The following is a 141,656-nucleotide window of genomic DNA, read 5'->3' on the forward strand; positions in this document are numbered from 1 at the left end:
CGTGGCTCGCCCAGTAGAGGTTTTTACTGCCTCTAACATTCCCCAGTATGAACTTTCCCTCTCCATGTTGATATCAAGCAAGAATTTGGAGTCTAGGAGAAAAATGGCACCGGTTTGGAAGCAATCCGTTGTCCTGCGGATACGGAGGCCCAATGGGTTTCTGTATCCGTGGTTCAGAGGAACGCAATTTCGGCTTCCCCGGGATGCTGAAAGAGCATAGTGGATGAGCCGGCAGCGATCTGTGGCTCGCCCAGTAGAGGCCTTTACTGCCTCTAACATTCCCCAGTACGAACTTTCCCTCTCCATGTTGATATCGAGCAAGATACTGTTGATATCGAGGAAGAATTTGGAGTCTAGGAGAAAAATGGCACCGGTTTGGAAGCAATCCGCTGACCCACAGATACGGGGACCCAATGGGTCTCTGTATCCGCGGTTTAGAGGAACGCAGTTTCGGCTTCCCCAGGATGTTGGAAGAGCATCCTGGGTGGGCCGGCAGCGATTTTTGGCTCACCCAGTAGAGGTTTTTACTGCCTCTAACATTCCCCAGTATGAACTTTCCCTCTCCATGTTGATATCGAGCAAGAATTTGGAGTCTAGGAGAAAAATGGCACCGGTTTGGAAGCAATCCATTGTCCTGCGGATACGGAGGCCCAATGGGTTTCTGTATCCGTGGTTCAGAGGAACGCAATTTCAGCTTCCCCGGGATGCTGAAAGAGCATCCTGGATGAGCCGGCAGCGATCTGTGGCTCGCCCAGTAGAGGCTTTTACTGCCTCTAACATTCCCCAGTATGAACTTTCCCTCTCCATGTTGATATTGAGCAAGAATTTGGAGTCTAGGAGAAAAATGGCACCGGTTTGGAAGCAATCCGTTGTCCTGCGGATACGGAGGCCCAATGGGTTTCTGTATCCGCAGTTCAGAGGAACGCAGTTTCGGCTTTCCCAGGATGCTGGAAGAGCATCCTGGGCGAGGCGGCAGCGATCTGTGGCTCACCCAGTAGAGGCTTTTACTGCCTCTAACATTTCCCAGTATGAAATTTCCCTCTCCATGTTGATATCGAACAAGAATTTGGAGTCTAGGAGAAAAATGGCACCAGTTTGGAAGCAATCCATTGACCCACAGATACAGGGACCCAATGGCTCTCCGTATCCGTGGTTCACAGGTACGCAGTTTCGGCTTCCCCGGAATTCTTGAAGAGCATCCTGGGCGAGCCGGCAGCGATCTGTGGCTCGCCCAGTAGAGGCTTTTACTGCCTCTAACATTTCCCAGTATGAAATTTCCCTCTCCATGTTGATATCGAGCAAGAATTTGGAGTCTAGGAGAAAAATGGCACCAGTTTGGAAGCAATCCATTGACCCACAGATACAGGGACCCAATGGCTCTCCGTATCCGTTGTTCACAGGTACGCAGTTTCGGCTTCCCCGGAATGCTTGAAGAGCATCCTGGGCGAGCCGGCAGCGATCTGTGGCTCGCCCAGTAGAGGCCTTTACTGCCTCTAACATTCCCCAGTACGAACTTTCCCTCTCCATGTTGATATCGAGCAAGATACTGTTGATATCGAGCAAGAATTTGGAGTCTAGGAGAAAAATGGCACCGGTTTGGAAGCAATCCGTTGACCCACAGATACGGGGACCCAATGGGTCTCTGTATCCGCAGTTCAGAGGAACGCAATTTCGGCTTCCCCGGGATGCTGGAAGAGCATCCTGGATGAGCCGGCAGCAATCTGTGGCTCGCCCAGTAGAGGCTTTTACTCCCTTTAACATTCCCCAGTATGAACTTTCCCTCTCCATGTTGATATCGAGCAAGATACTGTTGATATCAAGCAAGATACTGTTGATATCAAGCAAGAATTTGGAGTTTAGGAGAAAAATGGCACCAGTTTGGAAGCGATCTGTTGACCCACAGATACGGGGACCCAATGGGTCTCCGTATCTGCGGTTCAGAGGAAGGCAGTTTTGGCTTTCCCAGGATGCTGGAAGAGCATCCTGGGCGAGCCGGCAGCGATCTTTGGCTTGCCTAGTAGAGGTCTTTACTGCCTCTAACATTCCCCAGTATGAACTTTCCCTCTCCATGTTGATATCGAGCAAGATACTGTTGATATCGAGCAAGAATTTGGAGTCTAGGAGAAAAATGGCACCAGTTTGGAAGCAATCCGCTGACCCACAGATACGGGGACCCAATGGGTCTCCATATCCACGGTTCAGAGGAACGCAGTTTAAGATCCTCTATTGGGGGATTTGTTACAATGTTAGGGCAAGGGGAAGAAAGCAAAGCAGAAAAAGAGTCTCTAGTTGAAGCCGCTGCTGTGGCCACATTCCCAGCAATGCTGACCCACTTGGACATCCAGGAACTGTGGAACTCCCTGCTGCTGGTCAAATCAGTTTGAAGGCAGGGGGTGGACCCATTGCAGATAATGTGAACAGCCAGCATGGGCCTTCCCAGGCCTGGTTTAGGCCCCATCTTGGCCGGTTTTCCCATTCTTATTTATTTATTTATTTATTTATTTCCTGCATTTATTAACCGCCATTCTCAGCCCTAGGGCGACTCAGGGCGGTGTACAACACTTATTAAAAACAGTTTACAGTAAAGCACATCGAAAAAACAACATCTCACTACACATTACTATAATTACACTAAAAATGATCCGCTCCGTCTTCGTAGAATCGTAACCAAACTCGTAATCCATATTCCGTTCCAGTTGTCATTATCAGATGATGTATACTCAGTTAAATGCCTTCTCAAATAGCCATGTCTTTAGGCTCTTACGAAAAGACATAAGGGAGGGCGCCTGCCTGATGTCAACAGGGAGGGTGTTCCACAGCCAGGGGGCCACCACCGAGAAGGCCCTCTCTCTCGTCCCCGCCAGACGTGCCTGTGAGGCAGGCGGGATCGAGAGAAGGGCCTCCCCAGACGATCTCAAGGTCCTCGTGGGCTCATAGGCCGAGATGCGGTCAGACAGGTATTTTGGGCCGGAACCGTTTAGGGCTTTGTAGGATAACACCAGCACCTTAAATTGGGCCCGGTAGCATATCGGCAGCCAGTGGAGCTGGAGCAACAAGGGCGTTGTATGCTCCCTGCGCCCCGCTCCTGTTAGTAGCATGGCTGCCGTGCGCTGGACTAGCTGAAGCTTCCGGGCCGTCTTCAAGGGCAGCCCCACGTAGAGAGCGTTGCAGTAGTCAAGGCGGGATGTGACCAGAGCGTGTACCACCGTGGCCAAGTCAGACTTCCCAAGGTACGGGCGCAGCTGGCGCACGAGCCTAAGCTGTGCAAATGCTCCCCTGGTCACCGCTGAAACCTGGGGATCCAGGCTCAACGATGAGTCCAGGGTCACACCCAAGCTGCGAACCTGCGCCTTCAAGGGGAGTGCGACCCCATCCAGCACAGGCTGTAACCCTATACCCTGCTCGGCCTTGCGACTGACCAGGAGTACCTCTGTCTTGTCTGGATTCAATTTCAATTTGTTCGCCCTCATCCAGGTGACACCGCACCCCGAAACTCCGGATGATCTCCCCCAGCGGCTTCATGTAGATATTAAACAACATGGGGGACAGTATAGAGCCCTGTGGAACCCCACAAGTCAAAGGCTGTGGAGTTGAACAGGAGTCCCCCAATAACACCTTCTGGGTACGGCCCTCCAGAAATGACCGGAGCCACTGCAGAACAGTACCCCCGAGGCCCATCTCTGCAAGGCGTCCCAGAAGAATACCGTGGTCGACGGTATCGAAGGCCGCTGAGAGGTCGAGTAGCACCAACAGGGACACACTCCCCCTGTCTAGCTCCCGGCGCAGATCATCCACTAAGGCGACCAAGACCGTCTCGGTACCATGTCCCGGTCTGAAACCAGACCATCCTGGGGTGGCTAAACGACACAGACATGCGCCAAGGCCTTGCCCGACCCTTTTGGACTACACCTCCCGCCGTCGCCGCATTCCTGCTCAGCTGCGTCATCCCCACCCTTCCTTTTTCCCATTGGCTCGCCGCTGAGGACAGGCGGGCCGGAATCCAATCCAAAGGCGGGAAGAGCGTATCCTGAACGCTCATTGGTCGAGCATCGCTCCGTCCCGCCTCCTGTAGTCTGGCTGCGCGTGAGGAGAAAGAGGCGACGACTGTCACTTGGCCCATCTTAGTCATCCCCTTCAGTGTCCCGCCCCCTTTTTCTCATTGGCTCGGCGTTGAAGACAGGCATTGCCAGCCTCCAATCGGAGAGGGGGCAGCGCGTATCCTGAGTGTTCATTGGTCCAGTATCGCTCCGTCCCGCCTTCCATCTGCGTCAACCCTCCCCTTTTGCTCATTGGCTCGCCGTTGAAGACAGGCATTGCCGGTCTCCAATCCGAGAGTGGGCAGCGCGTATCCTGAGTGCTCACTGGTTCAGTATCGCTCCGTCCCGCCTTCCATCTATGTCAACCCTCCCCTTTTGCTCATTGGCTCGCCGTTGAAGACAGGCATTGCGAGGCTCCAATCCGAGAGCGGACAGCGGGTATCCTTAGCGCTCATTGGTCGAGCATCGCTCCGTCCCTCCTCCTGCAGTCCAAGGGCCCATAGTCGTCACTCCCCTCAGTGTCCCGCCCACCTTTTCTCATTGGCTCTCCGTTAAAGACAGGCAAGCCGGGCTCCAATCGGAGAGCGGGCAGCGCGCATCCTGAGTGCTCATTGGTCGATCATCGCTCCGTCCCGCCTCCTACAGTCTTGCTGCGCGTGAGGAGAAGGAGGTGGCGGCTGCCGCTTGATCCTCAGTGTCCCGCCCCCTTTTTCTCATTGGCTCTCCTTTAAAGACAGGCAAGCCGGGCTCCAATCGGAGAGCGGGCAGCGCGTATCCTGAGTGCTCATTGGTCGATCATCGCTCCGTCCCGCCTCCTACAGTCTTGCTGCGCGTGAGGAGGAGGTGGCGGCTGCCGCTTGGTCCTGAGTGTCCCGCCCCCTTTTTCTCATTGGCTCGCCGTTCAAGACAGGCAAGCCGTTGTCCAATCCGAGATCGGGGAGCGCGTATCCTAAGCGCTCATTGGTCAAGCATCGCTCCGTCCCTCCTCTTGCAGTCTAGCTGCGCGTGAGGAGAATAAGGTGGCGGCTGCCGCTTGGTCCTCAGTGTCCCGCCCCCTTTTTCTCATTGGCTCGCCCTTCAAGACAGGCAAGCCGTTGTCCAATCCGAGATCGGGCAGCGCCTATCCCGAGCGCTCATTGGTGGAGGAGCGCCGGGTTGTGCCGCCGCCTCTCCAGTGTGACTGTGCCTGAGGAGAAGGCGGAGGCGGCTGCCGCTTGGCGCTCCGGGCGCTGCTGCGGAACCGGCAAGAGTGAGGAAGCGAGGGAGTAGTGAAGCCCGCGTCTAGGAGAGCGAGAGGAGTCGTCGGGGCTGTTTCTACTCCAGCGCGGGAGGGGTTGCCAAGGTAGGCCTCACGACGTTGCTATGGTAACGGGGCAGCGGCGGGGCTCCTCCCCTTCCTGCGAGGGGGCGTGGCGGCGCGGAGGTATGACGTCACAGCGCGCCGCCGCCCTCTTCATCCTTCCTTCTCTCTCTTCTCACCGGGTTCTCTCTCTCTCTGTCTCTGTGTGTCTCAGTCTCTGTAATGTCTGACGGAGAGGCCAGAGGAGGAGGAGGCGGAGGAGGAGGAAGCGGGAATAGTAGCGGAGGAGGAGGAGGCCCCAACTCGGGCGGCGCGGAGCCCAAGGCCGAGGCCCCTCCGGCCTGCGCCCCTGCCTCTGCGGCCTCCTCGGCCTCCTCGCCCCCGGCGCCCGCCAAGGCCAAGTCCGGCGAGGAGGAGCCCGAGGAGGAGGAGGAGGAAGAGGAAGAGGAGGAGGAGAGCGAGGACGAGTCCGAGATCCTGGAGGAGTCGCCCTGCGGACGGTGGCAGAAGCGCCGAGAGGAGGTCAGCCCCCCACTGCCAGCCCGGATCACTCTTGACCTAAGCAAAAGGGAGGGGGGAAAGAAGGGGCAAGCTGGGTTTGGTCGCTTGGGGATACGGATCTTTATTATTATTATTATTATGGTATGGTTGCTGATGTCACGATAAATAGGTTGCCAGTTCGAAGCCCAGGGTCGGTGTGAGCCTCCAACTGTCAGCCCAGCTCACTGTTGACCTAAGCAGTGCAAAAACCCTAAAGGGAGGGAGGAAAGAAGGGGTTGGTCGCTTGGGGATACGGATCCGTATTATTATTATTATGGTATGGTTGCTGATGACACAATAAATAGGTTGCCAGTTCGAAGCCCAGGATCGGTGTGAGCCCCCCATTCTCAGCCCAGATCACTCTTGACCTAAGCAGTGCCAAAACCCTCAAGGGAGGGAGGAAAGAAGGGGTTCATCGCTTGGGGATACGGATTCGAAAGCTCAATCCTAGAATGGGAAGAGATTAGAGCAGGCATGGGCAAACTTGGGCCCTCCCTTTGAAAGGTTGCCAGTTCGAAGCCCGAGTCGGTGTGAGCCCCCGACTCTCAGCCCAGCTCACTGTTGACCTAAGCAGTGCCAAAACCCTAAAGGAAGGGAGGAAGGGGCAAGCAGGGGTTGGCCACTTGGGGATACGGATCTGTATTATTATTATTATTATTATTATTATCATAGAATGGGAAGAGATTAGAGCAGGCATGGGCAAACTTGGGTCTTCCCTCCGAAAGGTTGCCAGTTCGAAGCCCAGGTCGGCGTGAGCCCCCCACTGTCAGCCCAGCTCACTGTTGACCTAAGCAGTGCCAAAACCTTCAAGGGAGGGAGGAAAGAAGGGGCAAGCAGGGGTTGGTCGCTTGGGGATACAGATTTGAGAGCTCAGTCATAGAATGGGAAGAGAGTAGAACAGGCATGGGCAAACTTGGGCCTTCCCTCTGAAAGATTGCCAGTTTGAAGCCCGGGTCAGTGTGAGCCCCCGACTGTCAGCCCAGCTCACTGTTGACCTAAGCAGTTCAAAAACAGGTTAAAAACCGGGGGAGGTATTATACAACACTGTAAAACAGGGGTCCTCGAACTTTTTAAACGGAGGGCCAGGTCACAGTCCCTCAAACTCTTGGAGGGCCGGGTTAGTATTTGGAAAAAAAATTGAATGAATTCCTATGCACACTGCACATATCGTATTTGTAGTGCAAAAAACACTTAAAAACAAAAGAACAATTGAAATGGACAATTTTAACATAGAGGATGGAGTAACAGCACCCCCCTGTGGCTGGATATGAGCACCACCTCCAAGGCGCCGAAAAGCTGGAAGTCTTCTGTCCTTGTCTGGCCAAATGGCATGGAATGTTTCTCATGTATGTGTCCTGTGATCTGCCCTGAGTCCCCCTGGAGAGAGGATGGAATATAAATAAAGTGTTGTTGTTGTTGATTTGGACTCCAACTCCCACAATTCCCAAAAGCCTTAGGCCCCTTCCTTTACAGCTCCATATCTCAAACGGAAAAGACCAGAAGCTGTTAGGAATGGTGGGAGTTGAAGTCCAAAACACCTCAAGGGAGGGTCCAAGTTTGTCCAGGCCTGGTCTATATGGGCACTGTGTATATTATTTATTTATTTACTTTATGTCAAAGGAAGCATTGAATACATAAGTGTGAAAGTGAGAAAATAGAGGGGGCAACAGCAGCTAATTCGTTTTAGACCAAAAATGGACAACAGTGACCACATTGGGTTGTTGTAGGTTTTCTGGGCTATATGGCCATGTTCTAGAGGCATTTTCTCTTGATGTTTCGCCTGCATCTATGGCAAGCATCCTCAGAGGTAGTGACCACATTGTCAGTAGCTTTAAACCAGGCATGGGCAAACTTTAGCCCTCCCTCCATGTGTTTGGACTTCAACTCCCACAATTCCTAACAGCCTCATGCCCCATCCTTTACAGCCCCATATCTCAAAAGGAAAGGGCCTAAGGCTGTTAGGAATTGTGGGAGTTGAAGTCCAAAACACCTGGAGGGAGGGCTGAAGCTTGCCCATGCCTGTCTATATGAGCACTGTGTACTTTGTTTATTTATTTACGTTGTGTCCAAAGAAGCATTGCATACATAAACAGGCATTGTTTATTTATTTAATTTAGTCATACCCCTCCCTTCTCACCCTGGCGGAGGCTCAGGGTGGAGCACAACAAAGGCATAATTCGATGCCTGGAACATATAGCATAAATAAATAAATCATATTACTATAACACAGGGGTCCACAAACATTTTAAACAGAGGGCCAGGTCACAGTCCTTCAAACTGCTGGAGGGCCAGATTATAATTTGGAAAAAAAAACATGAATGAATTCCTATGCACACTGCACATATTTTATTTGTAGTGCAAAAAACACTTAAATGCAATACAATAATTAAAATGAAGAACAATTTTAACAAATAGAAATTTATTAGTATTTCAATGGGAAGTGTGGACCTGCTTTTGGCTGATGAGATAGAATTGTTGTTCTTGTTGTTGTTGTTGTGTGCTTTCAAGTCATTCCAGACTTAGGTTGACCCTGAGGGCTGGGTAAATGACCTTGGAGGGCCGCATCCGGACCCCGGGCCTTAGTTTGAGGACCCCTGCTATAACATATCAGTTAAAACAGTAATTTATACTTATCAGGTATAAAACTGATAAAATAGGAGTACAAGCAGCTAAATAATCTTAGACTAAAAATGTAGCTTTAAGGGCAGGCATGGGCAAACTTCAGCCCTCCAGATGGTTTGGAGTTTAACTCCCACAATTCCTAACAACCTGCTTGTATGTCAGGTTTAAGTTTGCCCTTCCTCTGTGCGTGAGGCAGAGCATGGTGGGCTGAACTGGATGGCCCACGAGGTCTCTTCCAACTCTATTTATTTATTTGCTATACTTGTATACCGCCGTTTCTCAGCCTAGCCGGCGACTCAACGCGGTTTACAACAACTTATAACAAACAACAGTATACAGTTTAAAAGCATAAAAACACGATCCACAATACATATATCAATAAACAATCCAATTCATCTCTTGACTAAAATCGCGATCCAGTTTCGTCATCCAAATTGCCAGTCCTTCAATCATTACACTTATTGCACTGAGTTAACCGAACGCCTGCTCGAACATCCAGGTTTTTAGTCCTTTCCGGAATACCATCAATGAGGGGGGTGATCCTACCTCCATGGGGAGGGCGTTCCATAGCCGCGGGGCCACCACAGAAAAGGCCCTGTCTCTCTTCCCCGCCAGCCGCACCTGTGAAGCAGGCGGGATAGAGAGCAGCCCCCCCCCCCCCCCGAAGATCTTAGGGTCCTGGTGGGCTGATAGGCAGAGATACGTTCGGATAGGTAGGTTGGGCCAGAACCGTTTAGAGCTTTAAAGGCCAACGCCAGCACTTTGAATTGAGCCCAGTAGCAGATCGGCAGCCAGTGGAGCTGGTGCAGCAGAGGAGTTGTGTGCTCCCTGCGCTCTGCTCCAGTTAGTATCATGGCTTCCGAGCGTTGGACTATGATTCTATGAGGTGCAAAATGGTTTGTTCTACTCCCCAGTTGCACAAGGTGGAGGGTTCTTCTAGCCAGGTTGTCTTTTGATGTGCCCACTCCACTTCGGAGTCTGTTCAGGGACTTCCATCTGAATATGAGGAAGAACTTCCTGACTGTGAGAGCCGTTCAGCAGTGGAACTCTCTGCCCCGGAGTGTGGTGGAGGCTCCTTCTTTGGAAGCTTTTCAACAGAGGCTGGATGGCCATCTGTCAGGGGTGCTTTGAATGCAATATTCCTGCTTCTTGGCAGAATGGGGTTGGACTGGATGGCCCATGAGGTCTCTTCCAACTCTTTGATTCTATGATTCCATGTTTCCCATTCTTGGTTTGTCCCTGGAGGAAGACCCTCTCTCGTGGGGGGCCATCCAGTTGGGATTTCCTGGTTTAACTGCTCATTAAGAGGAGTGTTGGTTCTCATAAATCGTTTCCTTGATTTAAGTCTACTGGGAGGAGGCTGGTAGCCATGCAGTGGGTGGCTTTCACAGTCTTCTACCTCATTTCTCTCGCAATTAGCAGCAACTTCATATCGCACATCAGGGAGGGGGGCAATACCAACTAGCTTATGAATTCTATCAGCAGGTGTGGGTTTAAGACATCCTGTGATTATTCTACATGTTTCTTTTGGGACTGCAGAGCAAATTCCATCCTTCTATCTATGTATCATAGGAAAAGCTTGAAAACCTAGCTGTTCTGCCTTGCTTTTGATGAATGAACAATAATCCCCATACCATGACCGTCCCAGCATATACTTGTCCCCTTGATGCACCTCACGTTATTCCTAGCGAGTAATTAAACTCCAGAGTTTGTCCTTCCTTCACTTCCCACCAGCTAAATCACTTAGGTTATCCTATCTTGCCCGATGTACTCTCTTTTTACCTTCGCACCTTGGCCCAGCCCATTCTGATTAACTCCTTATCCCTAATCTTATTTTGTTTCATACCCAGTGTTATATCCCATTATGTTATTTTCCTTTTATTGTTTGTATGTTATTGTTTTATGGCTGTACTTTATTTTAATTTTGTTGTGATTTTAATTTTAATTATTTGCTGTATGTGTCTGGTTTATGCCCCTGGAGGCACAATGGGTTAAAGCCCTGAGCTGCTGAACTTGCTGACCAAAAGGTCCCAGGTTCGAATCCGGAGAGCGGTGTGAGCTCCCGCTGTTAGCCCCAGCTTCTGCCAACCTAGCAGTTTGAAAACATGCAAATGTGAGTAGATCAATAGATACCGCTTAATCATAGAATCATAGAATCAAAGAGTTGGAAGAGACCTCATGGGCCATCCAGTCCAACCCCCTGCCAAGAAGCAGGAATATTGCATTCAAATCACCCCTGACAGATGGCCATCCAGCCTCTGCTTAAAAGCTTCCAAAGAAGGAGCCTCCACCACAGTCTGGGGCAGAGAGTTCCACTGCTGAACGGCTCTCACAGTCAGGAAGTTCTTCCTAATGTTCAGATGGAATCTCCTCTCTTGTAGTTTGAAGCCATTGTTCCGCGTCCTAGTCTCCAAGGAAGCAGAGAACAAGCTTGCTCCCTCCTCCCTGTGGCTTCCTCTCACATATTTATACATGGCTATCATATCTCCTCTCATCACATATTTATACATGGCTATCATATCTCCTCTCATCTTAGGTGGGAACATGAGGAAGAACTTCCTGACTGTGAGAGCCGTTCAGCAGTGGAACTCTCTGCCCCGGAGTGAGGTGGAGGCTCCTTCTTTGGAAGCTTTTAAACAGAGGCTGGGTGGCCATCTGTCAGGGGTGATTTGAATGCAGAATTCCTGCTTCTTGGCAGAATGGGGTTGGACTGGATGGTCCAGGAGGTCTCTTCCAACTCTTGGATTCTATGATTCTATGTAATGGTGCTCCATTACATAGAGGTGTCTACGGACAACGCCGGCTCTTTGTCTTAGAAATGGAGATGAGCACCAATACCCAGAGTTGGAGACAACTGGACTTAATGTCAGGGGAACACCTTTACTTTAACCTATCTGATTTGTTTACTGTATTTACTGTAGCCGCTCCTCCTCAGAGGGGTTCCTGGCTTCTAGGCCTTTGGCCCTTCTCTGGACACCTTCCCCCTTTAGAGTCAATCTCCGTCTTGAACTGGACAGAGGATTGTTATCATTCCAGGTGAGGAGGTCAGAGTGAGACTGGAACTTCTGTCGCTTTCCTCTTGATGCAGAATGGCATTGGCCTCTTTAGCAGCTGCGCCACACTGTTGGCTCATGCTCATTTTGTCCCCTTCTACACTGCCAGATAAAATCCAAATTATCTGCTCTGAACTGGATTTTATGGTAATGTCGATTTATTTATTTATTTCATATACTTCTCACCCCCAAAGATATATATAGATCAGTGGTTCTCAACCTAGTGTCCCCAGATGTTTTTGGCCTTCGACTCCCAGAAATCCTAACAGCTGGTAAACTGGCTGGGATTTCTGGGAGTTGTAGGCCAAAAACATCTGGAGACGCTAGGTTGAGAATCACTGATATAGATGCATATAATCCAGTTTAGAGGAGACAACCTGGGATCAGATCCTGAGATATAGGGCCTGTCTGGAAGGGCCCTAAGTTTCCCAGATCCCTTTCATGTGGAACACTGTTTCCAGGTCAGGTGCCCCATTCTGCCCTGAGTCTGTGAGCTGGCCCTTTCCTCCTGCTGCCAGTTGCCCCAGTGCTCTGCCTGTTTCTCTTACTGGGACAGAGGCTGGGGACACCCCCAGCCTCCTGATGCTGAGAGGTTCCTCAGAAGCAGCTCTTGCCAGCCTGAGAAATGAGAGCTGCGCCCTGCCTTGCTTCCAGACACTTGCCAGACATCCAGTTGATGTTATTTGATTAACTTCTTTTAATCATAAGAAGTAAACATAATTAAGTTGAGCAATTTAGAAACTACACAGCTACGTAAGGAACTAAATCAGAAACAAACACGTCCCTATTATTCTCTCCTACGTGTGTCCACAAACTATGCAAGCAAACAAGCAGCCAGACCCAGAGGCATCCCTCCGAAAGGCCGGTGGTGCTGGAGAGCAGCCTTCTGACGTCAAATCCTGAGCTCCCTGTTTGTCCAGTAATCCAGCCAAACTCCTAATCGCAGAGATCGCGGTGCAAGCTTCTCTCCCAAAACATGGAACAGTTTTGTGTTACTGACAAGTCAGAGGAAGGAGCATAATCCAGGAACAGAGCAAGGCAGGGTTCCAAAGTGGAGCTTAACATTCATGCAGTCGTCAGGTGATGGTCAGAAGGTGAAGAGTGCCAGCCCGGGGGGTGGGGTGGGGTGGGGGCAGTAGTTGTTCCTCTGCAAAAAAAAGCCAATGGGATTTTGGCCTGCATCAATAGGAGCATAGTGTCTAGATCTAAGGAAGTAATGCTACCCCTCTATTCTGCTTTGGTTAGACCACATCTGGAATATTGTGTCCAATTCTGGGCACCACAATTCAAGAGAGATGTTGACAAGCTGGAAAGTGTCCAGAGGAGGGCGACTAAAATGATCAAGGGTCTGGAGAACAAGCCCTATGAGGAGCGGCTTAAGGAGCTGGGCATGTTCAGCCTGAAGAAGAGAAGGCTGAGAGGAGATATGATAGTCATGTATAAATATGTGAGAGGAAGTCACAGGGAGGAGGGAGCAAGCTTCCTTTCTGCTTCCCTGGAGACTAGGACGCAATGGAACAATGGCTTGAAACTACAAGAGAGGAGATTCCATCTGAACATGAGGAAGAACTTCCTGTGAGAGCCATTCAGCAGTGGAACTCTTTGCCCCGGAGTGTGGTGGAGGCTCCTTCTTTGGAGGCTTTCAAACAGAGGCTGGATGGTCATCTGTCAGGGGTGATTTGAATGCAATATTCCTGCTTCTTGGCAGGATGGGGTTGGGCTGGATGATGGCCCAGGAGGTCTCTTCCAAGTCTTTGATTCTATGATTCTATGACCAGGGCAGAGGGGCCCTGGGGCGCCTGAGGGGTTTGGCCCCACACAGTCACAGGCTTCCCTTTGGGAAGAAATGGACCACTTGTGGGGGTGGCTCTTGTGGCCTCGGCATGGCTCGCTGCCCACTCCAGAGCATGGCTGCCTCCTCTCTCCTGCTCCAGGCAGCCTTCGAAAGCGGGCTCTGTTCTCGGGGAGCAAGCCTCCTCAGCCACCCAATCAATCAGCCTTTATTGCTTTCCCACTTTGGGTCTGGGGTGTGCGCACTCCCATGTGCGCTTGTACAAGGAATCCTTTCTTTACCTAGCCAGGGGGAAGATACAGAGACAAGAAGCTCTTTCAGGGAGTTTGTGTTTTGCTTGGACCTTTCCTTAGGACGCTGCTGTCGGATGGCCCTTGTGGGATGGGGTGGGAGAAGGGGCGCAGCGGTGGTCCTTCCCCAGCCCGCCCTTGGAGGTTGATGGCTTTTTGGGGGCCCCGCCAGGGGGTGGGGGTGGGATGGGGACAAGGTCTCTTGTTTAGAAAAGACATTCCCCTTAAACTTTAGGAAGAACTTCCTAATAGTAAGGGATGCTTCCGGTGGAATATGGTCCTGCCTGGTGGAGACTCCTTCTGTGGAGGTCCTTAAGCCAAGGCTGGATGGGCATCTGTCAGGAGGGAGTGGATTGTGTCTTCCTGCCTGTCAGAATTAGGATTGACACTAATGGCCTTTGTGGTTGTTACAGGAGGAGAAGAGTATTTTATTTATTTATTTCGGTTACTTCTACCCCGCCCTTCTCACCCCGAAGGGGACTCAGGGCAGCTTACAAAGGCACAATTCGATGCCAGCATCACATAACAGTAATAAAACAAATAGCATCAATTAACAGTTAAACAGCCATTCCTACATTACAACAATAAAACCAATGAAACCAATACAAACCCAATTACTCCTCATTGACGGTCAGCGTTCGCTATCTCATAGTCCAAATTCCATTTCCACATTGTCAGTCCTGTCAGTCCTAATCGTCTGCTTGTCCTTATCTAGTTGTCAGATTGCCCAAAGGCCTGGTCCCACAACCACGTCTTTACTTTCCTCCTGAAGGAGAGGAGGGATGTTGATGCCTTGATTTCCCCCGGGAGTGAGTTCCACAGGTGAGGGGCCACCACTGAGAAGGCCCTGCTCCTCGTCCCCACCAACCTCATTTGTGATAGCGGTGGGGTCGAGAGCAGGGCCTCCCCAGATGATCTCAAACTCCAGGGTGGGACGTAGAGGGAGATGCGTTCGGACAGATACACTGGACTGGAACCGTACAGGGTTTTGTAGGTCAAAACCAGCACCTTGAATTGTGCTCGGAACTGAACCGGCAGCCAGTGGAGCTGACAGAGCCGGGGGGTGGTGTGCTTCCTGTATGTCGCTCCGGTGAGTAATCTGGCTGCCGCTCGCTGGACCAGTTGAAGTTTTCGAACAGTCTTCAAGGGCAACCCCACGTATAGTGTGTTGCAGTAGTCTATTTGGGATGTAACAAGAGCGTGGACCACTCTTGTTGGACCACTCAAGAGTAGACATGAATCAGAAGGAGATTCCATCTGAACATGAGGAAGAACTTCCTAAGTGTGAGAGCTGTTCAACATTGGAACTCTCTGACCTGGAGTGTGGTGGAGGCTCCTTCTTTGGAGTCTTTGAAGCAGAGTCTGGGTGGCCATTTATTATCTATTTATTATTTACTTATTTAAAACTTTTATATCCTGATATTTTCTACGAATGACAGCAAAGATTCAGTGCTAACATTAAAAATCTAAAACATAATACAACAACATTAAATTACCAAATACAATAAAATAAATTACATAAAGGTTCTTGTTCCTGTGTTAACACCTCTCAACAAAAGATTTTCCCAGGCTCAGCCAGGCCTTCAAATGCTAATGAAGGTGGTCAGTTGAAACATTCCCACCGAGCTCCAGCAGAGAAGAGCTCTTTGCCCCACCCCAGCCATTCCACAGATATATAAACCCATTTTCCTATTTCCAACAGACCTCACTACCTCTGAGGATGCTTGCCATAGATGCAGGCGAAACGTCAGGAGAAAATGCCTCTAGAACATGGCCCTATAGCCCGAAAAAACCCACAAGAACCTAGTGATTCCAGCCATGAAAGCCTTCGACAATACAAATTACATAAAAGTCGTTTGCCAAGATAAAACCGTGTCCAGTTCAGTCCATATAATCAGTCCATATATTGTCCATATATTGTGGTCAGTAACTTTGTTACTTTGTTGGGGAAAGTGGAAGGCAAAAGGAAGAGGGGCCGACCAAGGGCAAGATGGATGGATGGCATCCTTGAAGTGACTGGACTGACCTTGAGGGAGCTGGGGGTGGTAACGGCCGACAGGGAGCTCTGGCGTAGGCTGGTCCATGAGGTCACGAAGAGTCGGAGACGACTGAACGAATGAACAACAAAACTTTGTTCGATTGCCGGTCTCAGACATTATTCTGCAAAAGCTTTGTTCCACAGCCAGGTTTTCACTAGCTTCCTAAAGGCCAGGAGGGAGAGGGCAGATCTAATTTCATTTGGGAGGGAGTTCCATAGCCGAGGGGCCACCACAGAAAAGGCCCTGTCTGTCATCCCCACCAAACGGGCCTGCGAAGGAGGCAGCACCGAGAGCAGTGCCTCTCCAGACGATCTTAGCACTCTTGATGGTTCATAGTGGAGAATACTTTCGGACAGCCATCTGTTGGGAGTGCTTTGAATGCAATTTTCCTGCTTCTTGGCAGAATGGGGTTGGACTGGATGGCCCAGGAGATCTCTTCTATCTGATAGAGTATGATGGCCTTCCAACTCTGGTAGAAAGTTGGCAGGGACCCTCAGGGGCCAGACAGGAAGGCACCATTTGAGCCTGACAGACAGACAGCCATCCAGGTGGGGTGGGGGTGGGGGGTTGTTTATGTTGTCCATCCCCAGGGGCAGTTGTGCCGTGGCTCCCAGCAGCCCTAGCTGGTATTTGCAGTTGGTGGAATAGAATCATAGATTCATAGAGTCAAAGAGTTGGAAGAGACCTCCTGGGCCATCATCCAGTCCAACCCCATTCTGCCAAGAAGCAGGAATATTGCATTCAAATCACCCCCGACAAATGGCCATCCAGCCTCTGCTTCAAAGCTTCCAAAGAAGGAGCCTCCACCACACTCCGGGGCAGAGAGTTCCACTGCTGAACGGCCTTGGATTAATCCTTGGAATTGGCCTTGGATTAATCCTTGGCTGCTGCTTGGAAGGGTGGCAGCAGGATGTCAACAAGGGCAGGCAGCTTTGCTGGATCAGGTTTCTTGTTTCTTTATTTCTAACTCAGCATGGTGGCTTGAACCCTTTCCAAGGCTGTTAGCATATCCTTGGGGGAGGCAGTGTTTGCTTTCTCCTGCTCTTTTGCTTTTTGCCGTGCCGGCTCTCTTCCTGCCTGGTGCTTCTTGCCCTCCTCCCTTCCCACTCATGACGGTCCTTGGCCCTGTGCCCTCGTCCTCCGTCTCCCCCGGGAGATAGAGCCTCCGGCAAGGCTGGCCAGGTGGACCAGCAGCCTCACAACAAATGACGTGGCGTGGGTGACTCACGGTGAATGGAGCCACTCGAGGAAGTGGCAGGCATCCAGGGGAGGGAGAGGCACCGGGAGGAATGCAGCCCTGATGTAAGGCTACTGCCTCCCGGGCCCAAGGTGGCCCACTTCATAGAATCATAGAATCAAAGAGTTGGAAGAGACCTCCTGGGCCATCCAGTCCAACCCCATTCTGCCAAGAAGCAGGAATATTGCACTCAAATCACCCCTGACAGATGGTCATCCAGCCTCTGCTTAAAAGCTTCCAAAGAAGGAGCCTCCACCACACTCCGGGGCAGAGAGTTCCACTGCTGAACGGCTCTCACAGTCAGGAAGTTCTTCCTCATGTTCAGGTGGAATCTCCTTTCTTGTAGTTTGAAGCCATTGTTCCGCGTCCTAGTCTCCAAGGAAGCAGAAAGGAAGCTTGCTCCCTCCTCCTCCCTGAGGCTTCCTCTCACATATTAATACATGGCCCTCATCATATCTCCTCTCAGCCTTCTCTTCTTCAGGCTAAACATGCCCAGCTCCTTAAGCCGCTCCTCATAGGGCTTGTTCTCCAGACCTTTTATCATTTTAGTCGCTCTCCTCTGGACACATTCCAGCTTGTCAATATCTCATAGAATCCAAGAGTTGGAAGAGACCTCCTGGGCCATCATCCAGTCCAACCCCCTGCCAAGAATCAGGAATATAGCATTCAAATCACCCCTGACAGATGGCCATCCAGCCTCTGCTTAAAAGCTTCCAAAGAAGGATGGAGCCTCCACCACACTCCGGGGCAGAGAGTTCCACTGCTGAATGGCTCTCATCCATCTGAACTTGGCCCAAGGTGGTTCCCCTAGCCTGGAAGCAGGACACAAGGCCCACTCAGGGGGGAGGACAAGGAGAGGAGGCCCAATTGGCACTGGGGGGGGGGGGGGCAGGAACAGAAGAATACCTGGCACCAAAGCCCAGGGTATGGAGCAGCCCCATTGCTCTCAGTCAGTCAGTGTGCCAAGGAGCTGCTCTGCCTTCTCAAAGCACACAGGTCTTTCGCAGTATTTGGCAGGGAGAAGGTGGGAGGCTGGCTGAATGGCTTCCTCCCATCTTTGATCCTCTGTGAGGACCAGCCTACTGACCTCCCAATGTGAAGGGAAGTTCTCCCTCCTCCTCTCAGTAATGTAAGCCTGACTCTCATGTCTCCTTCTGTCAAGCATCTCCAAGTTAAACATCTCCATCTCCCTACGCTACTCTTCAGAGGGATTCACAATTTCCAAACTTTGGCCCTACTCTGGATGCTTTAAAGCAGTGCTTCTCAACCTTGGGTCCCCAGATGTTTTTGGCCTACAACTCCCAGAAATCCCAGCCAGTTTACCAGCTGTTAGGATTTCTGGGAATTGTAGGCCAAAAACATCTGGGGACCCAAGGTTGAGAAGCACTGCTTTAAAGCTTGTTCACCTCTCTATTGAATTGCTTTGCCCAGAACTGGACAGGAGCTCATTATTCCAGGCTGGACCTCTGATTGCCCTCCCGTCTCCTCCAGGCCCTTTCCTAGGACTATTTTCCTTCCAAGGGGCTGAACCCCACTTGTCTCTGGTGGAAACCCCCTCCCTGCTTTCAAACATCTTGTGCACTCCTGTTATCCCTTCCAGTTTCCCCAGTTAGCCCCACCTGAGAGTCCTGAGGTGCCCCAGCACCGAGGAAGCCTTCTGATCATCCTTCTGGGCCCAAGGATGACATATCCTCAGTATAGAATCATAGAATCAAAGAGTTGGAAGAGACCTCAAGGGCCATCCAGTCCAACCCCATTCTGCCAAGAAGCAGGAATATTGCATTCAAATCACTCCTGACAGATGGCCATCCAGCCTCTCTCTCAAAGCTTCCAAAGAAGGAGCCTCCACCACACTCCGGGGCAGAGAGTTCCACTGCTGAACAGCTCTCACAGTCAGGAAGTTCTTCCTCATGTTCAGATGGAATCTCCTCTCTTGGAGTTTGAAGCCATTCTTCCCTTGCGTCCTAGTCTCCAGGGAAGCAGAAAGGAAGCTTGCTCCCTCCTCCCTGTGGCTTTCTCTCGCATATTTATCCATGGCCCTCATCATATCTCCTCTCAGCCTTCTCTTCTTCAGGCTAAACATGCCCAGCTCCCTAAGCCGCTTCTCATTGGGCTTGTTCTCCAGACCCTTGATCATTTTAGTTCCCCTCCTCTGGACACATTCCAGCTTGTCAATATCTCTCTTGAATTGTGGTGCCCAGAATTGGACACAATATTCCAGGTGTGGTCTAACCAGAGCAGAATAGAGCATGGGGAGCAGGACTTCCCTGGATTTAGACACTAGGCTCCTATTGATGCAGGCCAAAATCCCATCATTGTTGGCTCATGTTTAACTTGTTGTCCATGAGGACTCCAAGATCTTTTTCACACGTACTTGACCTCATTATTCCAGGCTGGACCCCTCACTGCCCTCCCCTCTGCTCCAGGCCCTTCCTAGGACCATTTTCCTTCCAAGGGGCTGAACCCCACTTGTCTCTGGTGGAAACCCCCTCCCAGCTTTCAATCATCTTGTGCACTCCCGTTATCCCCTTCAATTTCCCCAGTTAGCCCCACCTGAGAGTCCTGAGGTGCCCCAGCACCGAGGAAGCCTTCTGATCATCCTTCTGGGCCCAAGGATGACATATCCTCAGTAAATGCAGTGCCCATCTGTCTATCTGTCTGTCCAACAGGGGCATGAGGCCAGCCTGAGCAGAGCCACTGTGTTTTTAATGTTTATTGCTTATTTTTTTGTATATGAGAATTATTTTAACTGTTTGTATTGTTTGTTTGTTATTGCTTTTATTATTGATGTATTGTGGGCTCGGCCTCATGTAAACCACACCGAGTCCCTTGGGGAGATGGTGGCAAGGTATAAATAAAGTTGTTGTTGTTATTATTATTATTATTATTATTATTATTATTATTATTAGGTTCCCCCACTGGTTAGTGGACCCCTGGGGGACCAGAGGAAGCCCACAGAGGCTCATCAGGAGCAGTGGGGCACCTTTTCTTTTACTAAAGCAAACAGAAGTCAAAAAAGAAAACCAAAACATTGCAAAGAAAGCAAATTCTAATAATCTATAACACTTGGACTGTGATGTCTTATAAAACTAAACCTAAAACAAGCACACTATCTTAACACAAACCTGAACTAAGAACTACAAATAACTATTCTGTGACCATCACACTCATTGCCTGTTGATTTGTACCTTTAGGATTCTACTCCCTTTAGAGAATACCATATAATTTCTACTTTTAATAATGTTCCCCTAGCTAGGTTTGTTATTTTTTCACAACAACAATGGGGTTGAATTTCAGCTTGCCTTTAAAAAGAGTAAAAACAAGTCCTTTTCTGTGAAAAAAGAGTCAACAAGTCCCGGACTTCCTTGAAGATCATTAAAGATTTTTCCTTAATTGGAAGTGGGGAGGGGGGAGGGTACCTTTCCAAATGCGCTTCCTGGTAAGCTGGTCATTGTAATGAGCCAATAGGGTTCACTTTAGCAATGTGTTGGGGTTCAGCCTGTGTGCGAATCTGTACCTGACTCTCTGATTGTATTTCCTGATGTCTATGAAGATGTCAATGATTCTGAGGTCAATGTAGAAGATGACGGTTTGTGTAGTGAAAATCCTGCTGCTTTGGAAAGCGAAAGTCCAAATTCCCATGAGAATGATTCAGAGCCAAGCAGTGAACTTTTACTCCCTTCTAGCTCTCCAGATAATATGACACCTGGTCCCTCTAACGAGGATAGACGGGGGCAGATTTGGCAAAGCAGAGGCGAAGCACAGAGTTTACAGAGGTCAGCTAGATTAAGAGAAATGCAAACACGGCCTTCAGGCACGTCACGAAATAGATTTCAATGCTTTTAAAACGCTTGGCCTGGATGCTCATTCAGTCCAGGCATTGTTTCAGATTAATGTGCAGATTCTTGCAGTTCTCCTGCTTCAAGTGGCTTTGTTCCAAGGAGTTTTTCTAGTGCTTCAAGTACGGTTAGTGGATTGCTAACGGGTTCCAGGATTTAGCAGGGTTACTGTGGGTTTTTGATCTTGTTCATGGACATTTCTTGTTGTTTTTCACTGTGGCATTTTACCTTGCATATTTTCCTCTATTTTTGTACTCATCTTTCATCAATAAAAAGGATTGTTTTTCCCTGAAGTCGAGTGTGGTGGATGGTTGTCTTAGGGTCCAGTTTCCTGCTCTGGGTTGCAACACAATGCTTGAACCCTTTCAGTTTTTTGCTCCCCAAACCTGGTGAGCTGTGAGTTGCTGGTTCAGTGAGAAGCCTTTGAATTGCATCCCTTTCTGCCTTTTGTTGACCACACTCTTCAGGCTCTATACTGAGAATCCTGGTTGAAATGCTAAAATTGGTTCTGGTTTTTCCTACAGTGTTATGGCTCTTCAGAATTTTTTTGGTACTAATGAACAATTCAGTATCCTAAAGCAGCTAAAATAAAAATGGAAACCCAAGCACTGATTGAGCCAGGGATGCTGGGCCTTTGGCTTCCTGGACGATGTGGGTTTGAGCCCGCCATCCTCACTCAATGAGGGCTGTGCTGAATGTTGGGGGCTGCAGTCCAGCTGCCCGTGTTTTGCTGAGTTGGCCTCCCCCACTTTCCTTTTGTGCTTTCTTGGGTTGCTTTTGGGTAGAATTGGATACCAGCACAGGGCCCACTGTCTGGCCCTGGCTCCCCTCATGGACCTGGCTGGACAGAGGAGGGCATGGGGGTCAGGCTGCTCCCCGGCCTTCACTTCTGACTGACCCTTTCCCCATCCAGGTGAATCAGCGCAATGTTCCGGGCATCGACAGTGCCTACCTGGCCATGGACACGGAGGAAGGTGTGGAAGTGGTCTGGAATGAGGTCCAATTCTCGGAACGCAAGAACTTCAAGCTGCAGGAGGTGGGTGGCCCTCAGGGGGCAGGTGGGAGGCTGAGAGTGGCCGGTGGGTGTCCTTGGGAGGGGTTTTTAGGGAGGGGGAGCTGGCCTGAGGCTGTGATACAGTCCCCTTCCTTCGATGTGGGTCCACTCACCTCCCCCTCCTCCCTCTCACTTTTCCACAGGAGAAAGTGAAGGCCGTCTTCGACAACCTGATCCAGCTGGAGCACCTGAACATTGTGAAGTTCCACAAGTACTGGGCTGACGTGAAGGAGAACAAAGCCAGGGTAAGTGCTCCCCCTCCCCACCCTCTTCTTCCCCCTCCCCACTGCACAGGAGGCCAGGCAGCTGCATCATCTCCTTCCTCCTTCTCCTTTGTTCTGCCAGGTGATCTTCATCACAGAGTACATGTCTTCGGGGAGCCTGAAGCAGTTCCTGAAGAAGACCAAGAAGAACCACAAGACCATGAACGAGAAGGCGAGTCCCCCTCTCCCCTCCTCCTCTCTCTCCACAGACAGACCTCTCTTCTGGGGGGCCCTGAAGCTGGCACCCCCCCCCCCACACACACACACACACCCTGAGGAGGAGCAGTAGGCTCCTGGGCCCACAAGGAAAGCTCCCCACAGCAAAAGGGGACCTGGGCCCCAATGTGTGAGGGTTGGTAAATGCGTATAAGCAGAATAAGGAGAAGCTTTACCATAGTATTTAAACCAAGATTTATCCTGCAGTATAATAAAATGTGTTGCACTCCAGAACAGGAATAATCCTCCAACTTTAAACACCACTCATTGAATAGGAAAAAACAATCTTTTTATTGAAAAGCAGCAAAGTAAAAAAGCACTTTAAAGAAATAGGTAAATCCAATTAGGTAAGAAGATAAGCAGGAACAAATTAGTCCAAGGTAGAGTTCAGCAATGTCCATAAAAGCAAAGTAAACACATCTCCAATACAATCCAGAAAATCAGGAATACATTGATCCAAGGCTTGGGTAACCAATCGTGAAATCCAGGAATCATATCTTAACATGAAACTTCAAAGCAGGGTTTCCATAAAACAAGGACGAGAACTTGGCGTGATTCTAAACGATGCTTCATCTGACTACACATCCCAAACTTGAGACTTTTATCCCCTCGTTAACTAGGTCACTAAAGGTCAGAAATTGGTTCCTCTTTACTTGGTATTGTTTTCTGTCAAAGCCTGGCAGAGCGCCAAAGCCATTGCTTGGCTCTCCTGTTTTGACTTATCTCTTCTTGTCTATCTCTTGGCTCATTATCTACTTGCTCATTAATTTTTGCATTCGAACTCTCTGGTAACAATTCAGAAAGCACACCATTATCTCCACGCCCCTCAGGGACATTCTCATGGGAAACTGCAGGGATCTCCTGGTCATTCTTTGCATCAGTATTACTGACCAAACCATTGCCGTCTTGAAACTCATCTTGAGCCTCATTAACATAATTCCCCACATCCAAAGCACCCTGATCCTGGAACGCAATCACAGGCTGAGCTCTAACAAAATGTCTCTCAGGCTTGTGCCATTTACTTTACTTTAATTCAAGAGTTCAAACTGTGTAACAATATATATGTCGGTCTCTTTGAATTCAGGCAGAGATCAGAGGAATAAGATAGTCCTTTTAAATAGTCTCATGCCTTAAAATAATCAGTCTTTTTGATAGCTGGCAGCCAGCGCTTTCTCTTCATTGTCCAAAGAGAGAAAAATGTCAGAATGACAGTTAGAACCGTTGGTCTCAGCAGTTAGTCAGAGGCAGCCACCAATCAGAACTCTGGCTCTTGGCACGCTCAGCCAATCAGCTGCTGACACATGTCTCTCCAGTTAACCCACCATATCATGGGGTCCTTTTTCAAATCTTCACAATGAGGAAATACTTATAGTCTTTGTGGGGGTGTCTCTGGGGTTGTGTTGCAGGCCTGGAAGCGTTGGTGCACCCAGATCCTTTCTGCCCTCAGGTAGGTGGCCTTGTTTGCAGCATTGGGGGGAATGGGGCTCTTGGGGGCAGTGGGAGATGGGATTACGGCATCCAGAGGAGCCCAGTCAGAGGATATCGCCCAGGCCCTTCCCTTTGTAGAATGTGGGGGGGGGGGTTCCCTTTTGTGGGCCTTGTTTGGCCCAGGGCCATCTGGGTGGACTTGTCTCTGGAGGCGAATGACAGTTAGAACCGTTGGTCTCAGCAAGGAGCAGGTTCTTCATTGAGGGTCTTTCACGGCTGCTGCATTTTGACTCCTCCATGTTGCCATGTCTTGTTTATTGCAATGACAGTTTATCAAGCTTAAAATATTAAACTTGGGGGGGGGGGGCGTTAGGAGGTCCAGGGAATTGTGTTTGGATAGGAATTAAGGACATGTTGCTAAGAAATATAGAAAAGGAATGACAGGAAATGAATTGATGAAAGGAGTTGTATCTTATTTACACTTATTGATTTACTACCTGATTAACTTGCAGAAGGGACAACTACCAAGACTTGTGTTCAGTAATTAATTGGGTAGATAATTAATTGGGCCAAGAGGGACAAGGAGTAAATCCGGACGTACTGTAACTTGGGGAAAGATACATTGGATATCTGTGCCTTGAACAAATCCTGTAAAGCTGGTAAAGTTCTATAATTTCTACTTAATTGAACACATAACTAAACATATTGAGACTTAAGGAATTGCAGACCCACCTGTTGCACTCCAGAACAGGAAATAGTCCCTCTGACTATAAACACATCACACGTTGAGTGGAAGAACATTCCTTTTTATTAAAGCTTAACAAAAAAGCCAGTAGAAATAAATGCTTGTAACGATAGATGAGATTCCAAAAAGCAATAAGGCATCCAAAGGAAGACAGATAAAACAGTGTCCAAAATGTAGCAATCAAAAGCAATGTCCAAAAAGCATGAGAATATAATCCAAGGCAATGATATCTAGACAGGAATCAAACAAGAAGCAAAAACAGACCAGACGCTGCTAGTCACCTGGAAAGGTTAGAAAAACTCAGGAAGACGAGACCACTCGAGCAGGAATTCCATGAGGCTTATACTTAGTTTCCAAATGATGCCTGATCTGACAAGATTTTCTACAGATACACTTTAAATCCCAAAAACTGGTTTCATTTTCCACAAGACTTTGACTTTAATTGTCAGATTCTTTCGGATCTACATAAACATTGGGCCTCTTGTCGATTCTGGCTAATCTCCAGCCGCGGACTCTGCTTATCTGACTCCTCATTAACTTGACCAGGTGGCAGACTGTTTTCCAAACTAGAATCTGGAGAGCTCACAGGCGGAGAGAGTAAACCGTTCTCCTGAGACCTGATAGAAACATTCTCATGAGAATCTGCCCTTTGCACCGAAGCCTCTCTGTCAGTGTCTGCATGAAACTCATTGACCAAAGTCTCTCCATTTTGCACCTCAGAGTCAGTCCCAGCATCCCCCACATCAGAAGCAACAGGAGACTGACTTCCCTCCTCATTACCCACATCAGACACATCAGGAAACTGAAACACACTTACAGGTTCAAGTTCAATGGGTTCAATAACAGGCTGAGTCCCAACACCACCAAGTGGGTAAAGAATTATAGGATAATTGTAGGATAAAGAGGATTAAGACAAAAGGAAAGATAAGAGAGATGACAGCACCAGAAATTGAACTGGGCATGACAGTGACATCTCCCCCCCCCCCATACACACCCACCCACCTACCTGTGTGTCTCTTTGCCCATTTTCCTGTGTTGCTTTCCCAGTTACCTTCACTCCTGCGACCCTCCCATCATCCACGGAAACTTGACGTGTGACACCATCTTCATCCAGCACAACGGGCTCATCAAGATCGGTTCAGGTAAGATGGATCTGTGTGGAGCTGACCAGGGATTGGGAGAGGCCCTGAGCCCGTGGGGCCCCTTTGGCCGTCCCACCCTCTTGGCCAATCTTGCAAGGAATGAAGGAAGGTGGAAAGGTGGTCGCAGGACCCGGAGTGATTCCTCCTGGCCGCTCTCTCTGGAGCAGATGCTGCTCACCTTTGGAAACTTCCTGGCGGGCTGCCCCTTGGCCACTTCCTGCTTGGGATCTGGCTGTTGGCCTTTGTGGAGGGGCTGGAGGGGGGTGTCTCTGGGTGGGAGAAAGGGTTTCCTGTGTATTGCCTTCCAAGGTGTTTTAGGGAGCGGAGGCCTCCCTTGGCGTGCCCCTCCCACCCCCTTGCAGTATGTCTGTGTGGCCAGTGTGGCAGAGGCGGGTCGCTTGTTGCTCTTGTCTGCGCCGTCCTTGCACGGCTGCCTTTCCCACTCTGCATTTTTCCATGCGATTTGGGGGGGGCTGTGCTTACGGGAGCTTCCTGCCGAGGAGCCCCAGAGACTGGGGACCGGGACACTCTTTCTCCCAGTGTTGCAACCCAGACAACCATCCACCACACTTGACTCTAGGAAAACAATCCTTTTTTATTGATGAAAGATGAATACAAAATAGAGGAAAAATGCAAAGGTAAAAAGTCACAGTAAAAATCAGCAGCAAGAAATGTCCATAAACAAGATCATAAAACCCACAGCAAAACTGCTGAATCCTGGAACCTGTTAGCAATCCACTAACCGTACTTGAAACAACCAGAAAACCTCAGAGGAACAAGGCCACATTAATCAGGAGACCTGTAAAAGCTTGCTCATGAATCTGGAACGATGCATGGTCTGAAGCTGCATTCAGGCCAGGCATACTTAAGGCCGAGAAATCTATTGCAAGACACGCCTGACGTTTTTGGTTGTATTTCTCTCAATCTGGCTGACCTACGTAAACTTTGTGCTTCTCCCCGGCTCTGCCAAGTCTGCCCCCGCCTATCCTCATTAGGCAGACCAGTTGTCAGATTCTCTGGAAAACTAAGGCTGGAAGGAAAAGGGAGTGAAACTTCTCTGCTCGGCTCGGAATGCATGTTCTCTTGGGAATTTTGACTTTCACTTTCCAAAGCTGTAGGATTTTCACTACTCAAACCATCATCATCTTAATTGGCCTCAGAATTCACATTGACATCTACATTGGCATCGGGGAATACAATCAGAGAATCAGCTTCAGGTTCACACACAGGCTGAACCCCAACATCCAGAGATGCTGGTTTGGGTGGACCAGGATCCCAGGGGAGGGGCTGGCACCGTGGAGGGGCCCCAGGGCGACCATTTCCCTCAGACCCCTTCTGCCAGGCGGGGGTCTCCAAAAGCAGGTGCCAAGCCGGCCTCTCTCTCAAGGAATCCAATGGTGGAGGGTCATCTGCCATCCCAGGAAGTCTGTTCTTAATGAGGAATGCCTTTTCTTCTAATTTCCGATCCATCGTTTCGTCTCAAACCGGCCAACGCCTGGCCTTCCCTCCTGTTATCCTGTGCCGTTCCCACAAAAGAGGCTCATCCAGCATAGCAGAGGCATCGCATCCCAGAGCCAAGGGGTGCCTTTACTTGTTGATGTTTGCAGCTTACTTCTCTTTAAAGAATGTGTAACAATTTGCTTTGGAGGCATAAGATGATTGGGGCAAAGTCTTTCTCTGGGAATGGGATTTGGGTCGAGAGCAGTGGACCCCTGGGTACCTTCCTGAATCCCATCAGCCTGAAGAAGTGGCCGCGGTAGAGGATGATAGGATCTGTAGTCGCTGGGAGGCCACAGTCCCCTCAACGGATGGAGGGATGGACGCCCCATGGATCTGAAGCACGGAAGGAGCGGATGCAGAGCCAGAGCCCCTTCTGCAGCCACATCAGGGAGGAAGGGAAGCCTTCTCCTTTTGGCCCGTTTTGGAGGAGCTCCCAGAGAGATGGCCAGCCCCACAGCCTGCCTTGGGCTCCTGTGCTGCTGGAGGACACACAGGCTGAGGTCCAGATCATCCGGTGCAGAGCTCAGGCCATCATAGAAGCCTAGAGTTGGAAAACGGCCATCCAGCCCAAGCTCTTTAACAACCAAAGCCCTCTAAAGAGATGACCATCCAACCTTTGCTTAAAGATGTCCAGAAAAGAAGACTCCATCAGACTCCAAGGCAGAGAGTTCCACTATTGAACAGCTCTTCTCATAGTCAGGGAATTCTTCATAATGTTCCTTTTCTGTTATTTGAACCCGTGGCTCCATTGAGTCCTTGTCTCCAGGGCAACAGGAAACAACGAGATCTCCTCTCCAATACTGAAACCTGGCCCACACGTGCCCTTCTCTCAACCTTCTCTTCTCCAAGCCAAACATCTCTGGGAATAGTGTCTGGAATCATAGAATCCTAGAGTTGGAAGAGACCTCGTGGGCCATCACCCAGTCCAATCCCAGTCTGCCAAGAAGCAGGAAAATTGCATTCAAAGCATCCCCGACAGAGAGAGAGTTCCACTACTGAACAGCTTGCTCTCTCACACAGTCAGGAAGTTCTTCCTCATGTTCAGGTGGAATGTCCTTCCTTTCCTGTAGTTTGAAGCCATGGTTCCCTTGCGCCCTGGTCTCCAGGGCAGCTGAAAGGAAGCCTTCTCCCTCCTCCCTAGGACTTCCCCTCACGTATTTATACCTGGCCCTCATTATGTCTCGTCTCCGCCTTCTCTTCTGAAGGCTAAACATGCCCAGCTCTCTAAGCCGTTCCTCATAGGGCTTGTTCTCCAGACCCTGGATCATTTTAGTCGCCTTCTTTCTCTGGACACATTCCAGCTTGGAATCAACATCTCCCTTCAATTGTGGTGCCCAGAATTGGACACAGTGTGATCCCAGGTGTGGTCTAACCAAGGCAGAATCGAGCATGGGGAGCAGGACTTCCCTGGATCTAGGCACGAGGCTCCTCTTGATGCAAGCCAACATCCCATTGGATTTTTTTGCCGCCACATCACATTCCTGGCTCATGTTCCCCTTCCTTCCTCCCCACGAGGACTCCAAGATCTTTTCCATGGGTACTGCTCTCAAGCCAGGCGTCCCCCATTCTGTCTCTTTGCATTTCATTTTTTCTTGCATGTGTCCCTGTTGAACTTCATTGTGTGAGTTTTGGCCCATCATCTCTCTAATCTGTCAAGATCCCTTTGAGTCCTGTTCCTGTCCTCTGGAGTCTTGGCTCTCCCTCCCAATTTGGTGTCGTCTGCAAACTTGATGATCCTGCCTTCTAGCCCTTCATCGAAGTCATTCATAAAGATCCTGAGCAGGACCGGGCCCATGTGGAAACCCTGCTGATGGCACTCTCCTCGTCACTTCTTTCCAGGATGAAGAGGAAGCCTTGGGGAGAATCACCCTCTGGGTTCGTCCATTTAACCAATTACAGATCCACCTCACCAAAGTTTTGCCTCGCCCACCTTGGACTAGTTTCCTTGCCAGAAGGTCATGGGGGACCTTGTCAAAGAAGGCCTTCCTCAAATCCAGACACGCTCCATCCAGGACATCATCCCCCGCATCTACCCAGCTTGTAACTCTATCGAAAAAAGAGATCTGATTAGTCTGGCATGACTTGTTTTTGAGAAATCCATGTTGACTATTAGCAATGACTGCATTTGTTTCTAAGTGTTTGCAGACCGCTTCCTTCACAATCTTTTCCAGAATCTTGCCTGATATCGACGTGAGGCTGACCGGACATTGGTCGTTGTTTGGGTCATCCTTTTTTCCCTTCTTGAAGATTGGGACCACATTGGCCCTCCTCCAATCTGCTGGAACTTCTCCTGTTCTCCAAGAACTCTCAAAGATGGTTGCGAATGGTTCCGAAATGACTTCCGCTAGTTCCTTCAATACTCTGGGGTGTAGTTGATCTGGCCCTGAAAGGGGACTTGGACTCATTTAGAGTGGCCAGGTATTATTGGACGACTTCTTTCCCAATTTGGGGTTGGATGTCCTCCAATCCCTCATCCACTCCATCTTGCTGAGGTTGAAGACTCTCTTTTTGTGAGAAGACCGAGGCAAAGAAGGCATTAAGTAGTTCTGCCCTTTCCCTATCATCCCCTGTCAGCATTGCCCCATCTTCTCCTCGAAGAGGCCCTATCGCCTCCTTGTTCTTCCTTTTTCTACTGACATAAGAAAAGAAGTCCTTTTTATTGTTTTTAATGTCCCTGGCAGGCCTGAGCTCATTTTGTGCTTTAGCCTTGTGGACCTTTTCCCTACGGGAGTTGGCTATTTGTTTGAATTCTTCTTTGGTGATTTCTCCCTTTTTCCACTTCTTGTGTATGTCACTTTTGAGTCTTACCACAGTTAGAAGATCTTTGGACAAGTGCTCCTTTGCACTTGTCCTATTTTTTTCTCTTTGTTGGCACTATTTGCAATTGCACCTTGAGTATTTCACTCTTGAAAAACTCCCATCCATCTGTAGCTCCTTGTCTTTTAGTATCGGCGTCCACGGAATCCCACTCAGTATTTCCTCCATTTTTCGGAAGTCCAGAATGTGGGTTTGACTTGTCTTAGTTTCAGCCATTCTTCGTATTGCGAACTGCAGGAGCACATGGTCACTTGCCTCTAAGGATCCTGCTTTGATCAGGTCCTCCGTGATTGGGCCTCGGGGGTGGATTGACCCTCCTCCTCCTGAGTCTCCCTCTCTGGATCGCATTGGGGCAGGTGGGCAAGCAATGTGGGTGGGGGGAATAGGATGGCTGTGCGTTCCCCTTGAAGCCAAAGCAGAGGATGGTCTGGATAGCCTTTGTGGCCTCATAGAATCATAGAATCAAAGGGTTGGAAGAGACCTGGTGGGCCATCCAGTCCAACCCCATTCTGCCAAGAAGCAGGAATATTGCATTCAAATCACCCCTGACAGATGGCCATCAGCCTCTGTTTAAAAGTTTCCAAAGATGGCCTCTTTCAGCTCTGATTCCACCCAGTGGGGAGGGTCCCTCTCACAGAGACACACCCACAGCCTCACCTTGCTCTCCTTCCTCTTCCTCCCAAGAGGCTTCTTCAGGTCAGCAGTCCAAGGCGCCTGAGGGGAGGGGGCACCAGGGTCCCTGAGGGGCAGGACCCACCTGGGCAGCGGTGGGCTCTGTCCTCAGGGAAGTGGGGGCTCCACTGGATTTGCCAGGCCAGTGACCCAAGGGTTGGCCCCTTCCTCCCTTCCTTCCTTCCTTGGAGAGCCAAGGCCCCGCCCTGCTGCCCCGCCCTCGCCCCTGCCTGGCTTGCTCTCCCACTTATGGGGTACCTCTCTCTCTCTCTCTCTTTCTCTGCCTCCCTCTCTCTTGCCGACAGTCTTCCACAGGATCTTTGCTAATGGTGAGCCTGTGCCTCTGTTCTGTGGTGTGACTTTCAGATGAAATACATGTGTGATAGCTACACATATATATATATGTCCTGAAGGCGCGTAGAAGGTGTTCCCCTCTTGCTTGTGAGGCTGGTGGGCCTGGCCTCTCTCCCCCCCCCCCCCATCTTTGTAGATTATCCATTGAGGGGTGGGTGAGGAGGGGGTCTGCCTTTGCTGCATGGGGGAGCCTCCCGCACGCGGCCTCAATGGCTGCTCTTAGTCATTGTTGTTGTTGGTGCTGCTGCCGCAAAGGTCTCGCTCCTTGCTCTTCCCCTCGGCCTGGGCTCCGCTTGCTTCTTGCTTGTGTCTGCTGTGGAGGCTCCGGTGTGGTGCGTGTGTGTTGGGGTCTTCAGGGGAAGGGGCTGAGCCTTGGCTCCTCTTCCTCCTGCTGCTGCTGCTTTGGCTGTGCGCTTAGTGTTGCCCTCCTTGCACCAAAGAGCAAACGATGTCTGACTGGACGGGAAGGCAGGCACATTATTCCTAGGCCGATGCTGCTGCTGCCTCTGCTCTCATGGCATCTGCCTTCCTTAGCTGGTTGCCCGATGCCTCTGCTTTGACGGCTTTGAGGAGATGCTCAGCTCTGGGTGTTGGGACCGGGACCCCAAGCCGGAGGGAGTGCCGGCCTGCCTCCCCGTCCACCACGGTTTGGTCTTGGGGACTAAAGAGTGCCTTCGCTTTGGCCAGGCAGGAGGGCTCTGGAGCCCCTGGCCAAGGCGTTCTTCTCGGGGGCGGGGCACAGATGGACGGCGGACCAGACCGGGGCCCAGCGGAGAGGCAGCAGTGGCGGCGGCAGCAGCGGCAGCGAAGGAGAGGCCGAGGAAGGTAACCGCAGGTGGAGGAGCAGCTTCGGCAGAAGGGGCTGCATGCAAGGACCGGGTGCGGGGCGTGTTCCCCTGCTAGCTGCAAGGGACGGGCTTTGGGGGTGACGCCTGAGGGGGTCCCCCGGCTGATGTGGATGGTGGGATACATGAATGGATGGGGTCTGGGGGCTGCACCCTCCCTCCTCCCCCCAGGGACAGAGCGGGATGCAGAAGAATCCCAGGAAGAGCAGAGGCCGAGCAGGAGGGAGAAGAAGTGGAAAGGAATCCAGAGGAAGGCGGCCCAGAGGAGCCAAGGCAGGAATCCCTCTGAGCAGCAGCCGCGGCATCTGCAAGGAGTGCGCTGCTTGCTGGAGAAGAATGGACAAGAGCCATGTTTAACTATCCGGAATCCCAGGGGGAATCTCCTCCAAGCTCTGCAGGTCTTGTGAAGAACCAGAATGGAAGCAGTAACGAGAAATGCATCATGCCTCTTTGGAAGGAGAAATATTTGCCGCTGGAGGAGGACTTCTCCCTAATGTGGCATGTGCTGTGACTAGCACACAGAAGCGCATGGAGGCTCATATGTGTGCTGCCTTGATTTCATGTTGGAAACCCCAAGGAGAGAGTGGAGGGCAGATCGGTCCATGGGCACTTGAGGGGGAGCTCTGCTTTTGCCGGAGGAGAAGGAGGAACAGCTAGCATCCCCTCAAAGCAGACCCTTGGTTCACAGCCTGCTTCCAGAAGACTGCAGGTTTGTCTCTGTGTCTCCACACAGTGATGGGTGGAAGGAGCCCCTCAAGGCTTGCCAGGGACATTAATAACAATAAAAAGAGCTTCTTTTTTTCTGCCAGTAGAAAAAGGAAGAACAAGGATAGGGCCTCTTTGAGAAGAAGATTCCATGGATGCCGATACTAAAAAACAAGGGAGTTACGTATGGATGGGAGTTTTTCAAGAGTGAAATACTCAAGGCGCAATTGCAAACAATGCCAACAAAGAGGGGGAAAAATAGGGTAAGTGCAAAGAAGCCAGAATGAATGTCCAAAGAACTTCTAACTGTGCTAAGACATAAAAGAGACATGCACAAGAAGTGGAAAAAGGGAGAAATCACCAAAGAAGAATTCAAACAAATAGCCAACACCTGTAGGGAAAAGGTCCGCAAGGCTAAAGCGTAAAACGAGCTCAGGCTTGCCAGGGACATTAAAAACAATAAAAAGGGCTTCTTTTCTTATGTCAGTAGAAGAAGGAAAAACTAGGAGGCGATAGGGCCTTTTCGAGGAGAAGATGGGGCAATGCTGACAGGGGATGATAGGGAAAAGGCAGAACTACTAAATACCTTCTTTGCCTCGGTCTTCTCAAAAAAAGAAAGTCATTTTCAACCTCAGCAAGATGGAGTGGATGAGGGATTAGAGGACATCCAACCCCAAATTGGGAAACAAGTCATCCAGGAATACCTGGCCGCTCTAAATGAGTTCCAGTCCCCTTTCAGGGCCAGATCAACAACACCCAAGAGTATTGAAGGAACTAGCGGAAGTCATTTCGGAACCATTGGCAACCATCTTTGAGAGTTCTTGGAGAACGGGAGAAGTTCCAGCAGATTGGAGGAGGGCCAATCTTCAAGAAGGGAAAAAAGGATGACCCAAACAATGACCAATGTCCGGTCAGCCTCACGTTGATACCGGGCAAGATTCTGGAAAAGATTGTCAAGGAAGAGGTCTGCAAACACTTAGAAACCAATGCGGTCATCGCAAAGAGTCAACATGGATTTATCAAAAACAAGTCATGCCAGACTCATTGGATCTCTTTTTTCGATAGAGTTACAAGCTGGGTAGATGCGGGGAATGATGCCGTGGATGTAGCGTACCTTCTTTGACAAGGTCCCCCATGACCTTCTGGCAAGGAAACTAGTCCAATGTGTGCTAGGCAAAACTACGGTGAGGTGGATCAGTAATGGGTCAAATGGAAGAAACCCAGAGGGTGATTCTCCCCAAGGCTTCCTCTTCATTCTGGAAAGAAGTGACAAGTGGAGTGCCCCAGGGTTCCGTCCTGGGCCCGGTCCTGTTCAACATCTTTATTAATGACTTAGATGAAGGGCGAGAAGGCAGGATCATCAAGTTTGCAGCCACGAGTCCTCCTGGGGCCGTGTTGGTGACCAGTCCCATTGTGACAAAGGGTTGTATGGTCTCTTTTAACAGAAGCAGAGCCTGAAGTTTTTCTCTTTCTTTGTTCTGATGGCACTCCACTTACCAAGGAAGGAAGGAGCTTGTGTGAACAGGAAGACTCTCTTTGGCCTGTTGACCGTGGGAGAGAAGCAGGGCGAGGGGGTCTGCATGTCGCCTTCTGGATTGTGGCTCTCTGTCCTCCTCTTCTCAGGAGCCAGTCTCAGAAGAGTCCAAGAGAAGAGGGCATCAGAGCCACGTCTAAATGTTGGAAAGGACGTCACCTGGGAAAAGAGGCCAAGCTTGTTTTCTTCTGCTCCAGAGGCTTGGACACAGTGGAGCGTTGGAGGGAAAGAGATTCCTCTTAAACATGAGGAAGGCCTTCCTGATCATCCAAGCCACCGAGCAGTGGAGAATGCTGCTGCTCACTACCTCTGAGGATGCTTGCCATAGATGCAGGTGAAACATCAGGAGAAAATGCCTCTAGAACATGGCCATATAGTCCGGAAATACCTACAACAACCCAATGCTGCTGCTGCTGCTGCCTGGGAGTCTGGTGGAGCCTCCTTCCTCCTGTGAGGCCTTGAGCAGAGGCAGGATGGCCGTCTGTTGGGAGGGCTTGGCTGGTGGTGCCTTCCTGCCTGGCAGAAGGGGCCAGGATGGTCTCCTCTGTTGCAGTGGTAATAAAAGTTGGACGGATTGCAGCCATAAAGTAATTAGTTTATTTACATTCTATTTACAGAAAGCAAGGCAGCACAAAGCAAGCCCGTCTGCATTCAGGCAAAGACATCTCGGGAAAATGGCAATTGTAGTTTTCTCTTATCAGTATTCTGATGACTAGAGTCCGGTCTCATCAGAGGAAGCAGGAAAACATTTCATGCTGTCCTTCTAGGATAACTTAAACCTCTGTGGTCTGTTAACTACAGACAGCTTTACAAACACACTTGGAAATCTCCTAATACATCCTCCAGCTCTGCGATCCTAACTATCAGCCTCTTTGGTCCCATCTCTCTCCGCTGGTTCTTCTGTGATCTCTGGTGGAGGAGAAGGAGGGGAGGGGCTGCAGCTGTGGATCAGGATCGGCATTAGCAACTGCCCCCGGTCATCCTCCCTTTGGGGCCGCAGGAGGATCAGGGCAGAGTGACCCTTGGGTGTTTCTGGTGCATGGAATTCGGAAAGAGGGGCCGTGACAAGTGGGCTTTCTGCCCTATTTTTGGGACTGATTGGGTCCTGCAAATGTGGTTTCAGCCCGGTGACCAGAGGGCGGACTAAGGGATCCACAAGGACCCTTCGGAAAGTGATGCCCTGGGGCTTTACTCGGAGCCCAAGTGAGAGCAGCTCCTCCACTAGTAATCTGTCTTCCGGTGTAGTAATGAGACATGTAGAGACATCTCGTGAGTGCTCATCTCTGTAAAGCCAGTCGATGGACTTGATCTTGACTTCTGACTGGGGAACAATGATGCCTGGCTCAAGAGCAGTACGTGTGAAAAAGATCTTGGAGTCCTCGTGGACAACAAGTTAAACATGAGCCAGGAATGTGATGTGGCGGCAAAAAAAGCCAATGGGATTTTGGCCTGCATCAATAGGAGCATAGTGTCTAGATCCAGGGAAGTCATGCTCCCCATGCTGTATTCTGCTTTGGTTAGACCACTTTACCTGGAATCACATTGTGTCCAATTCTGGGCACCACAATTCAAGAGAGATATTGACTCTAAGCTGGAATGTGTCCAGAGGAGGGTGACTAAAATGATCAAGGGTCTGGAAAACAAGCCCTATGCGGAGCGGCTTAAGGAGCTGGGCATGTTTAGCTGAAGAAGAGAAGCCTGAGAGGAGATATGATAGCCATGTATAAATATGTGAGAGGAAGCCACAGGGAGGAGGAGGGAGCAAGCTTCCTTTCTGCTTCCCTGGAGACTAGGACACAATGGAGGAATGGCTTCAAACTACAAGAGAGGAGATTCCATCTGAACATGAGGAAGAACTTGGTGATTGTGAGAGCCGTTCAGCAGTGGAACTCTCTGCTGGTGTGGTGGAGACTCCTTCTTTGGAAGCTTTTAAACAGAGGCTGGATGGTCATCTGTCAGGGGTGATTTGAATGCAATATTCCTGCTTCTTGGCAGAATGGGGTTGGACTGGATGGCCCAGGAGGTCTCTTCCAACTCTAGGATTCCATGATTCTATGTTCCTGGTGCATGGAATTTGGAAGTAGAGGCCCTGACAAGTGGGCTTTCTGCCCTATTTTTGGGACTGATTGGGTCCTGCAAATGTGGTTTCAGCCCAGTGACCAGAGGGCGGACTAGGGGATCCACAAGGACCCTTCGAAAAGTGATGCCTTGGGGCTTTACTCGGGGCTCAAGTGAGAGCAGCTCCTCCACTAATAGTCTGTCTTCCAGTGTAATAAGGAGACCTGTAGAGTGGTGTCTCATGAGTGGTCATCTCTGTAAAGCCTGTCGTTGGACTTGATCTTGACTTCTGACCGGCTTTCAAGACCATCTTCTATGTGCTGAGTCAGGTTCAACACTTGCGATGCGCATCTTTTTTCTGACGCCAGCTTTCTGTGGAATCAGACATGGCCAGAATTGCCCCGCTTGTCCCTTGGCGTTGGTCCAGTAGGCTTGGGTGGTCTCTCCCTCTGTGGCCGAAGGTGGGGTGGGGAGATTGCCCCTTGGGGTCTCCTTCCCTTGCTGACCGCCTGCTCCTTAGGCCTGGCTGTTCCTGCCTGGCGTGGCCTTGTCTTGCGTGCGTTCAAGGGAGCTTGCCACATCCCCTCTTCCCACCTCCTGTTTTGGTGGGGGACTCAGAGAGGGACTCGTGGGTGTATTAATGGGGGGTGGGTTGCCATGTCTGAGAGGGGCTGGGCAAGAGAGCCGCCTCCCCTGGGCTCCCCTTCTGGGCTCCTGCTTTGCCCGTCTCCAGTGCGTGTGCATGGTGCTGCGCTTGCCGTGTTCTCTGGCTGCCTTTGCTGTCCCTGGAGGGGCCGGGTCTCCTCCTGGCCTTCCCCTCCTCTTCCTTCAGCCCTCTTCCCTCTCTCTCCCCCTTCCCTGCTCTGCCTCTTGTCTCAGGCCTGGGCTTTTGGGGCTGCGTGGGGTTCTGCAGGGCCGCCCCCCCCCGGCCTTGGTCCCCTTTCCTTTTGGGCAGAGAAAGAGGGGCAGGACGGGGCCCCCTCACGTGTCTCCCTTTCCCCCTTCTCTGCAGTGGCTCCAGACACCATCAACAACCACGTGAAGACCTGTCGCGAGGAGCAGAAGAACCTGCACTTCTTCGCCCCCGAGTATGGAGGTAGGGCCAGATTTGGGACCTGCAAAGTGGGGTGGGGGTGAGGGAGGGGGGGCTTCCTGTGTTGACATTGGCAGCACAGCAAGGCAGGAACAGATCAATCACAGCCACCTAAGCTATAAACTACTTCATTTTTACAGCTATTAGAAGCTACTTAATACTCAGCATTAGAAGCTACTTAATATTGTATTTGATATGTACTGTAAACCGACCTGAGTCCCTCGTCGAGGTTGAGAAGGCCGGTATAGAAATCCTCTAAATAAATAAATAAAATAAATAATACTCAGCACATCGTAAACATGCTTCTTTACCATCCAATTGTAACATCTTCAACTGTTACCAGCACTAGTCCACACCTCCTGCATTCCAGAGTGACGTATGATGTATGACACTGCATCCACTTGATTTATGACTTCTCTAGGAATGCTGTTCCCTCCATGGTTCAGTTAACTCTTTCCACACAGGAATACATTACACTCATTACACATAGCTACTGCATTTTAAACATACATGCATACTTGGAAATCTACATTATAAATGGCAAACCGCTTCAACATGCTCCCTTCTGATTGCTGTTGAGAGCCGTTTCCACCCTGACGATGGCCTCTCTTCTTCTTCTCCGCAGAGGTTGCGCATGTCACCACCGCGGTGGACATCTACTCCTTTGGGATGTGTGCGCTGGAGGTGAGGCGCCTCTCTTTCCCCCTGCCCTCATTTCCCGCATTTGGGGTGAAGTGGCCAGGGCAAGAAGGCCCCACCCTTGTTCCCGTTACCTTTCCCGGGAATCTCAAAAAGCTGCCCTGTTGGGGCTGGGGCAGTCTCGTGGGGCTGAGGAAGGGGACGAAGGGGGAGAAAGAGAGAGACCCCCATCTCCTGGGGATGGTGGGGATGCTGCCGACATGGACCCCAATGGAGGAGTGGGGCCCGGCTGTGGGGAGGTGTCTGTGGAGGGTGGACCCACTTGACCCCCTGTTCCCTTGTGCAGATGGCGGTGCTGGAGATCCAGGGCAACGGGGAGTCCTCGTACGTGCCCCAGGAGGCCATCCACAGCGCCATCCAGCTCCTGGAGGACCCCCTGCAACGGGTAAGGAAGAGCCTGCAGACCCTTGCCCCGGTTGCACCTCCAGAAGCCAAGAGCGTTTTGGGCAGGGGTCCTCAAACCTTTTAAACAGAGGGCTACAGTCCCCAAAACTGTTGGAAGGCTGGATTATAATTTGGAAAAAAACATAAATGAATTCCTATGCACGCTGCACATGTCTTGAAAGAATACAATAATTAAAATGAAGAACAATTTTAACAAATAGAAACGTAATGTATTGTCGAAGGCTTTCATGGCTGGAATCACTGGGTTGTTGTAGGTTTTTTCGGGCTATATGGCCATGGTCTAGAGGCATTCTCTCCTGACGTTTCGCCTGCATCCACGGCAAGCATCCTCAGAGGTAGTGAGGTCTGTTGGAACTAGGAAAAAAGGGTTTATATATCTGTGGAATGTGAGACAAAGGACTCTTGTCTGTTGGAGCTAGGTGGGAATGTTTCAACTGACCACCTTGATTAGCATTTGACGGCCTGGCAGTGCCTGATATAAATAAATATAAAGTTTATATAAACTTACTAGTATTTCAGTGGGAAGTGTGGGACTGCTTTTGGCTGATGGGATATTATTTATTATTTATGTATTTACTATATTTATATCCCGCCTCCCTCAGCGCAGAGGCGACTCGAAGCAGTTCACAAATTGGCAACAATTCGATGCCTCAACAATTATAGCAAGTAAAAACAATCAAGAAATTCTGTTAAAAACAATAGCATATGATATAAAAATATATAAAAACCGTACAAAGCCTGAAAACGTTATCGTGAGCGTCTCCATGTCAAATCGTTATTCCATTGCGTTATCAAGTACTTCCATAATTCTGTTTAGCTATGCCGTATTTGGGAAGGCCTGCTCAAAAAGCCAGGTTTTCACCCTTTTTTGAAAAGTCAGGAGGGAGGGAGCCAATCTTCTATCTCTAGGCAGGGTGTTCCACAGTTGAGGGGCCACCACTGAGAAGGCCTTGTCTCTCGTCCCCGCCAGACACATCTGCAACAAAGGCAGGAGCGAGAGCAGGACCTCCCCAGAAGATCTTAACGTCTTAGATAGCATTGTTGTTGTTCTCGTTGTGTGCTTTCAAGCCGTTTCAGACTTAGGTTGACACTGAGTGAGGGCCAGGTAAAGGACTTTGGAGGGCCATATTCGGCCCACGGGCCTTAGAATCATGGAATCCTAGAATCCTAGAGTTGGAAGAGACCTCCTGGGCCATGCAGTCCAACCCCATTCTGCCAAGAAGCAAGAATATTGCATTCAAAGCACCCCTGACAGATGGCCATCCAGCCTCTGTTTAAAAGCTTCCAAAGAAGGAGCCTCCACCACACTCCGGGGCAGAGAGTTCCACTGCCTTAGTTTGAGGATCCCTGGTTTTGTGGGTGAAGGTTAAGTTCATACTGCCCAGGGATGGGTCTGACTGCAGAACTTAAAATTAAAGTAAAATAAAAGAGTAAAAATTCACGCAGTCCGAAAACGCTAGTCAAAGATGAAGAAAAATGAGGGAAAGATTCTTAGCTGCTGCCATAGCAGCGGATGAAGGGAACTGAGGCAGTAGCCCCTCCCACTGGCTATATATATATACTCTCAAGGGGAGAGTGGGCGGGGCTACCGCCTAAAAGTGTCTAATAAGTTTTCTAGAAGATTCCAAACTGTCTGCGCAGGAAATAGCATATGTGCGATTCACAGGGACCACGATGGGGAAAAAACATTTATCATAATTTTGCTCTTCTTTCGGTTGATGTATTTTTCATCAACATACCATAACCACGACCAAATAAATAAATAAATAAATAAAAGTAAAATAAAAATAAAATAGTAAAAATTCACGCAGTCCAGAAACGCTAGTCAAAGATGAAGAATAATGAGGGAAAGATTCCTAGCTGCTGCCAGAGCGGCGGATGAAAGGAACTGAGGCAATAGCCCCTCCCACTGGCGATATATAGTCTCAAGGGGAGAGTGGGCGGGGCTACCACCTAAAAGTGTCTAATAGGTTTTCTAGAAGAAAATGAAAGATTCCTAGCTGCTGCCAGAGCAGCGGATGAAAGGAACTGAGGCAGTAGCCCCTCCCACTGGCTATATATACTCTCAAGGGGAGAGTGGGCGGGGCTATCGCCTAAAAGTGTCTAATAAGTTTTCTAGAAGATTCTGAACTGTCTGTGCAGGCGCAGGAAATACCGTATGTGCGATTCACAGGGACCATGATGGGGAACCCCCACTCCCCAGTTAACAGGGTGGTGGTGGTGTGGGGGGGGGAGGAGGCACCCCAAGGGTTCCCACCCATCAGAGACGCCTCCTCCTCCTCCTCCTCCTGGGAGGGTGTGCCTGCCCACCCTTCCCATCCTTCCCTTCTTTTCTCCCTCCAGGAGTTCATCCAGAAGTGCCTGGAGCCCCAGCCCAGCCGGAGGCCCACGGCCCGGGAGCTGCTCTTCCACCAGGCCCTCTTTGAAGTGCCCTCCCTCAAGCTCCTGGCTTCCCACTGCATTGTGGGGCATCAGCGTACGTGGGGGGGGGGAATGGGGGAGGCTGCTTGGGGGGCCCTCTCCAGCCCCTACGCCCATTGCCTCTTGAGGAGAGCAGCAAGCGGATCCGGCCCAATGTTCGCTCTTGGTCAGCAGCAACCTCTTCGGCACCGAGGGGGAAATGGAGGCAGTGGGTCCTCCCTGGGGGTCAAGGAGGAGAGTCCTCGGCCCACCCACTCACTTTGACCATGCCTCCCTGCTCCTGCCTCCTCCGTGCCGAGGGACCCATGCCCAAATCAGGGGCCCCTCCCTCCCTCTCTCCCTCCCATCTGGGGGCCCCACAGTCTCCCCAGCCTGAGAGGGAAGGGCCCCCCAGTGTGACCCCAGCTCCCCTTCTCCCGGCAGACATGATCCCGGAGAACGCGCTGGAGGAGAGGACCAAGAACCTGGACATGAGTGCCGTCCTGGCCGAGATCCACCACGCAGACCGCGAGGGCGTCCGCATGATGTGAGGCTCCTGGATAGATGCGGGGGGGGGGGGGGGGAGGTTGGTTAGCACCCCCTTTGTGGGGGGGGGGTGTTTGTTCCCTGCTGACCGGGTCCTTTGCTTTCTCCTCCTCTCCTCCCAGTTTCTCCCAGTCCCCGGCCCTGGAGCTGGACAAATTCCTGGAAGACGTGCGGTAAGAGCGAGGGGCCAAGACCCCTTTGCCCCCCCCCCCTTTCCTCTCTGCAAAGGTTGTGGGGCACCGGCCCTGACTCTCCTCCTTCTCTGCCCCCCCCCCCCCTCAATTGCAGGAACGGCATCTACCCCTTGACGGCCTTTGGCCTCCCCCGCCCTCAGCAGCCGCAGCAGGAAGAGGTGAAGTCCCCCATTGCGCCCCCCTCCGTCAAGACCCCCACGCCTGAGCCAGCCGAAGTGGAGACACGCAAAGTGAGCCCCCCCCCCCATCCTGAAATCTGCCAGTCTGAAGGCAGACCCTCTAGAAGCCCCCATTTCTCCTCCTCTTGCCACTGCTCCTCGGCCTCACTCTGCTTCTCTCTCCCGTCAGGTGGTCCTGATGCAGTGCAACATTGAGCCGGTGGAGGAGGGCGTCAAGCATCACGTATGTCTACATGGGATAGGGGGGTGTTTGGGGTTTTTTTGGGGGGTGGTCTCCTCCAGCCTCCGAAATGAAGGTCCTCAAGGGCCCCACTTCCCTCTCTCCTCTTCTGCAGTTGACTTTGCTGCTGAAACTGGAAGATAAACTGAACCGGCACCTGAGCTGCGACCTGCTTCCCAGTGAGTGCCCTCCCCCCCATTTCCCTTCTCTCCCCTTACCCCCCCCCCAAGTCTTTGGGGCCAAGCATTCATTGCTCTCTCCTGCCCCCCAGGTGACAACATCCAGGAGCTTGCAGCCGAATTGGTCCAGCTGGGATTCATCAGCGAGGTGGGTTCCCCCCCCCACTCACCTGCCCCCTTCCTCCCCTGCCCCACTCTTTGGGTCCCAGGCCTCCGCCCCCCAAAAAACTATCAGGCTGGGGAGTTGGCGGGCACAGCCTCCCACTGTGGCAATTCCCTTCTCTGACTGAGAAAGAAGGGGGGGCGCTCACAGAATCATGGTGGTGGTGGTGGTAGTGGTGGGAGAGACCCAAGGGCTAGGTCAACCTCCTCCTGCAAGCCAGGAGCATTGTCTCAAAGCCCTCCTGACAGACGACCATCTAGCCTCTGCTTAGAAACCTCATTCAGCCAGGGATTGGGAGCCTTCTCTCCTTCAGTTTGAACCCAGTGCCTTGCCTCCTCCTCTTCCTCTTCCTTGGCAAGAGTTCAGTCTGGCTCTCCTAACTGTTCCTTCTACAGTCCCGTTATTCTCCAGACCCTCCTCAGATGCCGTCTTGGCTTCCGGGCCTTCCAGGACCTCCCCTGGGCCCCTCCCCTCTTGTCCGCCTCCTTCTTGGCTTCCCTGGCCCAGAACTGGACACAGGGCGATTCCACGTGAACCCTGACCTAAGTAGAATGCCCAGACAAGACCCAAGGCTCCTCGAAGCAGCCTAGAATGGCATTGGCCTTTTTTGCTGCCTCAGCTCCTGTTCCACTCGTGTCCCAATAAGACTGCCTGGTCCCTTTGTTATGAATAACTTGCAGATCTGCCACTCTCCAAATACACCATCTCTCTCCTTCCCAATGGAGCAGAGCATGGCGGGTAGAACAGACTCCTCAGGTCTGCCACACTTTGAGCATTATTAGATCGAGTCTTTTATAGGAATATTCTACAGGTGTCGTCCCAAAGCTGAAAATGAATGATAGACGTCTTCCATCTTATTTATTTATTTTATTTATTTACTACGCTTCTATACCACCATTCTCAGCCTGAGGGCGACTCATGGCGATTTCCTGGCCAGATGTTGACTCTTCTTGATTGGTGTCGACAAACACAAGGCTTGTGTTGACTTCCTTCTTAACATAAGGAATGTTGCAAACATTTGTCTTAACTTGAAAGAACCATTGTCACAGTTCTGATCAGAGTTTACTTTCAGTTCTTATTGGCAACTTTTAATTACAGTCCAGCAAGCAAGACATTGCAGGTCTTAACATTTTACTGGTGCTTCCAAAATGATTTCCATTCATACATCCTTCCATTCCTCTTATCATAAGGAATATTGCAAACATTTCCTTAATTTGAAAGAACCATTGTCATAGTTCTGATCAGAGTTTACTTTTCAGTTCTTATTAGCAACTTTTAATCACAGTCCAGCAAGCAGGAAGTCAGATAATCCAGCCTTAATATTTTACTGGTGCTTCCAAAATGATTAACTCCAACCATACATCCTTCCATTCCTCTTATCATAAGGAACATTGCAAACATTTCTCTTAACTTGAAAGAACCATTGTCACAGTTCTGATCAGTTTACTTTTCAGTTCTTATTAGCAACTTTTAATCACAGTCCAGCAAGCAGGTAGCTAGTCATTGCAGGCCTTAATATTCCAAAATGATTAACTCCATCCATACATCCTTCCATTCCTTTTATCATAAGGAACATTGCAAACATTTCTCTTAACTTGAAAGAACCATTGTCACAGTTCTGATCAGTTTACTTTTCAGTTCTTATTAGCAACTTTTAATCACAGTCCAGCAAGCAGGTAGTTAGACATTGCAGGCCTTAATATTCCAAAATGATTAACTCCAACCATACATCCTTCCATTCCTTTTATCATAAGGAACATTGCAAACATTTCTCTTAACTTGAAAGAACCATTGTCACAGTTCTGATCAGTTTTCAGTTCTTATTAGCAACTTTTAATCACAGTCCAGCAAGCAGGTAGCTAGTCATTGCAGGCCTTAATATTCCAAAATGATTAACTCCATCCATACATCCTTCCATTCCTTTTATCATAAGGAACATTGCAAACATTTCTCTTAACTTGAAAGAACCATTGTCACAGTTCTGATCAGTTTACTTTTCAGTTCTTATTAGCAACTTTTAATCACAGTCCAGCAAGCAGGTAGTTAGACATTGCAGGCCTTAATATTCCAAAATGATTAACTCCAACCATACATCCTTCCATTCCTTTTATCATAAGGAACATTGCAAACATTTCTCTTAACTTGAAAGAACCATTGTCACAGTTCTGATCAGTTTTCAGTTCTTATTAGCAACTTTTAATCACAGTCCAGCAAGCAGGTAGCTAGTCATTGCAGGCCTTAATATTCCAAAATGATTAACTCCATCCATACATCCTTCCATTCCTTTTATCATAAGGAACATTGCAAACATTTCTCTTAACTTGAAAGAACCATTGTCACAGTTCTGATCAGTTTACTTTTCAGTTCTTATTAGCAACTTTTAATCACAGTCCAGCAAGCAGGTAGTTAGACATTGCAGGCCTTAATATTCCAAAATGATTAACTCCAACCATACATCCTTCCATTCCTTTTATCATAAGGAACATTGCAAACATTTCTCTTAACTTAAAAGAACCATTGTCACAGTTCTTAGCGGAGTTTACTTTTCAGTTCTTATTAGCAACTTTTAATCACAGTCCAGCAAGCAGGTAGCTAGTCATGGCAGGCCTTAATATTCCAAAATGATTAACTCTATCCATACATCCTTCCATTCATTCTCCCCACATTGATCAAATCTGCAGTGATATTTTTGTGACACCTCCCCCGAGGACTGTTTCAGGGCCAGGGTCCCCCGTCCTGTCTGATCCTTGACCCCCCCCCCCTTTCCCCCTTGTTCTTGTGCAGGCGGATCAGGGCCGGCTGAGCTGTTTACTTGAAGACGCCTTCAGCAAGTTCCTTTTCTCGCGGAACGGGGGCATGGCGGCTGTCACGGTTTCCACCTAAACCCGCCCCTCCCTCGGCACCGCTGCTGTTGCCGCCACTGCTGCCGCCGCCGCCGCCCCGCGCAGAGAGCCAACCGAGACCTGGCCCGCCGCCTCCTTTGCCGCTGCCGCGTTGCTGCCTGCATGCCGCTGCCGGCCGCCCTGCAGACAATCGATGCCACCGTTGGGGGGCCGGAAGGGGGCGGCAGGGGGCCAGTTGGGCGAGGGAGGGGCCACGCGCCTTGTGTCAGTATTATTACTCTTTCCCCTGTGGCCCCAAGGCCCCCCCCTACAGAAAAAAAAACCCGCATGGAGTTTTCTTTTGCTTGAATTGTACAGAGTTTTTGCACAGCAGAGAGAGGTCTGTCTTGTTATTTAAGGGAGGAGGGGAGCCCCCAAAGCCCCCTCTTTCCCATCCCATTGGGCACCCATGATCATCAGTCGTGGGGGGGCCTTCCCTCTCCCCCAAAGGGCCCCAGGCAGGCAGGCAGGAAAAGGGGGTGGTGTGGTGGTGGAGCTGGTGGTGTGTGGGGCTGGGGGGCTGTTCTCTTTATGAGGCCAATGGCCAGGGGCTGTGATGGGGGGGGGGGTCAGCGGGAGGCGGAGCTGGTTAATGGAAATGGGGGGCCTTCTTCCCTTGGGCTGCCGGGACCCCCTCCACCCGTGTGTTGTTTCTGTTCCTATTTTTAATAAACAGTTTTGTAAGGACTTGGCTGCCGTTGCAACTTTTTCTCTCCCTGATCCCCCCCACCCCACACAAACCCCCTCCTCAAGGGGTGGGAAGGGCCCTCTCTGCCAATGGGAGGGGGGTCCCAGGTCCCATCTCCATCTCCTCCCCGAGCCCACCGCAAAGAAGCCCCCAGAAGCACAGGGATGTAGAAACAAGGTTTAATCCAGGAGAATAAATACAAGGAGGACTTCCGGAATATCTTGAGGGGGGGAGGGAGGGAGGGCCAGGCAGGATTTCACTGGAAGGAGAAGCCGGAGCTGGGCAGCCCCCCACACCACTGGCCCACAAACCGGAGGACGTCCTGGCAGGGGGGGCTGTGAGACATCTGCAAGGAAAGGAGAACATACATGGTTTAAAGACATAAATAAATAAGTGAGGGGAAGTCCTAGGAAGGAGGAGGAAGCAAGCTTGTTTTCTGCTGCCCTGAAGACTAGGATAATAATAATAATAATAATATTGACTTGGCCACTGTGGTACACGCTCTGGTCACATCCCGCCTTGACTACTGCAACGCTCTCTACGTGGGGCTGCCCTTGAAGACGGCCCGGAAGCTTCAGCTGGTTCAGCGCGCGGCAGCCATGTTACTAACTGGAGCGGGTGGCAGGGAGCACACAACGCCCTTGTTGTCCCAGCTCCACTGGCTGCCGATTTGCTACCGGACCCAATTCAAGGTGCTGGTCTTGGCCTACAAAGCCCTAAACGGCTCCGGCCCAAAATACCTTTCGGACCGCATCTTGGCCTACGAGCCCACGAGGACCTTGAGATCGTCTGGGGAGGCCCTTCTCTCGATCCCGCCTGCCTCACAGGCGCGTCTGGCGGGGACGAGGGAGAGGGCCTTCTCGGTGGTGGCCCCCCGGCTATGGAACACTCTCCCTGCACACATCAGACAGGCGCCCTCCCTCATGTCCTTCCAAAAAAGCCTTAAGACATGGCTGTTCGAGAGGGCATTTAATTAAGTGCTATAATAATGTGGTAAAGATGACTGGAATGGAACAAGGAATATGAGACTGGTTATGATTCCACTATGAGACGAAGCGGATTTTTAGTGTTGTATGTAGTTGTTGTATAGTTTATATGTTCTTTGTAATTGTCTTTTATGTGTACTGTACACCGCCTTGAGTCGCCCTAATGGGCTGAGAATGGCGGTTAATAAGTGCATCAAATAAATAAAATAAATAAATAAATAATAATAATAATAATAATAATAATAATAATAATAATATAGAATCCAAGAGTGGGAAGAGACCTCCTGGGCCATCATCCAGTCCAACCCCATTCTACTAAGAAGCAGGAATTTTGTATTCAAAGCACCCCTGACAGATGGACATCCAGCCTCTGTTAAAAGCTTCCAGAGAAGGAGCCTCCACCACACTCCAAGGCAGAGAGTTCCACTGCTGAACGGCTCTCCCAGTCAGGAAGTTCTTCCTCATGTTCAGGTGGAATCTCCTCTCTTGGAGTTTGAAGCCATTGCTCCATTGCGTCCTAGTCTCCAGGGCTGTTGAAAGCAAATCTGCTCCCTCCTCCTCCCTGTGGCTTCCTCTCACATGTTTATACCTGGCTATCTCTGCCAATGGGAGGCAGCATACTGGGGAGGCCATAGACTGGGCCAAGCTCCCCCTTCCCCCATGACCTTGCTCCGACCTCACCTTGACCGCCATCAGGAACTTGTTCCAGCTCTCCTTGTTGGCCTCCTTCCCGGGACTCTTGAAGACCACTTTGTTCCTCAGCACTGGGTAGCCTGGCATGGAGGGAGGGAGGGAGAGGGGAGGGGAGGACAGCTGTTGCCAGGGGAGGGGGGAGGTGGCACCCCCAGGAAGCCCCTCCTCCTCCTGCCCCCCATAGAATCCTCCCTTAACCATCCCATCAGAAGACATGCTGCCAAACCCATCTCCCACACAGGCCTCATGAGAAGGGCCAGGTGGGAGTCCTGGGCCATTCCTTGCGCAGGAGAGGGCTCTGCGCATGCATATTTATTTATTTGTTTTGTTTGTTTACATTTATATGCCACCTTTCTCACCCCAAAGGGGACTCGGAGCCGCTTACAAGATGTATAGATAGATAGATAGATAGATAGATAGATAGATAGATAGATAGATATAGATATACACACACACAATATATTAGCATAGTATAATATCAGTATTGTAGATTACTATATTCTATTCTGTTCTGTGTGTATATGTGTGTGTGTGTGTATACACACACACACACACACTTTCCAGAATGATGAATTTCTCAGCAATATGCCCCCAAAATGCACTTTATTATTGATTTAGGATTGATTGATTTGCACGCCCTATCCCCTCTGAAAATTTCCATCACAGTTATATCTTACCTTGCTCATGTCCAGCATTAATTTTTTAAATTTTAAATTTTAAATTTGGCCCAGCCTTAGGTTTTAAATGCTTGTTGTGTTACTGTACTGCTTTATTATATTTTATTTTTGTTTATGAGGTATATTTTAACTGTTTTTGTATTGGGTTGTTGTAGGTTTTTCCGCGCTGTATGGCCATGTTCTGGAGGCAATATTTCTCCTGACGTTTCGCCTGCATCTATGGCAAGCATCCTCAGAGGTCGTGAGGTCTGTTGGAAGTAGAAAAAATGGGTTTATAGATCTGTGGAATGGCTGGGGTGGGGCAAAGAGTTCTTGTCTGCTGGAGCTAGGTGTGAATGTTTCAACTGAACACCTTGATTAGCATTTGATGGCTTGGCAGTCCCTGGGGGGAATCTTTTGTTGAGAGTGATTTTATGTGCCTGTTTGTTTCCCCTCTGTTGTTTTGCTGTTGTAATTTTAGAGGTTTTTTTTTTTAATACTGGTAGCCATATTTTGTTCATTTTCATGGTCTTTTCCTTTCTGTTAAAATTGTCCAACATGCTTCTTGTGGATTTTAGTGGCTTCTCTGTGTCGTCTGACATGGGGGTTTGTCCCACCCTGGACATCATTCCACAGAGATATAAACCCATGTTCCTATTTCCAACAGACCTCACTACCTCTGAGGATGCTTGCCATAGATGCAGGCGAAACATCAGGAGAAAAATTGCCTCCAGAACATGGCCATATAGCCCGGAAAAACCTACAACAACCCAGTGATTCCGGCCATGAAAGCCTTCAACAATACAGTGTTTTTGTATTGTTTGTTGCTATTGTTTTATTATTGATGTATTGTGGGCTCGGCCTCATGTAAGCTGCAGCGAGTCCCTTGGGGAGATGGTAGCAGGGTACAAATAAAGATTATTATTATTATTATTATTATTATTATTATTATTATTATTATTATGCTATATACCATTATATTGTAATATTATTAGTAATAAGGGAAACTCACATCTGTCATTGTTTTATTGCTTTGCTTGATGTTTTATTATTTGCTTATGAGTTTATTGTGTATTTGTATGTTGTTGTTGGCGGCCTTGGTCTTTGTAAGCCGCATCGAGTCCTTCGGGAGATTTTGCGGGGTATAAGTAAAGATAATAATAATAATAATAATAATAATAATAATAATAATGTACTACATTATAGTAGTAATAATTATAAGCACCGGGGTTGTGGCGCAGCTGGCTGAGTGTCCCCTGCATTAAGATCACTCTGACCACAAGGTCATGAGTTCGAACTCAGCCCGGGTTGGAGTGGGCTTCCAACCAATTGTGTGTAGCCTGTTGTCAACCTTTGCAACCCAAAAGACATCTGTCAAGTAGGAAAATAAGGTACAACCTTTAAAAAGTGTGGGGAGGCTAAATTAACTAATTTATGAGGCCATAAAAAAAAGACTCCAGCAAAAAGCATGCAGGGAATGCGGAAGTATTTCATCAGCGTCGCAGATGGACGATGAGAGCGACAGCTCCCCTGGCAGCCAGAAAAAAGTTAAATAGCCTCTGCGTATGTCTGTATAAGTTGTATGTCAAAATTGGCATTGAATGTTTGCCATATATGTGTACACTGTAATCCACCCTGAGTCCCCTGCGGGGTGAGGAGAAGGGCGGAATAGAAAAGCTGTAAATAAAATAAATAAATTATAATATTATAAATATTATATATATACATACACACACACTATCTATCTATCTATCTATCTATCTATCTATCTATCTATCTATATAAATTAGTATAGCACAGGAGGCAAGGTGGAACTTTTCCTTGGCCCGCCCTTTCTTCACTCAGTCCCCAACTGATGACCTATGCAGGGGACAAGATGGAACTGTCCCCTGACACCCCCCTCCCCCCGGTCTCTTCGTGCCCCCCTCCCCTGGTGCCCTCCTTACCGGTGACCAGGCAGGGCAGGGAGCGCACACCGGTGGAGGGGGCCAGCAGAGATGCCTCGTAGGTGCCGCGCTCGTCCTGCGGTAGCACCTGCTCCAGCCGCTGGTCCATCGAGACGGTCAGCACCCAGTCGCGCACCTCCTCACGATGCTCCTCCTGACGGATGGACGGACGGATGGGCAGGGGACAGAGATGTGGGGAAGGGGAGGATGCTGGGGAAATGCCCCCCTCCCCTCCCACCCAGAAAGGTCTGCTGCCACTCACTGAGACGTGCTGCTTGGCCGGGAGGGGCACCTCGAAAGGAATGTCCGTGAACTGGAAGTCCGCGTGGTCCAAGGCGTCCAGGGAGCCCTCCTCAATGGCCTGGGCAAGGGGGGTGTAAGGTGGGGTGGTTGGTACAGACCCCAAAGGCCACACCCCACAACCCCCCTTCCCCCCCTACACACACACACTTCAAGAGGGACAGGGAGACTCACGTCTGTCAGGTCCAGGAAGCGGTTCAGGAAGATGAAGGCCATGTTCTCCCAACCAACAGCCTGAGGAAAAAGAGGAGTGGGTGGTTGATAGGGGGTCTCCTGTGAGGGTAAGGAGCTTATTCCCCCTAAACACACACACAAACATAAACATACACACTTCCCAACTCAGGGGGTCTGGAGTTGAGTAGGCAGGGAACCCCTCTAAATGGGCAACAACAACAACAACAACAACAACAACAACAACAACAATAATAAACGTCCTAGATGCTTGGGAAGTGCTCGTCTTGTGATTTTGTGATACGAAATCTAGCATATAGATCTTGTTTGCTGTGACATACTGTGTTTTTGTGTCAATAATAATAATAATAAGCATCCTAGATGCTTGGAAAGTGTTCGACTTGTGATTTTGTGATACGAAATCCAGCATATAGATCTCATTTGCTGTGACATACTTTGGTTTTGTGCCGTATAATAATAATAATAATAATAATAATAATATAATAATAATAATATAATAATAATAATAATAATAGTCATCATCATCATCGTCATTCAAAAATACACCACACAGTCCTAGACGCTTGGGAAGTGTTCGACTTGTGATTTTGTGATACGAAATCCAGCATAGAGATCTCGTTTGCTGTGACATACTGTGCTTTGGTGTCAGAATAATAATAATAATAATAATAGTAATCATCCAGCAAAGGATCACCGCCTTGTCGGGGCGCTGGAGCTTGAGCACCTCAATGATGTCATGAGCGAAACCGTGAAGGGCCACCCAAGACGGGACGGTTGTGGCAGAGAGGTCAGACCAAGCGTGATCCCTGGGGAAGGCAATGGCAAACCACTCCAGTATCCTTGCCAAGAAAACTAAATGGATCAGTACAACCAGAGATATGTCGGTATGCCATTGGAAGATGGGACTCCCAGGTCGGAAGATGGCCAAAATGCTACTGGGGAGGAGCAGAGGATAAGTTCAACTAGCCCCAGATGTGATGACGCAGCTAGCTCAAAGCCGAAAGGAAGGCTAGCGGCCGACGGTACTGGAGGCGAACGACGAATCCGATGCTCTAAAGATCAACACACCATAGGAACCTGGAATGTAAGATCTATGAGCCAGGGCAAATTGGATGTTGTTATTGGTGAGATGTCAAGACTAAAGATAGACATTCTGGGGGTCAGCGAACTGAAATGGACTGGAATGGGCCACTTCACATCAGATGACCACCAGATCTACTACTGCGGACAAGAGGAACATCGAAGAAATGGAGTAGCCTTCATAATTAATAAGAAATTCGCTAAAGCGGTGCTTGGATACAACCCAAAAAATGACAGAATGATCTCAATTCGAGTGCAAGGAAAGCCTTTCAACATTACAGTGATCCAAATATATGCCCCAACCACAGCTGCTGAAGAAGCAGAAGTAGATCAGTTCTATGAGGATCTGCAGGAACTACTGGATAATACACCAAAAAGAGACATTATTTTCATCACAGGAGACTGGAATGCCAAGGTGGGAAGTCAAATGACAACTGGGATCACAGGCAAGCATGGTCTGGGAGAACAAAACGAAGCGGGACGCAGGCTGATAGAATTCTGCCAGGAAAACTCGCTGTGTATAACGAATACTCTCTTCCAACAACCTAAAAGACGGCTTTACACATGGACCTCTCCAGACGGTCAACACCGAAATCAGATTGACTACATCCTTTGCAGCCAAAGGTGGCGGACATCCATCCAGTCGGTGAAAACAAGACCTGGGGCTGACTGTAGCTCAGATCACGAACTTCTTATTGCCCAATTTAGAATAAAACTAAAGAGATCAGGGAAAATACACAGACCAGTTAGATATGATCTCACTAACATTCCTAGCGAATATACAGTGGAAGTGAAGAACAGATTTGAAGGACTAGATTTAGTAAACAGAGCCCCAGAAGAACTATGGACAGAAGTCCGAGACATTGTTCAGGAGGCAGCAACAAAGTACGCCCCAAAGAAAAAGAAAACCAAGAAGGCAAAATGGTTGTCTGCTGAGACACTGGAAGTAGCCCAAGAAAGGAGGAAAGCAAAAGGAAACAGGGATAATAAGGGGAGATATGCCCAGTTAAATGCGCAATTCCAGAGGTTAGCCAGAAGAGATAAGGAACTATTTTTAAATAAGCAATGCATGGAAGTGGAAGAAGACAACAGAATAGGAAGGACAAGAGACCTCTTCCAGAAAATTAGAAACATTGGAGGTAAATTTCAGGCAAAAATTGGTATGATAAGAAACAAAGATGGCAGGGACCTAACAGAAGCTGAAGAGATCAAGAGAAGGTGGCGAGACTATACAGAAGATCTGTATAGGAAGGATAATAATATCGAGGATACTTTTGATGGTGTGGTGAATGAATTAGAACCAGACATCCTGAGGAGTGAGGTTGAATGGGCCTTAAGAAGCATTGCTAACAACAAGGCAGCAGGAGATGACGGGATCCCAGCTGAACTGTTTAAAATCTTAAAAGATGATGCTGTCAAGGTGATGCATGCCATTTGCCAGCAAATATGGAAAACACAAGAATGGCCATCAGACTGGAAAAAATCAACTTATATCCCCATACCAAAAAAGGGAAATGCGAAAGACTGCTCCAACTTCCGTACAGTGGCCCTTATTTCTCATGCCAGTAAGGTAATGCTCAAGATCCTGCAAGGAAGACTCCAGCAATACATGGAGCGAGAGTTGCCAGATGTTCAAGCTGGGTTTAGAAAAGGTAGAGGAACGAGAGACCAAATTGCCAATATCCGCTGGATAATGGAGAAAAGCAGGGAGTTTCAGAAAAACATCTACTTCTGCTTCATTGACTATTCTAAAGCCTTTGACTGTGTGGATCATAATAAATTGTGGCAAGTCCTTAGTGGGATGGGCATACCAAGCCACCTTGTCTCTCTCCTGAGGAATCTGTACAAGGACCAAGAAGCAACAGTAAGAACTGACCAAGGAACAACAGACTGGTTCAAGATTGGGAAAGGCGTCCGGCAAGGCTGCATCCTCTCACCCAACCTTTTTAACTTGTATGCAGAACACATCATGCGAGGATGTGCGGGGCTTGAGGAATGCAAAGCTGGGGTGAAAATTGCTGGAAGAAACATTAACAACCTCAGATATGCAGATGACACCACTCTGATGGCCGAAAGCGAGGAGGAGCTGAGGAGCCTTCTCATCAAGGGGAAAGAAGAAAGCGCAAAAGCCGGGTTGCAGCTAAACGTCAAAAAAACCAAGATTATGGCAACAAGAATGATTGACAACTGGAAAATAGAGGGAGAAACCGTGGAGGCCGTGACAGACTTTGTATTTCTAGGTGCAAAGATTACTGCAGATGCAGACTGTGGCCAGGAAATCAGAAGACGCTTACTTCTTGGGAGGAGAGCAATGTCCAGTCTCGATAAAATAGTGAAGAGTAGAGACATCAGACTGGCAACCAAGATCCATTGCCTAGTCCAAGCCATGGTATTCCCTGTAGTCACCTACGGATGTGAGAGCTGGACCTTCGGGAAGGCTGAGCGAAGGAAGATGGATGCTCTTGAGCTGTGGTGTTGGAGGAAAGTGCTGAGAGTGCCTTGGACTGCGAGAAGATCCAACCAGTCCATCCTCCAGGAAAGAAAGCCCGACTGCTCACTGGAGGGAAGGAGACTAGAGACAAAGTTGAAGTCCTTTGGCCACATCATGAGGAGACAGGAAAGCCTAGAGAAGAGAATGATGCTGGGGAAAGTGGAAGGCAAAAGGAAGAGTGGCCGACCAAGGGCAAGATGGATGGATGGCATCCTTGAAGAGACTGGACTGACCTTGAAGGAGCTGGGGGTGGTGACGGCCGACAGGGAGCTCTGGCGTGGGCTGGTCCATGAGGTCACGAAGAGTCGGAGACGACTGAACGAATGAACAACAACAAGTAATCATCATCATCGTCATTCAAAAATACACCACACAGTCCTAGACACTTGGGAAGTGTTCGACTTGTGATTTTGTGATACGAAATCCAGCATAGAGATCTCGTCTGCTGTGACATGCTGTGTTTTTGTGTCAGTAAAATAATAATAATAATAATAATAATAATAATAATAATAATAGTAATAGTAATCACCATCATCGTCATTCAAAAATACATCACGCAGTCCTAGATGCTTGGGAAGTGTTCGACTTGTGATTTTGTGATATGAAATCCAGCAGAGAGATCTTGTTTGCTGTGACATACTGTGCTTTTGTGTCAATAATAATAATAATAATAATAATAGTAATAGTAATCATCATCATCATCATCATTCAAAAATATATCACACAGTCCTAAATGCTTGGGAAGTGTTCGACTTGTGATTTTGTGATACGAAATCCAGAAGAGAGATCTCGTTTGCTGTGACATACTGTGCTTTACTGTCAATAATAATAATAATAATAAGTATCCTAGACACTTGGGAAGTGTTCGACTTGTGATTTTGTGATACGAAATCCAGCATATAGATCTTGTTTGCTGTGACATGCTGTGCTTTTGTGTCACAATAATAATAATAATAATAATGATGTAATGATGATGTTTTATTGTACTGAGTTGTACTATTTTAATATGTATTGAGTTGTATTTGCTGTTTTATCTGATTGTATTTTATATGTACTGTAAACCGACCTGAGTCCCTCGTCGAGGTTGAGAAGGCCGGTATAGAAATCCTCTAAATAAATAAATAAATAAATAAATAAATAAATAATAATAATATTAAGCGTCCTAGATGCTTGGGAAGTGTTCAACTTGTGATTTTGTGATACGAAATCCAGCAGAGAGATCTCGTTTGCTGTGACATACTGTGCTTTTGTGTCAATAATAATAATAATAATAATAATAATAAGTATCCTAGACGCTTGGGAAGTGTTCGACTTGTGATTTTGTGATATGAAATCCAGCATATAGATCTCGTTTGCTGTGACATACTGTGCTTTTGTGTCAGTAATAATAATAATAATAATAATAAGCGTCCTAGATGCTTGGAAAGGGCTCAACTTGTGATTTTGTGATGCGAAATCCAGCATATAGATCTTGTTTGCTGTGACACGCTGTGTTTTTGTGTCACAATAATAATAATAATAATAATAATAATAATAATAATAATAATGATAAGCATCCTAGATGCTTGGGAAGTATTCAACTTGTGATTTTGTGATACAAAATCCAGCATATAGATCTCGTTTGCTATGACACACTGTGCTTTTGTGTCAATAATAATAATAATAATAATAATAATAATAATAATAATAATAATAATAATCTTTATATCCCACCACCACCTTCCTAAGAGGGAACTCGGGGCGGCTGACATGAGGCCAAGCCCAAGAATTACAACACAGCAAACAGATAATAACATCAAAAATGCAAACAGTAACAATACAATAAACAAATGCAAAATAAGATGGTGGAGGAATAAAACCACAGAGCAAACAGATAATAACATCAAAGTAAAATGCAAACCATAACAAAACATACAACAAACAAATGCAAAATAAGATGGTGGAGGAATAAAACCACAGCGGGTGGGCCAAATGCACAGGATAAAAATGGATAAAACCCTGGGTTGAGATAAGTAAATGGAGTAAGATGCCTCTCAACCACCCCCCCCCCCCGGGACCCTCACCCTCTCACACACACACGCGTGCACACACGGCATCCCCAGCCATGGGTCCTGCCTTGAGGGAGTCCACTGCCCTCTGACTGAGGTGGAGAAAGAACCATGGGGCAGCCCTCCCTCCTGCCCAGTGGCCCCACCCTCCTGCTCACCTTGGCCGCCGTCCCAGCTTCGTAGAAGGCCTTGTCCACCGGGACGATGTCCGTGTGTCGCAGGAGGGAGACGGAGAGCTTGGCCGCCATGGTGTCCTGGGGAGGCAGAGCTGATGTTCCATGTGGCCCCTGCTCTGGAGGGGCCCCCAGATGCCCAAGCCCCCCTTGCCCTTGGCCCAGGAGGAGGGAGTGGGCCAAGATCCCAAGAAAGGGCTTGGCTTTGGGGGGGGGGGGGGACAGAGGAGGAGGACACAGGAGGGGGCAGGTATCTGGGGGAGTGGGGTACCCCCTTTTCACCCCTCCCTCCCTCCTTTCCCCCCCTCCTCACCAGCTGCTTGATGCTCTGTGCCGCAGAGCGCGTGGCGTAGTAGTGGGACACAAGCAGCATGCGCTCAAACTCCTCGTGCGCAGGCGAGTTGGCCTCGCTGGACTTGACCAGGTTTTCACACTGCAAAATGGGAGGGGGGGGGGCACAAAGAGCAAACCTCAGGGGCCAAAGAAACACAGGCGTTTTGGACGACCCCTCCCCTAATCTCAAAGCACACTTGGGAAATAGGGTTGATGGAGCCTGTGAGTCCAAAAAAACAGAGCACAATGCAACGCCCCAGGAACACATGCAAAGTTCTACGCTACAGCCACAAAACCCCAAATGCCACAAACAAGTACAATAGAGACGACACTTGTTCCTGGAGAGATGTGAAAAAAGACCTTGCTCCAGCAGACAAGAGTCCTTTGCCCCACCCCGGTCATTCCACAGATATATAAACCCATTTTCCTACTTCCAACAGACCTCATTACCTCTGAGGATGCTTGCCATAGATGCAGGCGAAACGTCAGGAGAGAATGCCTGCAGAACATGGCCATACAGCCTGGAGAAACCTACAACAACCTAGTGATTCCGCCCATGAAAGCCTTCGACAATACATATTCACACCTAGCTCCAGCAGACAAGAGTCCTTTGTCCCACCCTGGTCATTCCACAGATATATAAACCCGTTTTCCTACTTCCAACAGACCTCACTACCTCTGAGGATGCCTGCTGTAGATGCAGGTGAAATGTCAGGAGAGAATGCTTCCAGAACATGGCCATATAGCCCGGAAAAACCTACAACAACCCAGTGATTCCGGCCATGAAAGCCTTTGACAATACAAGACCTTGGTATTCTTGTTGAACATGAGCCAGCACATGAAGCTGTCAGGAAGAAGGCAAGTGATGTCTCAGTATGTTCTCAACCTGTGTTTCTCCCCAGGTGTTTTGGCCTACAACTCCCAGGAATCCTTGCCAGTTGACCAGCTTTCAGGATTTCTGGGAGTTGAAGGCCAAAACATCTGGGGACTCACAGGTTGAGAATCACTGCCCTCGATCTTTGCAGAGGTTCTGTTTCAAAGCTCCTTGCTTAAGTGGTGATGGCACGATCGTCAGCATAGATCAGGGGTTCTCAACCCAAGGGTCCCCAGGTGTGTTGGCCCTGCCAGTTGTGAGGATTTCTGGGAATTGAAAGCCAAAACATCTGGGGACTCACAGGTTGGGAATCACTGCCCTCGATCTTTGCAGAGACTCTGTTTCAAAGCTCCCTGCTTAAGTGGTGATGACACGATCGTCAGCATAGATCAGGGCTTCTCAACCCGAGGGTCCCCAGGTGTTTTGTCCTAGCCAGTTGTGAGGATTTCTGGGAATTGAAAGCCAAACCATCTGGGGACTCACAGGTTGGGAATCACTGCCCTAGATCTTTGCAGAGACGCTGTTTCAAAGCTCCCTGCTTAAGTGGTGATGGCACGATCGTCAGCATAGATCAGGGGTTCTCAACCGGAGGGTCCCCAGGTGTTTTGGCCCTGCCAGTTGTGAGGATTTCTGGGAATTGAAAGCCAAACCATCTGGGGACCCACAGGTTGGGAATCACTGCCCTAGATCTTTGCAGAGACGCTGTTTCAAAGCTCCCTGCTTAAGTGGTGATGGCACGATCGTCAGCATAGATCAGGATTCTCAACCGGAGGGTCCCCAGGTGTTTTGTCCCAGCCAGTTGTGAGGATTTCTGGGAATTGAAAGCCAAAGCACCTGGGGAGAACCACAGGTTGAGAATCACTGCCCTCGATCTTTGCAGAGACTCTGTTTCAAAGCTCCCTGCTTAAGTGGTGATGGCGCGATCATCAGCATAGATCAGGGCTTCTCAACCAGAGGTCCCCAGGTGTGTTGGCCCAGCCAGTTGTGAGGATTTCTGGGAATTGAAAGCCAAACCATCTGGGGACTCACAGATGGAGAATCACTGCCCTAGATCTTTGCAGAGACTCTGTTTCAAAGCTCCCTGCTTAAGTGGTGATGGCGCGATCATCAGCATAGATCAGGGCTTCTCAACCAGAGGGTCCCCAGGTGTGTTGGCCTACAACTCCCAGAAACCTCAGCTGGTTGTGAGGATTTCTGGGAGTTGAAAGCCAAAACATCTAGGGACTCACAGGTTGGGAATCACTGCCCTAGATCTTTGCAGAGACTCTGTTTCAAAGCTCCCTGCTTAAGTGGTGATGGCACGATCGTCAGCATAGATCAGGGCTTCTCAACCCGAGGGTCCCCAGGTGTTTTGGCCCAGCCAGTTGTGAGGATTTCTGGGAGTTGAAGGCCAAACCATCTGGGGACTCACAGGTTGGGAATCACTGCCCTCGATCTTTGCAGAGACTCTGTTTCAAAGCTCCCTGCTTAAGTGGTGATGGCACGATCGTCAGCCTAGATCAGGGCTTCTCAACCGGAGGGTCCCCAGGTGTTTTGGCCCAGCTATTTGTGAGGATTTCTGGGAGTTGAAGGCCAAACCATCTGGGGACTCACAGGTTGGGAATCACTGCCCTAGATCTTTGCAGAGACGCTGTTTCAAAGCTCCCTGCTTAAGTGGTGATGGTACGATCGTCAGCATAGATCAGGGCTTCTCAACCCGAGGGCCCCCAGGTGTTTTGGCCCAGCCAGTTGTGAGGATTTCTGGGAATTGAAAGCCAAACCATCTGGGGACTCACAGGTTGGGAATCACTGCCCTAGATCTTTGCAGAGACTCTGTTTCAAAGCTCCCTGCTTAAGTGGTGATGGCACGATCGTCAGCATAGATCAGGGCTTCTCAACCTGAGGGTCCCCAGTTGTTTTGGACCAGCCAGTTGTGAGGATTTCTGGGAGTTGAAGGCCAAACCATCTGGGGACTCGCAGGTTGGGAATCACTGCCCTCGATCTTTGCAGAGACTCTGTTTCAAAGCTCCCTGCTTAAGTGGTGATGGCACGATCGTCAGCATAGATCAGGGCTTCTCAACCTGAGGGTCCCCAGGTGTTTTGGCCCAGCCAGTTGTGAGGATTTCTGGGAGTTGAAGGCCAAACCATCTGAGGACTCACAGGTTGGGAATCACTGCCCTAGATCTTTGCAGAGATTCTGTTTCAAAGCTCCTTGCTTAAGTGGTGATGGCACGATCGTCAGCCTAGATCAGGGGTTCTCAACCGGAGGGTCCCCAGGTGTTTTGGCCCTGCCAGTTGTGAGGATTTCTGGGAATTGAAAGCCAAACCATCTGGGGACTCACAGGTTGGGAATCACTGCCCTCGATCTTTGCAGAGATTCCGTTTCGAAGCTCAATGCTTAAGTGGTGATGGCACGATCGTCAGCCTAGATCAGGGGTTCTCAACCGGAGTGTCCCCAGGTGTTTTGGCCCTGCCAGTTGTGAGGATTTCTGGGAATTGAAAGCCAAACCATCTGGGGACTTACAGGTTGGGAATCACTGCCCTAGATCTTTGCAGAGATTCCGTTTCAAAGCTCCCTGCTTAAGTGGTGATAGCACGATCGTCAGCATAGATCAGGGGTTCTCAACCAGAGGTTCCCAGGTGTGTTGGCCCAGCCAGTTGTGAGGCTTTCTGGGAAGTGAAAGCCAAACCATCTGGGGACTCACAGGTTGGGAATCACTGCCCTAGATCTTTGCAGAGACTCTGTTTCAAAGCTCCCTGCTTAAGTGGTGATAGCACGATCGTCAGCATAGATCAGGGGTTCTCAACCAGAGGTCCCCAGGTGTGTTGGCCCAGCCAGTTGTGAGGATTTCTGGGAGTTGAAGGCCAAAGCACCTGGGGAGAACCACAGGTTGAGAATCACTGCCCTCGATCTTTGCAGAGACTCTGTTTCAAAGCTCTCTGCTTAAGTGGTGATGACACGATCGTCAGCATAGATCAGGATTGGGTGTGTTGACCTACAACTCCCAGAAACTTCAGCTGGTTGTGAGGATTTCTGGGAGTTGAAGGCCAAAACATCTGGGGACCCACAGGTGCAGAACCACTACTCTGGAGGGACCCAGAGCAGATTACTGTGTGCCTTTTCCACACAGTAAACAACAAATATAACACAGACAAAGGTAAAGGCCTTCCCCTTTTTTCCATCTCCGGCGTCTGGAGACAATGCTCAACGCCGGCCATGGGGAGGTGCTCTTTTTCCATTTTCCAAGCCAAGGAGCCTGCTCTCTATAGACATCTCCAATTGTGTTGCCAGCATGGGGCAACCTTTTACCTTCCTGCCGAGGGAGTGCCTATTCATCTACTCACATTACATGCTTTCAAACTGCTAGGTTGGCAGGAACTAGGGCTGACAGTTGGGAGATCGCCCCAACTCGCGCCTTCAAATTGCCAACCTTGCAGCTAGTGGCTTAAGCCTTATGCAGCTAGTGGGACCCACAGGTTGGGAATCACTGTCTTAAAGAGAGGCAGTTCAGGGGTCATTGCACCCACCCACACACCCAGCCACCCACTCATTTTATGGAGATGAGGCCTCAACCTGGAGTCCTGCCTTCAGTTCCAGGTCTGACTCTTTTGGAAGTCAGAGAAGAATCATGTGGACGCTAATACAGAAAAGAAAGCCTAGGAGGAGAGGCTGGAAGATCGGCTGGGCCTTGTATTGTCGAAGGCTTTCATGGCTGGAATCACTGGGTTGTTGTAGGTTTTTCAGGCTGTATGGCCATGTTCTTGAAGCATTCTCTCCTGACGTTTCGCCTGCATCTATGGCAAGCATCCTCAGAGGCTGTGAGACCTGGCCCAACTTACCTGTCATAGAATCATAGAATCGAAGAGTGGGAAGAGACCTCCTGGGCCATCCTCCAGTCCAACCCCATTCTGCCAAGAAGCAGGAATATTGCATTCAAATCACCCCTGACAGATGGCCACCCAGCCTCTGTTTAAAAGCTTCCAAAGAAGAAGCCTCCACCACACTTCCTCTGGGGCAGAGAGTTCCACTACTGAACGGCTCTCACAGTCAGGAAGTTCTTCCGTAGGTTCAGACGGAATCTCCTTCCAAACACATCTCCTCCTATGAACCAGCTAGGACGTTAAGATCGTCTGGGGAGGTCCTGCTCTCAGTCCTGCCTACATCACAAGTATGTCTGGCAGGGACGAGAGACAGGGCCTTCTCAGTGGTGGCCCCTCGGCTGTGGAACACCCTTCCTACAGAAATCAGATCAGCCCCCTCCCTGTTAGCATTTCGGAGGAAAGTGAAGACCTGGTTGTTCGAGCAGGCGTTTGAATAGGCAGTGGAATATGAAACAATTGGATGATGAGATCGGATCTTGATTTTAACTATGAGAAGATAATGAGATGTTATATGGTGTTTACTTGACTGTTATAATGCTATTATTGTTTTTAACTGTTTTGTGATGTTTTAAGCATTGAATTTTGCTATTGTGAACCGCTCCGAGTTGCCCGAGGGCTGAGAAGAGCAGTATACCAATATAGTAAATAAAGAAATAATAAATAAACATGGTCGTAGGGCCTGAAAAACCTACAACAACCCATTTTCTGCTTCCCTGGAGACTAGGACACGGAACAATGGCTTCAAACTACAAGAGAGGAGATTCCATCTGAACATGAGGAAGAACTTCCTGACTGTGAGAGCCGTTCAGCAGTGGAACTCTCTGCCCCGGAGTGTGGTGGAGGCTCCTTCTTTGGAAGCTTTTAAACAGAGGCTGGATGGCCATCTGTCAGGGGTGCTTTGAATGCAATATTCCTGCTTCTTGGCAGAATGGGGTTGGACTGGATGATGGCCCAGGAGGTCTCCTCCAACTCTAGGATTCTAGGATTCTATGATTTGTTGGGCTTGTTTGGACCAGAGAAGGGCAGGCAGGGGAGGGAAGCCTCCAGGAGAGATGATGGGATCTGTAGCTTTTCTGGGGTGCTGCTGAGGAGAATGCCCCCCTCCAAGGTTGTGGATGGACTCAGGAGCCCCCCATTGGGGATGGATGGGGAGGAAGGGAGGGGGAGGACAAGGGGGGGGCGTGGTCTCACCAGGCCAAAGAGGAGGTCGCGCAGGTCGGCCCAGCGGTGGTAGGCCTCCGCGCAGTTCATGCCGCCCGCGTTCACCATCTCCACAAAGAGCCGCTTGTAGATGTTGAAGTTCTGGAGGGAAAAGCAGGGGAATGAGGGGGGTGTAAGACTGTAGGATCCATATAGCAATATTAAATGATCACTCACAAGCCGGTTTTGCTTTGAAATGGATATATTGCTTGGATCTCTGCAGCAAAGAAAGACACGACTGACTTTTCCCCACCACCACTTCCTTTTATACACCTTTCCTGCCCAACTCCCCCCCTCTTCTCAGTTTCCTTAGTAGAGCCTGTTGCTTCACAAGTTCCAATACAAGGTTTCCAGCGGCTTCTGCTGGCTTCAAAATGTCACAGAGAGAAAACTGAGGCAGACAGGATGATTCAGTCAGGATGTCACGGAGGGAATTTGTGATGTCTTCATGCCGTCAGAAATTGACTCCTGACGGGGGCCTAGTGTTGTGCTCCATGCCCTCCTGCCGCCTCCCTGCTGACCCTCCCCTCTATGCCCCCCCTCCCCTGCTCACCTGCCCATTGGCGGGGGCTCCGTGCTGGACATAGAGGCCCAGGGCTTTCTCCCAGCTGCCCTCCCGGATCAGGTGCGTGGCATAGAGGGCCACGTACTTGTGCAGCACCTTGTAGTTCTGTGGGAGCAGAAGGGGGAGGGGGTCAGGACTGTGTTGCAAGGGGGAGGGGGGCAGGAGCGGGCAGGGGGCACCTCGAAGGGGCCAATGAGGATGACGCTAATGTCTCCACCTCCACGGCCACCCCCACCCTCAGCAACACACCTGCTTGGCTGCCGTCTCCAGGCACTTCTCCCACTGCTCCCGCTCCACATACATGTCCAGGGCGGCCACCACGTCCACGCCCACCAGCTGCCAGGAAAGGAGACTGTGGTTACGGGGGGCGATTTGGAGAACCCGCCTGGCACACAGCCAGCGCTCAGCCAATGATTGTGCCTAATGTCCACGAGGAAGGGGATCATGGGGTTTCTGGGCCTGCTGAGCCTGAGAGCCAGCATGAGATTTTAAGTCCTGAAATTGAGCATTCGGTGTCTCCTGCAAAGGTCACATTCCAGAGAGGGACCCAGAGAAGTCTTTCTCTAGGGTAGCGAGTTCAGAGGATGAATTGCCAGAGGAAGAGGTTAATGAGCTGCTCGATAGGAGACTTAGTTTTTGCAAACTCCGAGCTGCTTCACAGACTCTGTCACAAACCAGGAATGTAAGAGAGTCAGGATGCACAAGGCAACATAAAATCCAATACACAGAATTCAGGAAAAATCCTTTATACTTGGAAGCCACTATCAGTTTGCCAGGGCAAATGGCCTGATTTCATGGCTTTATTAGAGAGACGAGAGGGATTTTTCAGTAGTCTGGTCAACGTTGGAGTTTGAAGCAACATCTCTTGTCAAGTCCTAGTCAAGCCAGCTAAGGGAATTCTAGTTTCATGTCTCCAGCAGTTCATGCTCCATGCTTCCAAGTGTAAAGGCTCGGCTGGCGGGGACGAGAGACAGGGCCTTCTCGGTTGTGGCTCCCCGGCTGTGGAACGCCCTTCCCACAGACATTAGACTAGCACCATCTCTAATGGTATTCCGCAAAAAGTGCAGGCATTCGAATAATTAGTGCAATGAATGGTAATGACAGGAATGGAACAATGGATGACGAATCTGGATCATGTTTTTTTTAGTGATGAGACGCTAGTGAATGGTTATTATAGTAATTGTGTACGAATTGTGTTTTTTATATTGGTGCATTGAATTTTGCTGTTCTTGTTTGTTGTGAACCGCTGTGAGTCGCCTCCGGGCTGAGAACAGCGGTATATAAGCAAAGTAAATAAATAAAATAAATAATAAAGGATTTTTCCCGAATTCTGTGTATTGGATTTTAGGTTGCCTTGTGTATCCTGACTCTATTGCATTTCCTGGTTTTTGATACAACTCTTGTATCTTGGATTTTGTGGACTATTTCTTACAATTAGATGCTGTTACTATTTTTGCTGAACTGTTTTTTATATATTCTTCAATACATTGCTTTGCTGATTTACATTGGATTGGAGTGTGGTTGTTAAGTGCAGAGTTGCTTCCCGCCTTGGAATACAACATCCCCAACCCACTCCCTCCCCACAGATGGCCATCCAGCCTGACCTCCCCCCACACTGTCTCCCCAGAGCCGCTCCTCACCGAGTCCACTTTGCCCTGATTCTTGAGGTACTCCTTGTAGTGCTGGTCCACATACTCCTCATACCTGCAAAGGAGGGACAGAGGGATGGAGGATTTTTTTTCTCTCTCCTCGTCCTAGGTCTCGTTGTGAACCTGGAGAAATCTTGCCTGCAACCTACACTCCGAATCCAATTTATTGGAGCTGTGTTGGACTCAGAGCTGCAGAGGGCCTTCTTGCCCACTGACCACTTTCGGGCCCTTCGGTCTGTGGTTCCGAAGCTGTCTGCTCATGCGCAGAAACTACCATACGTGCAATTCACAGGGACCACGATGGGGGAATATGGGTTGCTTACCTGTAGTGGTCACCTGTGAATTCCTACATCCCCACCCATCCACCCCGCTGTTGTCATGCCCACATTTTTCTGGCTGCTTTCGTGGCAGAAGAACTGGAACAGTAGCCCCTCCCACTGGCTACTTATACTCTCAAAGGGAGAGTGGGCGGGGCTACTACCAAAAATGTTTCTAAATCTATCTAGAAGGTTTCGAAACTGTCTGCTCAGGTGCAGAAACTACCATATGTGCGAATTCACAGGTGACCACTCGAGGAACTACAGTTACAGGTAAGCAACCCATATCCTAGGGCTTTTTATTTATGGAATGCCTTGCCGGTCGAAACTCGAACCATCCGAGACCTACTTTTCGGAAAGCCTGTAAAACTTTTCTTTTCCGGCAAGCTTTTGATGGGTGAACAACCCGGGCTATGCCTGTTCTTGCTTGCTTATTGTTATTGTTATGGTTATTTTCAAAGCTAATTGTATTGTTTTAATTTGCTTCTGTAAACCGCTCCGAGCCAAACTGGGAGTAGCGGTATACAAGTCAAACAAACAAACAAACAAACAAATTTACTCAGCCCTTTAGAACTTAAGACTTACATTAACTCTTCCATCATTGTGGATTTTTGGTATCCTGACCTGTCTCCTGAACCTTTGGAATCCTGATACCTTGAATCTCTGGACTGGCTTCTGACTACGGCATAGACTCTTGATCCCTGGACTTTGCTCATTGAACTCTCGGCGTTTGACCACTAGACTGGACCTTTTGACTACGGTGTTGTCTTGAACCTGCAGCAGTGCTTGCTGACAGTTTTGTTCTATATTCTGTGGCTGAGTGCTATCTTTATGCTTTATGTTTTGGACTATTAAAACAGCCAGAAAGTTAAGTGCTGTTTTAATTAAATTGTTTAACACAAACTGGGCGTTTGGTTCATCTCTACCTGAATAAGGCAGAGCCCTGGCATCGTGACAGAAGGCAGGCTCCCAATGCAGCAGGAGATACCTGGAGGTCAAAAGGTGCCACCCCCACCCCCTATCACAAACTGGGCGTTTGGTTCATCTCTACCTGAATAAGGCAGAGCCCTGGCATCGTGACAGAAGGCAGGCTCCCAATGCAGCAGGAGATACCTGGAGGTCAAAAGGTGCCACCCCCACCCCCTATCACAAACTGGGCGTTTGGTTCATCTCTACCTGAATAAGGCAGAGCCCTGGCATCGTGACAGAAGGCAGGCTCCCAATGCAGCAGGAGATACCTGGAGGTCAAAAGGTGCCACCCCCACCCCCTATCACAAACTGGGCGTTTGGTTCATCTCTACCTGAATAAGGCAGAGCCCTGGCATCGTGACAGAAGGCAGGCTCCCAATGCAGCAGGAGATACCTGGAGGTCAAAAGGTGCCACCCCCACCCCCTATCAACCCTTCTCACAAGATGACAGTCGCTGCCCCAGAGAATGAAAGGCTGGGGGAGGAGGGCCTCCCACAGGGGAAGAAGGTGGCCCCTGAGGGCCCTCGGGAAGGGAGAGAGGGAAGAAAGGGAGATGGGGACTGGGCGGTCTCCCTCACCTGGGCTCCAGCTCCCTGGCCACCCGCTTGGCCTTGTTCCACTCCTCCCCCTCCATGAAGGCATCAATGGCTTCCTTGATCAGGTCCAGGTTCAGGTACAGCTCTGCTGCCTGCAGAAGCAGGAGGGAAACGGGAGGCAGGGGTTGTTGGAATTCAATCCCACACTGCCCAAGTCTCAAGTCCTCAATGAGGAACAGTTTAGTTAGCTTAGTATATGTTAATGTAAGATTAGTGTAATGTGAATGTTTAAATGTAATTTTGTGCAATGCCTGTGAATGTAACCAGATTGCATTAGCAGAGAGTGTATTGACACTGAAAAGGTTAATCAGTCAAGCCTCTAGTGAACTGTGAAGTTGTGACCCTGAGTGTGCCTGGAACGCGTAGGGAGGATCCAGAGATAAGATTTCGTTCCTCCTTCTTACTTCGGTGTTTTTGTCTTGTTTCTGTTCTTCTTGGTTGGGTGTCAAACGCGAGTGTGTGCTGTATATTTGCTCTACTCAGTAAATTTATTTGCTTTACTTCTATACCGCATTTTTCAGCCTAGATTAGGCGACTCAAGTAAAGTATGTTTGCTTTGACTGAAGTCTCAAAGTGTCCGTTCTTCTAAGCTTCAAAGCTTCTGTCGCACTCTGACAGTATAGACTAAGGGTTTCCCTTCCCCCATGTCTCCTGAATGACGATTTGTCTGCTCTGTTTCTGCTCTCGTTCTGATTGTCTGTTTAAAACGGATACTAAAATAAAATAAAGAGGAAAGAACGCAACAAGCTAGAAAAAGAGATAACGAGAGTTGAAACGCAGGCCAAAAGGAATCCCCAAAATAAAAAGATACTCTCCCACCTATAAATACTAAAGAAACAAATGAATACATTAGAATGAGGGGAAATGGAAAAGAAGTTGAAATTTGCAAGATAACAGCACTTTGAAAACGCAAATAAAATAAGGAAATGGCTAGCAAAGAAAACTGCAATCAAAAACAGGCCTGACACATATCTAAGATAGAAGAAGGCAAGAAAAGTTACAATCACACCAAAGATATTATTGAACAATTTGAACATTTTTACAAAAAACTATATGAGAACTGAAATATATCAAAAGAAAAAGTAATGCAATATTTAGGGACACAAGATATAGCGAGATTGACAGAGGAACAAAGAGAAAAATTAAATGGAAAGACTGCAAAAGAAGAAATAAGTAAGACAATTAAAAAATTACCAATAAATAAAGCACCAGGCCCGGATGGCTTTACGAGAACATGTTATAAAACATCCCAGGACATTCTTATCCCACCACTCCTAAAATGGGTTCTCAACCTTCCTAATGCCACGACCCCTTAACACAATTCCTCATATGTTGTGGTGACTCTCAACCACAAAATTATTTTTGTCGCTATTTCATAACTAATATTGCTACCCTTATGAATCGTAACGTAAATATCTGATATTCAGGATGTATTTCCATTCATTGGACCAAATTTGGCACAAATACTGATATGCCTAAATTTGAATACTGGTGGGGTTGGAGAAAGATTGATTTTGTCATTTGGGAGTTGTAGTTGCTGGGATTTATAGTTCACCTACAATCAAAGAGCATTCTGATCCTTGCCGACGATAGAATTGGGTCAAACTTCCCACACAGAACCCCCATTACCAACAAAAAAACGGTTTTCCAATGGTCTTTGGTGACCCCTCTGACACCACCTCGCGACCCCCCCATGGGTCCCGACCCCCAGGTTGAGAAACACTGGTCTGGAGAGTATGTGCTGTGTGCTTTGAGATCTCTCTCTGCTTGTGTGTCAGGAGAGATGGAGTGATTGAGTTTTTTCTCTCCTCTCTTTGAAACCTTAGAAGAGATGGGTGTTGGAGTAGCTCAGACCCAGTTCTCAGACCCAGAAATGCAGTTAGTTCTTTATTATTGTAAATCAACCTTTTGTGGGTTTTTTTTTAAAGATGGGACTCCGCCTCTTTGCCTTCTAAGCTCTGAATTCTTTACAGCCACATTACATGGTACTTTGCGTTCTGCTCGCTAATGAGCTGGTGCTCAACTTTTGTATCCTGTTTGTGTTTGGGTGCTCTGCTGTATATTTTAGGGTAGTTTTCCCTTACAGGAGTCACTGCCATTCCAGGAAGGAGGCGAACCTGCCGAAGTGGATTGTGCCCCCCCCCCCCGGCTCCTGGCTACAGCCCCCTTTCTGCCCCACTCACCACGCTGAACTTGCCCAGGCCCACCAGCAGTGGCCCCACCGTCCGCACCACCTCTGTGCTCCGTGGCTGCCCAAGGAACTTGATGGCCAGCTCTGCTGCCTGTTGGGAGGGGGAGGGGTCAGAGGGGGTCACACAGCCCCTCCCCCTTGCCCCCTCCAGACCCCACCCTCCTAGGAACCCTTCTGTCCTGGCCGCTCCCTCCTTCCCTCCTTCCCTCCCTCCCTCTCTAAACCCCTCCCCACCTGAAGACCCCACTTACCTTCATCCAGCACTTCTCGGCAAGGGCACTGTTGCTGGGGTCGCGCACCTTCAGGTAGCAGTCCACAGCGCGCGCATACTCCCCGGCCTGCTCCCACTCGCGCGCCTGCTCCACCAGACCCTCCAGGCCCCTGTGGAACACAAGGCCCAAGTCAGCCTGAGTCAGCCCTCCATTGGGGGCAGCAGAGTGGGGAAACCCCCCCAGACTGGCACCCGTCATGATAATATATACTCTATATTTTGAGTGAGATTGTATGAAAGACGTACAAATGTGGCCTAATTGGGCTGAAGATGAGGAATGAGTCATTGAAAACTACACGAAAGAGGTGAAGAACTCATGGACTGTAATTAAAAATTGCCGATGAGACCTGTGACAAATGATTAACTGTTGACATTCTGTCTTGATGAACTCTTGGTGGAAAAACAACTTGTTTACATTGCCAAAGACAATGGTTCTTCTAAGTAAGGAAGTCAACACGGTGGCTCCTTACAGAAATGTTTACAGGGCTCCTTGATAAGGAAAGCCAATTAAACAAAATCAACATCTGTCCAGGAACTGATGGAATGGCACATATGGTAATTGGCACATATGGTAATTCCTAGTCTCCAGGAATTTGGAGACTAGGACGCGGAGCAATGGCTTCAAACTACAAGAGAGGAGATTCCATCTGAACATTAGGAAGAACTTCCTGACTGTGAGAGCCGTTCAGCAGTGGAACTCTCTGCCCCGGAGGGAGTGTGGTGGAGGCTCCTTCTTTGGAAGCTTTTAAACAGAGGTTGGATGGCCATCTGTTGGGGGTTATTTGAATGCGATGTTCCTGCTTCTTGGCACAATGGGGTTGGACTGGATGATGGCCCAGGAGGTCTCTTCCAACTCTTTGATTCTATGATTCTATGATTCTATGAATCTGTCTGTCAGTAACTTACAACTTTCAGAACCATGTCGACAGAAAATACTACATAAAAGGGCCCTTCTCTCTCAGAAAGTGTGTCAGGCCAAATGAACACCATTTCCGAACACCTTCATGAACAGCCGCCTCCTCTCAAGAAGCTGATCATCTTCAACAAGAATGGTAAGAATGAGTGACGGTTCTCTTCCTGCTGCTTCGTCGGCGGATGAAGAGAACTGGAGGCTGTATACTCACTGGGGAGAGTGGGCGGGGCTACTGCCAAAAATGCTTAATAACTCTCTAGATCAGTGGTTCTCAACCTGGGGTCCCCAGATGTTTTTGGCCTACAACTCCCAGAAATCCCAGCCAGTTTACCAGCTGTTAGGATTTCTGGGAGTTGAAGGCCAAAAACATCTGGGGACCCACAGGTTGAGAACCACTGCTCTAGAAGGTCCTGAAAGCTGTTCTGCGCAGGCGCAGGAATTACCATATGTGCCATTCACAGTTGACCACGATGGGAAAGCTGATAATCTTCAACAAGAATTGTAAGAATGCTTGATGAATGAATGATTGAGTATATGTGTAAATGTTGATGTAATATTCCCCCCTTTGTCTGTGCAACCAATATAATTATGATAAAACCCAGGACTGGAGTCTGTGTCTACTGCTTTCTCTAAAAGTGCCTCATGCAACCTGTCTCACTGAAAGAGGAATAAAAGAACCTATTTTAAAAAGTATTTATGACACCCCCAGCCATTATGAGGAGGGGAGCAAGGGCCCTTCTCGGGAGAGGCTGAGACCAACCAGCCGCCATCCTGCCTCTCTCGCTCACCTGGGCCCCTTCTTGGCCACTTCCTGCTCGTACTCCTCCTGCAGGGCGTCCAGCTCTCCGGGCAGGTACTCCTTGCAAACCCTCAGGGCGTCCATCCACATGCCAGCCTCCTGGGGGCCAGAAAGCAGGGGGAGATCAGAGGGGGCTGTCACCCCTTCCCCTCAGCAGGCCTCTCCCTCTCCTCCTCCTCCTCCACCCAGGCCCTTTGAGGCTCCAAAGGAAAGGAAGGCAATGGGGGGGGGGGTGTCCCACCTTGTAGTGCTTGACGGCCAGGTCCAGGCGTTGGGCGCGCAGCAGGAGGGCCTCTGCCTTCTGGAACTCCTTCTGCTTGAAGGCTGCGTCCGCCTGGCCCACCAGCACTATCACCACGCTCTCCGGGTCGTGGGCCTCCGCCACACGCTGCGCCGCCCCCCAGTTCTGGGCATGAGCATACCTGGAGGGGAGGGGGAGGTGACAGGTGTCAGAGGAAGGGGGATGCTAATAATAATAACAATAACAACAACACTGTGTATATTCCGCCCTTCTCACCCCAAAGGGGACTCAGGGTGGGTCACAGTACACATGTCTCTTTCTATAGACAGACAGACAGAACAGAAGGAGGTGGTTTGTTTCAATATTTTGTTGAAGTCTTCCATGGTTGGAATCATTAGGTTGTTGTAGGTTTTTTGGGATATATGGGCATGTTCTAGAAGCATTCTCTCCTGATGTTTCGCCTGCATCTGTAGCAAGCATCCTCAGGATGCTTGCCACAGATGCAGGTGAAATGTCAGGACAGAATGCTTCTAGAAAATGGCCATATAGTTTTTATTAAAAAGAAGTTTTATAAAAACTTTGAAAATTTGCCAAAAATCAGCAGATAAGTCAAAGGTTCTGAAATTTTGTTAGCTCACCAAATTTCAGAACCTTTGACTTATCTGCTGATTTTTGGCAAATTTTCAAAGTTTTTATAACACATTTTTTTAATAATAAAGAATATCTGTTCCCGGTTTGAAAATGTTATTTCCTGTTTCATCTTTAACTTTATTTTTTGAGTCAGAAACTTTGCTAAATCGGTGGAGACACAACAAACCCAAATGTGCTGTAGAGCAACATCTCTTTTGCAGAAAGACAAAAGTTTTTGCAGTGTAATAAACTTTTGGCATTTTTTTTAATGACAGAAGCAATTATCATGTAATTTTGAAAGTTTTGTTAAGAGTTCTGAACACTTTAGAAACACTTTAGAAACAAAGCATCAGCCCCCCCCCCCCCCCCTAGTTTTGTAAGTACTTTAGAACCATGGGTCACACATGCCTACTGCTTAGGTCAACTGTAAGCTGGGCTTGACTGTCAGCAGCTCACACTGACCTGGACTTTCGAACCGGCAACCTTTTGGTTGGTAGATCGTATAGTTGCTGGTGATTTACCAGCTGTGCTAAACCTCCGACCTCCCACCCCGCCCTGTTGGAAGAGGGCCCACTCACATCAGAACGGCTTCTTTGGGCTTCCCGGCCTTCACAAACTCCACTTCTGCCTCTTCAAACTTGCCCTGAGTCCAAGGAAAGGGAGAAGGAAGGAAGGTGAGGCAATGTCAGGGGACGTCAGTGCGCCCATCGCCACGGAGGAAGCCCATTGGGAGCAGCTACCAGTCCGTCCGTCTCCCACAAACACGCGCGTACCTCGTCCTCTAAGAAGGAGGCGTATTTGAAGTGGATCTCGGGGAGCCTTTGCTTCAGGGAAAGCCTCGCCAGCTCAAAGGCAAAGTCAAACATACTGCGGGAGGAGAAAGAAGCACAGGGAGAGGGACTGCTTGGGGAGAGCCTCCTCTCTGGCCGCAATGGGTCACCCATCAAGGGGGGGGGGGCAGATCCATCTCTTCCAGCCAGTGGCGTGGGCCATGTCAGAGTCCTGCACAGACCCTCCTCAACCTCCCCTGCCCCCCATTACGAACCTGTTGTCGGACGCATGGTCAATGGCCATCTCCAGAAGCCCAAATTTGCTGAGCAGCTTCACGGCGGCCTCCCCGCCGAGGCTCTTTGCCCACAGGAAGGCCACGTGTTTGTGGGAATTGGCCCCTCCGTGGGCCTTGGCCACCTGTCCCAAAAAGAAAAGGGGGGGAGGGGGTTGAGAATGGCGGCCCTCCAGCAAAACAGAGCGCCCAGAGAGTTACCCCCACAACCCAGCCCAGCAAAGGCCTTGCAGTTTATTTATTCCCCATCGTGGTCAACTGTGAATCGCACATATGGTAGTATCTGCGCCTGAGCAAACAGCTTCAGAACCTTCTAGATAAATTTGAAAACTTTTCTGGCGCTTAGCCCTGCCCACTCTCACCCCAGTGACCACCTCCCCCCACGCAACACTCTCTGGCTCTCACCCGGTAGGCCTCGTCCCACATGTTGCTGACGCGGTACATGTTGACGGCCGCCTTCCAGTCCTTGGCCTCCAAGTAGTGATACTCAGCCTCCTGTAGGCGCCCCTCCGCCTCCAGCTCCTGCACCAACAGCCAACTGGTCACCCAAGGGAATACCCGCCCTCCATGCTGCGTCCCCCACCCCATACGTGACCCCTTGCTTATCCCACCGCCATTGCCCTACCTTTCCCAGGTGGAGGTGCGTGTCACTCAGGAGGTCCTTGTGGTACTTGCCCAGGAGGCGCAGCATCTCCTCGTACTTCTTGCACTTCTTGTACATGGTGATCGCCAGGTCTGGCTCATCCACCGTGATATAGAGCCTGGTGTTGAGACGGGGAGGGGCCACACCTGGGGCTGAGCTGGCCCTGGCCCACAACACACCCCCTGCCCACCCTCCTCGACCCAGCGGCCCAGGCCCCGCACTGACCTTTCGGCCTCCTTGTACTTGCCCTGGTGCTCCATCTCCTGGGCCCGTGTGATGTACAGGATGGAGACGTCCTCTGGCCGCATGCACTTGGAGGCCAGCTGAAGGAGAGGGAGGGGAGGGGCTGGGAGCCAGTGTGAGGGAGGGAGGGGTCCACCTGCCATAATGCCATAATCGCCTCTCTACCCACAGATCGAGGGACTCTGGACTACTCTGAGACCCCAACTCCTCACCTTGTGCGCCTGCTCCCAGAGCCCGGCCTGAGTGTACATGTCGATGGCCTCCTTGGTGTGGTCCCCTTTGACGTAGAGCTCCTCCGCCATCTGCAGAGGGAACCAAGGCCCGGCCCCTCCGTCAGGTGTGTCCCATGGAACAGGGGTCCAGTGAGGGAGGGGCGGCAGAGAGCTGGCTGTACCTGGTACTCCTGCAGGGCCGCATAGTGCTGGGCGATCTTCAGGTAGTACTTGGCGGCCACCTTGGCGTCCAGGGTGTCCAGGATGTACACAGCCTTCTTCCACTGCCGGGCCCCAATGGCGGCCTCGATGGCCTTGACGGCGCACCTGGAAGAGGCCACACTCCTGAGGGGAAGGTCTCAACAGGAAGGGAGAGGAGGGGGCTGGAGGGGCTGGCTTACCGGGCCTCGATGTAGTGGTTGATGGCGGCATCCAGCTGCTTCTGCTGCACCAGGTGATCACCCCAGGCCTCCTCCAGCTTGACCACTTCCGCTGGGAAGGCCGAGCGCGCCAACTCCACCGCTGCAGGTCACAGAGAGATAGGGGTCAAGGGTCAGGTGGCACCAGGCAAAGAGCTTCCACCCATTTAGCAGCAGGAAGGCTTGTAATAAGAAAGTCAGTGTGCAGATTTGATAAATGTGAATTTTATTATGTGTGGAAATGAATGGAAGGATATGGTCACTTTGGTCTTCTTTCTGAAGGGAGGAGGAAGAAGTGCGCTTTTGGAGTCTTAGATTTTATGCAAGGAGTCAGGTTCTGCTGTATGGAAAACAGAGATCTGGTCCTTGGCATTGCTCTTAGGGAAATGATTCATTTTGGCACGTTGAAGTTATGGCATTATGGAAGTTATGGAACTAAAATTAAAGTAAAATAAAAATAAAATACTAAAAATTCATGCAGTCCAGAAACGCTAGTCAAAGATGAAGAAAAATGAGGGAAAATTCCTAGCTGCTGCCAGAGCGGTGGATGAAAGAAACTGAGGCAATAGCCCCTCCCACTGGCTATATACTCTCAAGGGGAGAGGGGGCGGGGCTACCACCTAAAAGTGTCTAATAGGTTTTCTAGAAGATTCCTATCTGCGCAGGTGCAGGAAATACCATATGTGCAATTCACAGGGACCACAATGGGGAAGAGGAAGAAGTGCGCTTTTGGAATCTTGGATTTTGTGCAGGGAGTCAGATTCCGCGGTATGGAAAACAGAGATCTGGTCCTTGGCATCGTTCTTAGGGAAAGAAGTTTTGGCATTTCAGTATTTTGAAGTTATGGCATTATGTGAGTTATGAAAGTATGCATTGGCAGGCTGCAGGAAAGCAGGGTCTGGCCTAAGAGGTGCTTCTCCAAGGAGGGAGAAAAGGATATAATAATATTTGGGTGCATGAGGATGAATGCGTGTACATGTGTGTGAATGGTGATTGAAAATATAATTTTCTGTAATCTGATGTCCCCTCTCACACTTGAAATTGCAATAAATGTTTTATGGTGTTTTGGGGCATCGAATCGTTGCCTCTGTAAACCACCCTGAGTGGCCTGAGGGCTGAGAAGGGCGGTATACAAATATAGTAAACAAACAAATAAAGAAACAGTTGTCTGTCAAGGTGCATCAGGTCCAGGGCCATCTTCCCAACCCACCCACTTACCTTTCAGGAAGGAGCAGCCCTTGCGGTAGCACTCCAGTGCCCGCTGCGGGTTCCGGATCTTCTCAAAGAGCTCCCCCGCCTAAGAAAAAGACGGGGGGGGGGGGGGCGGAAGCGGTCACTACAGCACTCTGCTGCAAGGGGCTGGCCAAACAGAAAGGATCTTGCGTCCCACTCCCCTGCAGGGACAACTGTGGAGCCCCCTGCAATAGATGCCGGGAAGGAGGGGGAGCTCAGGGCTGAAAGAGGGCAACCTCCTCTGAGAAGAGGGGCGGGATGGCAGAGAGAACCCCTTGTCAGAAATATTAAAAATCAACTAGGTATATGTAATTACAAAAATGTGGGTCAAGAACTGAAAGGATTACATTGATGCCATGACTCAGAAAAAGCTGCAGTTCTATATGAGCAAGTGTGCCTATAGCTTAGTAGCAGTCAGTCTGAGGTAAACCTCAGTGGGAGAAAGGTCTCTGAGAGAAGGCCTCACAGTGTGAGTTAGGCCTTCGTCTATGACTCTCTCTCTCCTCTCCTTTAGGAAAAAACCTTAAATCTTGGCTTTGGGACCAAACATTTGGGCCGCTGACCAAGCAGCAACTGCAATGGCTCATGAGAATTGTCAATGAATAGGCCTTGGACTGGAACTCTGGACTATGACTTGGATTTGCGGATTTAGGCTAGGTTGCGTTTTAATATTTTAATGGCCAATATTTTGATGTATTTTTATCATCTTGTTGTCTTATTTAATGTTAATTGTATTGCAATTGTTGTTTGTTGGCATTTAATGATTGACAGTTGTGAGCCGCCCTGAGTCCCCCCTCGGGGGTTGAGCAGAACAGAGTACACATGCTCGAAATAAATAAATAGATAGATAGATAGGTAGGTAGGAGAAGGCCTGGTGTGTGAGAAGCTTCAGTGAGAGAAGCTCCAGGCTGAAAGCCTTGCATGTAAAGCTTCATGTGTAAAACTCCAGTATGAAGGCTGCTGTGTGCAAAAAGCTACTGTGTGAAGCTTCAGTATAAGTTCGTTGTGAGAGGAGTGAAGTTGGTTATCTGCATGAGAAAGAAGCACAGCGTGGAAGCAAAGAAGGAAGTAGAAAGGACTTTATTTGTGTTGTGGGAACCTTGTTACTGTAAATAGTGCAACTATATGTCCAAAGGTCATTGCAATGTGTTCGTGTCTGCAAAGGGTATTTTAGCCTTGTAGCTGACAAGCAGGGGCTGTCAGTCCAACGTAGCTCTTCTCATGAAAACTTCTGTGGATTAACTTTGGCTTTTAGCAGCACGCTTCTAACTTTCTGAGTCTGGGCCTTGTTTTCAACTGTTTTCCATGGACTCTTGTTTGACCATTGCTAAAGGATTATGCTTCACGTTTTGGCCTTTGGATCTTGGGAACTTTGTCTTTGCATTTAAGCCTTTGTCCTGCCTATGGAACTTTTGCATTTCTTATACCTTTTTCTCAATAAACTACAAAATCTACAGCTTTGGTGTGGTGGTGTCTGGAGCAAGGCGAAAGCTACCCTGAGTTGCAACAATAAGCCCACTCACCCAACACCCTTTTCCTGCAAACACACCCAGCCCCCCAGCCCCACTCCATTGCTTCCGCCACTCTCTGGGGGTGCCCGGCCCTGCTGACCTGCTCAAAGAGCTCTCCCCGCAGGAGTGCGGTGGCGATGCGGTTGACCAAGTCCCTGCTGCCCAGCAGCTCTTCTCCTCCGGCCACCAGCTGTGCCGCTTTGGCCGGGAGCCCTGCCTTCAGGTAGAGCCCCACTGCGGCCTGCAGGTCCCCTTGACCCTCCTGCACCTCGGCCGCCCGCTCCTCTTGTTGGCTCTGCAGCAGCCACTCGTAGTAGCCCTGGCGCAGCTTCTCCAGCGCTGGGTGGCCCTGAAGGGGAGAGAGGTGTCAAGCTCAAGGCGCAACTTGACAGAAGCAAAATGCTAGATGCACCAGACACAGCTCTGAAAACAAGGACTCTGGAGACTTTGGTTACAAAAGAAAACTCAGTTTACTAAGCACAGAAAAACACGTCCATTTACAGCGAGCGACACACAGGAAGAGACAGGAAAACCAAAAGTCAAAACAGAACTTTGCAGCTGTTAATCTTTCTAGAGTTCTCAGCAAAAGAGAGATTACACTGTTCAACCGAGAAAAAGTTGCGGGCCTGAAAATAGTTGTTCTTTTATGATTTTGGGGTGCTGAAAACGAAAATGACATTTAAAAATGTATATTGGCTCTAGTTTTTATGATATAAGCAATCACGTGATCACGTATGGTTGAAAAAATTCATGTTGCGACTTACACTATGGAAGATTCTAGAATACTCTAGAAAGTTTGATGACGCAGTATTAGTGTCGTGTGCAAAATCCAGAAAGCCCTCTATAAGGCCAGACTTTTGAACGGTGAGGGTCAGTCAGTTGAAGACTGAGAGAGTCTCGTTAAACATCGTTTTACATTGTTCTTTTCACTGTCATTATGCCTCGCACGTGTGTAAATAAAGCACTCTGGAAAAAAGATATCAAGGCCAATGGACTCCGTCAATGCTGTCAGACTCCTGCTGGAGCATTGTAAGAGGGAATCCTTTCCTTGAATACAAAAGAAAAGTCAAGAGAAGCCAACAGGATAAAAACTAAAGTCACGATTAAAGCGACATTGAAACTTTCAGACTTTTCAACTGCATTCGGCCTACTAATAGAGTTTCTTGCTGCACAAACATAAACAATAGACTAATTAAATAAATATTTCTCGTGTATAAACTATTGGCAATATAATTTGACTAAAATTTAGCAAATATTCGCGGTTTATATACATGCAGTAAGGTTAGGCGCATTATCATAATATTAACGAATTACCTATTGTGGAGAAAATTGAAATAGCTGTTGCATAAAAACCAGAGCCAATGAACACATTTAATTATTATAATTGAATTCAGCATGTTAAATTTATTAAGAAACGGCACATTTCGTTTCCGAAACTGAGAAAAACTGAAAATTTGTAGAACAGTGTTATCTTAAGGTCACTTAATCACAGCCTCAACATAAACATTTCAGCACAGCATTTCCATCCTCAGTGGCATCCATATTTGCTACACAAGAATTACATTTAAAACTCATAGAATCATAGAATCCTAGAATCAAAGAGTTGGAAGAGACCTCCTGGGCCATCATCCAGTCCAACCCCATTCTGCCAAGAAGCAGGAACATTGCATTCAAATCACCCCTGACAGATGGCCATCCAGCCTCTGCTTAAAAGCTTCCAAAGAAGGAGCCTCCACCACACTCTGGGGCAGAGAGTTCCACTGCTGAACGGCTCTCACAGTCAGGAAGTTCTTCCTCGTGTTCAGATGGAATCTCCTCTCTTGTAGTTTGAAGCCATTGTTCCATTGCGTCCTAGTCTCCGGGGAAGCGGAAAACAAGCTTGCTCCCTCCTCCCTGTGGCTTCCTCTCACATAGTTATACATGGCTATCATATCTCCTCTCAGCCTTCTCTTCTTCAGGCTAAACATGCCCAGCTCCTTAAGCCGCTCCTCATAGGACTTGTTCTCCAGACCTTTTATCATTTTAGTCGCTCTCCTCTGGACACATTCCAGCTTGATACACGTAATACATATAATACCTCAATAAATCCTGACAAGAGGGGGACGCAGCTGAGTGGGGGTCCAGAGGAAACAAGAGGGGTCTGCTCTCCCTTCTCCCCCTACTCACTTTGGCCTCGGCCACCGCCAGGCACTCCTCCCACATGTGCAGCTCCTGGTACATGTCCATGGCCTCCTCCACCGCGTTCTGGAGAAGCAAAAGAATCATAGAATCATAGAATCAAAGAGTTGGAAGAGACCTCCTGGGCCATCCAGTCCAACCCCATTCTGCCAAGAAGCAGGAATATTGCATTCAAATCACCCCTGAAAGATGGCCGTCCAGCCTCTGTTTAAAAGCTTCTAAAGAAGGAGCCTCCACCACACTCCGGGGCAGAGAGTTCCACTGCTGAACGGCTCTCGCAGTCAGGAAGTTCAGCCAGGACCCTTCCCTGAGAAGCGTCAGGGAAGGGTGGGGCGGGGGGGGGGGGTGGTGGAGGGACGCCCCAAGTAACCTGCGCTGCCGCTCACCTGTTCCAGGAAAATCATCTCCGCCAGCTTGTAGTTTTTGTCCAGCATGGCCAGGCGGACCCGGACTTGGTAGTGGTCAGTGCCCTCCCCTCCCTGAAAGAGAAAAAGAGCAGCCCCCCTTTGGAATTGGAGCGAGATTGGTACTATGTGGCTCTGAGGCAGGTATGAGCAAGCTTGGGCCCTCCAGGTATTTTGGACTTCAACTCCCATGATTCCCAACAGCCTAGCAGCCTCAGGACCCTTCCTTTTCCCCCTCAGCCGCTTAAGCAGCGCAGGTGAGTGGCTGTAAGGCAGGTATGAGCAAGCTTGGGCCCTCCAGGTATTTTGGACTTCAACTCCCATGATTCCCAACAGCCTAGCAGCCTCAGGACCCTTCCTTTTCCCCCTCAGCCGCTTAAGCAGCGCAGGTGAGTGGCTGTAAGGCAGGTATGAGCAAGCTTGGGCCCTCCAGGTATTTTGGACTTCAACTCCCATGATTCCCAACAGCCTAGCAGCCTCAGGACCCTTCCTTTTCCCCCTCAGCCGCTTAAGCAGCGCAGGTGAGTGGCTGTAAGGCAGGTATGAGCAAGCTTGGGCCCTCCAGGTATTTTGGACTTCAACTCCCATGATTCCCAACAGCCTAGCAGCCTCAGGACCCTTCCTTTTCCCCCTCAGCCGCTTAAGCAGCGCAGGTGAGTGGCTGTAAGGCAGGTATGAGCAAGCTTGGGCCCTCCAGGTATTTTGGACTTCAACTCCCATGATTCCCAACAGCCTAGCAGCCTCAGGACCCTTCCTTTTCCCCCTCAGCCGCTTAAGCGGTTGAGGGGGAAAAGGAAAGGTCCTGAGGCTGCTAGGCTGTTGGGAATCATGGGAGTTGAAGTCCAAAACATTAGACGTCCCAGCTTTGCCCATACCTGCTCTAAGGTGTATACACCTGTGTGTGTACCTGTACACACATGCTTACAGGGACACGTGGGGCTACAGATGAGAGATAGATAGGTAGTTCAGTGCCACTCACATACTCCTTGGCCACCTGGTCTGCAATCGCGTTGGTCTCGTGGAGGAACCGGGCTTTGGACACGTGTCCCAGAGCGGCAAAACACCTGAGGAAGGGGGAGGGAGGGGCTTGCACTACGTTCCTATGGACATGGTGCCCCCTCCCCAAAAACACAAAATTAGCCCCGTGCCATGATTAGCGCCTAAACCACAGAACCCAAGGATCTAGTGACTTGTTTATGTTAGAACTTTATGGGCGGAGATGGTACGCAGCTTATTTTATTTACAGCTTGCCGCGTCTGTTGTTTTTTTTCTAATTGGTAGGGTTATATTAGTATGCTGTTTTAAGCAAATGCATGTTGTTTTTATACAAACATGTGTTGTTTATGTAAATGTTGTTAGAACATGCAAAAAAATCAGTTGGTGAGCGTGTTAACTGAAAATGCAAAGCACGAAGCTGATTGGCTGGGCTATGCTCAAGAGACTAGCTGAGCCTGGGAGTTTTGGCAACAGTTACATATTTAGGTTTTAGCTGTGCAGCAGCTGAGAGAGACAGCTTTGAGAAGGGTGGAACATAAATACTGTAAATAAATAATAATAAATAAATAATAATTTTGTAAGCGCCGATTGTACCCCTCTGTTTAAGGAGCTCCACTGGCTGCCATTTATTTTCCGAGCCCAATTTAAGGTGCAGGTACTCACCTACAAAGCCCTGAACGGTTTGGGACCACCCTACCTGCGTGACCGCATCTCCGTCTACGAACCCACACGCTCACTCCGGTCATCTGGGGAGACCCTGCTCGTGATCCCACCCACGTCGCAAGCGCGCTTGGTGGGGACACGGGACAGGGCCTTTTCTGTGGCGGCCCCCCGACTCTGGAACGCCCTCCCAAAAGATCTTCGACAGGCCCCTACTCTGGCAGTTTTCAGAAAGAACCTAAAAACCTGGCTGTTCTGTTGTGCCTTCTCTAACTAGGAATTCCCCATCACCAAGCCCTAGATGCACTTTAGTAGAACAAGATCGCTGCACACCGCACTTATCCAATCCTACGTCCCTCCTGCCATCTCAGCACTTTTAACCTTGTACCCATTGCTCTGGCCGGCCCAGTTTTAAAGTGTCCGACGTATTGTTACTGTTGTTGTTACTGCTTAATTATTTGATTTGCTTCTGTCTCATTGTTGTGTTATGATGTGTTGTATTGTGTTTTGAGGCTTCGGCCTATGTGAGCCGCATCGAGTCCTTCGGGAGATGCTAGCGGGGTACAAATAAAGTTAATAATAATAATAATAATTGTACTTAAGTGCAGGCCAAGGTCTTGAGGCACTGCACCCAGTGTGAGATCACCACTGGGACCACCTTGACTGGCTTGTGCCACAGTTTTTGTAGTTTGATCTTTAAATCCTCATATTATTGTTGTTGTTTATTTATTTACAGTACTTGTATACTGCTTTTCTCACCCCTAGGAGGTGTTGTTGTTGTTGTTGTTGTTATAAAAGCCAGGGACCTTTGGGTCCTGCAAAGTCCAGAGAGAAAGAAGATGCGCCCACAGCCATGTCCGGTCCCTCACACTCTCCTCAACCTTGTGTTTCTGACAGATTGCCTCCAGAAGACCTGCTTGCTTTCCAGTTGGGTGGCTGACTGCAGGAAGGGGGGACTGGGCCACGCTTGGTGTGCCTGCCCGGACCTCCCCCTGGAGAAATGAGCCTTCCCCCCGCCCCCCACGTTGGCCCCAGCCCCCACCTCTCTGCGATGTGCAGCTGCTTGGCCTCCAGGGCCAGCCGGCTGAGCGTCTTCCACATTGCCTCAGTCTCGGCGGACATCTCCAGCGTCTCCAGGAAGACCATAGCCCTGAAGACACAAAGCAAAGCGGCCCCTCCCTCAGGAAGGGGAGAAGCAGGGGGGAGTCTTGCACGTGTCCCGTCCCCACCATCCCAAATTTCCTCCCCCAAGCAGGGGCCGAGGGCATCCTCCCATTAAAGAAGAACCAGCAGAACCCAGTTGCTGGTTGTCTGGAGGGTGGGAGGATGCTTGTGGCCCCCAGAGCTGCTCCTGCCCCCCCCCCCCCCCGCCTGCAATGGGGCGGAGTGGTCCCCTTCGATCCCTGACCTGTGGTAGTCGCCGTCGTCAATGGCCGTCCCGAACTCAATGAGCCCCTCGTCCAGAGTGTAGCACACGGTGTTCACGCCCTCCGTCACAATCACCTCCGTCTTGCCGCTGCCCCTCTGGAGGTCCACAATGTCACCCTGAAAGGAGCCATGACCTTGGGGTTGCCCTTCCACTGCCCCACTGCCTGCCCCCCAGGTCCCCCTACCACCCAAGGGAGGAAGGGAGGGGAGGAAGGGTGTGGTTGGAAAGAGAAACCTCCCAAGCCTCTCGCTATTCATTGGTTAACGTATGTATTTGCTAACCTGTATTCTATGTGTACGCTGGTTTGCCACCATTAGGCAATAAAAACCAGGGCCGGGCCAGTGATGGGTACAGGTTAAAAAGTGCTGGGTGTGGCTGGTGGTATGTTGGATTTCTGAGCAAGTGCAATGTGCAGAGAGTCTTAAACTCTAATACTTAAAGCTGGGGGTTATCCTACTCCAGAAAGGCACATCGGATGTGCGATTCACAGTTGACCACGATGGGAAAACAACGTCTTATCTAACTGAACTTTAATAAGAAATTTGCCCTTTAGGTGAATTAATATAAATTGTTTATAAGTTATGTTATTTTTCAAAGAAGACTGTTGGGGTTTTTTTTATCTCTGAGTGCATATTTTAACTAAGAGGTTTCAAGGGAGAGTATATCTTTTAGGCAACTGCAAATTCTGCTTCAAAGAAGCAACCATCCTATGCTAACCAATATATTTTTATGCAGTGGCATGTCTTTATCCCTGGCAGTTTAAAGACGTGGTTCTTCAGTCTAACAGCTGAATTACCTGTGTGCCGTTACACAAATGCTTATGAATATCACTAGTTCAAAGGGTTGACTCCTAACAAGGCCATGCTTTTCTTGACTAGTGGTTTTCAAAAGGTGGTCTCCACATGTTCATGGAGATTCATATTTGTCAAACGAATGTGACATCCAATTGTAATAGCAGTAACCTTATCTACCTTCTTACATTTGACTGTGGTTTGTGGTATATTGGAAAAACAACCAGACCTCTGAGAATTAGAATTTCTGAACATAAATCTAGAATAAAATGTTTATCTATGGAGTCCCTTCTATATTCACACTTTACACAATACAAACATTCATCCAATTCCCTTAAATTTTGTGCTCTGGAATGCATCACACCAAAACCCCATATGGATTTGGAAGAACTATTATCCCAAAGGGAAATGTTCTGGATCTTTAAGTTGAAAACCCTTTCCCCTCTAGGACTTAACGAGTCACTTAATTTTAGCTGTTTCCTTTAAGTTTCTAATTACTCTTTATAAACCTGTGGATGACCCCTTCAGAATTACTCGCAGTGTGAATTTACTTCAAGCAGAGTCACTTTTTGTATAAGCTACTGGCATGATGTGAGTATATGTTATATGTTTGCTGTATCCATTATCTTTACTACTGTAATTGTGTTGGAAAATACTTGTTACTCTATGTGATGTTATGTTTTGTTATAGATAAGAGTCTAGAGTTGCGGAATTTATCAACTCCTGAGGAAGGGGATTGCTTTCCCCGAAACAGGGTACAAAAATACCCGGGCACCCCTGTTGAATGCCATTCGGACTTTTCCTACAGAGACTTATTTTGAGAAGCAGTGCTCCATTTTCACTGGACTTAATTTGGATTTATTCCATGAAGATTTTTGAGAGTGGTGCTCCATCTTCATTATTGACTTCAGTATACATATAGCCTCATGACTCTATGCTTACTTTGTGTATGATTTGTCTCATTGTATGTATCCCTGAAGCCTATATACAGTGGTACCCTTGTTTAGACCTGGAACTGTTACATTTGAGAGCGGTTGCTCCTTTTGATTTTGTTTTGGGCCACTGAATTGAGCTATGTACTCGGGATTTTGTTAAATAGCATACTATATGCTCTTTTGACATTATATTTTGACATTATACATAGATTGTTTTGTGTTTGTGCTGATCCTTTTTACCTTGTCAATAGGATATGGAATTCCCAATAGGCATAGTGCAGGAAGAGTGGGCGGGGCCCATGCTACCTACCTTCATGGGAAACATGGTCACTCGCTCGGGGGTGTCAATGTTGTACCAGACGCAGAGGTTGTTCCGGTTCTGGGCCACCACCACGTCACTCCCAGGGACCCACTGGACGTAGGAGCAGTAGCTCAGGATGGTGGTCTTGGTGGCACTCTCAATGTCATACAGGTGCAGCTGGGGGGGGGGGGGAGGAGGAGAAAAGGCTGAGGATCAATGGGAAGGAGGGAGGAAGGGCTCCTGTCATGCCCCCACAGAGGCTTTTCACAGAATCCTGGAATCCTCGAGTTGGAAGAGGCCTCGTGGGTCATGTACAGGATAAAACAATTAAAAGATTCTAATGAGATAAAAATAGGAGCAGGTTATTTGCAGGGAGCTTGTAAAAACTTCCCATGTGGAGGGCGTGTACTCCAGTGGCAGAAGGAATGAGGGGAGCAATAGTATCGTGTTATACATCTACTCGCCAAAGGTGAGCCAGGAAGAGCCAGGTTTTAAGGTTCTTTTTGAATGTTTCTAGTGAGGGGGCTTTCCTGATCTCTCCAGGCAATGAGTTCCAGAGTCGGGGGGCCACAGAGGAGAAGGCTCTATTATTATTATTATTATTATTATTATTATTAACTTTATTTGTACCCCGCTAACATCTCCCGAAGGACTCGATGCGGCTTACACAGGCCGAAGCCTCAGAACACAATACAGTAAAAACATAACACAACAATAGTAAACAAAGCAAATCAAATAGTTAAGCAAATAACAACAACAGTAACAATACATCAAGACACTTTAAAACTGGGCCGGCCAGCGCAATGGGGTACAGGGTTAAAAGTGCTGGAGTGGCAGGAGGCACATAGGATTAAAATAGTGCGGTGTGCAGTAATATTAATTGTACTAAAGTGCTTCTAGGACTTGGGGTGGGGGATTCCTAATCTGAGAAGGCACATCGGAATAGCCAAGTTTTTAGGTTCTTTCTGAAAGCTGCCAAAGAAGGGGCCTGTCGAAGATCTTTTGGAAGGGCATTCCAAAGTCGGGGGGCCGCCACAGAAAAGGCCCTGTCCCGTGTCCCCACCAAGCGCGCTTGCGACGTGGGTGGGATCACGAGCAGGGCCTCCCCAGATGACCGGAGCGAGCGTCATCCCTTGTACTCACTAGGCCAGTGTTTCTGAGTGGTGTTCATTGTTTCATGTCTTGATTCTGGTGTCTTGATTCACACTTGCTTTAAACCAGTGTTTCTCAACCTGGGTGTCGGGACCCCTGAGGGGGTCGTGAGGGGGTGTCAAAGGGGTCGCCAAAGACCATCAGAAAACATAGTATTTTGTGTTGGTCATTGGGATTCTGTGTGGGAAGTTTGACCCAATTCTATTGTTGGTTGAATACGGAATGCTTTTTGATTGTAGGTGAACTATAAATCCCAACAACTACAACTCCCAAATGTCAAGGTCTATTTTCCCCAGACTCCACCGGTGTTCACATTTGGGCATATGGAATATTTGTGCCAAGTTTGGTCCAGATCCATCCCTGTTTGAGTCCACAGTACTCTCTGGATGTAGGTGAACTACAACTCCCAAACACAAGGTCAATGCCCACCAAACCTTTCCAGTGTTTTCTGTTGGTCATGAGAGTTGTGTGTGCCAAGTCCAATTTAAACCCATCGCTGATGGAGGTCAGAATGCTCTTTGATTATAGGTGAACTATAAATCCCAGCAACTACAACTCCCAAATTACAAAATCAATCCTCCTCCCCCCCCCCCCCCCCCCAACCCCACTAGCATTCACATTTGGGCATATTGGGTATTTGTGCTCAATTTAGTCCAGTGAATGAAAATCCATCCTGCATATCGGATATTTACATGACGATTTATAACAGTAGTAAAAGGACAGGTATCAAGTAGCAACGAAAACAATACTATGGTTGGGGGGTCACCACAACATAGGGAACTGCTTTCAGGGGTCACGGCATTAGCAAGGTTGAGAACCACTGCACTAGGCGATTGGTAGGGGCGAAAGGAGGGCCTCCCCCGAAGATCGAAGGGCCCGGGTTGGTATATGGAGAGAGAGCTTAGGGGGCAAAACAGCTCCCATAAGCCTTCAGAGATCTCCTTCCCCCCCACTCCAGGCCCCCCCTTACCTTCATCTTCTTGTCCCGGAAGAGCAGCTTGTGCCCCGTCTCGTTCAGCTCCAACCAGTCGATCTTGCTGTCGTGGCTGATGGTACCGATGTTGTAGCTCCCCACAAGGTCCACTGAGGCAGGAGAGGGAAGGACAGGCATTAACCATGGCCCCACAAGCCCAAAGTCGCTTGTGCATTGCGGGGCCTGTGACACAAAAAAATCATTGCAGATTTGATAAATGTGCATTTAATATGATGTATAGTATGAATGGAAGGATGTATGGATGGAGTTAATAATTTTGGAAGCACCAGTAAAAGACTAGTCTGCCATGACTAGCTACCTGCTTGCTGGACTGTAATTAAAAGTTGCTAATAAGAACTGAAAAGTAAGCTCTGATAAGAACTGTGATAATGGTTCTTTCAAGTTAAGAGAAATGTTTGCAACATTCCTTATGTTAAGAAGAATGGAAGGATGTATGGATGGAGCTAATAATTTTGGAAGCATCAGTGAAATATTAAGGTCTGCAATAACTAACTTGCTGGACTGTAATTAAAAGTTGCTAATAAGAACTGAAAAGTAAAGTCTGATCAGAACTGTGACAATGGTTCTTTCAAGTTAAGAGAAATGTTTGCAATATTCCTTATGATAAGAAGAATGGAAGGATGTATGGGTGGAGTTAATAATTTTGGAAGCACCAGTAAAATATCAAGGTCTGCAATAACTAACTACCTGCTTGCTGGACTGTAATTAAAAGTTGCTAATAAGAACTGAAAAGTAAACTCTGATCAGAACTGTGTCAATGGTTATTTCAAGTTAAGAGAAATGTTTGCAATATTCCTTATGATAAGAAGAATGGAAGGTTGTATGGTTGGAGTTAATAATTTTGGAAGCACCAGTAAAAGACCAAGGTCTGCCATGACTGACTTTCTGCTTGCTGGACTGTAATTAAAAGTTGCTAATAAGAACTGAAAAGTAAACTCTGATCAGAACTGCGTCAATGGTTATTTCAAGTTAAGAGAAATGTTTGCAATATTCCTTTTGTTAAGAAGGAAGTCTACACAAGCCTTGCGTTTGCCAACACCAATCAAGAAGAGTCAACATCTGGCCAGGAAACTGAGATGGAGCCAAGATGGAAGATGTCTATCATTCATTTACAACTTTGGGACAGAATCAGCAGAATATTTCTATAAAAGACTCAGTCTAATAATGTTCAAAGTGTGGCAGACCTGAGGAGTCTGTTCCACCCGCCATGCTCTGCTCCATGGGGAGGAGAGAGGTGGTGTATTCAGAGAGAGGCACATTTGCAAGGGAGCAATCTGGTCACTTTGGAGCTTCTTTCTCAAGGGAAGAGGAAGAAGTGTGCTTTTGGAGTCTTGGATTTTGTGCAGGGAGTCAGGCTCTGCTGTAGGGAGAACAGAGATCTGGTCCTTGGCATTATGCTCAGGGAAAGGATGCATTTTGGCATTTTGACGTTATTGGCAATACGGAAGTTTTGGAACTATATGTTGGCAGGCTGCAGGGAAGTAGGGTCTGGCCTAACAGGTGCTTCTCCAAGGAGGGAGAAATTGGTATGGTAATATTTGGATGCATGAGGACGAATGCATGTACATGTGTGTGAATGCTGAGTGAAAATGTAACTTCCCTTTTGTTTGTTTGTTAGCTATTTAATTGTGAATCCAATGTAGTTGCACAGATCTGTATGTCGGATCTGGCCATGGTGGTCCACGCCGTAGTTACCTCCAGATTGGACTATTGCAATGCTCTCTACATGGGGCTCCCCTTGAAGACGGGCCAGAAATTTCAATTGGTCCAATGGGCGGCAGCCAGACTGTTAACTGGAGCGAATTACAGGGTGCGGTCAACCCTGCTGTTCAAGGAGCCCCACTGGCTGCCATTTATCTTCTGGTCTCAATTCAAGGTGCAGGTCCTTACCTACAAGGCCCTAAAAGGTTTGGGACCCGCCTACCTATATGACCGCATTTCCATGTACAAACCCTCACAGTTTCTTCAATCTTCCGGAGAGGGCCTTCTCTCGCTCCCACCTCCATCACAGGTGCGACTTATGGGGACGAGAGAGAGGGCCTTCTCTGTGGTGGCCCCCCAGCTCTGGAACTCGCTCCCCAGAGAGATTAGGCAAGCCCCCACTCTGGCAGTCTTTAGGAAGAGCTTGGAAACTTGGCTGTTCCAGTGTGCCTTCACGGAATGAATGTGCAATAACCCCTAGACTTGTCCGATTCTTGAAGAAAGCCCTCGGAAGCACTTTACTCCTCCCACGAGTGCAATCAACCCTACTTTATCCTCCAGTTCCCGATCCAGATGCATTACATTGCGGTCTCAACCAGTGTTTTAATTTTTTAATTCCATTACAACTGGCCCTGCCCATACTGCTTGACTTCTGTGTTTTAAACGTCGTGATTTTATATTGTTGATGTGTTATTAATAATTGGTTTTGTGCTGGTACAGCTGTACCAGGAGCTCCAACTTTATTTTCTTTCTGTTATCTGTTTGCAGTCATAGGGCAGGCTTCCTGTCCATCATAATTAAGCTTTGGTTCCACCCCCTTGTTCAGGGCTCTGGGAGGGAAAGGAGCCATTTTTTGGGCAGTCTCACACAAGGAAGCTAAACTATAGGACGTAGACCAGCTCGTCCTGTAGAAAAGCTTCTTTTCTCAATAGCATCCAGGGAAAAGGTCCCAAGGCTCTGGCTGAGAGCTCACAGCCTCTCAGCCTCACAGCAAACAGAGGGAAAACAGCCCCGAAGTTCTCAAGGAATTCTCTGGGTGAGGACAGCAATACAGATCTACAGAACTCCAGCTGAAATATCTACAAGCCTCGGCTGGTAGGTCTACTCGATACCCAGACGCATTTGGAATCGGTAGTAGGACCCACACCGATAAGGCATAGATAGTAAACAGCCTGGGAGAGGTTAAAAAGGGTTTTTCCTACAGAGAAAGTTCAGTTAATCAAAGTCAGATGCCAGCCCATTGAGGACTAGACTAAGAAAGCCTTGAAGTGTTGTTTGAACCATTGAAGACTTGTTGTTTGTTCCATAATAAAGACTTTGTTGTATCATTAAAGACTCTAAAGACCATCACTTCAGAAAAATCCCTGAGAACCTCTCTTTGAGGCACCCCTGGCTTCCCGCTGGGCTTAAAGTATACGTCCTATAGAAGAGTACAGCTGTTACAGGCCCAGCGTGCGACAGAACAGGTTTTGTATTGTATTTTTTATTTTTATGATTGACTGCTGTGTTCTGTTATATTGATGTATTGTATTGCTGGGCTTGGCCTCATGGAAGCTGCCCCGAGTCCTATTGGGGAGATGGTGGCGGGGTATAAACAAACATTATTATTATTATTATTATTATTATTATTATTATTATTATTATTGTTATGTCATTCTTTGTCTAAATGTTTTTCTATAATCTGATAGACCCTCTCACACTAGAAATTGCAATAAGAAGAAAGTCATTGAAAAGTCATTCATGACACCTGGTTGGGGGTGAGGGTGGGGGGAGAAGGAGAACGTGTCCTTTCTCACCGGCTGCAATGGTCTTGATGTCCACCAGGTAGGCCAGCCGCTTGTTCTCCTCAGAGCCCCGCTGCCTCCGCTCGTTGATGCGGACACTGAGGGCGAAGGAAGGAGGAAGGGGCGCTACAAGGGGGGAGCGGGGCACCAAGAAGGCCCCCCACCCTCCTTTCTCAGGGCCCAATGGGAAAAGAGGGGGGCTCCTGCCTTCACCTGATGAGATGAGGGTTCATGAACTCTGTCCGCACGGAGCCCAGGATCTCGTTGCTCCCGTACTCCACCAGCGTCAGCTCCCCAGCGTTGAAGATCATGCAGACCTAGAGACCGGGAGGGAAAGGCCCAGCTTACCTGTCTAAACATATCTCTCCCTATGAACCATCTAGGACTCTAAGGGATTGTGGACACCGGGTGTCAGGACTCGGTTTCCTGGCCTTGGATGGTGGCGCAAAAAACCAGATTCCTGACATGGAGAGCCGATAAGGATTTGCAGCTGGTGGCCTTGGGGAGGGCAGTTGGTGGTTTGGCGGGGAATATTGAGCGGGATTCTCAGTCGGTGGGAAGAGGGGATTCGAATGTGGGGGAGGGTATAAAAGGGTTGGCTTGCGTCTGTATGCCAATCCTGGCTTTCGTTGTGTATGCATTTCCAGTAGTAAAAGTTCCTGATTGATTACGGATTGGCGTCCTGTGTCTTTTCTGGGAGCGGCTGCTGTGAGCTTACACCGGGATTGTGGACACCGGGATTGTGGACACCGGGATTGTGGTGCAGCTGGCTGAGTGTCAGCTGCATTAAGATCCCTCTGACCAAAAGGTCATGAGTTCGAAGCCAGCCCGGGCTGGAGTGGGTGTCCAGCCATTGTGTAGTCTGTTGTCGACCTTTGCAACCCGAAAGACAGTTGCATCTGTCAAGTAGGAAAATAAGGTACCACCTTAAAAAAGTGTGGGGAGGCTAAAGTTAAAGACCTGGATGTTTGTGCAGGCATTTGAGTAATTTAGTGCAATCTCTGGTAAATTGAACATAGGAACAGAACAATGGACAACGAACTTGGACTACGTTTGGATGATGAGGCGACCCGGGGTGGGTTTTTTGTGATAACTGTGTATTGATGTTTGTTATTGCTAGAAATGGAATTGTGTAGTTTAACTGTTGATTTATTGATTACTGCTGTTTTTACTGTCTTTGTTGTTTGCTTTCTGGAAACCGCTGTGAGTCGCCCTCGGGCTTGAGATACAGCGGTATACAAGAATAGTAAATAAATAAATAAATAAATAAATAAATTAACAGATTTATGAGGCCATAAAGAAAACTCAGGGATGTGGAATGCGGAAGAACTTCATCGGTTTCGCTGATGGACGATGAAAGCAGCAGCCCCCCTGGCGGCCAGAAAAAAGTTAAATAGCCACTGTGTATTGTCTGTATTCGTTGTCTGTCAAACTGGCACGGAATGTTTGCCATATATGTGTACACTGTAATCCGCCCTGAGTCCCCTGCGGGGTGAGGAGAAGGGCGGAATAGAAATACTGTAAACAAATAAATAAAGAAATAAGATGGTCTGGGGAGGCCCTGATCTCATTCCCGACTTCTTCACAGGTACGTCTGCCGGGGACGAGAGACAGGGCCTTCTCAGTGGTGGCCCCTCGACTGTGGAACACCGTACCTAGGGATATTATATCAGCCCCCTTCCTACTAACATTTCATTAAAAAGTCAAAACCTGGCTCTTTGAGCAGGCTTTCGTAAATGCAGCGTAACAGGTAAATATGGAATTATGGAACGACTGGACGATGCGACTGGAAAATGATTTTAGTAAGAAGACTCTGAAGATTTATTTTTGTATTGGTTTCCTATGGTTTTCTATTGCATGCTAAATGTTTTTAATTATAATTTATGTCCGATGGGGCATGGAATTGTTGCCAACTGTAAGCCACCTTGAGTCACCTTCAGGCTGAGAAAGGTGGTATACAAATACCGTATATAAATAGAGGTGGGGCGGGGTAGGAGGGGAAGGGAGGCACTTTGAATGGCACCCTTTGCGAAAGCAAGGAACTGGGTGAGCTTCCATTTCCGCCCCACGTTCCCCTTTCTGCCACAAAGTTTGCAAATCCAGAAGCAGGACATCTCGCCCTCCCTCCCTCCCTCTTCCAGACTTACGTTCTCATTCTCGAAGAAGAACTTCTCATTCCCACCAGAGCCCTGCCAGGCCACCTGGGAGAGAGGAAGGGGAGTGGCATCAGGCTACGTGGCAGCCCCCCAAGAAGCCGGTCCCAGGGCTGTGGCCAGCCTGCTCGGCTTTGGCCTCCTGTTGCCCCAATGGAGGGTCTCGCCGGGCAGCTCCTCCACCCCGTCGCCTCTCCTGTACCTCGCTGAGCTTGTTGGAGGTGAGGTCCCCCAGGAGGAGGGTTTCCGGGGTGTGGGCCACCAGGTAGCGCTCCTTGCCCAGGATCTTCACCTCGTCGATCTCGTAGCCATAATGGGACTTCAGCACCACTCGCATCCCGGTGGAGAGGTTCTTCACAATCACCTGGGCAGGGACACAAGCGTCTGGGTTCTGGCTGGCCCCCAAGGAACCCTGGTTAGCTTCCCCAAGGGCAGGGGGGCTTCCGTCCCTTTCACATAAGGTGGGATAAACAAACAGAGCCAGGGAAGTCCTGCTCTTCCCCATGCTCTATTCTGGCTTGGTCAGACCACACCTGGAATCACACTTTGTCCAATTCTGGGCACCATAAATGAAGGGAGATGTTGACTCTAAGCTTGAATGTGTCCAGAGGAGGGTGACTAAAAGGATCAAGGGTCTGGAGAACAAGCCCTATGAGGAGTGGCTTAAAGAGCTGGGCATGTTTAGACTGCAGAAGAGAAGGCTCAGAGGAGACATGATAGCCATGGATAACTATGTGAGGGGAACTCCCATGTTACGGCAGCTCCACTGGCTGCCAGTTTGCTATCGGGCACAATTCAAATTGCTGGCTTTGGCCTATAAAGCCCTAAACGGCCACGGCCGAAATTATAATAATAATAATAATACTTTATTTATACCCTGCTACCATCTCCCCAAGGGACTCGGTGCAGCTTACATGAGGCCGAGCCCACAATACATCAGAACAAGCATTCGGCTAATCCGGTGCGATGAAGTTGATGATCAAGGACTGGCAATCACAGACAACGAAATTGGATTATGATTTTAGTTAAGAGATGCATTGGTCTGTATTGGTGGCCCAATACTGTGTACTGTATATGTGTTTTATGCTTTTAATCTGAATATTGTTGTTTTTTAAGTGTTGTAAACCGCAATGAGTCGCCGATTTAGGCTGAGATATTAGCGGTATACAAGTGCATAAATAAATAAATAAATAAATAATAAAATAATAACAACAGTAATACAAATCAATACTTAACTCATAATAAAAATAAGCAGTAAACATTAACAATAACATGATGACGTTTAAAAACCTATGGCTGGGCCAAATGTAATAATTAAAATATTAAAAACAATGCTGAGCATGACCAGGTGGGATAGAAAATTTTCAGAGAGGGATGGGCTGTGCAGACAATCCTAGATCGCCAATAAAGTGCATTTAGGGACATATTGCTGGGACAAATTATCTGTCCAAACACATCTCTCCCTATGAACCATTGTGGAGATTAAGATCCTCCGGGGAGGCCCTGCTCACCATCCTGCCATTGTCACAGGCACGATTGGTGGGGACGAGAGACAGGGCCTTCTTGGTGATTGCCCCTTGGCTATGGAACTCCCTTCCTGGTAAGATCAGATCGGCCCCCTCCCTCCTGTCCTACAGAAGGATGGTCAAAACTTGGCTGTGGGACCAAGCTTTCAGGACAGGGCAATAAAGCACTGTTAAGAAACTTTACCAGGCCAATTCGATTTGACGCAGATTACCAAGACAGTTTTAACAGTGTATTTTAATGTCGAAATAAATGTTTTTAATGTTTATGTATACCTATAATGAATTCTTGTCCCTGAATTAAATCATAGAATCCTAGAATCCTAGAGTTGGAAGAGACCTCCTGGGCCATCATCCAGTCCAACCCCATTCTGCCAAGAAGCAGGAACATTGCATTCAAAGCACCCCTGGCAGATGGCCATCCAGCCTCTGTTTAAAAGCTTCCAAAGAAGGAGCCTCCACCACACTCCGGGGAAGGCAGAGAGTTCCACTGCTGAATGGCTCTCACAGTCAGGAAGTTCTTCCTCATGTTCAGATGGAATCTCCTTTCTTGTAGTTTGAAGCCATTGTTCCACTGCGTCCTAGTCTCCAAGGAAGCAGAAAACAAGCTTGCTCCCTCCTCCTCCCTGTGGCTTCCTCTCACATATGTATACCTGGCTATCATATCTCCTCTCAGCCTTCTCTTCTTCAGGCTAAACATGCCCAGCTCCTTAAGCCGCTCCTCATAGGGCTTGTTCTCCAGACCCTTGATCATTTAGTCACCCTCCTCTGGACATATTCCAGCTTGTCAATATTTCTCTTGTCAATATCTCCCTGAATTGTTACCAGAGGGTTCCCAGGATTTGGGTCTTGAAAACAACTCTGCACCTGCAGAGGTTAATGAGCAAATAGATCGATCACAGGAGATTAGTCAAAACGGACAAGCCGAACAGTGGCTTCGGCGGTCTGCCAGGATCCGACAGAAAAAGATAAGGGAATCTCAATTAATGCCAAACCAATTTCTGAGTGCTTGGGATAGGTTAACGAGGGGATAAAAGTTACAAGTATGGGAAATATAGTCAGATGAAGCATCGTTTGGAATCAAGTGTAGTTCTCGTCCTTGTTTCATGAAAGCCTTGCTGGGAAGATTCTTGTCTAAGTATTTCCTGTTTCATGGTTTGGATTCTTGGATTGTATGAATGCCGACTCATGCCTTGGATTAATGTTTCCTGGTTTTCTGGATTATATTAGAGAAGTGTGGACTTTGTTTTGATGGACTTTGCTGAACTTTACCCTGGACTATTTTTTGCTCTTGCTTATTTTCTTACCTAATTGGATTTACTTATTTCTTTAAAGTGCTTTTTTACTTGCTGCTTTTTAATTATCTTCAGTAAAAGGATTGTTTCCCAATCAATGGCATGGTGTTTACAGTCAGAGGGCTTTCTCCTGTCCTGGAGTGCAACAATTCTGACTACGATTATGTATACCTGGCTGGGCCCCACGTAGGTCATCTCAAACTTGTTCTTGTAGATGCTCCTCCGGAGGCAGCAATCAAACTGTTCCACTCCACCGCAGAGGGTGCCCTGTGGAGGGGGAGAGCAGGAGGCGTCCCTTCAGCCCCCTTTAGCCCCCTATCCCAAGCCCAACCCCTTCCTCCTCCTCTGCTCTGGAGTGGGCAGGAGCTTCTCCCGGGAAGGCCACACAAACCGCGCAGAGCCGGGAGCCGTCCCTCTTCCAGGCCAAAGCGGTGATGGTGTAGAGGTGGGGGATCTCCTTGGGCTTGGCTTCCTCCCAGGCGCCCCGGCGGGGGCTCCAGTTCAGCACTCGCAGCCTGGGGAGATGGATGGGGAGGGGGGAAGTTAGCAGGGAGGGGGAGGCTTCCTCTGCAGCATAAAACTGCCCCTTCCGCATAGGCACACATGCACATACACACACACACACACACTCTCCAGCCACTGACCCACCTATCGAAGCTGCCAATGACCACCGACTGGCCCCCGGGGCTGGCAGCGGCCACCGTGAACTCCTTCTCGGAGGTGTCCCGGCTGTAGTCGAAGGTCTGGATAATGTGCCCCTCCCTCCCGTAGGCCACGATCTTCTTGTCGCAGCCGGCCACCACGATGCTGCTGGAGGCCCAGGCCATGGCGTACGGTGGGCACGGGTGTACCACCAGCTTCCCCTGCAACCAGGAAGAGACCAGAGACAGAAGTGGGTGAGGGAACACACACACGGGGGGGGGGGGGGTGGTTCTGGGGGGAACTTGAAACAATGACCCTGCTCATCAGTTCATCCCAAGAGGCAGGTCAGGACCTTGTGTGGGAGGGGGCGTTTGAGTAAATGCTGCAACAATTGGCAATGACGATTGGAACGGAACATGGATAACGAGATTTGGATTGTGATTCAATGATGAGACGTCGCGAATGATTTAGTGTAACTGTATTATTGATAGTGATGTTGTTTATTGTTGTTTGTGATATTGCTATGTTGCAAATTGTACCTGTTTTTATATGTTGTACACCGCCGTGAGTCGCCCTAGGGCTGAGAACGGCGGTCTACAAGTGCAGTAAATAAATAAATAAAATAAATAAATAATGGAAAGGCCTAGCAGCGAGGGGAAGCCCAGCCCCTTCTGCAAGTCACAGGGAAGCCCCTTGCGGGCCACATCCGGCCAGTCTGGGCTTGTCCCTCATCCACATGCACAAGGGAGGACCACCTTACGGCAACACTAGAAGCACTCCAAGTGGCCAGCTACTGGTCAAAGGACATTTAATCCAATACCAAGCTTGCAAACTCTGTGTTTTTGTATGTTTGTTTGTTATGATAAAAAGTGTAATATAACTGTTCAGTTGCCTGACATGATAAATAAAATAAAATAAATGCCTGGGAAGGTGGGGAGGGGTCCTCAAAGGAATCTGGGGAGGAGGCCAAGGAGGAACTGTTTCTCGCACTTTCAGCTGAGGTTGGTAAATGTCCATTTCTAAAAGGGGGGGGAGAGGAGCTGAGCCCTTCCTTCCCCTCCTTGCCCCCCTCTTTAGGGCTGGTCTTGCTGGGAAAGGGCCACTGTAAGGTGAGGCCCATCCACACCTGTGACTCTCCAGAGCCTTCATCATCGAAGAAGTAGCGCACGATGGTCCCATCTGCATGTCCGGACAGGATCCCCTTCCCCGAGACACTGTGGAGACAAGGAGAAAGAGGAGAGGCGGTCAAGCAGAGAAGGGGAAAGGGGAGCCCTGCATTGGGGGGGGGGGGGGGCAAGCAGGGGCCACCATTCCCCAGACCCCCTCTTCCCACTTTGCTCACTTGGAGGCCAGAGACACCACGTAGGAGTCCGTCCCATAAATAGTGGACGACTTGTTGGTCTTGGTGTTTGCCAGGCGAACCTTCGGGAGAGAAAGACTCAGCTGAGCCACCCATGGGGCTGAGACCCACAGGCCACTCAGGATCCTGCCCTTCCCTTTGCAGGAACATCACCCAGATTTGGGGGGGTCCCCAGCTCTTCCCTGACCTTTCCTTCCACCAGACCAAAGACGATGGTGTTCTCCTCCGGCCACAGCAGACAGGTCACGGCGCTCTGTTGGGGAGGGAGATGGGTTCAGCAGCCGGAAGGCAGCCAGGCAGAGAGAGCCCAGCTCTTCCCCTGTCTGCAGAGGACCCCAAGCGGGGGTCCCCTGTGGCTCCTGGGCTTCAGAAGGAAGTGAGAAGCAGGCAACATGTCAGGTCGGTCTGCCTGAGGCTTCCTCCAGCAGGGAAAGAAAGAGTGACCTGGAGCCAAGCTCAATGATGCAGGCAAAGGGTCACAGGGGGCCCCTGGGGGGCCCCTGGGGAGCCACTGGCCTCCAATGAGTTTCCAGTCCCAATTCAAGGCGCAGGTGATTACCTACAAAGCCCTAAACCAGAGGTCCTCAAACTTTTTAAACAGAGGGCCAGGTCACAATCCCTCCAAGGGTTGGAGGGCCAAATTATAATTCGAAAAAAAACGTAAATGCACACTGCACATCTCTTATTTGTAGTGCAATTCTATAATTAAAATGGAGAACAATTTTAACAAATATAAACTAACTAGCTGTACCCGCCACGTGTTGCTGTGGCCAACCTTCCCTCCCTCTTTCTCTCCTTTCCTCTTATTCTTTCCCTTCTTCTTTCTTCCTTCTCTACCTGTTTCTTTTCTCGCTTCCTTTGCTTTTTGGTTCCATCCTTCCTTGTTTCCTTCCTTCCCTCCCTCTTTCTCTCTTTCATTCCTTCTCTCCTTCCTTCCCTCTTTCACTTTTTTATTTCATTCTCTCCTTCCTTCCTTCTCTCCCCTTCTTTCTTTCCTTCTCTCCTTCCCTTTCTCTCCCTCCTTCTCTCTTTCTTCCTTCTCTCCCTCCTTCCTCTCTACCTTTCTTTCTTTCCTTCTTTCTCTCCTTCCCTCCTTCTTCTTTCCCTCCTTCCTTTCTTCCTTCTCTACTCTTCTTTCTTTCCTTCTCTCCTTCCCTTTCTCTCCCTCCTTCTCTTTCCTTCCTTCTCTATCCTTTTTTCCTTCCTTCTCTCCTTCCCTCTTTCTTCTCTCCCTCCTCCCTTCCTTCTCTACTCTTCTTTCCTTCTCTCCCTCCTTCTTTCCTTCCTTCCTTCCTTCTGTGTATGTGTTTTGTGTATGTATGCATATATGTGTGTATATATGTGTGTTTGTGTATATATATGTGGTTTTGTGTGTGAGTTGTAATGTTGTTGTTTTTTTTTTTTTGCTTTTTAAAGTCCCTTCTTTTGTGTTTTCAGTGTTTTTATGAGTGATGGTCACTCGTTGGCCTGAGAGGTGTCATGTGTCCAAATCTGGTGTCAATTCGTCCAGTGGTTTTTGAGTTCTGTTAATCCCACAAACGAACGTTGCATTTTTATTTATATAGATGAGCATTTCAGTGGGAAGGATAGGCCTGCTTTGGGCTGATGAGATAGGATTGTTGTTGTTGTTGTTGTTGTGTGCTTTCAAGTCGTTTCAGACTTAGGTTGACCCAGAGCGAGGGCCGAGTAAAGGACCTTGGAGGGCCGTATTTGGCCCATGGGCCTTAGTTCGAGACAGTTCCAAAGGCGGGGGGCCACCACCGAGAAGGCCCTCTCCCTCGTCCCCACCAATCACACTTGAGACGGAGTGGAAGCGAGAGGAGGGCCTCCCTGGACACCTGCCCTAAACGGTTCAGCACCTGCCTATCTTTGCAATCGCATCTTCCCCTACGAACCAACACAAGCCCTAAAATCATCCAGGGAGGCCCTCCTCTCACTTCCACCTCTGTCTCAAACGTGGTTGGTGGGGACGAGGGAGAGGGCCTTCTCGGTGGTGGCCCCTGGAACTGTCTTCCTAGGGAGATGAGACTGGCACCTGCCCTGCCCTCCTTCCAAAGGAACCTAAAAACATGGATGTTCCATTGTGCCTTTGATTAGGCAGTTCCAAAGAACTGGCCCTTTAATGCCTAAGTTCCGGCACTTTAGCCTGGCCCTCTGCTCTGCAATCCCGACACTATAAAGCCCAAGTACATTATCCTCCCAGCACCGGCTTTCTGAATGTTGCACTTTCCCTTAGCTCCATCTAGGAATTTGCACAAACCCAGAGCCCTCTGAACTCGGCACTTTTATCGCTCTGTATGATACTGTTTTCATGATGTTATGTTTTATTGTGATACGTTTCTATTTTTTGTTTTGTTTTATTTTTATTTTATTGTGCTATGTTTTTAACTCTGTGCTCTCTGGGTTTGTCCTTCATCCAATGACTAATCAAGACCAAACTTGGCACACAGAGCCCCCATGACCCACTCTACATCCTGCTGCAGTTTGGAGGAGGATGGTCCATGGATGATGGGACTTGCAGTACCTTCACTCACTTACTGAAACCACTGCGACCCTCATCCAATGACTGATAAAGACTAAACTTGACATACAGAGCCCCCATGACCCACTCTACATCGTGGCGCAGTTTGGAGGAAGATGGACCATGGATGATGGGACTTGCAGTACCTTCACTCACTTACTGAAACCACTGCGACCCTCATCCAATGACTGATAACGACTAAACTTGGCACACAGAGCCCCCATGACCCACTCTACATCCTGGTGCATTTTGGAGGAGGATGGACCATGGATGATGGCACTTGCAGTACCTTCACTCACTTACTGAAACCACTGCGACCCTCATCTAATGACCGATAAAGACCAAACTTGACATAGAGTGCCCCCATGACCCACTTTACATCGTGGCGCAGTTTGGAGGAAGGTGGGCCATAGATGATGGGACTTGCAGTACCTTAACACACTTACTGAAACCACTGCGACCCTCATCCAATGACTGATAAAGACTAAACTTGGCACACAGAGCCCCCATGACCCACTCTACATCCCGGTGCAGTTTGGGGCAGGATGGACCATGAACGATGGGATTTGCAGTAGCTTCACCCATATCATTTCCCATAGAACACTGTGGCGCCTACAAATCACAGACCAGGACCAAACATGGCACAGAGAACACCCATGACCCACTCTACATCCTGGTGTAATTTTAACAAGGATGGACCATAGATGATGGGATTTGCAGTATCTTCACTCACTTCCCGAGACCATTGTGACCCACACCAATGACTGATAAAGACCAAACATGGCACACAGAGCCCCCATGACCCACTCAACATTCTGGTGCGGTTTGGGGGTAGATGGGCTTGTCCCTTTGCCCTGAATCCCTTCAGGGAGATAAAAATAAAAGTTATTATTGAGGGTATCCAACAGCTTGGGCTTACCGTCTGGATGAACTTGTTGCAGATCACCTTCTTATCGCCCCTGAGATAGAGAGAGAGAGAGAGAGAGAGAGAGAGAGAGAAAGAAGGGCATGGCAAAGTGGTCAACAAGCCCTATGAGGAGCGGTCTAAAGAAGAGACTGAGAGGAGACATGATGAGGGCCATGTATAAATATGTGAAGGGAAGTCATAGGGAGGAGGAGGGAGCAAGCTTGATTTCTGCTGCCCTGGAGACTAGCCTCTGCTTCAAAGTACAGGAAAAGAAGGAGATTCCACCTGAACTTTAGGAAGAACCTTCTGACTGTGAGAGCTGTTCAGTAGTGGAACTGTCTGCCCCAGAGTGTGATGGGGGCTCCTTTTTTGGAGGCTTTGAAGCAGAGGCTGGATGGCCATCTGTCAGGGGTGCTTTGAACGCAATTGTTGGGAGAATAGGGTTGGACTGGATGGCCCACCAGACCTCCTCCTACTCTAGGAGTCTATGATTCTATGGAGCCCCACGGGAGGAAAGATGTCCAGATCCCTCCCTCTGAAGGGTCAGCCAGTGGGGGCAGGGCTGGACAGGGCAGGGCAAACCCAGAAGGGATGGACATGGCCCTACTCCTCCCCACTCACCAGTCCTCTCCAATCTTGTAGATGTAGATGATGTTGTCGGTCTGCCCAATGGCGATCTTGGTGGAGTCTGGGGAGAAGGCCATGCCCTTGACCACGTAGCTCTTCCGGCCATACTGGGGTGGGGTGGGGGGGGGAGAGAAGAGCCAAGTTAGGTCTCTTAATATTATTACCATTATTATTATTATTTTACTGACGCAAAAGCACAGTATGTCACAGCAAACGAGATCTCTATGCTGGACTTCGTATCACAAAATCACAAGTTGAATCCTTCCCACGTGTCTAGGACTGTGTGATGTATTATTATTATTATTATTATTATTTGAAACACAACAAGATCAGTCCACAGCAAACAAGATCAATCTGCTGTCCTATTATTATTGTTATTATTAGATACATAACAAAGTGGCTTTTCTTCTTTTTCTTCTTATTTGAAACACAACAAGATGAGTCCACAGCAAACAAGGTCACTCTGCTGGCTGCTGTATTGGACCACAGGTCGGACACTTCCCAAGTGTCTAGGACTGTGTGATGGATCGGCAAATAATACGTGCAGATCCCAGTAAGGTGGCCTTTTTTTGTAGCTGGCAGGTGGTGATTTTGTCAGTGCCGATTGTTTTTACGTGCAGGCCACTGCACCCAGTGTGCCGATCATCACTGGGACCACCTTTGCTGGCTTGTGCCATAGTCTTTACAGTTTGGTCTTAATATCTATTATTTTTATATTATTATTATTATTATTATTATTATTAGATACATAACAAAGTGGCTTCTTCTTCTTCTTCTTCTTCTTCTTCTTATTTGAAACAGAACAAGATGAGTCCACAGTAAACAAGATCACTCTCTGCTGGCTTTTAAATTGGATCACACGTCGGACCCTTCCCAAGTGTCTAGGACTATGTGATGTATCGGTGAATAATGCGTGCAGATCCCAGTAGGGTGGCCTTTTGCAGCTGGCAGGTGGTAATCTTGTCAGGGCCAATTGTGTTTAAATGCAGGCCAAGGTCTTGAGGCACTGCACCCTTTATTTATTTATTTATTTATTTATTTGCAGTATTTATATACTGCCTTTCTCACCCCTGGGGAGACTCCTATAATAATAATAATACTTTATTTACACCTCGCTACCATCTCCCCAAGGGACTCGGTGCAGCTTACATGAGGTCGAGCCCACAGTACAACAATAATAAAGCAATAGCAAACCAACAATACAAAACAGTTAAAATATAACTCATAAACAAAAATAAAAATAAGCAATACAGTAACACAACAAGCATTTAAAAACCTATGGCTGGGCCAAATGTAAAATTAAAATTTAAAAATAATGCTGGGCATGAGCAAGATAGGAGATAACTGGGATAGAAATTTTCGGAGGGGATAGGGCATGCAAATCAATCCTAAATCAATAATAAAGTGCATTTTGAGGACATATTGCTGACATAATAATAATTATAATAATTATAATTATATACAGCGCCTTTCTCACCCCTGGGGGGCCTCCAATAATAATAATAATAATAATAATAATAATAATAATAATATACTGCCTTTCTCACCCCTGGGGGGGACTCAAATAATAACAATAATAATAATAACAATAATAATAATAATAATAATATACTGCTTTTCTCACCCCTGGGGGTGCATTTTGAGGACATATTGCTGACATAATAATAATTATAAAAATTATAATTATATACAGCGCCTTTCTCACCCCTGGGGGGGGACTCCAATAATAATAATAATAATAATAATAATAATATACTGCCTTTCTCACCCCTGGGGGGGACTCCAATAATAATAATAATAATAATAATAATAATAATAATATACTGCCTTTCTCACCCCTGGGGGGGACTCCAATAATAATAATAATAATAATAATAATAATAATAATAATATACTGCCTTTCTCACCCCTGGGGGGGACTCAAATAATAATAATAATAATAATAATAATAATAATAACAACAACAATAATAATATTAATAATATACTGCTTTTCTCACCCCTGGGGGTGCATTTTGAGGACATATTGCTGACATGATAATAATTATAATAATTATAATTATATACAGCGCCTTTCTCACCCCTGGGGGGACTCCAATAATAATAATAATAATAATAATATACTGCCTTTCTCACCCCTGGGGGGGACTCAAATAATAATAATAATAATAATAATAACAATAATAATAATATTAATAATATACTGCTTTTCTCACCCCTGGGGGTGCATTTTGAGGACATATTGCTGACATAATAATAATTATAATAATTATAATTATATACAGCACCTCTCACCCCTGGGGGGACTCCAATAATAATAATAATAATAATAATATACTGCCTTTCTCACCCCTGGGGGGGACTCAAATAATAATAATAATAACAATAATAATAATAATATTAATAATATACTGCTTTTCTCACCCCTGGGGGGTGGGAACTCCAATAATAATAATAATAATAATAATATATACTGCTTTTCTCACACCTGTATTCTGTATTTTTTATTTTGTCTGTTTGTTTGCTTTGTTCTGTTAGAAATGTACTATAATTGACTGGTTGCTGATGACTCGATAAATAAAAGACAAACACACAGTTGACTCCATCATGGGACTCGAGGACAGGCCTGTGCCCACTTGGGGCCTCCCTCCCTCCCTCCCTCCAGGTGTTTTGGACTTCAACTCCCAGTAGGCTGCTAGGAATTGTGGGAGTTGAAGTCCAAAACACCTGGAGGGAGGGAGGCCCCAAGTGGGCCCAGGCCTGCTCTCTGTGCCTGGGCCTAACCTTGGGGTCTGCGGGCTTGGTGGAGAACTTGTCCCTCCGCTCTCCGTGCTCGTCGTAGAGGAGGACCACGCGGTCCACGGTGCAGACGGCGAAGCGGGCGTTGTTGGGCGCCCAGGCCAGGCACGTCACCTTCGCCGCCCCGTCCTGGAGGAGGGAAATAGGGTGGTCAGTCAGTCAGCCAGCCAGGCCTCGCCCCAGCCCTTCAGGCCCCCCAAATTCCCTCACCTGAGGCGCCAACAAGGTCCGGACGTGCCTCAGCTGCATCGCGTCCAGGATAGGCCGCGTCTCCCTGGCAACAACAACCAAAATGGCGTCCGGGCTCCGCCCCCTTTGAGGTGACGTCATTGCCCGGACGGGGTAGTATCCTAGAATATCTGCGTTCCGCGGTGGGCGGGACTTCTCTGTGAGCGGGGCCTCCTCCGCGCATGCTCAGAACGCGTTTGCGAGGAGGAGAAGAATCCTAGAATCTCTGTCCTCCGCGGTGGGCGGGGTTTCTCTGAGGGCGGGGCCTCCTCCGCGCATGCTCAGAACGCGTTTGAGAAGAGGAGACGAATCCTAGAATCTCTGTCCTCCGCGGTGGGCGTGGCCTCCTCCGCGCATGCTCAGAATGCGTTTGAGAGGAGAAGAATCCGAGAATCTGTGTTCCGCGGTGGGCGGGGCTTCTCTGTGGGCGGGGCCTCCTCCGCGCATGCTCAGAACGCGTTTGCGAGGAGGAGGAGAATCCTAGAATCGCTGTCCTCCGCGGTGGGCGGGGCTTCTCTGTGGGCGGGGCCTCCTCCGCGCATACTCAGAACGCGTTTGCGAGGAGAATCCTAGAATCTCTGTCCTCCGCGGTGGGCGGGGTTTCTCTGTGGGCGGGGCCTCCTCCGCGCATGCTCAGAACGCGTTTGCGAGGAGGAGAATCCTAGAATCTGTCCGCGGTGGGCGGGGCTCCTCTGTGGGCGGGGCCTCCTCCGCGCATGCTCAGAACGCGTTTGCGAGGAGACAAATCCGAGAATCTCTGTCCTCCGCGGTGGGCGGGGCTTCTCTGTGGGCGGGGCCTCCCCCGCGCATGCTCAGAACGCGTTTAAGAGGAGAAGAATCCGAGAATCTCTGTGTTCCGCGGTGGGCGGGGCTTCTCTGTGGGCGGGGCCTCCTCCGCGCATGCTCAGAACGCGTTTGAGAAGAGAAGAATCCGAGAATCTCTGTCCTCCGCGGTGGGCGGGGCTTCTCTGTGGGCGGGGCCTCCTCCGCGCATGCTCATAACGCGTTTGCGAGACGAATCCGAGAATCTCTGCGTTCCGCGGTGGGCGGGGCTTTTCTGTGGGCGGGGCCGCCTCCGCGCATGCTCAGAACGCGTTTGCTAGACGAATCCTAGAATCTCTGTCCTCCGCGGTGGGCGGGGCTTCTCTGTGGGCGGGGCCTCCTCCGCGCATGCTCATAACACGTTTGAGAGGAGACGAATCCGAGAATCTCTGTCCTCCGCGGTGGGCGGGGCTTCTCTGTGGGCGGGGCCTCCTCCGCGCATGCTCAGAAGGCGTTTGTGAGGAGAAGTGGGTCGCGGCGGCGGCGGGCTGGTCGTGAGGCCCCGCCTACGGATGGAGGCGCTTCGAGCCGCGGGTCGCGCCGTCCTCCGGAGCCCGAGCCTGGCCCGGCACCGCCTCGGCGTCGCCCGCCTCCGCCGCCCGCGCCCGCAGCGTGAGAGAGGGGAGGGGGGACGGAGAGGCCTTGTTGCTAGGAGACGGGAGAGCAGAGAGCGGGAGGGGGAGGCTGTTGCTAGGCGACGGGGAGGGAGGGAGCGAGCAAGGTGCCCCGCGGGGTCCTAGTGCCGCCCCGATCCTCTCTTCCAGGGCTGCTGGCGGCGGAGGGCCGGGATCCTCTTCCTTCTCCGGTGTTGCTGGAAGGCGGCGTGGGCTTCGCGCTCAAGTACCTGGGCATGACGCTGGTGGGCGAGCCCAAGGGAGAGCAGATGGCCGCCGCCGCCGTGAGGCGCATCCTAGCCATGGTGAGGAAAAGGGGGCGTGGCCAATGGAAATAGGGGCGTGACCAATGGAAATAGGGGGCGTGGCTCTCTCTTCTTAGCCCTGCCCTTGACCCAGTTAGGAAGGGGTCGCCCAGAGGGCATCTAGACTAGCCCCAGGGCCAACTTGGGCCCTCCCTCCAGGTGTTTTGGACTTCAACTCCCACAATTCCAAGTCCAAAACACCTGGAGGGAGGGCCCAAGCTGGCCCAGATCAACCCTAGAGGGCATCTAGACCAACCCCCTGCCCATCCTCTTCTCATCCCCACCCCATTTATTCACCCACCCTTGACTCAGTTAGGAAGGGGTCGCCCAGAGGGCATCTAGACTAGCCCTAGGCCCAACTTGGGCCCTCCCTCCAGGTGTTTTGGACTTCAACTCCCACAATTCCTAGCAGCATAACATTATACTGTAATATTATTGCACCATAACATTATACTATAATATTGTTAGTAATATTGCATTTAATATAAATATATATAATTATATGAGTCGCCTAAGGGCTGAAAAGAGCGGTATACAAATAAAAACATTATACTGTAGTAGTATTAGTAATATTACATTTAATATACATCTATATAATTATAATATATTATTATTATTAGTAGTAGTATATTGTATTACATTATAATATTATCAATATTATATGTATATTACAATAATATTATATTATATTATATTATAATCACAGTGCAGGAGACAAGATGGAACTGCCTTCATGGCCCCGCTCTTCCAATGGCTGCTAAGAATGGTGGGACCCAGTTAGGAAGGGGGTGCCCAGAGGGCATCTAGACTAGCCCTAGCTCCAACCTGGGCCCTCCCTCCAGATGTTTTGGACTTCAACTCCCACAATTCCTAGGAATTGTGGGAGTTGAAGTCCAAAACACCTGGAAGGAGGGCCCAAGTTGGCCTAGGTCAACCCTAGAGGGCATCTAGACCAACCCCCTCCCCATCCTCTTCTTATCCCCACCCCATTTATTCGCCCAGCCCTTGACCCAGTTAGGAAGGGGGCACTCAGAGGGCATCTAGACCAGGCTTGGGCCAACTTAGGCCCTCCAGTTGTTTTGGACTTCAACTCCCACAATTCTTAGCAGCCTAGAGGGCATCTAGAGTGTCATCAGTTGGGAGCCCCACCCCCCAGCACCAACTGCTGCTCTGGAATCAAGATGAACTGTTCCATCTTGTCTCCTGCACTGTACTAATAATATAATATTATATATATATATATATATATATATATATATATAATGTAATACACTATATTAATAATAATGATAATAATAAAAAAAACCCAGTGCGATCAGCACACTGCGTGCAGTGCCTCAAGACCTTGGCCTGCACTTAAACACAATCGGCGCTGACAAAATACCACCTGCCAGCTGCAGAAGGGATCTGCACACATTATTCGCCATTACATCACACAGTCCTAGACACTTGGGAAGTGTCTGGTGTGTGATCCAATACAACAGCCAGCAGAGTGATCTTGTTTGCTGTGGACTCATCTTGTTGTATGAATAAAATAATAATAATATGAATTAAAGAAATAATATAATAATGATAGTAATAATAATAATAATAAGTATTCGAAGTGTGAGCCAATACAACAGCCAGCAGAGTGTCTGCTGTGGCCTAATCTTGTTGTGTTTCAAATAATAATAATAATAATAATAATAATAATAAATTATAATTAGACCACATCTGGAATACTGTGTCCAGTTCTGGGCACCATAATTGAAGGGAGATGTTGACTCTTAGCTGGAATGTGTCCAGAGGAAGAGGGTGACTCAAATGATCAAGGGTCTGAAGAACAAGCCCTATGAGGAGCGGCTGAAAGAGCTGGGCATGTTTAGCCTGAAGAAGAGAAGGCAGAGAGGAGACATGATGAGGGCTAGATATAAATATGTGAGGGGAAGTCATGGGGAGGAGGGAGCAGGCTTGTTTTCTGCTGAACTGAAGAACTGAACTGAAGAAGCCATGGCTTCAAACAACAAGGAAGGAGATTCCATCTGAACATGAGGAAAAACTTCCTGATTGTGAGAGCTGTTCAGCAGTGGAACTCTCTGCCCTGAAGTGTGGTGGAGGCTTCTTATGTGGAGGCTTTTAAACAGAGGCTGGATGGCCATCTGTCAGGGGTGCTTTGAATGCAATATTCCTGCTTCTTGGCAGAAAGAGGTTGGACTGGATGGCCCATGAGGTCTCTTCCAACTCTAGGATTCTAGATTCTATGATTCTATGTATAAATATGTGAGAGGAAGTCCTAGGGAGGAGGGAGCAAGCTTGTTTTCTGCTGTCCTGAAGACTAGAACACAGACTCAAAGGATCAAGGGTCTGGAGAACAAGCCCTATGAGGAGCGGCTGAAAGAGCTGAGCATGTTTAGCCTGAAGAAGAGAAGGCGGAGAGCAGACGTGATGAGGGCCAGATATAAATATGTGAGGGGAAGTCCTAGGGCGGAGGGAACAAGCTTGTTTTCTGCTGACCTAGGCCGCAATGGAACAATGGCTTCAAACTACAGGAAAGGAGATTCCACCTGAATATGAGGAAGAACTTCCTGACTGTGAGAGCCATTCAGCAGTGGAACTCTCTGCCCCGGAGTGTGGTGGAGGCTCCTTCTTTGGAAGCTTTTAAACAGAGGCTGGATGGCCATCTGTCATGCAATTTTCCTGCTTCTTGGCAGAAAGAGGTTGGACTGGATGGCCCAGGAGGTCTCTTCCAATTCTATAATGGTATAGTACAATATAGTAATATATGATACTGATATTGTACTATGCTAACAATATAATATAGGTATATATACCTTGTGAGTCACTCTGAGGCCCCTTCAGGGTGAGTAGGGCAGCACATAAATGTTGTAAATAAATAAATAAATATCAATCTATCAAACAGATTCAAACCACATATCAAACACGAAGTCATGTAGCCTCTGAGCAGGTGCAGAGAGCTTCACTGGCCACTTCACAGGGGCAGTTTGATCACACAGAGCCCCCTGTTCACAGCTTAGCCCCCACTATCCTCCCCACTGCACAGGGAGGGAAGGCGACCCGACTCAACTGCAAGAGAGACCCCTCCCCACTCTCCTGAACCACCGACTTACCTGCCTGGGCCACCTCCCAGAGGTCAAGGGCCACCTGGAAGGCCTGGGCCACCGTCAGGGTCACCGCCTGGGCGTGTTAAGGAAGAGATGGGGAGGGTGGGAATATATTTAATATTACATGTAATATTTCTAATAATATTACAGTAAAGTGGTATAGTACAATATAGTAATCTATAATACTAATATTGTGCAATGGTAATAATATAATATATTGTATTTACATATTATTTGTAAGTCGCTCTGAGTCTCCTTCAGGGTGAGAAAGGCGGTATATAAAGGTTGTAAATAAATACATAAATAAATGAACCCATTGCCCATCATCTTCTTATTCCCCCCTCCCCCAATTAGACCCGCGTGGGGCCCAAGAAGTTCCGGAAGGTGTTGCTGACGGTCTCCCCGCGCGGCCTCTCCCTCCAGGACGCCGAGACGCAGGAGGCCATCGAGAGCATCTCCATCTACAGGTGTGTTGTGGTTTGTTTGGGAGGGGGAGGAGCCAGAGGATATTATTATCTATATAAATAAAAATGTAATGTTTCAGTTCTTGTGGGTTTTTTCGAGCTATATGGCCATGTTCTAGAGGCATTTCTCCTGACGTTTCGCCTGCATCTATGGCAAGCTTCCTCAGAGGGTGACCTCACTACTTCTGAGGAAGCTTGCCATAGATGCAGGCGAAACATCAGGAGAAATGCCTCTAGAACATGGCCATATAGCCCGAAAAAACCCACAAGAACTGAGTGATTCCGGCCATGAAAGCCTTCGACAATACAATGTAATGTTTGTTTGTGGGATTAAAATAACTCTAAAACCACCGGGGCTGGATGAATGCAAAGCTGGGGTGAAAATTGCTGGAAGACACATTAACAACCTCAGATATGCAGATGACACCACCCTGATGGCCGAAAGCGAGGAGGAGCTGAGGAGCCTTCTAATCAAGGTGAAAGAAGAAAGCGCAAAAGCTGGGTTGCAGCTAAACGTCAAAAAAACCAAGATTATGGCAACAAGAATGATTGACAACTGGAAAATAGAGGGAGAAACCGTGGAGGCCGTGACAGGGTTTGTATTTCTAGGTGCAAAGATTACTGCAGACGCAGACTGTGGCCAGGACATCAGAAGACGCTTCCTTCTTGGGAGGAGAGCAATGTCCAGTCTCGATCAAAGAGTGAAGAGTAGAGACATCAGACTGGCAACCAAGATCCATTGCCTAGTCCAAGCCATGGTCTTCCCTGTAGTAACCTATGGATGTGAGAGCTGGACCTTAGGGAAGGCTGAGCGAAGGAAGATCGATGCTTTTGAGCTGTGGTGTTGGAGGAAAGTGCTGAGAGTGCCTTGGACTGCGAGAAGATCCAACCAGTCCATCCTCCAGGAAATAAAGCCTGACTGCTCACTGGAGGGAAAGATACTAGAGACAAAGTTGAAGTACTTTGGCCACATCATGAGGAGACAGGAAAGCCTAGAGAAGACAATTATGTTGGGGAAAGTGGAAGGCAAAAGGAAGAGGGGCCGACCAAGGGCAAGATGGATGGATGGCATCCTTGAAGTGACTGGACTGACCTTGAGGGAGCTGGGGGTGGTAACGGCCGACAGGGAGCTCTGGCGTGGGCTGGTCCATGAGGTCACGAAGAGTCGGAGACGACTGAACGAATGAACAAAACCACCGGACGAATTGACACCAAATTTGGACACAAGACACATACCAGGCCAATGAGTGACCATCACTCATAAAAACACTGAAAGACACAGTAGAAGAGACTTAAAAAGCCAAAAAATAAAAATTACATTACAGTGCATTTGCAAAACCACACAAATATATATGCAAACACACATATATACACAAATATATACACAAATATACACACACAAAGCACATATACACAGACTGGGTCACAGCAAAGCCTGGCAGGGGACAGCTAGTTGTTATTATTATTATTATTATTATTATTATTATTATGTTTGTTTGTGTCCTGCTTTCTCTGTCCATTAGGAGACTCAAAGTGGCTCACAATCAACAGTATTATATCTATCTATATGGGGATTGCAGAATGTTTCTTACAGCCTGGGGCTTGAAAGAGGAATCCCCTGTTGTGCTGTTGTGTGCAAAACCCATGAGCCAATGCTTGCGTGTCTTTGCTGTCAATGCAACCTTGGGCTGCCAGCCTGTGTGAATCCAGGGCAGGAGGCGGCGCCTTCTCTTGGCCTCCTTTGTGATGACAAAACCAGATCATTGCAGATCATATTATTTTAAAAATAAACCAAGTGGTTGTTGGATTCATCAGCAGGTTATGGACCCAGATGTAAGGACAGTAAAGAACAGTTAACCAGATTTCTTTTGCAGATTTCTTTGGTGGGTTTGGATAGCATTGCTTTAACCCAGGCATGGGCCCAGGCTGCCTTTAGCCCTGCAGGCTAATCACCAGCTGCAGCTGCACTAAATCTTGCCAACCAAAAGGTTGACAGTTCGAAACTGGGTCAGGGTGAGCTCCTGGCCTTCAGCCCAGCTCCCCTCCCGCTTAGTGGATTGAAAACAACAATGTGAGATGATGAATAGGAACTAGGCATGGGCAATCCATGGTTCTAAAGTACTGACAAAACTAGAGGGCGCTGGTTCTTTGCTTCTAAAGCAGTGGTTCTCAACTTGGGGTCCCCAGATGTTTTTGGCCTACAACTCCCAGAAATCCCAGCCAATTTACCAGCTGTTAGGATTTCTGGGAGTTGAAGGCCAAAAACATCTGGGGACCCCAGGTTGGGAACCACTGTTCTAAAGTGTTGCTAAAGTTCTGGCGGTGAAAATTTCAGAACTCTAACAAAAATGGCAGCTACTAATTGGTCCTGTCATAAAAAAAAACACCAATAATGAAATAATAATGACATTTTGAAAGTTTTGTTCTGAAATTTTGAAAAGGTAAAGATATAATGATTGTCTCAAAAGAATGACAATATAAAAGAAAACAATCCTCATGTTGGTGGTGGGAATTGTACATGTTTTGTCTGTGCACAATATGTTTTTTTATTTTATTTGAATTTTTATTTTAACAATACAAAAAAAAAAAACCACACATACTGTGCACAGACAAAACATGTACAATTCCCACCACCAACACGAGGATTGTTTTCTTTTACATTTTCATTCTTTTGAGACAATCATTATACATGATTTCCATCCTGTATGCTATATCACATTTGTATCTTATTTCTTATGGCTTGATCTCTGGAATGATTCATAATATATAGAAACATATATTTACGTCCCACCCCGGAGCTTGAGATCAGCTGGGGGGCACTGCTCTCGACCCCACCACTGTCACAAGTGAGGCTGGTGGGGACGAGGAGCAGGGCTTTCTCAGTGGTGGCTCCTCACCTGTGGAACTCACTCCCGGGGGAAATCAGGACATCATCATCCCTCCTCTCCTTCAGTAGGAGGGTGAAGACGTGGCTTTGGGACCACTCCTTCGGGCAATCTGGCAATTAAATCAGATGAATACGACCAGCAGGATTGAAGAAATGGAATTGAGAATGAGATCTTTGAGTTAGTGAACGCTGACCATGTGGGGGGATGATTTGGGTTTGTATGGGGTTTTTATTGATTTTATTGATTTTATATTATGTATGAATTGTTGTTAACTATGAATTTGTAATAATTTTGTATTGATTGTTTTGTGACGCGGGCATCAAATGGTGCCTTGCTTTTGTAAGCCGCCCTGAGTCCCCCCCGGGGTGAGAAGGGCGGGGTATAAGAGCCTGTAATAAATAAATAAACATTTAGAACCATAGTCTTCCCATGCCTAATAGGAACCACATTAAGCGAGGAGATATTCTAGGCACACGTTTTGGAGGAAAGTTTACAAAGAAAGAAAGCTCTTCGGCCAGGAGATGGAGCAACAGCACCCCTCTGTGGATGGAAGCAACCACAGCCTCAAAAATATGCTGAATGATGAGAAAAAGCCTCATATATACACACATACACACACACACACACACACATACACATATACACATAAATACACACCCCTATCTGTTGTCTGTCTTGTCACTGTATAATCGGCATTGAAAGTTTGCTGTATACGTGTTCTGTGATCCACCCAGAGTCCCCTTCGGGGTGAGAAGGGTGGAATATAAGTACTGTAAACAAACAAACAAACAAACTTGGGCCCTCCCTCCAGGTGCTTTGGACTCCAACTCCCACCATTCCTCACAGCCTCAGGCCCTTTCCTTTCCTCCCCCTCAGCCACTTAAGTGGAAAAGGAAAGGGGAAAAGGAAAGGAAAGGGCCAGAGGCTGTGAGGAATGGTGGGAGTTGGAGTCCAAAACACCTGAAAGGAAGGAGGGCCCAAGTTGGCCCTTTTTTTGGACCCTTGCAAACCCAGCTCTAGGCATGTCCTCCAGAGAAAGGGATGCAGTGTTTCAGGCTATGGTTTTTGGAGATTGTGCAGTGGGTGTAACCCAGTAACACAATGCACAGTTTGCAACACAAAGATGCAAAAAAAACAAAACCAGAAATGTACTAGGTTCTTGTGGGTTTTTTCGGGCTATAGAGCCATGTTCTAGAGGCATTCTCTCCTGACGTTTCGCCTGCATCTATGGCAAGCATCCTCAGAGGTTGTGAGGTCTGTTGAAAATAGGAAAAATGGGTTTATATATCTGTGGAATGGCTGGGGTGGGGCAAGGAGCTCTTCCCTGCTGGAGCCAGGTGGGAATGTTTAGCTGATCACCTTCATTAGCATTTGAAGGCCTGCCTGAGCCTGGGAAAATCTGTTGCTGGGAGGTGTTAATCTGTGCCTGGTTTTTTCCTCTCTGTTGTTTAGCTGTTATAATTTTAGAGTTTTTTAATACTGGTAGCCAGATTTTGTTCATTGGCACAGATTAACACCTCCCAGCAACAGATTTTCCCAGGCTCAGGCAGGCCTTCAAATGCTAATGAAGGTGATCAGCTAAACATTCACACCTAACTGCAGCAGGGAAGAGCTCCTTGCCCCACCCCAGCCATTCCACAGATATATAAACCCATTGTCCTAATTCCAACAGACCTCACAACCTCTGAGGATGCTTGCCATAGATGCAGGCGAAACGTCAGGAGAAATGCCTCTAGAACATGGCTCTATAGCCCGAAAAAACCCACAAGAACCTAGTGATTCCAGCCATGAAAGCCTTCGACAATACACAGAAATGTACTCTTTGAGTATTCAGAGTGGTGGCTTCAAAACATGTTTATTTAATTTATTTTATTTATTTAGACCATTTCTACCCCGAGGGGGGACTCAGGGCGGCTAACACAGGCAACAATTCCATGCCAACAGTATCAAAACAACAATATAAAACAGCAATATAAAATCCATTACATAACAATTAAACTGTGATATTAATTAAAATTACATAATCACATAGAACGAATCACATAATCCCAGGTCATAAACCGTTTCCAATTTTCAAACAATCGTATGGTCCGCGTTCAGTGCCTAAAGTGCTGCTAAAGTGCCCACTAGCCAAAGGCCTGGCTCCAAAACCACGTCTTTAGTTTTTTCCTAAAAGTAAGGAGGGAGGACGCCGATCTAATCTCGCTGGGGAGCGAATTCCGTAAGCGGGGGGTCACCACTGAGAAGGCCCTGTCCCTTGTTCCCACCAGACGCGTTTGGGACGCTGGTGGGACCGAGAGCAGGGCCTCCCCAGTAGATCTTAAATTACGAGGTGGAACATAGAGAGAGATACGTTCGGATAAGTAAGCTGGGCCGGAGCCGTATAGTAATCATAATCAGCAGTCACCATTTCTTCTGAGATGCATTGCACTCACATACATACAGTCCAAAGAGTTCAAAGACATGAATCTTCCAACGCTTCTTGAATGAAGCTGACCCAGTTCTACCCCTCTGGGAGTCGCCCAAATTAATCAGCTTTGATTACCCAGCCTGTGGTTGCAATTAACCCGGGTGTGTTTTTTCTTAACACACACACCTGCACACCTGGTAGCGATCCCACTGTAACTTACCCGTATACCTTAACAAAGGTCACTCCTGATTGTGTCAATCACTGGCTGCACTTTGAAGCATGTTGGGGGAGAATTAGGGGCACCTTGACCTCTTTCTTTGCCCTGTGACCCCTGGGTGACCCCTCCACAATATTTGCCTCCCCCCCTCCATTTGCAGGATCTCCTATTGCACGACGGACAAGCTTTGAAGCCCTTTTTTGGGGGGGGGGATTAGGGGCACCTTGACCCCTCTTTCTACCTTGTGACCCCAGGGTGACCCCTCCCCAATATTTGCCTCCCCCCCCCTTCCATTTGCAGGATCTCGTATTGCACGACGGACAAGCTGTAGCTGCTCTTTGAAGCCCTTTTGGGGGTGAGGAGGATTAGGGGCACCTTGACCCCTCTTTCTACCTTGTGACCCCAGGGTGACCCCTCCCCAATATTTGCCTCCCCCCCCTTCCATTTGCAGGATCTCCTATTGCACGACGGACAAGCTACAGAACAAGGTCTTTGCCTACGTGGCCCAAAATCCCCGGAGTGGGGCCCTGGAGTGCCACGCCTTCCTCTCCCCCAAGAAGAAGGTGGTAAGCGGACCCTCCCGCAGAGCCACCCCCACCCAAAGGGGCTGGGGGTTTCCCCTGCTGTCCGTCTGTTGTGGGGAGGGATAGAGGGGCACCCCCTTCCTCCCCCTTTGCATCCCCACCCTCCCCATCTCTTCCTTGACAGGCCCAGGCAGTGACCCTGACGGTGGCCCAGGCCTTCCAGGTGGCCCTTGACCTTTGGGAAGCGGCCCAGGCTGGTAAGTCGGTGGGTCAGGAGAGTGGGGAGGGGTCTCCTTCCCTCCCTGTGCGGTGGGGAGGATAGTGGGGGCCAAGCTGTGAATGGGGGGCTCTGTGTGATTGGACTGCCCCTATGAAGTGGCCAGTGAAGCTCTCTGCACCTGCTCAGACGCTACATGACTTTGCGCTTGATATGTGGTTTGAATCTGTTTGACAGATTGATATTTATTTATTTATTCATTTACAACATTTATATGCTGCCCGAAGGGGCCTCAGAGCGGCTGACAAGATATATATACCTATTTTATATTGTTAGCATAGTACAATATCAGTATTATATATTACTATATTGTACTATACCATTTCAAGGTATAGTCCTTGAAGTGACTGGACTGACCTTGAAGGAGCTGGGGGTGGTGATGGCCGACATGAGGTCACGAAGAGTCGGAGACGACTGAACGAATGAACAACAACAACAACAACTATACCATTATATTGTAATATTATTAGTAATATTACATGTGATATAAAATATATACCATATATACTCGAGTATAAGCCGACCCGAAAATAAGCCGAGGCACCTAATTTTACCACAAAAAACTAGAGAAACGGATTGACTCGAGTATAAGCCGAGGGTGGGAAATGCAACAGCTACTGGTAAATTCCAAAATAAAAATAGATACCAATAAAATTGCATTAATTGAGGCATCGGTAAGTTAAATGTTTTTGAATAAAACTGTAAGTTAAGATAAGTCTGTCCTCTGATTAAAGCATTATTCTAACCTTCTTCAGTATAAATGTGTTTACATATCCTTCCAATAATGATAGAGTAAAATAATAAATGTAATAATAACAATAATAAAGAATAAAATAATAAATGTAATAATAATAGAACTGGAACTGGACAATGCTTGGTAATAATGAGACACTAATGATGTTGTTTTTACTGCTTTTGTGATGTTTTATACTGTTTAATGTTTTTAATCTATATTATGTTTTATGTACACTGATTTGTTGGAAACCGCCTTGAGTCGCTGATTGGCTGAGAAAGGCGGTATACAAATACAGTAAATAAATAAATAAATAAACAATAGAGTAAAATGATTAATGTAATAATAATAATAATAATAATAATAATAGAGTAAAATAATAAAAAACCTTGATTCAGGTATAAGCTGAGGGAGACTTTTTCAGCCTAAAAAAAGGACTGAAAAACTAGGCTTATACTCGAGTATATACAGTAATTCTATCGTATTATTCTTATTGTGAGACTGTAGGATCTGTATAGCAATATTAAATAACCACTCACAAGCCGGTTTTGCTTTGAAATGGATATATTGCTTGTACCTCTTCAGCAAAGAAAGACACTACTGACTTTCCCCCACCACTACTTCCTTTTATACACTTTTCCTGCCCATCTCCCCCTCTTCTCACTTTCCTTATTAAAGCTTGTTGCTTTACAAGTTCCAATGCAAGGTTTCCAGCGCCCTCGGCTGGCTTCAAAATGTCACAGAGAGAGAATTGAGGCAACCAGGATGATTCAGTCAGGATGTCACAGAGGGAATTTGTGATGTCTTATATTATATTGCATTACATTATAATATTGTAAATATTATATGTATATACAATATATGATATTGTATTATTAGCCTAGCAGAGGAGACACGGTGAAACTATCTTCCTGGCCCCCTCTCTCTTCACTAGAGCAACCGTTGGTGCCGGGGAGAGGGGCTCCCCACTGATGACTTAGGCAGGAAACAATAAAATATGTGTTTTAATTGCTTATATGTTTAGATTGTTTATATTTTTATGAGAAGAGGTGTTTTATCGTTTACCTGTGCGGCACTGAATTTTTGCTGGATTTATAAGCTGCCTGGAGACATGAAGTAAATAATAAATAATAATATAATAAGTAGATAAATAAATAACTACAGGAGAGGCCAGAGCCTGTTCTCCTTCCTCAGGGCGTTCTCCCCATTGCAGGTTCCAGGGGAGACGAGGAGGAGGAGGAGGAAGGGGTTGCGCTGCAACGGGAGAACTCTCTGGTGCTGTGTTCCTCGGAAGGCGCCTGCTGCCGGCCCTCCGGGAGCCCCCCTTTCAAGACCAACTTCGAGGTACGTGACCCCACCCCCCAAGGAAGGTGGGTCTGCATTTGGGGGATAGGGATGGTGGGAGGCCATTACTGAGGAGTAATGAGACTTTCTGCACCGGAACTGTGGCGGAGCTGGCTGGTCAAAAGGTCTAATCAAAAGGTCATGGGTTTGAAGCCAGTCCGGGTCAGAGTGAGCTTCCGACCAATTTGTGTAGCTTGCTGTTGACCTTTGCACCCGAAAGACAGTTGCGTCTGTCAAGTAGGAAAATTAGGTACCACTAACGCTAATTTATGACGCCATAAAAATCTCCAGCAAGCATGCAAAGAGTGAGGAAGTACTTCATCAGTGTCACAAATGGACGGTGAAGCGACAGCTCCCCCGGTGGCCGGAATACCCTCATCAAAAAGCTGGAATGTTAAATAGCCTCTGTGTGTCTGTCTATATATGTTGTGTGTCTATGGCATTGAATGTTTGCATTGTACATTGTAATCCGCCCTGAGTCCCCTGCGGGGTGAGGAGAAGGGCGGAATATACATACTGTCAATAAATAAACAAAATAATAAATTTTGTGGCGTTAGGAGGAGGAGGAAGACGATGACGAGGACGACGAGGAAGAAGGCGACCTCAACGACAACCTCTCCAGGTGGGCCTCAGAGTAGTAAGCATGTGGGTGCTCTGGGGAAGGGGTTCACTGGCCACAATGGGTTGTTGTTGTTGTTGATGTCTGGGTGCTCTGGGGAAGGGGTTCACTGGCCACAATGGGTTGTTGTTGTTGTTGTTGTTGATGTCTGGTTGCTCTGGGGAAGGGGTTCAGTGGCCACAATGGGTTGTTGTTGTTGATGTCTGGGTGCTCTGGGGAAGGGGTTCACTGGCCAAAATGGGTTGTTGTTGTTGATGTCTGGGTGCTCTGGGGAAGGGGTTCACTGGCCACAATGGGTTGTTGTTGTTGTTGTTGTTGATGTCTGGGTGCTCTGGGGAAGGGGTTCACTGGCCACAATGGGCTGTTGTTGTTGATGTTATTGTTGTTGTTGTTGTTGTTGGGGAGCCTTTCTTTCTCTTTCTTTCTGCTGCTGCTCTGACTGGGCTCTTTTTTCTGCCGCAAGCTGCTTGGAGGAGGGGGTTTGCCCCACCGCAGGTAAAGAGGGACCCCAGACCCACTCCTCCCTCTTGGGTTTGGTTTGCTGGAGGGAGGGGGGCAAGGGGGGGCACCTCTCCTCTTCCTCCCGCTCCTCCCTCGCCTGTTGTGTCTTTCAGGTGGGGGCCACCTGGCCTTCAGTGGCGGCTCCCCGTCTACCCGCTTCCCGCCATCCTTGGGGGCCTGGAGCTGCAGCCCCCCCAGCAGCTGCCTGCCTCCCGGGACCCTCTTCTGAGGCCGGCTCCGCCCCCCTTTTGGCACTTCCACAATTTGGCCCCCTCCCACCAGCCATCCCCATGCTCCCCCCAGGTTCCCCTTTGTCCTCCCATTTCCCCAACACAAGGGTCTTAACCCCCTTGACTCCGCCCCCAATGACTGGTGGGGGGCAGCAATCTCTCAGTGGGAGGGGGCTCTTCCTGCAGAGGGAGGACTCTCAGATTCCAGCCAAGCCCCCTCCCACCAACTCTACTCTAATTTTGGGGGGTGGGCCTTTCTTCTTCCATCCCAACCACCACTTGAGGCTTTGGTGGAAAGCCCCCCACCACAACGCCCCCCAAAAGCCCCTCATCACTGCCAAAACTCAGCTTTGTAGCAGAAAAATAGTTTTTCATGTCCTTTTCTAAAAGGGGAATAAATGGTTTCTACTGTTGTATGTCGGCTCCTGACTTCATTGTGGTCGCCTCATGGGATTTGGGAAGTGGGGGGACTATCTGGGGAGGGGGCTTCCTCTGGGACAGCAATATGACCTCTCTTGCCCCACCTCCCCCCAAGAGAAGGGGTTCCCCAATGTTTGCTATGATTGGCAGATGCCAAGTTGGAAGGGACCCCCAAGGGCCATCCAGCCCACCTTGCTACTTTGTGCCAGGCAAGGAGGCCCCATTCAAACCCTCTCGACAGATGGCCATCCAGACTCCGCTTCAAAACCTCCAGAGAGCAAATAAGGGCTTCATATTGCAAACAATAGGAATAACTGACTGTAAGAAGAGCTGTTCAGCGGTGGAACTCTCTGCCTCAAGACTCCAGTGGAGCAAGCACAGGCAAACTATGGCCCTCCAGGTGTTTTGGACTCCAACTCCCACAATTCCTAGCATAATCGTGGAAGTTGAAGTCCAAAACACCTGGAGGGCCCAAGCCTGGTCTAGATACCCTCTGGGTGACCTCTTCCTAACTGGGTCAAGGCCTGGGTGAATAAATAGGGTGGGGATAAGAAGAGGATGTGGATGGGGGTTGGTCTAGATGACCTCTAGGGTTGGTTTGGGCCAACTTGGGCCCTCCAGGTGTTTTGGACTCCAACTCCCACAATTCTTAGCAGCTAAAGTTTGCCCGTGCCTGCATTGGAGGCTCCTCCTTTGAAGATTTTTAACAGAGGCTGGATGGCCATCTATCAGGAGTGCTTTGATAGAGCTTTTCCTGCATATTTGTTTGTTTATTTACTATATTTTTTGCCCTGGAGGGGACTCAGAGTGGCTTCCACACTGACAATAATACAATGCCATACAAACGTAAACAAAGGCAGGTTGGGGTTGGACTAGATGGCACTTGGGGTCCCTTCCAATGCTGGCTGGATGGCCATCTATCAGGAGTGCTTTGAGAGAGCTTTTCCTGCATATTTCTTTCTTTATTTACTATATATTTTTGCCCTGAAGGGGACTCAGAGTGGCTTCCACACTGGCAATAATACAATGCCATACAAACGTAAACAAAGGCTGGTTGGGGTTGGACTAGATGGCACTTAGGGTCCCTTCCAACGCTGGCTGGATGGCCATCTATCGGGAGTGCTTTGATAGAGCTTTCCCTGCATATTTGTTTATTTATTTACTATATTTTTTTGCCCTGAAGGGGACTCAGAGTGGCAATAATACAATGCCATGCAAACGTAAACAAAGGCAGGTTGGGGTTGGACTAGATGGCACTTGGGGTCCCTTCTAACGCTGGCTGGATGGCCATCTATCGGGAGTGCTTTGATAGAGCTTTCCCTGCATATTTGTTTATTTATTTACTATATTTTTTTGCCCTGAAGGGGACTCAGAGTGGCAATAATACAATGCCATGCAAACGTAAACAAAGGCAGGTTGGGGTTGGACTAGATGGCACTTGGGGTCCCTTCTAACGCTGGCTGGATGGCCATCTATCGGGAGTGCTTTGATAGAGCTTTCCCTGCATATTTGTTTGTTTATTTACTATATTTTTTTGCCCTGAAGGGGACTCAGAGTGGCAATAATACAATGCCATGCAAACGTAAACAAAGGCAGGTTGGGGTTGGACTAGATGGCACTTGGGGTCCCTTCTAACGCTGGCTGGATGGCCATCTATCGGGAGTGCTTTGATAGAGCTTTCCCTGCATATTTGTTTATTTATTTACTATATTTTTTTGCCCTGAAGGGGACTCAGAGTGGCAATAATTCAATGCCATTACAAACGTAAACAAAGGCAGGTTGGGGTTGGACTAGATGGCACTTGGGGTCCCTTCTAACGCTGGCTGGATGGCCATCTATCGGGAGTGCTTTGATAGAGCTTTCCCTGCATATTTGTTTATTTATTTACTATATTTTTTTGCCCTGAAGGGGACTCAGAGTGGCAATAATACAATGCCATGCAAACGTAAACAAAGGCAGGTTGGGGTTGGACTAGATGGCACTTGGGGTCCCTTCTAACGCTGGCTGGATGGCCATCTATCGGGAGTGCTTTGATAGAGCTTTCCCTGCATATTTGTTTATTTATTTACTATATTTTTTTGCCCTGAAGGGGACTCAGAGTGGCAATAATACAATGCCATGCAAACGTAAACAAAGGCAGGTTGGGGTTGGACTAGATGGCACTTGGGGTCCCTTCTAACGCTGGCTGGATGGCCATCTATCGGGAGTGCTTTGATAGAGCTTTCCCTGCATATTTGTTTGTTTATTTACTATATTTTTTTGCCCTGAAGGGGACTCAGAGTGGCAATAATACAATGCCATGCAAACGTAAACAAAGGCAGGTTGGGGTTGGACTAGATGGCACTTGGGGTCCCTTCTAACGCTGGCTGGATGGCCATCTATCGGGAGTGCTTTGATAGAGCTTTCCCTGCATATTTGTTTATTTATTTACTATATTTTTTTGCCCTGAAGGGGACTCAGAGTGGCAATAATTCAATGCCATTACAAACGTAAACAAAGGCAGGTTGGGGTTGGACTAGATGGCACTTGGGGTCCCTTCTAACGCTGGCTGGATGGCCATCTATCGGGAGTGCTTTGATAGAGCTTTCCCTGCATATTTGTTTATTTATTTACTATATTTTTTTGCCCTGAAGGGGACTCAGAGTGGCAATAATACAATGCCATGCAAACGTAAACAAAGGCAGGTTGGGGTTGGACTAGATGGCACTTGGGGTCCCTTCTAACGCTGGCTGGATGGCCATCTATCGGGAGTGCTTTGATAGAGCTTTCCCTGCATATTTGTTTATTTATTTACTATATTTTTTTGCCCTGAAGGGGACTCAGAGTGGCAATAATACAATGCCATGCAAACGTAAACAAAGGCAGGTTGGGGTTGGACTAGATGGCACTTGGGGTCCCTTCTAACGCTGGCTGGATGGCCATCTATCGGGAGTGCTTTGATAGAGCTTTCCCTGCATATTTGTTTGTTTATTTACTATATTTTTTTGCCCTGAAGGGGACTCAGAGTGGCAATAATACAATGCCATGCAAACGTAAACAAAGGCAGGTTGGGGTTGGACTAGATGGCACTTGGGGTCCCTTCTAACGCTGGCTGGATGGCCATCTATCGGGAGTGCTTTGATAGAGCTTTCCCTGCATATTTGTTTATTTATTTACTATATTTTTTTGCCCTGAAGGGGACTCAGAGTGGCAATAATTCAATGCCATTACAAACGTAAACAAAGGCAGGTTGGGGTTGGACTAGATGGCACTTGGGGTCCCTTCTAACGCTGGCTGGATGGCCATCTATCGGGAGTGCTTTGATAGAGCTTTCCCTGCATATTTGTTTATTTATTTACTATATTTTTTTGCCCTGAAGGGGACTCAGAGTGGCAATAATACAATGCCATGCAAACGTAAACAAAGGCAGGTTGGGGTTGGACTAGATGGCACTTGGGGTCCCTTCTAACGCTGGCTGGATGGCCATCTATCGGGAGTGCTTTGATAGAGCTTTCCCTGCATATTTGTTTATTTATTTACTATATTTTTTTGCCCTGAAGGGGACTCAGTGGCTTCCACACTGGCAATAATTCAATGCCATACAAACGTAAACAAAGGCAGGTTGGGGTTGGACTAGATGGCACTTGGGGTCCCTTCTAACGCTGGCTGGATGGCCATCTATCGGGAGTGCTTTGATAGAGCTTTCCCTGCATATTTGTTTATTTATTTACTATATTTTTTTGCCCTGAAGGGGACTCAGTGGCTTCCACACTGGCAATAATTCAATGCCATACAAACGTAAACAAAGGCAGGTTGGGGTTGGACTAGATGGCACTTGGGGTCCCTTCCAACGCTGGCTGGATGGCCATCTATCGGGAGTGCTTTGATAGAGTTTTCCCTGCATATTGGTTTGTTTATTTACTATATTTTTTGCCCTGAAGGGCACTCAGAGTGGCAATAATTCAATGCCATACAAAAGTAAACAAAGGCAGGTTGGGGTTGGACTAGATGGCACTTGGGATCCCTTCCAACGCTGGCTGGATGGCCATCTATCGGGAGTGCTTTGATAGAGCTTTCCCTGCATATTTGTTTATTTATTTACTATACTTTTTGCCCTGAAGGGGACTCAGAGTGGTGACAATTCAGTGCCATACAAACGTAAACAAAGGCAGGTTGGGGTTGGACTAGATGGCACTTGGGGTCCCTTCTAACGCTGGCTGGATGGCCATCTATCAGGAGTGCTTTGATGGAGCTTTCCCTGCATATTTGTTTATTTATTTACTATACTTTTTGCCCTGAAGGGGACTCAGAGTGGTGACAATTCAGTGCCATACAAACGTAAACAAAGGCAGGTTGGGGTTGGACTAGATGGCACTTGGGGTCCTTTCCAACGCTGGCTGGATGGCCATCTATCGGGAGTGCTTTGATAGAGCTTTCCCTGCATATTTGTTTATTTATTTACTATACTTTTTGCCCTGAAGGGGACTCAGAGTGGTGACAATTCAGTGCCATACAAACGTAAACAAAGGCAGGTTGGGGTTGGAATAGATGGCACTTGGGATCCTTTCCAGTGCTGGCTGGATGGCCATCTATCGGGAGTGCTTTGAGAGAGCTTTCCCTGCATATTTGTTTATTTATTTACTATACTTTTTGCCCTGAAGGGGACTCAGAGTGGTGACAATTCAGTGCCATACAAACGTAAACAAAGGCAGGTTGGGGTTGGAATAGATGGCACTTGGGATCCTTTCCAACGCTGGCTGGATGGCCATCTATCGAGAGTGCTTAATAGAGCTTTCCCTGCATATTTGTTTGTTTATTTACTATATCTTTTGCCCTGAAGGGGACTCAGAGTGGCAATAATTCAATGCCATACAAACATAAACAAAGGCAGGTTGGGGTTGGACTAGATGACACTTGGGGTCCCTTCCAACGCTGGCTGGATGGCCATCTATCGAGAGTGCTTAATAGAGCTTTCCAGCATATTTGTTTGTTTATTTACTATATCTTTTGCCCTGAAGGGGACTCAGAGTGGCAATAATTCAATGCCATACAAACGTAAACAAAGGCAGGTTGGGGTTGGACTAGATGGCACTTGGGGTCCCTTCCAACGCTGGCTGGATGGCCATCTATCGGGAGTGCTTTGATAGAGCTTTCCCTGCACATTTGTTTATTTATTTACTATATATTTTTGCCCTGAAGTGGACTCAGAGTGGCAATAATTCAATGCCATACAAACGTAAACAAAGGCAGGTTGGGGCTGGACTAGATGGCACTTGGGGTCCCTTCCAACGCTGGCTGGATGGCCATCTATCGGGAGTGCTTTGATAGAGTTTTCCCTGCATATTTGTTTATTTACTATATATTTTTGCCCTGAAGGGGACTCAGAATGTCAATAATACAATGCCATGCAAACGTAAACAAAGGCAGGTTGGGGTTGGACTAGATGGCACTTGGGGTCCCTTTCAACCCTGGCTGGATGGCCATCTATCAGGAGTGCTTTGATAGAGCTTTCCCTGCATATTTGTTTATTTATTTACTATGCTTTTTGCCCTGAAGGGGACTCAGAGTGGTGACAATTCACTGCCATACAAACGTAAACAAAGGCAGGTTGGGGTTGGACTAGATGGCACTTGGGGTCCCTTCCAACACTGGCTGGATGGCCATCTATCGGGAGTGCTTTGATAGAGCTTTCCCTGCATATTTGTTTATTTACTATATTTTTTTGCCCTGAAGGGGACTCAAGAGTGGCTTCCACACTGGCAATAATACAATGCCATTACAAACGTAAACAAAGGCAGGTTGGGGTTGGACTAGATGGCACTTGGGGTCCCTTCCAACACTGGCTGGATGGCCATCTATCGGGAGTGCTTTGATAGAGCTTTCCCTGCATATTTGTTTATTTACTATATATTTTTGCCCTGAAGGGGACTCAGAGTGGCAATAATACAATGCCATGCAAACGTAAACAAAGGCAGGTTGGGGTTGGACTAGATGGCACTTGGGGTCCCTTCCAACGCTGGCTGGGTGGCCATCTATCGGGAGTGCTTTGATAGAGCTTTCCCTGCATATTTGTTTATTTATTTACTATACTTTTTGCCCTGAAGGGGACTCAGAGTGGCAATAATTCAATGCCATACAAACGTAAACAAAGGCAGGTTGGGGTTGGACTAGATGGCACTTGGGGTCCCTTCCAACGCTGGCTGGATGGCCATCTATCAGGAGTGCTTTGATAGAGCTTTTCCTGCATATTTGTTTATTTATTTACTATACTTTTTGCCCTGAAGGGGACTCAGAGTGGCAATAATACAATGCCATTACAAATGTAAACAAAGGTGGGTTGGGGTTGAACTAGATGGCACTTGGGGTCCCTTCCAACACTGGCTGGATGGCCATCTATCGGGAGTGCTTTGATAGAGCTTTCCCTGCATATTTGTTTATTTACTATACTTTTTGTCCTGAAGGGGACTCAGAGTGGTGACAATTCAGTGCCATACAAACGTAAACAAAGGCAGGTTGGGGTTGGACTAGATGGCTCTTGGGGTCCCTTCCAACGCTGGCTGGATGGCCATCTATCGGGAGTGCTTTGATAGAGCTTTCCCTGCATATTTGTTTATTTATTTACTATATTTTTTTGCGCTGAAGGGGACTCAGTGGCTTCCACACTGGCAATAATTCAATGCCATACAAACGTAAACAAAGGCAGGTTGGGGTTGGACTAGATGGCACTTGGGGGTCCCTTCCAACGCTAGGACTCTATGACTTTGCCAGGCTTGGACGTTGCTCCATTGGGTCCCTTGACCCCCTCCTCTTCCAAATGTGCAAAGCTGCAAAGGGGGTTCTTCCTGCCAAAGAGACCCCCCCTCGAACCCCCCAAAAAAACAAATACCCCAAAAGGAGAAGAAGAAGAAGCCGAGCAGGAGGGACCCAGGGCTGGGCTCCAAGTGCCAAAAGGGGAGTCTCTTTATTGGCAGGAAGGAAGGGTGGGCCCAAGCAGCAGCCTTTCCCCCCCCTCCCCAATTTTTCCTGAAGCCCCCCTCCCCAATTTAGCAGGCGAAGCATCCTTGGAGGGACCAGAGGAGGGCGGGGTGAGGCTCAGTTGCAGCAGGTGCAAAAGATGGAGGACGAGGAGGAAAAGGCAGGAAGCAGGAGGCACCGCGGTTCCTGGATGAGGGGTGGTCTCTGCTCCCAAAGGCAGTCTGGGGTCTCCTTCTGGCAGATGCATTGAGGGGGAAAGGCAGTCGGTGATGCGGATCTTTGGGGGACATGGCAGGACCCCCCCCCCCCCCGATTCTGCTGCTGGCAGTGAAGGAAGGCGGTCCCTGTCCCAATGTCTGGGGGGGGGGTCAGCTTGGGACTCGTCCTCCTTTGTGTCCGAGGGTCTGTCTCACGTCCATCTTCCTCCATTGGGGTCCCGAGGGTCAACCCCGCCTCCTCTGCAGATCCCCTTTCCAGGGGTCATCAGGCGTTAGTGGGGTACATCTGGTCCCGGCTCAGACTTCGATGATGTTGACCGAAGGCGACTTCTTCTGTTGGGGAGAGGGAGGACTTAATAATAATAATAATAATAATAATAATAATAATAATAATATATTGTCGAAGGCTTTCCTGGCTGGAATCACTGGGTTGTTGTAGGTTTTTCCAGGCTATATGGCCATGTTCTAGAGGCATTCTCTCCTGACGTTTCGCCTGCACCTGTGGCAAGCATCCTCAGAGGTAGTGAGGTCTGTTGGGACTAGGAAAAGGGGTTTATATATCTGAGGAGACAGCAAAGCCTAGAGAAGACAATTATGCTGGGGAAAGTGGAAGGTAAAAGGAAGATGGGCCAACCAAGGGCAAGATGGATGTATGGTATCCTTGAAGGGACTGGACTGACCTTGAAGGAGACCCTGGGGGTGGTGACGGCCGACAGGGAGCTCTGGCGTGGGCTGGTCCATGAGGTCACGAAGAGTCGGAGACGACTGAACGAATGAACAACAACATATCTGTGGAATGACCAGGGTGGGACAAAGGACTCTTGTCTGCTGGAGCTAGGTGTGAATGTTTCAACTGACCACCTGGATTAGCATTTGATGGCCTGGCAGTGCCTGGGGGAATCTTTTGTTGAGAGGTGATTAGATTAGGTGATTAAATCTAAAATTACAACAGTACAGCAACAGAGAGGAAACAAGGACATCTAATCACCTCTCAACAAAAGTTTGCACTAGGCACTGTCAGGCCATTATATGCTAATCAAGGTGGTCAGTTGAAACATTCACACCTAGCTCCAGCAGACAAGAGTCCTTTGTCCCACCTGGGACATTATTCCACAGATAGATAAACCCTTTTTCCTAGTTCCAAGAGACCTCACTACCTCTGAGGATGCTTGCCATAGATGCAGGCGAAACGTCAGGAGAGAATGCCTCTAGACCATGGCCATATAGCCAGGAAAACCTACAACAACCCAGTGATTGTTGTAGGTTTTTCATGGTTTCTTCCTTTCTGTTGAAACATTCCCATCTAGCTCCAGCAGACAAGAGTCCTTTGTCCCACCCTGGTCATTCCACAGATATATAAAGCCTTTTTTTCCTACTTCCAACAGACCTCACTACCTCTGAGGATGCTTGCCATAGATGCAGGCGAAACGTCAGGAGAAAATGCCTCTAGAACATGGCCATATAGACCGGACAAACCTACAACAAGCAATAATGATAATACTTTATATTTCGCCCTTCTCCCCATAGGGACTCGGAGCGGATTATAGTGTAAACAGAGACTGGCAAACATTCAGTGCCTTATTACAATGCAATGAGACACACAAACACAAAGGCAAAGGCTTCTCCTTTCATTTCCTGCCCTTGGTCCCACCATCCTCACAAACATGACTGGAGGGAACAAGAGACAGTGCCTTCTCAGTGGTGGTCCCTCATCTGTGGAACTCCCTTCCCAGTGACATCAGATCCGCCCCCTCCCTCCTATCTTTTAGAAAACAACGTAAAACATGGTCGTGGGGCCAAGCGTTTGAACCATAGATTGATACCGACCCTATGTTACTGACAATGGCTTGACCTGGACTATTATTTGAATTTGCGTGATTTTGAATTAATGTTTTAATAATTTAATGTTTTAATTACTGTTTTGACTGCAATTGTTATTCATGACATCGAATGGTTGCCTTTTGTAAGCCGCCCAGAGTCCTCCCGCGTGGGTGGGAATTTATTTAGTTTGCAAATATGCAAACTAAATAAATAAATAAATTTCCAGCTCTGGAGGCAGTGCTCATCTCTGGCTCTGGAGAGATGCTCTTTTCAATTTCCAAGCCAAGGAGCTTGCGTTGTCACCTCCTGATCGTGTGACAGGCATGACTGCATGGAGCATCTCATGCCTTTCCCGCCGAAGAAGTTCCTATTGATCTACTCACATTTGCATGATTTCGAACTGCTAGGTTGGCAGGAGCTAGGGTTGACAGATGGGAGCTCACCCCATTCCATGGATTTAAACTGCCAACCTTAGAAGGGAGTAGCTGGCAGTTTAAATCAGCAGAATGGGGTGAGCTCCCATCTGTCAGCCCTAGCTCCTGCCAACCTAGCAGTTCAAAAACATGCAAATGTGAGGCAGGAGGGGTGCCTAAGTGAAAAGCCCCATCTCCAACAGAGATCAAAGGGGGCGTGGGCATGGCCCGGAAGAAAAGCTAACATCTGTCTGGAACTAATGGAGAGTCGGCATGTTTAGCTGGAAAAAGAACTTGTCAGTCAACAAGTTAAACATGAGCCAGGAATGTGATGTGGCAGCAAAAAAAGCCAATGGGATTTTGGTCTGCATCAATAGGAGCATAGTGCCTAGATCTAGGGGAGTCATGCTCCCCATGCTCTATTCTGCTTTGGTTAGACCACACCTGGAATATTGTGTCCAATTCTGGGCACCACAATTCAAGAGAGATATTGACAAGCTGGAATGTGTCCAGAGGAGGGCGACTCAAATGATCAAGGGTCTGGAGAACAAGCCCTATGAGGAGCGGCTTAGGGAACTGGGCATGTTTAGCCTGAAGAAGAGAAGGCTGAGAGGAGATATGATAGCCATGTATAAATATGTGAGAGGAAGCCACAGGGAGGAGGAGGGAGCAAGCTTGTTTTCTGCTTCCTTGGAGACTAGGACGCGGAACAATGGCTTCAAAGTACAAGAGAGGAGATTCCATCTGAACATTAGGAAGAACTTCCTGACTGTGAGAGCCGTTCAGCAGTGGAACTCTCTGCCCCGGAGTGTGGTGGAGGCTCTTTCTTTGGAGGCTTTTAAACAGAGGCTGGATGGCCATCTGTCAGGGGTGCTTTGAATGCAATATTCCTGCTTCTTGGCAGAATGGGGTTGGACTGGATGATGGCCCAGGAGGTCTCTTCCAACTCTTTGATTCTATGATTCTATATAAGAGACAATGCTATATAAGAGACCTTTTTACAATCCAAAAGTGTGGCAGACTGCAGGAATGCAGGTTCTGTACACCCGCCTATTTCTCCAAGGAATGGAGAGAGATGGCGTATTCGCAGAAAGGCAGATTGTCAGGAGTTAATTTCACAAATTCTTTGTGACATTCTGAAGCTAGGAGAGGGTGCTGGAAACCATGTTATGGAACTTGTGATAATAAGGAAACTGAGAAGAGGGGGAGATGGGCAGGAAAGGTGTATAAAAGGAAGTGGTGGTGGGAAAAAGTCCGTAGTGTCTTCCTTTGCTGCGGAGATTCAAGCAATATATCCATTTCAAAGTAAAGCCGGCTTATGAGTGGTTATTTAATATTGCTATATAGATCCTACAGTCTGACACAGATTTGCAGGCAATGCCCATGTTTGGTTCTCTTCTCCAGGAGATGGAGGAAGGGATGGTAATGTATGGATGGAGCGTGAATATGCGGGGTCCCCCATACCTTGCTCCGAAGCAGCCCCCCCGTGGCGGGCCTCTCTGGGGAGCTGTGCTCCGAGGAAGGCTTGGCCTTCTCCTTGCTGTTGTTGTTGGAATCGTTGTCCTTGATTATATCGTACTGCTTGCAGAAGAGCGCGATCACCGCTGGGGAGAGAAATGGGATGAATAGGGAGAATAGGCCCCCTCCCTGGCCCCACCCCCTCACCTGGCCCTGGCCCCGCCCCTCCCTCACCTGCCCACATCAGCAGCACAGCCACCACGATGATGATCTCCCCGGTCTGCAGGCGCCTCCCCGTGTCCAGACCTTCCATGGTGATGTCCCCTGGAAGAAAAAGAGGGGCCTCCTTCATCCCTCATCCCACCAACCAGAGAAGCCTCTGAAGTTCAGAACCTAAACCAGGCATGGGCCAACTTTTGTCAGTACTGTGGTTTAAATGTGATGAAATCTTGTTTATAGTTTAAATATTGTTTATACTTTAAACTCCATGTGTTCCGTCTAGAGATGTAATGCTGTGCAAGGGTTAAATGCACAGAGCTATGATTTATGCCTAGAGTGTAACATGTCCTCTTCCAGCGATGTACGGCTAAGAGGAAAGATGGGAAAGATGGTGTCTTTGGCTACTCCTGTATATAGTTTTGTAATTTTTTTAGAAATAGCAATAAATCTTCATTGATTTATTTTTGAACCTCTTAGCAGACGCGCTGAAGTCAATAAACTGACAACTTTGGCCCTCCCTCCAGGTGTTTTGGACTTCCACCATTCCTAACAGCCTCAGGCCCACCAGGTCTCTTCCTACTCTAGGATTCTAGGATTCTATTCTATGATTCTAAATGCAGGCAAAACGTCAGGAGAAAATGCTGCCAGAAAAACATGGGCCAGAGTCTGCAGAACCACACAATACCCCAGTGATTCCAGCCATGAAACCTTCAACAAGGCAAAATATGGTGTTTCTATAAACACTTACCAGAGGGAAATAGCAGACTAATATTGCCTTTAGGTGGTCAGTGGGCACTTGGACACAAGGTGGACGCTCACGTACTTTCCACCTTAGCTTCACAAGCCAAGCCTTGGAGGAAAAGCTTTAGTCTAAGTTGGGTGTCTTTTTTTTGGCAGCTTGATTGTGTCACTTCCAATGAGGTGTGTGTGGTTGGACCTTTGCACAATTAGATCCTAGGGTTATTGCACCCCAGACCCAATGTGTGCAGAGGGGAGGAGGTGTCCGTGGTTGAGGCTGAGGAGGGGAGAGAGGGTCCATGTGTGCCCACCGCCCTCTTGACCCTTGACCCCCTCTTACCCTGTGGGGAAGTGCCGTTTCCGCTTCCGGGGATCCTGTCGGTGCGGCGGAGAGTGCGGAAGTGGAGGCGCTTGCTGGCGGGCCCCTCCCCACCGAGGCCGATGCTCTGCACCTGGATGACATAGTCGGCGTCCTCGGCCAGGTCCCACAACACGCAGGACCGCGTGGCCGTCGTGTTCACCTCCCGGATGAAGCGCTGCATCTGCCCGTCCTGCCGCTATTGATTGGGGGGGCAGAGGGGAGGGAGGAGGGGTGAGAGAGAGGTCCCTCCCCCTTCCTCCCCCTTCCTCCCCCTCCCCAGCACCTCCCCCCCCCCCCGATCTGCTTACTTGCTGGGAGATGGCGTAGCCAATGACCCCGTCACCTTCGGGCAGGTCCCACGAGACGGTGGCCGAGTTTGACCGCAGCTGAGTGATCGTCACGTTGACCGGGGAGGGGGGACGGTCTGTTTGGGATCATAAAAACATACATTGATGTGTAATAAGAAATTCAATGTGCAGATATTTGTGGGAATGAATGGAAGGATGTATGAATGGAGCTAATACATTTGGAAAATATTAAGGTCTGCAATGTCTAACTACCTGTTTCCTGGACTATAATTAAAAGCTGCTAATAAGAACTGAAAAGTAAACTCTGATAAGAACTGGGAGAGTGATAAGGGAAATGTTTACAATGTTATGAATGGAGCTAATACTTTTGGAAACATCAGTAAAATATTAAGGCCTGCATTGTCTAATTACCTGCTTGCTGGACTGTAATTAAAAGCTGCTAATAAGAACTGAAAAGTAAACTGTGATAAGAACTGGGACAGTGATAAGGGAAATGTTTACAATGTTATGAACGGAGCTAATACTTTTGGAAACATCAGTAAAATATTAAGGTCTGCAATGTCCAACTACCTGCTTGCTGGACTGTAATTAAAAGCTGCTAATAAGAACTGAAAAGTTAACTCTGATAAGAACTGGGACAGTGATAAGGGAAATGTTTACAATGTTATGAACGGAGCTAATACTTTTGGAAACATCAGTAAAATATTAAGGCCTGCATTGTCTAATTACCTGCTTGCTGGTCTGTAATTAAAAGCTGCTAATAAGAACTGAAAAGTAAACTCTGATAAGAACTGGGACAGTCATAAGGGAAATGTTTACAATGTTATGAATGGAGCTAATTATTTTGGAAACATCAGTAAAATATTAAGGCCTGCATTGTCTAATTACCTGCTTGCTGGGCTGTAATTAAAAGCTGATAATAAGAACTGAAAAGTAAACTCTGATAAGAACTGGGAGAGTGATAAGGGAAATGTTTACAATGTTATGAATGGAGCTAATACTTTTGGAAACATCAGTAAAATATTAAGGCCTGCATTGTCTAACTACCTGCTTGCTGGACTGTAATTAAAAGCTTCTAATAAGAACTGAAAAGTAAACTGTGATAAGAACTGGGACAGTGATAAGGGAAATGTCTACAGTGTTAAGAAGGAAGTCAACACAAGGCTAACACCAATCAAGAAGATCAACATCTGGCCAGGAAACTGAGTTGGGGTCAACATATTCCAGGATGGAAGGCGTCTATCATTAATTTACAACTTTGGGGTGACAATAGCAGAATATTCCTATAAAAGACCCAATCTAATAATTATCAAACTATCATTTATTAACAACTTTGGGATGACAGCAGAATATTCCTATAATGGACTAAGTCTAATAATGCTCAAAGTGTGGCAGACCTGAGGAGTCTGTTCCACCCGCCATGCTCTGCTCCATGGGAAGGAGAGGGATGGTGTATTCAGAGAGTGTCAGGTTTTTCGGACTATGTGGCCATGTCCTAGAAGCATTCTCTCCTGATGTTATGCCTGCATCTTTACATCCTCTGAGGATGCCTGCCATAGATGCAGGCAAAACATCAGGAGATAATGCTTCTAGAACATGGTCATATGGCCCGAAAAACCTACATCAACCCAGTGATTCCAGCCATGAAAGCCTTCGACAGGACATAAAACTTCAAAATGTCAAAATGCCAAAACTTAAAGTTATTCATGACAATGACACCTCCCAAGCAGAGTGTTGGGTTTCATTCCTGGACTGCATATCAAGTTTCCAGTCCTCAATGAGAAGCTAGGCTAGAGATAGGATTAAGCTGAGGGATCCCCCACCCCACCCCACATGTCTATGCAAGCTTTTCCAAAATGGCTTTGTCTTTCCTCCTCCTGCTGGACACTGTCTTCCTTCCCCTTTGATGATATAGCAATGGAATTCTGGGAGGGAACTTCCTTTTAAGTTTTCTTGCCCTGGGCTGTGTTGCATCCCAGATCAAGAAACGAGACCATAAGATTAAATCCACCACACTGGACTGTAGGAAAATTGGTTACAAAAGAAAGGTAAATGCAAAGTCAAAAAGCCACAATAGAAACACAGCAGTCAGTAGATCTCTGAACTTGAGCAAAATTCCAAAAGCCACAATACAAGAACCAGGAACCTGTTAGCCTCTCGCTAACCATGTACTTGAAAAACTAGAAGCCTCTGGGATTACCGGCCATGGAACACAGGAATTCTGCCAAGGCACAGCCACAGTCCCAAACATTGCTTGATCTAAAGAAGCACCCGGCAGGAGGCCCCTTAAACCAAAGAAGCTATTCTTTGAAATGCCCCTTGACTTTGAAGCCTGGGCCTGTCTCTCCTGTAAACGATTTGACCTTCGTAGAAACTGTGAAACATTTCTGTCTCTAACTATCTGTTCTCTTCGGTCCTCATTAAAAAACCCAGGTGGAGAGATATCATGGCTAGCTTCCAAAACATTTTCCTCCAGCTGTTGAGTTTCATTTTCCTCGCCGCTGACCTCAGCATCAACAACAGATTCCACACTATCAGGGAGAGCTTCCTCAGTTGGAAAAACTATCAGAGAATCCGGTTCACACAGATCAGGATCAGGCTGAACCCCAACAGGCTGGACATGTGTCCATTCGCCATTTTCCGGTCTCTTCTGCTTTTCTTTCCACCTATGAGGAGGCACATTTTGCTTCTCTCTTTAGGCAAAATGTAGCTGCATGGACTTTTTACCCTTTTATGTCTTTAGAAGAGGAAACTTGGTAAGCTCGTGAGCTCCAAAACCCTTTTCTATCCAGAATGTATTTCTTTTCCTTCAATAAATATTTTTGAACCTCAAGTTCTGACTCTGCAATCCTGGGCCATCCTAAGGAATACAAACTTATCCCCGCTCACCACATGTAAGTTTCTGCTGATCAAGAAGTTTACGTCTGCACTCTACTACATTTATGGTGGAATCACCCCAAATGAGGCACCTCCCAAAGAGAGGGTGCCTCCAGGCAACAGAGGCCAGGCCACCTCTATGCAGGGACCCTCACTGATTGACTCTGAAACTTCATGGCTACTCGATAATTCAATGACCTCACTACCTCTAAGGATGCTTGCCACAGATGCAGGCGAAACGTCAGGAGAGAATGCCTCTAGAACATGGCCATATAGCCTGAAAAAACCTACAACAACCCAATTCAAGCGTGCTCATTGCAACATTCACACTTGCCTCAAACAAACTAGGGTTCTTACTCCTGCCTTATTCCACATGAGTGTGTGTGTGTGTACACTCCACGTGCCTCACTGCCAACAGAGTCTCTGAAGATGCCATTAGCCGTAGATGTAGGGAAAACAGGAGAGAATGCTGCTGGAACATGGCCAGGCAGCCTGGAAAACTCACAACAATCCAGTGATTCTGGCCATGAAAGCCTTTGACAGCACATGGAGAGAATCCTAGCGTTCGGAGAGACACCCCAGGGTTCCACCCCTCCTTCCAGGCAGGTAAAGCACCGCTCAAGCCCTCCCGACAGATGGCCCTCCAACCTCTTTTTCAAAGCCTCCAAAGAAAAAGCCCAGAGAGTGAGGAGCAGAGGGCCATCATGTCCTCGTCCACCTCATAGAGTCCTAGAATCCAAGAGTTCCTTCTTTGGAAGCTTTGAAACAGAGGCTGGATGGCCATCTGTCAGGGGTGATTTGAATGCAATATTCCTGCTTCTTGGCAGAATGGGGTTGGACTGGATGATGGCCCAGGAGGTCTCCTCCAACTCTAGGATTCTATGATTGTATGAGTTGGAAGAGAGCTGGTGGGCCACCACTCAGTCCAGCCCCCTTCAGTCAAGAAGCACCATCATCCCCATTCTTCTCCTTGCATGATGCGCAGAGTTCATAATCATAGTAATTCTGGGGAAGTAGCCCAGAAGGAAGGTGGGAAGGAGAGAGAGAGAGAGGAGGAAGAGATGAAGGAAGGAAAGGAAGAAGGAAGGAAGGAAAGGAAAGAAGGAAGGAAAGAAGGAGGGAAGGGATGAAGGAAGGAAGAAAAGAAAGAAGGAAGGAAGAAAAGAAGGAAGGGATGAAGGAAGGAAAGAAAGAAGGAAGGGATGAAGGAAAGAAAGAGAGAAGGAAGGAAAGAAGTAAGGAAGGAAAGGAGGGAGGGAGGAAGGAAAGAAAGAAGGAAGGAAGGAATGAAGGAAGGAAGGAATGAAGGAAGGAAAGAAAGGAAGGAAAGAAGGAAGGGAGGAAGGAAGGAAAGAAGGAAGGGATGAAGGAAGGAAAGAAAGAAGGAAGGAAGGCATGAAGGAAGGAAAGAAGGAAGGGAGGAAGGAAGGAAGGGATGAAGGAAGGAAAGAAAGGAAGGAAGGAAAGAAGGAAGGGATGAAGGAAGGGAGGAAAGGAGGAAAGGAAGGAAGGAAGGGATGAAGAAAGGAAAGAAAGAAGGAAGGAAGGCATGAAGGAAGGAAAGAAGGGAGGGAGGGAAGGAAGGAAGGAAGGAAAGAAGGAAGGGATGAAGGAAGGAAAGAAAGAAAGAAGGAAGGGAGGAAGGAAGGAAAGGGATGAAAGAAGGAAAGAAAGAAGGAAGGAAGGCATGAAGGAAGGAAAGAAAGAAAGAAGGAAGGAAGGAAGGAAGGAAAGAAGGGAGGAAAGGATGGAAAGAAGGAAGGGATGAAGGAAAGAAAGAAGGAAGGAAGGCATGAAGGAAGGAAAGAAGGAAGGGAGGGAGGGAGGAAGGGAAGGAAGGAAAGAAGGAAGGGAGGAAAGAAGGGAGGGAGGAAGGCAGGAAAGAAAGAAGGGAGGGAGGGAGGCAGGAAAGAAAGAAGGGAGGAAGGAAAGAAAGAAGGAAGGGATGAAGGAAGGAAGAAAAGAAAGAAAGAAGGCAGGAAAGAAAGAAGGAAGGAAGGAAGGAAGGAAAGAAAGCAGGCAGGCAGGCTGGGAGAAGCCAGCTGGAGGAGGGAGGAGGGAGCAGGCTTCCTTCCTGCTTCCCTGGAGACTAGGACGCAATGGAGGAATGGCTTCCAACTACAAGAGAGGAGATGTCCTCTCTTCTTCCCTCCCTTCCGTCCTACCGGGGCTGGCAGGAGCCTTTCCCTCGTGTGCGCCCGCTTCTTCCTTCCCTCTTTCCTTCACTCCTTCCCGGTCTGCCAGGAGCCCTTCCTTCCCCGCTTCCTTCTTCCCCGGAGAGCCCTCCCGAGCGAGGCGCCACTTCAGCACCCTGGACAGCGGCGGCGATGAAGGGAGGCTAACCCTGCCGGGATCCGTGCTCTCAGCGCCGCGCGGGTCCTCCTCCCGGTCCTCCCCGACTTACTTGCGTGGGCCAGGCCCAGCAGGAACTGCAGGAGCAGGAACAGCATCCCGAGGGGGGGCCCGTGGCGGAGGGGAGGGGGACCCGGCGGGGACATGGCGCTGCTCCGCGGAGGAGGAGGAGGAGGGGGCTCCTCATGGAGGGGGGCGCCCCGGGACCGGGACCTGGGCTGCCCCCCCGGCGCTGTCTCTCCTCCTCCGCCTCCGCCGCCTCCTCCGGGGGCCCCCTCCTCCCCCTGCTCCCCCTCCTCCTCCTGGTCCTGGGGAACCGGAGCTTCCTCTCCCGCCGCCCCCGCCGCCCCGCAGCTCCATCCAGGCGGGAGGAGCCCCGCCCGCCCCCTCCCCCGAGAGAGAGAGAGAGAGAGAGAGGCGCAGCAGGGATGGACCTCCTCCGCAGCCTCCCCCCCCCCCTCGGCGCAACAGCAGAAGCAACAGGAGCAGCGCCCACAGCGCCACCCCCACACCCCGCCCCTGCACGCTGATTGGCGGCCCAGGCATCGCTCAGCCCCGCCCACCCACCCACCCCTCCCTCCCTCCTTGCAGGACAGGCAGGGGCCCACTCACCCTCACCCAAACCCTAAAACAGGGGTCCACAAATGTTTTAATCAAAGGGCCAGGTCACAGTCCCTCAAACTATTGGAGGGCCAGATTATAATTTGGAAGAAAAATGAATGAATTCCTCTGCACACTGCACATCTCTTATGTCTCGTGCGAAAAAACACTTAAAACAATGCAATAATTAAAATGAAGAACAATTTTAACCAATATTAACTCATTAGTATTTCAATGGGAAGTGTGGCTGATGAGATAGGATTGTTGTTCTTGTTGTTGTTGTTGTGTGCTATCAAGTAGTTTCAGACTTAGGCTTGACCCAGAGCAAGGGCCAGGTAAATGACCTTGGAGGGCCGCATCCAGCCCTTAGTTTGAGGACCCCTGCCCTAACCCTAACCCTAACCCTGAACCGTACCGTACCGTACCATAACCCTGACCCAAACCCTAACCCTAACCCTTACACTAACCCAAACCCTAACTCTAACTGTAACCCTAACCCTAATCCTAACCCTTATGCTGACCTAAACCATACCCTAACTCTTAACCTAACCCTAACCCTGAACCATACCGTAAGCCTAAGCCTAACCCCTTACCCTAACCCAAACTCTTACCCTAATCCTTAGACTTATCCTAAACCATACCCTAATCATAACCCTAACCCTAACCCTGACCGGAAGCATCCCCTCTTTTGCTCTCACTCGGCCACCTTTGTACCATCTCCATAAGGCTCAGAGCTACCCAGCTATCACCCAACTCCCACCATTCCTAACCACCTCAGGCCCCTTCCTTTCCCCCCTCAGCTGCTTAAGCGGAAAGGGAAAAGGCCTGAGGCTGTGAGGAATTGCTCGAGAGACCTAGTGGGCCATCATCATCATCATCCAGTCCACCCCCATTCTGCCCAGAAGCAGGACAATCACCTTCCAAGCACCCCCGACAGGTGACCACCACAGGTGTCACTGAAGGCAATCCAAAGTCGCAACCAACCAGTACCACTGAGTGCCAGCCATGAAGCCAATGTGCCTCCTCTGGGGAGGGGCTTGGGGCCTCCTTCCTGGAGAGGGAACCCAGGGGATAAATAAACATAACAACTGTTGTGCAGAAGCAGATTTTAGCCAGGTCCAAAGCAATAGACACACAGGTAAGAAGAAAAAGGAACAGAAAAACTTTACTCTTAGTAGCAGAGGCAATAAACTTGCAGTGTTGCATACAAAATCAAACAGTGCAACAAACGTACCTTGCCCTTGTAAGCAAAACATAGACCTTGAGTAAATGGCTATTCCACCCTAGCAAAGAGCATCACTGTTAGAGCATAGCAGCCTTATAGCATATTTCTTCTCCTCCTCAGAGTAGCGTATTGCTTTTCCAAACTGGATTCTAAAATCCATACAGTTACACCCCACCGGATGTGGCCCAAGCATGCTGGCTGACCTACATTACCAGCTGCACATAATAATTAACATGATCAGGTTTTTCTTTAACACACACACACTTGATCCTGCTACAACTTACTGTAACAACAACAACAACGACAACAAGTCACATAGACTATACTTCTCAAGACAGGAGAAATGTTGCAATTCAGGTGGTCCAAATGTGAGTAATGGATAAGAAAGGAGCAGGCTTCCTTTCTGCTTCCCTGGAGACTAGGACGCAATGGAACAATGGCTTCAAACTACAAGAGAGAAGATTCCACCTGAACATGAGGAAGAACTTCCTGACTGTGAGAGCCGTTCAGCAGTGGAACTCTCTGCCCCGGAGTGTGGTGGAGGCTCCTTCTTTGGAAGCTTTGAAACAGAGGCTTGATGGCCATCTGTCAGGGGTGCTTTGAGTGCAATATTCCTGCTTCTTGGCAGAATGGGGTTGGGCTGGATGATGGCCCAGGAGGTCTCTTCCAACTCTAGGATTCTAGGATTCTAAGATTCCTTCTTCCTATCTGAAAGGGTGCCCTAAGGAAGGTGGGGGGCTTCCTTTCTGCTGCCCTGGAGACCGGGACTCAAGGGGGCCATGGGTTCCAATGACAGGAAAGAGAGGAGATTCCCCTGAACACAAGGAAGGACTCCCCATGAGGACCTCAAGATCTTTTCCACACGTCCTGCTCTCGAGCCAGGCCTCATCGTCCCCCATTCTGTCTCTTTGCATTTCGTTTTTTCTGCCTAAGTGGAGTCTCTTGCATTTGTCCCCGTTGAACTTCATTTTGTTAGTTTTGGCCCATCATCTCTCTAATTGATTAAGATCGTTTTGAATCCTGCTCCTATCCTCTGGAGTATTGGCTCTCCCTCCCAATTTGGTCCCGTCTGCAAACTTGATGATCATGCCTTCTAAGCCTTCATCCAAGTCATGAATGAAGATCCTGAGCAGGACCGGGCCCAAGACGGAACCCTGTTGGTGGCATTCCACTCGTCACTTCTTTCCAGGATGAAGAGGAAGCCTTGGGGAGAATCACCCTCTGGGTTCGTCCACTTAACCAATTACAGATCCACCTCACCGTAGTTTTGCCTCGCCCACATTGGACCAGTTTCCTTGCCAGAAGGTCATGGGGGACCTTGTCAAAGAAGGCCTTCCTGAAATCCAGGTACGCTACATCCACGGCCTCATTCCCCGCATCTACCCAGCTTGTAACTCTATCGAAAAAAGAGATCAGATGAGCCTGGCATGACTTGTTTTTGATAAATCCATGTTGACTATGAGCGATGACCGCATTTGTTTCTAAGTGTTTGCAGACCGCTTCCTTAACAATCTTTTCCAGAATCTTGCCTGGTATCGTTACTCTATCCTCATCGCACAAAGGTGAGGAAACGTCAAGGGAGTGTGGAAGGAGCATCGATCATGGCATGTTTTGGTGCCTTTAACACATGTGCTTGAGTCGCCTTAGGGTTGCGCATGACTTGATGGCGCACAACAACAACTGCAGCAACAGCAACAGAGAGGCATGGTTGGCCTTGCCTTGCAAAGCGTTTGCAGAACAGACCCAGAAAACGTATCTAATTAAACAAATGGCGGCAGGAAGCCAGGCCGGATGACGGCAGTGGGGCTCATTTGGGCGGCACATCGGACATTTATCAACAGCCGAAGGAGTACTTATTGATCAGGGAGGGATGATATAATGAGCGCCTTTGAGGGGGTGCCAGTAAGGCAATCTTTCGCCTCGTCATTAATACCTTGTTTGTGCTGATTGACGAAGGGAAGGATGGCGCTGTGAGAAGACATTCCAGGCAGGACGAGGAGCGGGAAAAGGACTTTGCAGCAAAAGACAAGCTCTGGTACAAAAGGCTGCAAAATCCTTCAGGTTTACTCACTTACTTAGGCGATCCTTCATAGTCCGAGGATGATGGTCCTCCAAGTGTAGTGTCCTGGGGGTGGGTCCCTAGATGACTGTGGAGACCTATTCTTGACCTGCATCTTCTCCCGCAGTGAGAGCATTGGTTTCCAGACAGAAGGCAGTCCTGGTCGGGGTTGGCTTG

The 141,656-nt window shown here is 48.5% G+C and overlaps 3 protein-coding genes across 6 annotated transcripts; 2 read left to right on the forward strand and 1 right to left on the reverse strand.

Annotated features, from left to right (window-relative positions):
- The first annotated feature begins 5,049 nt into the window (after positions 1-5,049).
- Positions 5,050-45,729, forward strand: NRBP1 (nuclear receptor binding protein 1). Of its 2 annotated transcripts, XM_067469290.1 has the most exons (19): positions 5,050-5,379; positions 5,552-5,859; positions 21,663-21,785; positions 21,947-22,048; positions 22,149-22,238; positions 23,689-23,729; positions 25,503-25,597; positions 30,892-30,915; positions 37,095-37,178; positions 37,801-37,859; positions 38,161-38,259; positions 40,623-40,755; positions 41,124-41,226; positions 41,348-41,398; positions 41,514-41,649; positions 41,768-41,821; positions 41,934-41,997; positions 42,090-42,145; positions 44,945-45,729. In XM_067469290.1, exons 2-19 carry the CDS (start codon positions 5,560-5,562, stop codon positions 45,041-45,043), a joined length of 1,713 nt encoding a protein of 570 aa, XP_067325391.1. In that variant the 5' UTR covers positions 5,050-5,379; positions 5,552-5,559; the 3' UTR covers positions 45,044-45,729. The 2 variants fall into 2 exon arrangements, with proteins under 2 accessions (XP_067325391.1, XP_067325408.1); XM_067469307.1 differs by lacking the exons at positions 5,050-5,379; positions 30,892-30,915 and having other exon boundaries at positions 5,474-5,859.
- Positions 45,730-45,895: 166 nt separating this feature from the next.
- Positions 45,896-104,530, reverse strand: IFT172 (intraflagellar transport 172). The gene is made up of 48 exons (XM_060754846.2): positions 104,390-104,530; positions 104,165-104,308; positions 101,376-101,488; positions 100,767-100,806; positions 97,514-97,579; positions 97,309-97,388; positions 97,093-97,180; positions 95,973-96,187; positions 95,716-95,839; positions 95,496-95,591; positions 92,709-92,870; positions 92,501-92,554; positions 90,567-90,670; positions 90,366-90,451; positions 86,845-86,957; positions 84,732-84,899; positions 82,675-82,811; positions 82,309-82,416; positions 80,590-80,674; positions 79,593-79,685; positions 79,195-79,272; positions 77,129-77,377; positions 75,503-75,581; positions 74,267-74,387; positions 74,048-74,192; positions 73,866-73,955; positions 73,636-73,733; positions 73,393-73,528; positions 73,173-73,289; positions 72,750-72,892; positions 72,478-72,571; positions 72,283-72,347; positions 71,075-71,255; positions 70,823-70,932; positions 69,102-69,231; positions 68,843-68,941; positions 66,642-66,751; positions 64,769-64,832; positions 63,378-63,464; positions 63,117-63,233; positions 62,555-62,665; positions 56,609-56,728; positions 56,281-56,376; positions 50,486-50,545; positions 50,274-50,372; positions 50,012-50,165; positions 47,398-47,489; positions 45,896-46,076 (listed from the first exon to the last, which is right to left on the reverse strand). Exons 1-48 carry the CDS (start codon positions 104,507-104,509, stop codon positions 45,987-45,989), a joined length of 5,331 nt encoding a protein of 1,776 aa, XP_060610829.2. The 5' UTR covers positions 104,510-104,530; the 3' UTR covers positions 45,896-45,986.
- A 1,081-nt stretch (positions 104,531-105,611) lies between these two features.
- LOC132761744 (low density lipoprotein receptor adapter protein 1-like) lies at positions 105,612-119,872 on the forward strand. Of its 3 annotated transcripts, XM_067470047.1 has the most exons (8): positions 105,612-105,841; positions 105,994-106,148; positions 109,604-109,716; positions 115,680-115,794; positions 115,937-116,009; positions 117,976-118,728; positions 119,189-119,220; positions 119,340-119,872. In XM_067470047.1, the coding sequence occupies exons 1-6, from the start codon at positions 105,742-105,744 to the stop codon at positions 118,176-118,178; spliced, it is 759 nt and encodes a 252-aa protein (XP_067326148.1). In that variant the 5' UTR covers positions 105,612-105,741; the 3' UTR covers positions 118,179-118,728; positions 119,189-119,220; positions 119,340-119,872. The 3 variants fall into 3 exon arrangements, with proteins under 3 accessions (XP_067326148.1, XP_067326133.1, XP_067326182.1); XM_067470032.1 differs by having other exon boundaries at positions 119,189-119,872; XM_067470081.1 differs by lacking the exon at positions 119,189-119,220.
- Positions 119,873-141,656: the final 21,784 nt, after the last annotated feature.

The sequence above is a fragment of the Anolis sagrei genome, chromosome 1, assembly GCF_037176765.1.
Source record: "Anolis sagrei isolate rAnoSag1 chromosome 1, rAnoSag1.mat, whole genome shotgun sequence".
Lineage (NCBI taxonomy): Eukaryota > Metazoa > Chordata > Lepidosauria > Squamata > Dactyloidae > Anolis > Anolis sagrei.

Coding starts and splice junctions, on each gene's coding strand:
- IFT172 (XM_060754846.2), bottom strand. CDS start 104,509: ATGACGTCACCTCAAAGGGGGCGGAGCCCGGACGCCATTTTGGTTGTT. Junction 97,181..97,308: donor GTGGTGTCTCTGGCCTCCAA/GTGAGCAAAGTG, acceptor TTGTCTCCACAG/TGTCTCGGGGAAGGGGATCC. Junction 73,956..74,047: donor CGGCCCTGCAGGAGTACCAG/GTACAGCCAGCT, acceptor TTCCCTCTGCAG/ATGGCGGAGGAGCTCTACGT.
- LOC132761744 (XM_067470032.1), top strand. CDS start 105,742: ATGGAGGCGCTTCGAGCCGCGGGTCGCGCCGTCCTCCGGAGCCCGAGC. Junction 106,149..109,603: donor TGAGGCGCATCCTAGCCATG/GTGAGGAAAAGG, acceptor TCCCCCAATTAG/ACCCGCGTGGGGCCCAAGAA. Junction 115,795..115,936: donor TCTCCCCCAAGAAGAAGGTG/GTAAGCGGACCC, acceptor CTTCCTTGACAG/GCCCAGGCAGTGACCCTGAC.
- NRBP1 (XM_067469290.1), top strand. CDS start 5,560: ATGTCTGACGGAGAGGCCAGAGGAGGAGGAGGCGGAGGAGGAGGAAGC. Junction 30,916..37,094: donor CCACAGGATCTTTGCTAATG/GTGAGCCTGTGC, acceptor CCTTCTCTGCAG/TGGCTCCAGACACCATCAAC. Junction 38,260..40,622: donor TGGAGGACCCCCTGCAACGG/GTAAGGAAGAGC, acceptor TTCTCCCTCCAG/GAGTTCATCCAGAAGTGCCT.